This window comes from Sardina pilchardus, chromosome 15 (genome assembly GCF_963854185.1).
Source record: "Sardina pilchardus chromosome 15, fSarPil1.1, whole genome shotgun sequence".
NCBI lineage: Eukaryota > Metazoa > Chordata > Actinopteri > Clupeiformes > Clupeidae > Sardina > Sardina pilchardus.
The window spans coordinates 12,690,596-12,812,491 of NC_085008.1; the positions used below are offsets into that span (position 1 = coordinate 12,690,596).

Genomic DNA, 121,896 nt, shown 5'->3' on the forward strand with positions numbered 1-121,896 from the left:
CACACACACAAACACACTGGCCCACATATCCTCCCCTGAGTGGAGATAACGCATCCCAAATGAAGTGCTCTGAAGGCCGTTAATAAGAAGAGAGTCAGTGAATCACTGAAACCTTTTGTGAGGTGCATGCTGTCATGCTGTGGAATGCGGGAATGCATGTTTGCTTCTTATAGAAGTCAAAAGGAGGCGTGTGGACAAGAGGAGGGATGGAGAGGGGGGTGGGGTAAAAAGATTAGGAAAAGGTTTATCCTGAGATGATTGAATTTTGGCAGCTAAATTCATTTGGTAGCGTTGTATGAACTTGTCTCTGAAGCTTGGGAAAGCGAGTGTGGGGGGGGGGGGGGGGGGTGAGGGCAGCTTTTATTCGCTGTATCAGGGAAAAGACCAAACAGACCAGACTAGTAGTCATTAGTGTAATTAAACATCATTGTCTGTTTTTAAAAGAAACGTGTTTCCTTGTTTCTGTAATACAAATGTGAATTACTCTCAGGGGAATGTATAGTGTCACTAAATGCCTACAGCATTTGTAAGAGCCACAGTATGAATTAAAATGTAATCATTTCATACCCAAGTAAAAACAGTATTACACCCATCAAATGGGTTGAGATCTATTCTTGGATATCTCTAAATAAACGAAGCACGTATAAATAACAGACAAAGAAAAATAGCGATGTAATGCAACCCTTTAGCATCATATTTCAGAATACAGTTAACGTGTTAACACTCTTTGAGTGAGTGAGGCCTGTGGGTTGTGGAGAGGAGATTGAGTGACAGTTCAGGCTCTATAGAACAGTGTTCCTGCGTGTGTGTGTGTGTGTGTGTGTGTGTGTGTGTGTGTGTGTGTGTGTGTGTGTGCATGATGCCTGCTGAGGGTCTTGGGGCTTCTCTTCTCAGTGGCCTGTGCGTGTAAACCTCCACTCATGTCCACTGGGCCCGACAGGGCTGCCTGTTAGACTGTGAATGTGTGCCAATGCTGTGTGCTTCTGCAATGCCCCTACCTGTCTCATCATCACCTGCCTCTCACCCCCATCCTCTCTCTCTTGCTCTTTTGTCATACTAAACGTTTCACCCTCCTCATTTTCTGTCCTCTTCATGTTCATCATTCCACCCGCTCATCCCACCCACCAACGTTGGCCCGTCCTGTCTTTCATTCATAGTCACTTTTTAAGTGTTTAAAATGTATATTCAGTATATTAGTGTTTAAAATGTATATTTCCAGTCACATTAAATCATCGACTCACTTCTTTAAAATAAGCAATAATAGACCAAGTCAAAATAATAGATCAGAGTCATCCCGCCATCAGTGTGTGACATTAAAATCAATCAGTCTCATTGCAATTATGAATGTTCACGTACGTACACTCAATTTACGAGTCCCATCAGTTTAACTCCCAGAATATAAACAGAAACTTAGTTTGTCTTTTCAGAACAGACCTCTGTACATCTTTGCAAAATGATTGTCGTCTATAATCCAGATGGATTGGGCCGCAGAGAAAGTGCGGTTCACCACAGATAAAATTAGAGTGTTAATTTGTTAATTGGATGGATGTAAATTAGTCTCTAAGTTAATGTTTAACTCTGACCTACTGGTCACAAGTAGGCACTCATTATTGTTTGTTCATAGAGTACTTTAAATGATTATACTGATTTTGACAACAAATTTGAGGTCTCAAATTTGAACTGTACAAGAGAATCATACTTCATTTAATGTTTATCCACACGACTAATGGTAAATGCATATCTGAAAGCTCTAACATCACAGAGTAAAGGCACTGAGTGTACAGTTGGGAAGATGCGGTAGTACGGCCCTCTGAGTGTCCCACCGAAAACATTCCCCCCCAGTAATGCCGTAGGCTCCACTCAATTGGTTCCCGGGCGTCCTCAGACACACAGCCCTCTCCCCCCGCCCCTCACCCCCCCCCCCCCCCCCTCCCTCTGCCGCTCTCTCTCTCCCTCCCACCTGTGCTGCAGGCTTGTGTCTCCATGTCCTTGCATTATTAAATTGCACTTATCAATCATTCTTGCCAGGGATGCCATCGCCTACCACATTAAAGAAGTCAGAGAAGTCTGGTTTCAGCAGCCCCGTGCCTGCGCAGAGCATCTCCCCTCGAACGGCTTTTACACATCATCATCGGCCTGTCATTACAGGACCCAGAGGTGAGGTCCCACTCAACCCCCTCACCTCCCACCACCACGCCAGAAAAGCTCCTCTTTTTTTGCCCCTCTCTCCACCCCCCACCCCACCCACCTGTCCCCACTGTCTTCTGGACTCCCGGCCTCAGCACGGCAAGAGGGGGTTTCACCTCTCAGCACACCGCTCCTGTGGGAGCACACAGCTGGGCCGCAGTGGTCATGATGGTGTGTTGGGGTGTGTGTGTGTGTGCGTGTGTGTGTGTGCGTGTGTGTGTGTGTGTGTGTGTGTGTGTGTGTGTGTGTGTGTGTGTCAGTGTGTGTGTGTGTGTGTGTGTGTGTGTCAGTGTGAATGTGTGTGTGTGTGTGTGTGTGTGTGTGTGTGTGTGTGTGTGTGTGTGTGTGTGTGTGTGTGTGTGCATTTTCCTCATCACGGTGATTCCTGTATGAGTGTTAAGGCATTTTTGTTTTGTTTTTTTGCTTGAAGAGTAATCCACTGATTATCTCACCAGCTAAAACCTCTAGCCCTGCACCCTGCCCAGACTTATTTGTTAGCATTTGACATAAACACTCATCCAAACACTGTGGTCTGGTGCAGCCTCAACAGTGCTTGCTCGTGCTTGTGTGATCAATGAGGTGCTAGCGTGGTCCTGAGTCTGTAGCTCAGGGTCCTTTGAGCCTCCCCTGTGTGGGATCACCACAGTAGGTAAACCTGGCAGATTATAAACAGACAGGACCTTGAGTTCTCCATGCACTGTCGCTTGACAAAGTCTCTCAGCTGTGACAGATTAAAAAGAAAATAAACTCTGCTTGACCCCCCGGATTGTGGAAGACGTGGGAGGGGCGCCGTGCGTGCAGCTATTCGCGGCGCTCCATGTCTCACATTTCCAAGCCGCCAGCGATCGCTGGCCTGAGCCGGCCATCCAAGGTCGCTGAGCATAGCGGGAATATTGGAGAGCATCCATTATGGAATATTACAAAACATCCATCAAAATGGGAATAAGTGTTGCTATGGGTAAATTCAGGAGTTGTGTGTGAAAAAAACACGAGAGAGAGTGAGAGAGAGAGAGAGAGAGAGAGAGAGTTGTTAGACAAAGGGCTAGCTGGTCTTTCTCAGAAAAAAGGCATTCGACCTCTATACACTGCAACATTTGTTTTTATTAATGCATTCCATCTGTTAGGGAGTAAAGAAAAAAATCAGGGTGCAAGTGCCCATTTGGAAGATTAAAGGCTTGATACACAATAATATTTTGACCTAAAAAATAAAAGCCCATAATCTGAGAGGGTGAGAGCAGTGGGATTAGGTTGTGACAGTAAGTGGTGTCACTGTCAGATTTGGGATTTTATGTTTGACACTGATGAAAAAATGCCAGGCTTCAAACCACACAAGACCAGGTTGTCATCTTATTTGTCTGAGGGCAGGGATCCTGTAATTGATTTAAAGTAATCTAGGTTTTGGGCCGCACATACTGTAGCGAACCCCTTAGCGGATGATGTAAAAACACTTGAAAAACACTCTCTCTCTATTTCTCTGTCTCTCTCTTTCTCTCTCTGTCTGTCAGTGTGGCAAAGCCAGCACAGTTAGGACCTGTTGCTGCCTCTCCTCACAAAAACACGGCAGCCAAATAAAAGAGTCTTTTATCACCTCCTGCATTACTCCAGTAATCCACCGCCTGGATTGTATATCTTCTTCAAGGGAAGTTGGCAGCCAAGGACCAGGAGAAGAACAAGGGGGGGGGGGGAAGAAAAAAAAGCTCAAAAGATGCAGGGGGGAAATAAAATCAGTGAAGCAATGCGATTTGCAAAGTGGAACTAATCCTGTGCTTTATAATACGATGGCTGCAGCTCTAATGCGGGCAGAGCACAGTGACCACTCTCCACTCCCCTGCTTTTGCTCCCCTCTTTCCCCTGTCCGGTCCACTGTACAGCCCAGCCTCCCTGTCAGTGGCCGATCTATATTTGCCCCTCAGATATGTGTGTCTCTCTGAGCCCCTCAGGTTAATGGCCCCCTCTGTCCTTGTGTGTCTCATTGGGTGGTGGGGGGGGGTGTTGCATGGCTGATGGTTGTCTGCATTTTATTTCCTTACTTGAAGAAGAACTTCTAGTTCCACTGTCTCTTATTTCAGCCAAGAGACTCTTATGTCTCGCCGTAGTCAGTCTGTCAGCATAGCATAGGTTATGATGTCAAGTGACTTGTTAGTGTGCTGTTTGTCACAGCTTAGCGCAACAAAAACTCAGGCTGGTCAATTGTTTGTTCTTTTTTTATCGTTGTTTTGCAGTGAACTTTTGAACTGTGACACCTTGCTTTTTAGGGGTTCCTTGTAGGACACTGGCTTGTACAGGAAATAGCTACAAACTTAGCTTTGCACGCACAACACTTGGTGCAGTGAGTGTAATGGATGAGGGAAGGCTGCCCTTGCGTTGAAGAAACAGTCCACATGAAAGGGACCATAAAGAGCATCTGATGGTGAAATTGGGTGTGAACGTGTGCAAGAGGTCAGGAATAGACTCTGCGCTATAATATTCTGGAAAGATATGGTCAACCACTGGAAAGTGTGTGTGTGTGTGTGTGTGTATGTCAGTGTGTGTGTGTGTGTGTGTGTGTTTGTGTGTGTGTGTTTGTGTGTGTCAGTGTGTGTGTGTGTGCGTGTGCGTGTGCATGTGCGTGTGCGTGTGTCGGCCCACAGAGTTGGATAGAGGACCTCAAAGCAGTCAAAAGGCCCAGTAGAAGCGATGTCATTGTGAGCTACACCCTGAAACACAGTGAAACTTTGGTTACTCGCCCCGTCTCTAGCCAAACATCCATCATTAAGTGATGCACAACATGATGTAAGCAAGCCATTTAAGTAATTGACAATCATTCTGGAATGCATTTAGTTGCCAAAACAGAAAGAGAAAAAATAGAAGAGAGATTTTTTTTTTTTTTATGTTATGACCGACTAGTTCCATTTGCATAATTGACACTGGATGTCTGTGACAGCGTTAAGTTGCACTAAGGCATGCTGGGAAGGGGCCAGAGACATGATGGGTGGTCACTCAGCCTGCTGCAATTCCTTATCTTCCTCCGGGGCAAAGCCTACAGAGAGTAGCTGAATGCGAGAGCTACTTTAGCGATACATGAAGAGGAAGCCCTCCATCACTGACTCTTCAAGTGGGCCCTGTAGAGCCAGTGCCGTCCCAGACTCAGTTAGTTAGTTTATTTGTTGTTCCCCTTAGAGAAAGTCCTTCCAACACTGCATCGTATATGGTCACAGACACAGGGATGGCACATACATGGTCGGAGACACAGGGGACGGCACATGCAGCCTGGGTCTTTTTTTTTTAAACATTTCTTGATTGATTCGCAAGCAACCAGATGATGGTCGGTAGCCTGGTAGCGCGGCGGTGTGTTTAATTCATCGTTTTCTTTGGCTTTGATGTGTAACATCTTCTCGTCTCGACACGTTGCCTCCAGAGAAAGCACAGCTCAGCCAACTGGCTCCACTTCTTAGGAGTGCCCGGCACAAAGCACATGTGCGCCGAGTGTTTCATTAAGTTTACGGCCGAGGTTACGGATGGTGTTGCTGAATTTTCAGAGAGTTGTACACGGCTCCGTTCCACCTTCCAAACCTGTGACCTGGAGTGCTCTCTCTCTCTCCTCAGGAGAAAAGAAGGTGGAAATAAAAAAGTCTGTCCTTCTCTACCTGATTGTCTTTACTGCTTCAAGGTCACACCAACAAAATGCTGTACAAAAGAGAAATGTCGTAGAAAAAGAGAACATTGAGGAAGATCCCAAGAGAGACAGTCAGCGAGATGGACAGATGGTAGAAGAAGGCAGAGAAGGGGAGAGAGAGAGAGGTGTAGAAGGACACTTGATAGATATACAAATGTGCATGTGCGCGTACTGCGTACGTACATGTGTGTGTCTGTGTGTGTGTGTGTGTGTGTGTGTGTGTGTGTGTGTGTGTGTGTGTGTGTGTGTGTGTGTGTGTGTGTGTGTGTGTGTGTGTGTGTGTGTGTGTCTGTGTGTGTGTGTGTGTGTGTGTGTGTGTGTGTTTGTGTGTGTGTGTGTGTATGTGAGTGTGTCTGTGTAAAATCGAGAGAGAGAGAGAGAGAGAGAGAGAGAGAGAGAGAGAGAGAGAGAGAGAGAAGCACTAGTGTTCCCGGGCAGCGGGTGTATGGTGAGTCATGCTTGGGGTCAGTACGGCAGTCACTGCAGCACTGCCTCTAAACACATACCTAATTCAATAGAGCAGTCTGCTCTTAGTGGGTGTGTCAGTGTGCTTGAGCTTATATGGCCAAGTGCATGTGTGTGTGTCTGTGTGTGTGTGTGTGTGTGTGTGTGCATGTGTTTGTATGTGTCTGTGTATTGGTGAGTGTGTCAGTTTCTGTGTGTGTACGTGCCTGCGTGCGTGCGTGTGTGTGTGTGCGTGCATGCGTGCGTGCGTGCGTATCTCAGCGCAGTCTGTTGGAAGCATGGTTTAGGGGCTCTCCTCCCTGCATCTGCCCCCCCCCCCCCCCCCCCCCCTCCCGCCCAGAGCTCTCCAAAGTTCACATTCCTGACTCCAGACAAAAGACAGGACATGAAAAGACGGAGCAGGGGAGAGACAGAGGAGAAAGAAGAGGGAAGGGCAGAACAGAAGCCATCCATTCTATTATTACTGTAAATACAATGCCTACATTGCAGCCATGGCATCCGCCGTTTCCAGTCACCCCCTATTGACAGACCCATAAATCACAGCAAACTTAAGTGAATTACTGCAGCACTGAGCTGTGGCTTTAACAATGTTTATGTAGTATCAGCTTACCATCTTCTCCCACCCCAGCCCCTGGAAAGGGAGCTTGTTGCTGATATTGAAAGGTTAGGGTTGGCTGGTGGGGGGGGCGGGAGGGGTGCGGAGACTTATTAGTTGAGCCGTAATAGATCACAGCTTAAAGAGCGCACACCGTCAGGCTCAAGCATTATACTAATAACCAGTAACCGAATATTACCTCGATTAAGAGCAGGGTAATTAGATTGTGCCGGTTACAATTAAATAGCTGATAAGCCTCAATCCATTACAGTACTGTCAATCTCAAACAGTCAAACACACACACACACACACACACACACTCAGTGTTTTACAATGTGAACTCCACTATGATGACAGCTTGAAATGTGTCATTTTTGTTCTGTTCTGTGCAAATGTCATTGGCTGAGTGAATGAAAGTATGATATGCTGGTAGTAGCACAGATTAAACACTACGGATAGTGGCACCAAGTTGGACTTGTTGCTTTGGTTGTGATATCGAAATTGTGGTGGTGTTACTGAGCTCAGTTTTTCTCTTCATAACTGGGGCTTGGTGTTTGTGTTGATGTTATTTGTGTGATGACAATGTGTTTTGGAGGGTGTGTGACGTGTGTTTATGTGTGAAATGGTGACAGCTGCAGGTGACGTCGTCCATAGAGATCCCACTGTAGTGTTCTTACAGTAGGATTTACAGAAATGTCCTACTTGCTGCCGAAATGTTCATGTTTGCGTGTGCATTTGTCTGCATTTGGCATGTACACATGTATGTTCCTGCTTTTCTGTGTCCTGGGAGAAGACTGACACCTTTGTGTCTCACCATCTGCATGTAGCCCTGCTCTCCTGATGATGTTGTGTTTGTGTATATCGATGCACATTATATATATATATACTGTATACATACATATATATACATATATACATATATATTTGTGTGTTTGTGTGTGTCTGTGTGTGTGTATTTGGGTAACATTTTTGGTGAATTTGACTTTACTTTACAAATCAGACTTACCTCTTTATGTGCTTCTTCAAACCAACCCCTTCCACTCTTTGCAGCGTTTGTATCGTCTCTAACAACTTTCTTCCCTTCTCTGTCCCCTCTCTCTCTCTCTCTCTCTCTCTCTCTCTCTCTCTCTCCCTCTCTCCCACTCTCTCTCTATCTCCTGCAGCAAGTCCCCATGCCACGCCTTCTAGTCTGCATTTCCCGACGTCGCCCATCATCCAGCAGCCAGGCTCCTACTTCTCTCACCCGGCCATTCGCTACCATCCACAGGAGACCTTGAAGGAGTTTGTCCAACTTGTCTGCCCTGACAGTGGTCAGCAAGCGGGCCAGGTGGGCTTCCTTAATGTAAGAAGGAGCGCTTTACTTTCACCCTCCAACCAATATTTTCCTTTTTTAGCCTCTTTCTCACTCTCTTCATCTTTCTGCCATTATCTCTCTCTCCCTTTATTGCTTCTTTATAGTCTCTATCGTATCACCCCCTCCCCCCCCCCTTGTTAATGTTTTAAATTGATGTGTTTACATTGATGTCCCAGCTGAGCTCTCCTGTCCCTTACCTTGTCTACTTTTTGATGCTCTCTCTTTCTCTCTGTCATACACGCACACACACACACACACACACACACACACACACACACACACACACACACACACACACACACACACACACACACACACACACATACATCCCTTACCATCTAGTTTTTGATGCTCTCTCTTTCTCTCTGTCACACACATACACACACACACACACACACACATTTTTTCTCTGTCAAAGCACGGAGGATATCTCCTGCTCTCTGGTATAAGCGCAGGCACATAGTTTGTGTTTTTTGCACAGGCTTAATTACACTGTGGCTGCTCTACAGACGTATCAGATGTGCACCCTCTGTACAGAAAATGCCGAAAATGTCAGTGAACCTTACAGTGTCTGAACACTGATACGTCTGTACTGTATGTTTGGGTGGGTTAGCGGGGTGTAGTGTACAGTTGCACAAGGGCAGTGTGTGTGTGTGTATGCGTTGTGTTTGTGTCTGTGTGTGTTCACATTGTAGGCAAGGAAGTCACAGGTTGCGTCTACATGCTTCTCACAGTGTCTGCCCCCAGATAGCTGATATGCGTCTAGACACTGAATCAATACGATGCTGGGTTTTATGATCCCCGTTTTTCCCCTCACACTTTGCATGAATTTGACTTTCTGCGTGCGTTTCTGTCTTCACCCTCACTTCACACAAGCAGACACAGTTGTACTCCCTCTCTCTCTTTCTCTCTGTCAGACGTCTGAAGTATAATGCAGGTACCAGTCAGTAATACTAGTGTAATCTACAGTAGTGTACTGGTTCATTTTGACCAAGATGTAGGCTGCATCAGACTGAGGGTCACTTAATTTATCTGAAGTACTTACTGTACTGTACAGTACTGTAGGTGCACCTGTAAGAGGGCCTGAAACTGATTATTACAATTTAGAAATTGTTCTTTATTAAAAATATATTAATTAGGCTCCTCCAGCGTGTACTGGAGTGTGCGAGCCGTGTGGGTGCGTGTCTCTTTGTGTCTCCCCACCGTGCTGCTACTGCGGTATCTATTGTGCCATCCAATTCAGGAGATGAACAGTGTTTACGTGGGCTCCCTGAGAATGCTGTATTAGCTTCTCTCTCTCTCTTTCTCTCTTTCACACACACACACACACACACACACACACACACACACACACAAGCATGCACACAGAGAGGCTGGCATAAATCTGAGCGGCCAGCGAGGAATGACCCTGTAGCATTCCTCCCCCTCCTCTCTCTCTTTCTCTCTCTCTCTCTCTCTCTCTCTCTCTCTCTCTCTCTCTCTCTCTCTCTCTCTCTCTCCTCTATTTCTCTCCATCTTCCCCGCTCCCTCTCCTGCTGTTGGTGGCTGCTGCTGGGGTCATAGATTATAAGGCGAGGAGTGTGCAGAGCGGCAGAATAGTTTATGGGCTGGAGGAGACACAAAGTGCTGAGCCCTGTCTGAACCACGCCTCTTACAAGCAGCTCAAATCTCCTACTTTTCAAGGGGCCATCCGTGCTCCACGGGGGTGTGTCTGCAGGACAGTTTTTTGTGTGTTTTAATGAGAATAAATGTATGATTCATATACAGTATATTTAAATATATATATATACTGTATACATGTACATATATATAGGACTGTGGTTGTGTGTTGATGAGGTCTGTGTTTAGATTTTTTTTTTGGAACGCTCCAAGAGCTCCAACAGCGACAGTCAGTGGGAGGCGCATGTGTTTGTTAGCTTGAGAGTTCATTGGGCAGTGTGTCTGTTGAGGTCCAGAGAGTGTTATGCTTGGCACGTGTGTTGACGTTTCTCAACCCGCTCTCTCTCTCTCTCTACCTCGTCCCGCCTCCAGCCCAACGGCAGCAGTCAGGGGAAGGTGCACAACCCGTTCTTGCCCACCCCGATGCTGCCCCCACCACCACCCCCTCCCATGGCACGGCCCGTGCCCTTGCCCGTGTCAGACTCCAAACCGCCCTCCACCTCCACCGAGGGAGGGGGCAACTCCCCCACCTCGCCAAGTAAGTCGCTCTCATACACAGATATTAGATATTTAGGTTGATTTAAGTGCCTCTCATCCAGTTTTTAGAATAGAGTACAATAAACATAAACTCACTACAGTATAGTGTACCTTTACCTATAGTGTTTCTCAATATACATGACTTCTAAAGTTTACAGACTAAGGAGAATGTACACACACACACACACTCTCACACACACACACACACAAACACACATTGTCACACACTTAAGTACAATATTATACACTACACCTCATGTGATGTGGTTACTTTCATATGGCTGTGATGATTGTGTATCACTTCATCAAGAGGCACCTTGATAAAGTGAAGATTCAGATTCCCTTTTGGAAGTCTGAAACTCTCTCTCTTTCTCTCTCTCTCTGTCTCTCTATCTCTCTTTCTCTCTCTCTCATGAATGTATCTACTGGCATGTGATGACCTTGCTCTCTCTCTCTGTTCTATGTGTATGTGTGTTTTCTGTCTCTGTGTGCGTGTGTGTGTGTGTGTGTGTGTGTGTGTGTGTGCAGCTTACTCCACGCCGAGCACGTCCCCAGCTCAGCGCTTTGTCAGTGTGGGCCCCCGAGACCCCAGCTTTGTAAATATCCCTCAGCAGCCTCAGGTGAGACACACATGCACACACAGATACAAACACGTCCTCTCTCTCTCTTTCTCTTTCTCTCTCTCTGTCTCTCTCTATGTCTCTCTCTCTCTCTCTCTCTCTCTGTCTCTCTCTCTCGCCTCATACAGACATTCCTCTGTGTCATGGTCACACAGGTCACATATATCACATTCTCACAAACATTCATGCACACACACACACACACACACACACACACACACACACACACACACACACACACACACACACACACACACACACACACAACACAAACAAATCCACATTCATACACACATGTTTACAGGCTTGTGGGGTAGTGGCACTGTGTGTCCCCCTGGGGTGTGTGATTTCTCTTATAACATTCTCTGTGGGATCGGCATGTGTATAACTCTATCAAACCCTCATTTATAGGGAGAATAAGTATGGCCACCAAAGCAAATCTACACTCTCTCACTCTCGCTCTCTACCTCTCTCAATCTCTCCCTCTCTCTCACTGCCTCCCCATATACTTATACATGAGCATATACAGTCACACACAAAACTTTCCTCTGTGACCCCTGGAATGATTTATGAACTACTTTGTGTTCCTGGAAAACTCAACAGGGCACCTGTCAATGGCTGGAATTGGAAATCCACATGAGCTGCATATCAGTGTGTGTGTGTGTGTGTGTGTGTGTGTGTGTGTGTGTGTGTGTGTGTGTGTGTGTGTGTGTGTGTGTGTGTGTGTGTGTGTGTGTGTGTGTGTGTGTGTGTGTGTGTGTGTGTGTGTGTGTGTGTGTGTGTGTGTGTGTGTGTGTGTGTGCGCGCGTGTGTGTGTGTTTTGTCTGTGTGTGTTCATGTGTGTTTCTGCTCTCAAGCTTTCAGATGGCGTCAGGTGTGTGTGTGTGTGTGTGTGTGTGTATGAGCATGTGTGTGAATAAATGTGTGTGTGTGTGTCTGAGGACTTATTGTGGATTTATTGGTCTTGTCACACACACAGCCAGATGCACTCTGCCATAAGAATGGAGGCAGGTGTTCGTGTCAAAGACTGGGCTGTCTCCGAGCTGTTGTTATTTACGGTTATTTATTATTTGTGTTTCTTTGTGTGTGGCCCTGGCCTTTCCTCTCTGCTCCTGCTCGTGAGATATGGGACCTTTATTTGAGTTCAAATCTTCAGCACTAAACAATTGGTCTGAAGACTTCACTGCAGTGAGGAGACGGCAAGCTGAGAGACAATGTGTGTGATGCGAGAATGTGTGCGTGTGCATGTGCAAGTTTACATGTAAGTCATGTCTCCTATACAAAATTACCACACCACCCCAAAAAACATTTAGTGTACAGTACATTACATCTTGGACATAATCTTCTAGAGCTGAAGTTAGAAGGTAGAGAGTTCTCAGTTGCTTGGTGATGAGGACCACTGCCCTGCCTATGCATCCTAGTCAGTGTTATCCAGCACCTGAGTGTAGTTTTCAGCTGCTGTTACCTACCTATGGGCTGTGGGCTGCAAAGGGTCAAAAGCTGTGCACAGTGCTTAGAGCTAAGGCTGCAGGAGTCAAAGGAGAAAGTGATGGGGGTGGAGTGTGGTGGTGGTTGCAGGGGGGGGGGGATTTGACTCTACTAACAGTAAACATTCCAGCACCTTGCTGCCCAGCAACGATGGTGTAAGAGCAACTGGACAGTCAGCTAGGATGATTGAGGGCTTGATGTGTGTGTGTGTGTGTGGTGGGGTGAGGGAGTTGTGGGAGGGGGTGTCTGTTTAGAAAAGCTGGCGAAAGAATGATTTGGGCATTGTGGGTGGGCAGTGCGCCCATTTGTTTGTGTGTGTGTGTGTGTGTGTGTGTGTGTGTGTGTCTGTCTGTCTGTCTGTTTGTGTGTGTCTGTCTGTCTCGGGAGTCATTGGCTCTAACCCTTTGTAACAGGCTTAGATTGTCAGAGCATAGAGAGTCGTGGTAGATGCCCTCATAGAAAACAGTCCAGTCACCCTGTGCATGCCCCCCCCCCACACACACACACACACACACACACACACACACACAACCAGCTATGCCTGTGAAGTCAACCCCCACACACCCACAACAAACACACTTGCCGAGCAGAAGATAGCAAGTCATGTAATTTCAACAGTGTAGTGATACAACAATTAGAGTATCAAGCCTCTTTCTCTCTCATTCTCTCTCTCTGTCATACACACACACTTCATAGTAGCTGAGTAATTTAGGAAACGGTGGACCATCCTCCTCAGTCTTAAAAACAACAAATAGTAGTTTATAAAAATAAAAAAAAACATACTTATCACATGTATTGGTATATGCAGTTGAACCAGAAACTGTCAAATTATCCTGTAAGACGCAGGATGAGGGGCAGGTTAAATTAACAGTTCATGAAAAAGTCTTCTGAGTCTTCAGAAGATGACTGGGAGTCGAAATGTTGAATCTGTTTCCCACCTTTTATGTGGTTTTACCATGAGCCAGCAGGTGGCAGTACTTCTGCCGGCTTTCTGTGACAAATGAATCACAGGAGATTAATTTCAAACTACAACACTGTGTGAAACCCGTGGATAATCAGACTCTTGGGCATTTGAAAGGTGACAACTGTTACAGAACACAATGAGAACCTGAGAGCCACGCTCGATGTACATTTAGTTGCTCTTGGTGTTACTGTTAACCACTTGCAGAATTGCCAGCATCGCCACTGTATACTAATACTACTACATAGTAATTATACATGCATGATACAGGTTCTGGTCATTTCTGTTATTCTAATTACTTCTTCATTCTTTACCATTTATATAACAAGTTATCACCAGTGCTATCAATATTACCTTTTACAGTAGAAAGCATCATGTGCTTTGATCATGAGAATTAAACAGTGAGAGTTTGATACACTGATATTAGTATGCTTTGTGTCCCGGCTGCTGTGAAATCTGAATAAATACTGCCAAAAACGTTTGACCTGTCCAGCGCATGATGGAAACGGTGGCACGGAGCTGTTTGGCGTATAAGCTCTCAGGGACAACCTGGTTTGCATTACAGGAGGCAGAATTCCTCCGAGATGACACTCATCCGCAGGCACTTTAGCCGGAGCCTGAGTCAGCACTTCTGCGCATGATGAGATTACTTGTTCCATTGACAGCAAGTTTAAAAGAACAGGCGATCACCATTCTCTCTCTCTCTCTCTCTCTCTCACTCCTGCTCACTTTCACTGTAGTGCTCTCTCATTTTATCAGGCTCTATCTCTGATTCTCAAATGCATTGTAGGATTCTATCTGTCTCAGGCAATTTTGTGTGTCTATCTCTTACACTGCCCCCTCTCTCCAATACTGCACATGGACAGAGATTGCATTGTGTAGGTATCGTAGGACATGTGTGTGTGTGTCTTTTCACTTCTGTCTGAGTCTGTGTGTTCACATCCTTGGTCCCAACCTCTTTTTTTAAAACAGTTTCACCTTGAGGAGTCTCCACTCCAGGGTAATTTCTGTGTGTGTCAGTGTATGTGTGTGTGTGTGTGTGTGTGTGTGTGTGTGTGTGTGTGTGTGTGTGTGTGTGTGTGTGTGTGTGTGTGTGTGTGTGTGTGTGTGTGTGTGTGTGTGTGTGTGTGTCAGTGTGTGTGTGTGTCAGTGTGTGTGTGTGTGTGTGTGTGTCAGTGTGTGTGTGTGTGTGTGTGTGTGTGTGTGTGTGTGTGTGTGTGTGCGTACCCACACATGTTTGTTGAAGTTGTGGTTTTAGCTGTGAGGCGGCATGCCTCAAGAGGAAGGCATCTCTATGTTCCTACATGGGCATCTCGATGTGTTTATGGATGTGTTTGTATGGCTGAGAGAGGTGCTTTATGGTGTAAAATGAGTTTGCTATTTTTCATTACATCTGCTTGGGTTTCAGTGAGAGCTCCTGTCTCCTGTTGCAGGCAGGTTGGGGACCTATAGTTTCAGTACTGTCCTGGAGAGCTCTGATTCTCCAGAGATCTGCTGATCAGATGCAGTAGGCAAACATACTGAAACTAATACTCAAATACAATGTAAAGAATTCTTCCCGAATTTTAAATTTCCAGAAGGACCACTAGGTAACAAGGTGTGCATGTTGCTTTAGAAGATGTCCTTGGTTGTGTGTGTGTATGTAGGAGTTGTTAAGGGTCAGTTTAGGGATTTCGTTGTTGTCTTACCACTATTATATTTGCTATGCAACGAATCCTCTGTGGGTTGACAATGGTGTGGAGCTGTAGTGTTTTCATAAATCACTCATGTAATGATACACTGCTCGACTGTATACAGCACTGCATTAAAAAGTGATGGGAAGATCTATTGGCTGCTAGGTGGTCTAATGTTTCCATACATCCAGAAACCTTGAACAGTCTTAACCATGACAACAGCAAATTGTGGTAATAACGGTATAGCAGAAGCAATAAAAAAGAACGCAGCATTCTGAAATGGGTGTTGGTTCATCGTATTAATCTCTTTAGGGGATTGAATGGTTGTGGTTGAAATGTAGTATAAGTGGGATAGCAGTTTCCGAGGTCCTCCTGCATGGTTCCATAACTTACGTTTATCAGGATGCCCAGCCAGCCTTTATCCCTCTTGTTTGGGTTCTATTCAGAGGAATGTTTTAGCTCAGCTTGTGCTTTCATTTCTGTTGATCGTTTAGTCTTTTCATGTTATGTACATGTTTATCAAAACAGTTAGTTATCTTTTAGTTTCTCCTGCTTAGAAAAGATTGCAATTTTGTCAGAGGTAAAACAAAATCCAACGGAGCATTGGTTAACAGTGAAAGATTATTTAAGTCTTGCGATTTCAGTTCAGTCATTCAATTTCCACATCTGCTCTAAGTAATTACACCAGGGTAATGTGTCTACTTACTTCACTTTAACTATTTTTGTAGGAAGTACTGTAAATAGCAGATTAATTCCCTCAGTCTTCTTGGTGTGGTGATTACTGTAAGACAACCCTTGATTAGAATAGAGAGGACCCAGGAAACAGCATCGTCTACGATGTGTAGGAACACCACACTAACTTTGATGTAAACACAATAATGCATAAAATATATTATGGAGCCCTTAAAAAGGTCAAGTTAAAATAATTAAGAAATATATATATGTATATTTATTTTTTATTTATTTTTTTAAACTGATGTTGTGCATACATTATGTACATTGTGAACTCAATTTACTAAAATGTGGGAACATTTGAATAAATTGAGCTCACTAATCAAAAGATCAAATCGTGTGCACAATTTTCTTATTTTGCGGGCATGTGAAAGTAAATTGTGTCTACATTCTGAGCTCAATTCACTCATACAGTTTAAAATGAATGTGTTGGAAACAACACAAACTGTGTTGTCCCTATCTGGACACAGAGATGTGTTAAAAAAAACAACGCAAGTTGTGCTATTTTCAACACATATTGTGTTACAAATAACAAAAGCAACGTGTAGGAAGCAACACAAACTGTGTTGTCCCTATTTGGACACAAGTTGCATTGTTTTCAACACATTTGTTTTAAGAGTGTACACTGAGCTCGCAATGTGTGCGAAGACCCTGAATCTTGTGCACAATACTGTCATCTTCATATTAGATAACCATGGCGTGACGTTTTAGTAGGCCTATGGGCTGAAAATTAACACATTAAACATTGAGTTTGAGTTCCAACGCAGGGTAATAATATGTTCACTTTCACTATCGATATGGCATTCTGCAGACGTGAAGTTAGTTTTTAAGTTGAAAATGATAAAGATATTCATTCCGGATCCATCAGATTCCAGTTTTACACAGCCGCAGTATGTTGAATACTTCATCATGGTCTTTGATTGAGTGCCTACTCTGTCAGTAAGGTGTTGTTGGCTACATTGTTTTAAGCATAGGCTGTAGCATATGCTGTGCAGGACAAATTCCCTCAGGTGGCAAGGTTGTCATTAATTAATGTCGCTTCGCCTAACCTATCAATCTGCACAACACTATAATAGTAGCTGATTATTTAAGCAGTAATAATATAGTAGCCACCCTAAGACTCTTCATTGCAAGGGAAATGTAGCAAAATGACAAAAAATACTGCGTTTATCACTTCATCTCTTATTTCCTTACCATCTGTCCTTTTGATCATCTTCACTCTATTGTCACTCTCTTTTCTTTTTATGTCTCTACCCCGCTCTCACTTTAAAACGTCTAGTCTTGCAGAAATGTCTTCTCAGGACAAGGAGCAGGGGGTGGGAGGGAAGGACAGAGAGAGTAAAGGTTTGAGAGTGCCTGAGAACCAACAGACAAAGACACAAGGAAGCTGCACTGCGCCGAGGCTGAAAGTCCAGAGTCAGCAACTTCTATTGATTAAAAACTAACCTTCCACTTTCCCTGCGCCGCTTGTGGCAAGTGATAGAATTTAAACAAGCAGCAAGGCTAAGGCCTGTGTGAGGATGCCTACTCCCTCTATCTCTCTCTTTCTCTTTTATCACTCTGCCCTTTTATCTTGGCTTATGGCTTATTGATTAACAATTTGCAATGAATTTGTGTGTGATACTTTCAATCTGCCCCATCCTTTAATTAAAGCTTTTCATGTTAGGATGTATTTAGATGTGCCATTTAGTAAAGAACAGAGGGAAGATAGGGTTACTTTTGGCTTATTAATGGCCAGTTTCATTCAGTTCATTGGCCACAAAGTTTTGCAGATTGATAAGGAATCCAGTTGGATTGGTGGATGCCTTAGATGTTTGTGTGTATGTGTATGTGTGTGTGTGCGTGTGTGTGTGTGTGTGTGTGTGTGTGTGTGTGTGTGTGTGTGTGTGTGTGTGTGTGTGTGTGTTTAGAGGTATAGAAAGATTGAAGGGACCACCCACAGGATCATTTATCTCTATGAATCAGTAATACTGTGTGTGTGTGTGTGTGGGTGTGTGTGTGTGTGTGTGTGTGTGTGTGTGTGTGTGTGTGTGTGCGTGTGTGTGCTGCAGATCTGTGTAAAAGCAGAATAACATAGAGTGAGGAAGTTACAGGGAGAATTCAATGAAAGGAGGAGAAGGTATAGCATGGATGTGAGAGACAGCAAGGGAAAGAGAGAGCAAGTGTCAGAGAGAAAGAGAGAGAGAGAGAGAGAGAGAGAGAGAGAGAGAAAGAAAGAGAGAATACGAGGGATAGGAGGGCCCTTGCTAATGATAGTCACGTATACAGCTGTCTGGTTGTCCCTGGCAACGAGACATGATGTAACACCAGGATGAACTTGAACTTGGGTGGGAGGGGAAGTTGAGAATGGAGGGAGGAGGAAGTGGGGAGTACAGGGGGGGCAGGGGAGGCAGTTTGGGCTCACTGGCTGGAAATGTGAACAATGGAGCGGGGGGCAATCAATAAAGCCATTCCACTGAAGGATTACAGAGCAGCAGCAGTCTAACCTCCCCAAGCACACCCTATGCTCGATCACATAGCAATGAGGAGGGAAAGCGAAAGAGGGAGCGAATAGGAAAGGTAGAATGTGAGCGAACAACGGGGGGTAAGGAATAAAGCAGAAATCTAGGGAGAGATGGAAATAGAGCATGGGAGAGTCCTAAAAGCATTCAGCGAGAAAACGAGATAGCCTGTAAAGCAGTGGACAATCTAACCCTCCCAAATGTGCAGAAATATTATAAGATTGTGCACAGACAATATTCACCTACTTAAACCATACTAACCATACTTGAGTGACTTAATGGACACCTACAGTGGGAAGGAGACTAAAGAAACACACACACTCTCTCTTCTCTCTCTCTCTCTCTCTCTCTCTCTCTCTCTCTCTCTCTCTCTCTCTCTCTCTCTCTCTCTCTCTCTCTCACACACACACACACAAAAGACGGTATACCCAATCACCAGCAAAATTAAATAACACATGAAAATGTGAGAGAAAGTAAAGTGGATGTAAATGTGCTGTAAAACAAAATTATAAAAAATATTTATTTATTCATGTGAGAGATGAATCTACAGTACAGCACGCTGAACTGGATTGGTATTGTTGGGAACGGACTCTCTTTGTTATAGGACCTTGCATTACTGTATATATTCCAGCCAAAATATGTTCAAAAATTCTCACAATAATAGCCTGCATCTTTCTTTTTCTGTCATTCTCAGTGGTACCTGGGCTAAAGATTCTGGACTCTCACCACCCTTCAGAGGAACCCCTTTGCCCCAAAACGAGTGCAACCTGCAAACCGTGTTCACCTGTCTACCTGTACACCTGTCTGACAGAGAGAAGTCCCCCACCCCTTGCATCTGACAGACGCATGGCTACAGCAGAACACAAACCACCGTTCCTGCCCCTCAGAAAAAAAAAGGAAATCTACTTATGCTTACATACATGCGCTATATATATAGATATATATATATAGCCCATATATATTACTGCATATGTATGGTTTATATATTATATTTATATATAGTAGCAGGCCAACTCAACAGGAGGTGCTACATCTCCATGGGAGAGCAACAATATATATTCTTTTTTTTTCCTTTTCTTTTTTTTGAAAAGTGCACGTTTATTAGCATTTTCTTTTAGTCCTCTTCTATCGCTTGGAGAAGGACAACATGTTGTGACATAATCAATCATTTCCTCAGCTGGTGACTATAGCTGATTTGACACACAGGTCACCAGGCAGAACTCGTCCCGCTTTTGCTGTTTGTGTGTGTATGTGCGTGTGTGCGTGTGTGCGTGTGTGTGTGTGTGTGTGTGCGTGTGTGCGTGTGTGTGTGTGTGTGTGTGTGTGTGTGTGTGTGTTTGTGCTTACTTGAGACCTGTACAGTTTGGGGCTCCTGTTTCTCCCTCTGTTTTCCCATCATAGAACATCCTGAACTGTCTGATTCTCTTGCTCTGCTGGGCTTGTGCACTGGTTAGAGTGCAGAGGTTTGCTGAAATGTTTCTTAGACCTCTCTAGGCCAAACTGCCCCCTACTCACATAGCCCTAAGGACTGTCAGAGCACTCAATACACCCCTACTCCCACCATACTCCTGACCACTGGCCATCGCTAAGCTGTGCATGGAGGAGGGAAGCCATCCTTTCTTCAGAGCCTTTTCATGGACATATCACAGCGATTACAAACATCCCAGTAAACCAGAGACAAGGACTTCCTACTTTTCCCTGGGATGTGGGGCAGGGGATGAGAGGACAATTTAGGTTGATGTTTTTGATATCGGTCAAATCAGGTGAAATTACACAAGCTTTGAGAGGCTACACAGTGTATTTTGACAGGAGGGTTTTTGTTAGAAAGGAAAAAAAAAACATCCTGTCGTGGAGGTATGTTCATATTTCATATTTGTTTTTGTATAAAAGTTATTTCAGTTATTTCAACATATATCCTACTAAAGGTCTGTATGATCAGTAAAGCCAAGGGTGGAGAAAAGGGTGAAGCGTTACCAGAAGCTGGAAGCATGGTATTAAGGTAAACAGTAGATTACTGAAGTGAGGAAAGTGCAATTTTTCAGATAGCTGTTGGAATTTTAAATATCTGCATAAGATTGTTAAAAAGTATATACATATGTATATATACTTTTCTCATAAGTATATATATATATTCATATATACATACAGTATATATATAATTTTTTTCCTTCCTAGTCCATTTACACCTCCAGGACTCTAAAATATTGGGGTACAAAAAGAAAGTGTAGAACAAATTAACCTTGTGAGAAAAGGGGAGTTGTACTTTTACATTGTTGCTGTTTTAATTGTTTGTTTATTCATTGTGTAAATTTGTTGGTAGAACAGAGAAAATCCCTTTAAGAGATTTTGTCATTTAAACAATCAATTTTTAAAAGCATTCGGAGCCGCTACAAAGTACGTACATAGTACGAAGTATGTAAATGGCTGTGTTAGCTCATTAGAAAACAAAAATGCTTAGCAATTAACTTATTTTAACAAAGCACATAATTTTTACAAGAAAGGTTTTTCTTTTCAATTTTCACATCAGGCAAAATCAAGAATGTGGGCAAATTTTGAACATCATCATCAGAAATTTTCTCATTTTGATTAAATTTTCAGTTTTATCATCTAAACAAGCATCATGAACAAAATCAAGACATCCACTAATGTAAAAAAATACTCATTTTGAGGCTTGGGTTAAGGCCAGGGCTTAATAACAGATAGGTAGCATAAATACTTTCTTAATAACCTCTAAAAAAAGATAGAAAACATGAACACCACATCGGACTAGAATGCAACCAGATGAGCGAAGCTTTTCCATTGCTTCGTAAGCAGTGAACTTTTTTCTCCTTGTTTAATTTCTTGATTTTGTTTTATGTTTCCTATACTACACATATATACATGACCGACACATTCATTGTCAATCTCAATTTAGTAAAAACAAAAAAAAACGTCAAAAAATCTGCATGTTCTAGTGTTAGTGGCAAATTTTTACATAAGTATTGTAGAGTTAGTGTGAGCTAAGACACAATATTGTAATCCTGACATAAGGCACTTGCCAACAGACAATTCATTGGCCCCCTGCTGTCCTTTACCATCAGTCAGATTGAGATATCTCTGACAATTTTTGGTTCTCAACCTTTCTGGATTTTTACCTTCATTTGTTCAAATTTTGTTTCTTTAAAATATGTATTTCATTTTCTGTTCTCAAATTGCACGAATTCTATAGTTCCTCATAAATGTGCCTTGAGCAATGGTCTAGTCATGAGTTGTTGCACAAGTTCCTCTGTGGAGAATCTCATATTTTCCTTTAGGCTCATTCTCACCTTTACGATCATGGATGTGTCTAGTGATGGTGGTGAAGATGATGCTGCCAGTTTTAAAGCTCAGTACTATTCTTCCCGTCTCAGCCCTCTCGGTCCTAGAACATAGCCTCCATACAGGTCTTCCTCAACAACGGACAGGTGACTGACCTTAGTCAGATTACTGTCAGTGGAGCAGACCATGATCTTGAAACATACTGGCACAAAGCCTACTCCCCGTCTCACTAAAAAGCAGTGTTCCTGTGCTTTCTCTGTGCACATTGCACAACCTACAGTATGCCTGTCTGGCTCTGCACTTGGACAAGTCTATCACAGTAGAAACCCCCTTTCTGTAGGATTCATCATTCAAATATCTCCCTGCGCATCCCCTTTTTGTCTGTGTTAACACTAACGCACCAGTGTTTATGAATATTGGTGTGATTTCTACATAGAAATCTACGTTTGCGTCAGATTTTGTTTTTGGATTGTCTAATTTTTACAACTTGTTTTGTTTTTGTTCCCAGAAATTAACTATGAGAAAAGCTAAAAAAAAAAAACAATATGCAATACTTGCTTGCACTCTTCACTAGTCATTTTATTATGTTGCATTCTGGCTTTGTCATTATTATTATTATTATTATTATAATTATTATATTAGTATTATATTATTATTTGTATTATTATTATTATTATTATTATTATTATTATTACTTTTTTAACCAAAGTTAGTGTTGCACTTGATTGGCTGCAGAGCCAGTTGTCAGCTTGTCTGACACCCCATCCCACCCTCAGTCCCATCATGGAAGAGCCTGACGTGGTTGTGTCCATTCAGCCTTTACGGATATCCAGTTTCCTTTATACCTAATGGTAAAGCTGACCATAAATGATTTGTTTCAATTACCTTTTAGTCACATGTGAGCCTTAAACAAGGAAACTTCCTCTTCATCACAAAAATAACACACTTTCAAAGCAAACTAATGACGTCCAGGAGGAAGTAATCGCCCACATTTATGTACATTTTTAACAAACTTCCAAGCTATTTTAATTGTTTACCTGTTTCCTGTCTACAACATATATCATTTACAAAAAAAATCATTTTGAATATGGGGACGTTTTCCCCAGATGTCTGATGTGATGGTTTGACAGTTACACATGCGTGGGTTGTGCTTTTTTCTAGTGTGACAGTTTTGTTTTGTTGTTGTTCTTGCCTACCCTTTAGACATGAGTTGGGCATTACTTTCTTAATTATCTGCACTAAATAAAAACTAAATGACAATTGTGAAAAATTCTTAGGAATATAAATGGCCTTAATGGCCTAAAAGTGCGAAGGGAAAAATAATTGCACGGACATTTTGTGTCACTAAAGCAGCCTATCATCTAATCAGTAAGATTTGGCTGTGTGTGTAAGATATGACAAAATTGCACCCTTTTTAAAGAAAGACAAAAGAAAAGGAATATAAAAGCAATAGTTTGGGCAGTTCATTTTGTTCTTGTGTTTGTGTGTGTTATTTTAGTTTGGGAAATAGGAATAGCGGAGTGCATGGAAAGAGACGACAAACAAACAAAGAGGCGTGTAACTGAGCAGAAAAGAGCAGAGAGGCCAACAGGGCAGAAGCACCTGACTGTGGGAGATATGTTGTTTGTATGTTGTATAGTTTTATTAATTACACTGATTTTAAAGCTGCCCTATTTTATAATGCAAGATTTTTTGTAACATTGATTAAATGAGGAAAAAACTAGTGTTGTGAATTTTCTGATTGTTTGTATTAAGGCCACATTAATAGAGTTGTTTTTTGTTTCCTTTGTTTGTTCTCGGGGAACTGGATTTAAGTTGAAAACTTTCCTGTTCTTCTTTTTTTGTTTTGCTTTCCTTTTTGTATGTATTTAAAGACTTTTCTCTTTTTTTCAGTGGTATGGAATATCCCTGTACTTGAAAAGTATAGGGAAATGAGGTGAAAACCCTATTGTAAATGGATGTGACAAGTATGCTGTATGTTTTGAAGGTTATTTGTTGCATCAGTGTTGATAAAGATAAATCCACAGTAGGTAACTCTGAGGATGTTGGTAAGGAAAAAGAGTGTTTTTTGCATTTAAAAAATTAGTTTAGGCAGAAGACAATAACATAGACAGCCAAAGGATGCCCCTATTATAAGTGCATCTAGGCATCTTTTTTGTGTTCACCATTCCATGCAGGAAAAAAATAAACAGCTTGATATGCAACATGATTATTTTTTTCTTTTCACATTCTTTCTCCTTCTACCCACCTCCACTAACCACTCTCTCTGAGCTCAAGGGTCTATCCCAGCACCCTCACTCTCCATCTTCAGCACTCACATAGCTGAGCTTCTTGATGCTTTGTAAAACACACTTAGAATTGGTGAATTATCACCAATATTACAACCCAGGTGAGTTTTCCCATCTTTGGTTGGTTTTAGAAAGAACATCTTCTACTTCAACTTTACATTATAAACCTTTGGACAGGAGCAGTATGCCAGGATGTATATTAAATATTCTTAATATTCGTATGATACACCTGGAAGGTAAATCTATAAATGTCCTTGCAAGTTGTACAGTGAAACTCTCAGTTAGATCCTTAAACCTGATACAGTAACTCACTACAAATTTACACAGAACCACAGCAAATGCACATCAATGTACGTCTTTTTTCCTAATACTCGCACCACCGTTTTCTATCTATTTGTTCTATTTATTTTCTCCAAACTTATGTTGCCAAACAGTACTCATTATTCCATTGATTGATTTAGATGTGTTGAGCTCCATCCGCATCACTACCATGACCAGATTAGTCTAGCCAATTCCTTCATGCTGGTTATCTTACAAATGACACCTGTCTAAAATTCTTGTGAAATGCTGTCATGTAATCTGATTTATGTATGATTGCCTATTTTGTTTAGAAGGTGTCAGGTAACCAGAGAAGACAGAGAAAAGTCCAGCATTGCCTCTCTCAAGTGTTTCTCTCTGTTCTGGATCTTCAGTTTTTATGTGTTCCCCTGGAAATGTTTATTAAGAGCTGATTGGTTGACTCTTGTCCAAAGGTTTCTGCCAAATAGTATGGGGATTAATGATGGAGGTATGCGTCAGATGCCTATGTTGACAATGTGTCCCAGTTCTTGTAGGCTTTTGTGGTGTATCTGTTTTGCGTGACATACTCACTTTTGATCAATGAAGGAAAGCTGTGAAGGATGTGATGAAAGGATGGAGGCAGAATTATTTGTTTGAACTGTTAACAGGGTAGTTCTAAACAATAATCTCAACATACATAGAAATACCAATCGAAAAGAAATCCAATGAATACCAAGACAACATGTGAAAATAACACATTTGAGGTGAACGTAATGGAAGCCTACACCAGTGGTTATTGCATTGCCATGCTGAGTGAGCAATATTGATGAACATGTGAGGTTCCTTCTGCTTCTTGACAATCCATAATGAGCTGCAATCATTATTCTGATTTCCCTTCATGCCCCTGTCCTAGCTTTTTCGCCCAAACCTAGTCAGTTGGCTGTGCTGCTCAGACTAGCTGTCTAAGACAGGGGTTTTCAACCTTTAAGGTGTGGCCATTCTGAGTTGATGCCAACTCTTGTCAAGGGAGTTCAACTTCTCAAGATTTGTAGATGCAAACGGTCAGTGTTTTCTCAGTGGATTTTCAATAGAGAACTGGGGGACAAGTTCAATCAAAAAGAGGAAAACACGTCCTATAAGGTTGAAAACCCCTGGTCATGCTTATGAAATAGAGTTCAGTCTTTTATCTTAAGAAGGAGAAAACCGAAATAGGGATTGAACTTGCATCCAGGTACACAGCCTAAATTATGATGGCGCAACTGAAGCGTTGCAAAGTTGATTTCTGTCTCAAAAGCATTACATGGTGCTATCTCTGGCCTCTAAAATGGAGACAAATGGAAATGTGACAATTTGGACTTCCAGTGCCCTGCTTCTCTGACAGCATATTAACAGCAGATTGATCTGCATGGAAACTATGCACTGATGAATAAAACGCTGAGATCCGTTCTGAGATGCTAAGGTTTGGTATCTACTTTTGATTTCAGCCTTTCAGCCTTCTTTTACTGTTGTTTATTTTTTCAAGACAATTTATTCTAAAATCAAAGGAAATGAACAAACCAGCATATTACCTGATATATTAAAAATATGTAGTGCCTGTTAACACCGTATTATATTGCTCTCTGAATAATGAAAACAAAAACTGTTTATAATTGTTTCAAATTCTCAACACCAGTAGCCTTCGCTGTCTGTCAGATCCCTCTGATTATAGCTATTGTACAATAATCATGAAAATGTAATTGCATGCTCCATAATCGCCTAGTAAGTTGTTGTGAATGACTAAAGAAAATCTGTGAAAACAACAGGACATTATTTTAGTCTTTTACCTCTTTTCAACACTTTTCTTAACTTCACCTTCACCCAATTCCATGCCTCAAAGGCTATGTTCAGACGACAGAAAATTCCAGTTTAAGTTTCCAATCTGGTCTGTAGAACTGCCTTTCTGCACTATTATTCAGGAGAGATCAGAACAGTTATATGTGTCCAGTCTGATCATTTCTTGTTACATTTATACAGATTGTAATAATGTAGACTAGGTGGAAGGTATTTGAAAAAACAAAATTAGACTCTTGGACTTTTTTGAAAATTGCTTACTCATGAAAAACAACAGTGTTGATCGGCAGTGAAGATGAGCAGACAAAAAATATGTTCATTTATGACTTATGTTTAGGTCTTTTCTCTGGGGCATTAATACATCAGAATTAGCAGTGACAGATGGAGTTATGTTAGTAGTAAACCAACAGTTGACAGATTCTTCCACTAATACATTGTTAAATATTCTGCCAAATATTCAGCATGTTTCTACTGTTCAAATTTTAATTTCAATTGGAATAAGCAAACAAATTGAATTTAAGTTAGCAGTGTGAACATAGCCAGATCGTTTATTTTCAATCCATTGTTTCAGAGTCATATAGACAACATCTGGATATACACTGGAGATAGTCATCTGAGTGTCTGCTCGTCTCCATTTACTCCTCCATTACTCCACCTATGTTGTGTTCACCCATGTCTGCCCCTCCTGAGTATTGTTCCTCTGGTCCAGGTGTTCAGTCTTGGTGAAATCCCCACACTTCTTTGACAATCTTTAGCTGGTGTGCAAGGCCCAGTTTTTGTGTGATGCACAGGACGCTTCGTGGTCCGAGAACCTGTGAAGTTGCATGTGTAATATGTACTGATTACCTTATTTCACATGACCTGTCACTGTCTCACTCGTGTCATATGGCCAGAGACTCCTGCAAGAGGATCAATGTAGGCACACGTAGGCACAATCAGTACTATCAAGGGCAAAAAGATGTATTGCATGGCTGTGTGTAGGGTTATATCACATTGTTGCAATGTTGATTAGGAAGAATTACATGACCTACTGTCATTTAGGTCCCATTAATGCTGAGGTCATTGGGCCATTCTACTTTTGTACATATATGATCACTGTTCCTCTGACAGTACGTACAGATTCTGTTCTCAGAGCTAAATCACTTTGTACAGAGTGATTTACTGCCAGAACAACACACATCCTTTAATGGTGTTTCAGCTCATTTTTATAATCAAAATATATGCAGAAATGTCAATATGAATCCAAACAAAGTCAGTGCCATAACTGCAGCAGGAGTAGATTCTCCTGATTTAATGCCCATCATGACTGTGACAAGATTCTGTGACAACTCAGTGTTTCTGATGAGGACAATCCCAGCTGCCAGAGGGCATGAGTGTTGGATAGATGAAGACTGAACCACTGGATTAGTAACACCTCCATGACCACAACACTCATTGGTTCATCTGCCACGTGACACACTTCCCTCTAATAACACTGCAGTTTCCGATGAAAAAGCGAAAAAAATGAAACCTTGTGCCTCTATTACACTTGTACTGAAGCGAATGGTTACCATGAGCAGCTGTTTGTTTGTGTGTTTGTTTCTTTAGTCTGTTCATTCAGTTGATTAGTGTTGTCAGATTACACTATTAGTTGAATCTCTCTCTGTTCTTTGTTTGAATGTGACTGGTGTTTTTCCCCTCTGATGTCCTGACTTAACAGTCTCTCATTTTGTTTGTTTGTTTCTTTGAGTCTTTTCAAACTGTTGTTCATGGACTTTAGTGTGGTAATTTCATCCCTCTCTCTGCTCATTTGTGTGACCACGTCCACTCAGACTCAATTATTGCAAGTAATACGTGCATTTCCTATGCAACAACAATGACGACGACAACAACAACTACAAGAAAAAGAGAAATAAAGATGCTATGCTTTATTTCTGTGTCTGCCCATATTTACGTATTCTCTCTTTCCTTTTCAAACTCACATCCCCACCCTTTCTACTCTCAAACACTGAAAACCTTTTACAGTCCCCTAATTACTATTTACCTACAGTAGTAACAACATTGTAAATTGATGTTACTGAGTAATTGCCACAGGTACATGGAGCTAAATACAAAGAAACTACATGTGACATACTAAAAAGCTCAACAGTTACCAATAAGTTACACTAATAACATTAATACTACAGGTATATAAATAAGTACAGAAAAACGACAGCAAAAATAAGAAAAACCTTCACTATTACCTATATATCAACTCAACTTAGAACTATGGAGTTATGAGCGGTTTATGCTGGTAATGACTCGAGATTGAACTGCGTACTTTCCATGAAGGTAGGCAAGTAATTCTTAGAAAAGCAAAAATGTTATCCATAATCTAAGGTCTATGTATATAACAGCCCAGGTTTAATAATATTTTTTTTCCTAGAAATTAAGATATAACCTTTCTATTAAAGAATAACTGTTCTTAATAGTTAAATACAAAAGAGCTTTGTCAATCACTCGCACATTAAAAAGTCCCAAACTGACAGGGGAGCTACACCAGGTACGTAAAGGCCAGCGCCCACCGGACACCTACTGTACGCGGCGCAACGCGTCAAGAAAAAAATTAAAGCTCCATTGTTTTTAACAGAGCAAACCCCACTAGAAACGTCTGCCGTGCAGGGTTAGAAAACTGTTCTAAAATCCTGTGTGTCAAGCCCACACCACTGAACGCCGAGTCTGGTGGGCGTTGGCCTTAACACCGCGTTCACACTGTCCACGTCCGTAAACGGATCTCATTGACTTTGCATGGGGCGGACTCGAAATGCATTGTGGGTCCGTCCGTTCCTTCAGCTCCGCTGCCTCCGTCACAATTCCTTTCGAGTCCGCCCCATGTAAAGCTATTGGATACTCGCCTCAAGATGTGCTTCGGATGGACGTATTCATTTGCATAAAGTTGGGGATTGCTGAATTTTTCTAACGCACCGCAACAAAAGCGCTTGACTAAAAGCATTCCCAGAATGCTATGCGGGAGCAGAATTCGCTTCTCAATGAAATTAATGGGGATAGTGCGAGGCAGAGTTCGCATCGCGTGAACGATAGCGATAACGATAACTATAAATGAATATCGCTCTCGTTAATATGAATGACAACGTTCACACATGAACTAGCCTATAACAACAACGACATGAAGAACATATCATTGTTGATAACTTTCAGAGCGAATTTGAGAACGATAAAAAGCTAACAGCCAATCAGAACCCATAATATTCTAGCCATCATTAACATGAGGAGAGACTTTTCTTATCATTGGCCAGTGTGGACGCTTTTATCATTATGGTTATAGTTATAGTTATAGTTATAGTCATAGTTATCGCTATCGTTATCGTTATCGTTATCGTTATCGTTATCGTTATCGTTATCGTTATCGTTATCGCTATCGTTATCGTTATCGTTCTTGGTGTGAACGTTCCTTTAACATACTTGAGTATGAGCCCACTCTGTTTCTCTCTGTGTAATGTAATGTCCAATGCCAAAACACATTCGGAGTGATTATTTGCACCCGGGTACGGTGTACATTTTAGGACATCCTCAGACTCAGGTGTCAGACTCAGAAAAACAACCGTCATCTTCAGACAAAACTGTCTCAGCGTCAGAAAAAACTTGTCATCCTCAGACAAAACTATGTCAGCGTCAGAAAAACCTTATCATCCTCAGGAAAACCTCTGTCAGAGTCAGACAAAAAAGTCTCGGGTGAAAAGTTGTCAGAGTCAGGTCTCGGAAAAAAAGAGTCAGACAAAAAAGTCTCGGGTGAAAAATTGTCAGAGTCAGGTCTCAGAAAAAATGCTGTCGGAAAAAAAGAGTCAGACAAAAAAGTCTCGGGTGAAAAGTTCTCAGAGTCAGGTCTCGGAAAAAAAGAGTCAGACAAAAAAGTCTCGGGTGAAAAGTTCTCAGAGTCAGGTCTCAGAAAGAAACTCTGTTACCATGGATACTCCAAACAAACTCAACTGAAGAATCACGTCACGTGAACTAGCTTGCAGAAAACAACTTTGTATTAGGCTATATCTAGGTTCTACGCAGTCTATGATTATATCAGAAACAAGCCTGTAGTTTGCTTGCTGTAGCCTAATTTATTAAACGAAAGAGTTGTTTTCTGCCAGCTAGAAATAGTTCACCTGACGTGGTATTCTTCAGCGGAGTTTGTTTGTAGTAGCCAATATATATATCTAAGTAGCCTAACCCAGCTGTTTCTAACTGGTAAAGAAAGCATAGCCTATTTGTGATATAATTCGAAACAGTTGTTTTCTGCAAGTTAGGCTGATTCACTCGTGCAAATCGTATCCAGGATATTTGTTGTTGATGATCTTTGTTAAGTCATGAGGTTGCCATGGATACTAACTCCGCTGAAGAATACCACGTCAGGTGAACTATTTCTAGCTGGCAGAAAACAACTCTTTCGTTTAATAAATTAGGCTACAGCAAGCAAACTACAGGCTTGTTTCTGATATAATCATAGACTGCGTAGAACCTAGATATAGCCTAATACAAAGTTGTTTTCTGCAAGCTAGTTCACGTGACGTGATTCTTCAGTTGAGTTTGTTTGGAGTATCCATGGTAACAGAGTTTCTTTCTGAGACCTGACTCTGAGAACTTTTCACCCGAGACTTTTTTGTCTGACTCTTTTTTTCCGAGACCTGACTCTGAGAACTTTTCACCCGAGACTTTTTTGTCTGACTCTTTTTTTCCGACAGCATTTTTTCTGAGACCTGACTCTGACAATTTTTCACCCGAGACTTTTTTGTCTGACTCTTTTTTTCCGAGACCTGACTCTGACAACTTTTCACCCGAGACTTTTTTGTCTGACTCTGACAGAGGTTTTCCTGAGGATGATAAGGTTTTTCTGACGCTGACATAGTTTTGTCTGAGGATGACAAGTTTTTTCTGACGCTGAGACAGTTTTGTCTGAAGATGACGGTTGTTTTTCTGAGTCTGACACCTGAGTCTGAGGATGATACGTTTTTTCTGACGCTGACATATTTTTGTCTGAGGATGACAAGTTTTTTCTGACGCTGACATATTTTTGTCTGAGGATGACAAGTTTTTTCTGACGCTGACATAGTTTTGTCTGAGGATGACAAGTTTTTTCTGACGCTGAGACAGTTTTGTCTGAAGATGACGGTTGTTTTTCTGAGTCTGACACCTGAGTCTGAGGATGTCCTAAAATGTACACCGTACCCGGGTGTAAATAGTGGAATGGAGGCATTTTCTTATTTGCACCCAAACCGGAAATGCGTGCTATCCAACATAGCGGGACCATCTTGGCAGGAGATGGCCTACCTAAATCTAACAAGTTAGGATTATTAAAACTATATTTGAGATGGTAAAGTGGTGCTAAATTTCCACAAACTTTATTCAGTGAACGGGTAAAGCCGTCCGTTTGCAAGCACAATCAAGAAACACGATCTTTTTGTTTTGTTTACCGTTACCTAGCAACCCCAACAAGTGAGACAATAATTAGTATTCTCCCCTTCTCCTTCAACGGGTACCCAGGGGGCAAAGGGGGTTTTACAGACATGGGCTGCTGTAAAAGGTTGTCAGGCAAAAATAAAATCTAGGATGTCCCAGGATCACAACCTGGGTGGCCAACCCGGTCAATAAGCTGCTGTTTGTGTGTTATCGCCCTTTTTATGCCCCATTATAAGTCTATGGATGAATATATTATGGGGTGAATAGGGTAAAAATTTTAACAAATAGATATCCCTACAAAAATTCCTCAGATGATTATTTACATTAAGGCAATACTTTTTTGTATTGCAAGTTTTTTTTTAAATATCATGTACAAGTATGTAAATGAGGCATCATACACTTAAATGTATGCAATAGCCAAATTATCAATGTTTGGCCTGTACCTTATGGGTAAATACAGTAAGAAACAGCCTAGGCTGAGCCTAACCTATATATTTTCTAGGATCTTACACCCTGTAGATATGATTTAATATGTGCTATGACGAGTCTCACCTTCTTCCACAACATTGGACAATGCATCTCTCTATAGTATTTGCATTGTATTGTAATGCATTGATTCTCAATGAACACCCATGTAGCTTTTGGTTAGTGTAACCCAAAATTGTCCCATGTTGACATTATTTTTTATATTCAGCATAGCCAGATCTTTCACAAAAAGTTTGTTGGGTTGATAGAGGTGCACTTTAAGCCCCCCAAGTCCAAGGCTATATAAATGTATGCACATTTTGCATATTTCATTAGATAATGGTTCATCTACATGAATGTATAAAGTATTTCAGAAAACTTGCAATACAAAAAAGTATTATCTTACAGTGAGTAATCATCTGAGGAATTTTTGTGGGAATATCTATTTGTTAAAATTTTTACCCTATTCACCCCATAATATATTCGTCCATAGACTTATAATGGGGCATAAAGAGGGTGATAAAACACAAACAGCAGCTTATTGACCGGGTTGGCCACCCAGGTTGTGATCCTGGGACACCCTAGATTTTATTTTTGTATGACAACCTTTTACAGCAGCCCATGTCTGATTTCCCTAAAATAGGGGGTTTTGCCCCCTGGGTAGGGGCGCAGTACAGCGGTAAAGTATCTGATTTACCATGCTCGAGGTGCTGGGTTCGAACCTCAGATTATTATTTTTTTTGCCTGCCAAAGTACGCACCATGACGCACTTTTTTTTACGCACCATGACGCACTGATGACGTTACCTCGCGGCAAATAAGAGTTTGTGCTTTTTGAACCTGTCAAAGATTTACTGGTTTTATTTCAGTTATGAGTAGAGTTAAGTAGAAGTAGGCTTCAGTAGTTGTTAGAAAGGTTGTGTTTTGACTTTGAGCCCCCAACGCTGCCTGGAAGGCGCTTAGGCGTGGGTTAAGGTTAAGGTTAGGGTTAAGGTTAGGTTAAGGTTAGGGTTAAGGTTAGGAGTAGGATTAAGTGTTTTTAAGTCAACAGTGGCAGCGCTGCCTGGAAGACAACTCAGAAAACAACTCTTTAAAGTAGCTTGTCTTTGATGAAGCTACCACATGACCACTCATTACCCTAATATTTGTATAATCACTTCCAAGTAACCCAGACATGGCAAAACAGCTAAAAACTGTTCAAAACTATTAGGCCTAGCCTACTGTAGAGCTGGTAAATACACAGGCCTATTGACAGAGAACATGGATGTTAGACATCGGGTGTAAATAGTATTGTTGATTATTACACTATTTACACCCGGGTGTAAATAGTAATGTTGATTATTACACTATTTACACCCGGGTGTAAATAGTAATGTTGATTATTACACTATTTACACCCGGGTGTAAATAGTAATGTTGATTATTTGCACCCGGGTGTAAATAGTAATGTTCATTATTTACACCCGGGTGCAAATAGTCTCTGCCAAACACATTATGTTCACCGTAAATTTTTTCAACTCTGTCATCTGACAGTGCAACATACAGTATATATACGATTGAGCCCTGCCTACTGTGAGTTCCCAGACCCTACATCTTGATGTGGGTCTGGCTGGTCAGGCTAGGTCTGGCCACGAATAATATAATGGCCCAACTCGAGGGGCGGCACCAAGCATGCATTTGACAGCTCACTGCACACAATTGTATAACACTACAACCAATGTTTACTCTGACTGATTCTGGACTTCGACACAATTGGATAACACTATGACCAATCTTTACTGATTTCAAAAGTTGTAGCGCTGTCGTCATTAGTTTAGCTCGCCCCTGGCTCGCCTATATAATATACACCGATTTGATTGGTTACCCCAGATTGTTGGGATCATTACTCATTGCCAGAGTATCTTGCAGACACAATTCAAATTGTGCTCTCGCGAGAACTCTGGATTTCCAGGGTATCTTATCGTAGTCCTGTCTAACAACATTAATGGTTGTTTTTTAGCTAAGAGTTCTACCTTAAAAACACATGCACAAAACTGCAAAAAGAGCAAAGGCTAATTTGACCTTCCTGATGTGGATGATTAAAGATCTTACAGACTTCCATGGCAATTTGGTTTATCTAAGCAGTCTCTGAAGAAAGTTAAAAAATAATTTGGGTGATAATCTGGACAGATTTGGTGCTTTCAGACTAACTATAACATCATTATACACATACTATTACACATGTCTTATATGACGGACATTATAATGATAATAAACTGATGTTTTGATACCTTCTGCTCATTCTCGAGCTGTCTTTCTCACTTTTTCTCTTTCACTAATTCACTATATCGCTTTTCAGCCTCTACCCTCTTTCTTTCTTTCTTTCATTGAGTAGCAGTGTGACATTGAACATGGATTCTCCCAAGAGAATAGCACTGTCTGGGCATCAGGTATCAGCACAAGAGACAATCCAGAGTCTACACCACAAGAGGCCCTGTGAATAATTCACCAGCAAGACACGGTGTCGGGTTACCTGTCCCTTAGCTGGGCCCTGTCTGCTCATCCCAACCAGCTACTGCCACAGACAAACTAAACTAAATATGCCAACCAACCACGCTCACATGCACCTCAGATGAACTCACATACACGCTGGGTTGGTGGTATAATTATAGGGATTTCAAAGCCATAATTCAAAAGCCATTAAAATAATCATACGCTCGTGGTTCACGCCTTTGATTCATGCCATGTACACATAAGCAGGTTCACTCACACACACACACACACACACACTTGGACAAAAACACTCGCTTTGGACAAAGGCGTCTGCCAAGAAGCATAACCAAGCAAGCAGAAAACACACACACACACACACACACAATGGTACAGATATGCATCCCTGTGAAAATGAGAGAGGGGGTAAGCTACGCTTTGACTTCATTGTTCACTGGACCAGTTGAGCTGAGGTTGACTAGTATGCTTAAGGTAAAAGACTGTAAAGGACCCAGAAAAGTTTTTCAGACCCTTTCAAGTTTTCCACATTTTGTTATGTTTCAGACTGCTATATTTTTTTTATAGCATCGATCTACGCACAATGCTCAAATGCTACACAAAAAACAGGTGTAAATTTACAGAAAATGAAAGACCAAAAATTTCATTAGTATTTAGACCTTTAGCTTCTACAACTTGAATGAATTCATTGGATATTAGTAGGAGAGGCGCACATCTGTCTATTTAAAGTCTCACAGTTGATTGTGTATGTCAGAGTGAAAACCAAGCCACAAGGATTCAAGGATTCAACGATTCAAGAACATTCCTGCAGCATTGAAAGTGCAACAGCACAGTAGTAATAGTAATATTAAATTGTGATATTACTTCATATTAATTTAGACTGGCAAACTTCAAGAATACTCAGGATCAGGTTTTATTCTTACAAGCAGAGAGGATAAAAAAGACCTTTAGTCTGAAGAGGCCATGGCCTTGGATTGAACCCCAGACCATGGCCTCAGCATGTCCTCCTGCTACCAAAAAGCAATCTCTCTTCTCTGACAAACAATGCAGTCTTCTCACTTTAGTACGATTTCAACAAAGGGCTAAGGGCGGCAAATGTTATTGGTTCTCTCAGATGGCATCAGACACACTATACCTAATCACACCTACTGTACTGTATACATCACTCTGATCTGATTAGCATGAGGAGAGATATCATATGTATATCAGAAACATCACTTATAGAATATTCCAAACATTCTTACATTGGAATCATTACAAACCTTACACTGAGACTATCATAATGATACCAGACATGGATACATTTACATTTCATGACATATAGATCAAGGTAGAATTCTTTTTCTTAGTGTGAGTTGGTTTAAGCATCAGATTTCAGGACATTGGAATGTTGTCCATTTGCATTTCACAGGAGGATGGGAAGGTGTCTTAGTTTATTTTAACACAGATTGGGCTCCATGCTTCATGGCTGCTACAATAGTATGAAACTCCAAATAATAATCATCAAATTATTACCATCAGTAGCCTCCATCATTTTCAAATGGAAAAGTTTGGAAGATTAGTGAGATCATTAGTGAGATACAGAGTTCCTTTGTTGACATGGGAGAACCCGAATGACAACCATCATTGCAGCTCAGTGCATGGTTTCTTCCACACACACAGCTGGGAACGGTGGCCAAATAGTTCAATCTATGTTTTATCAGATCAGAGGATTTTACTTTTCTCTGAGAGCTGTTCAGGTGCTTTTTGAAAACTCCCGGCAATAAAATGTGGCTTCCGTCTGGCCACTCTACTGTAAAGGTCTGATTGGTGGAGTGCTGCATTGAGGGTTGTCCTTCTGTGAGCTTCTCTCATCTGGACTGGATATTATGAATGTGCAGGACATTAGTGTCTATCTATGCTTCACAGTTAGCTTGATATGACTAGGTGAATTGATGAGGGAGCATAATAGATTTATAGACTATGTTGTTACAAATTGTAAAAAAATTAAACATGTATTTTTGAAATCCAAGGCTTGCCTTGTGGCATGTGACACTAGTCTGTGTTGCACAGTTGGTTTGATGTCATGAGGTCAATTGGCCAGGGCTGGGTTTAACAATAATGATGGATACACACACTTATGAGGGTTTTTACTAAGAACATTCGTCTGGTTTCTCTGACTGTTTCCCGATCATCATGCTCGTAGCGTCTTAAGATGCTCTTAAGGGGAGCTGTCCACGTAAATAGTTCTGAAATATCCCCTAATTTGATGGAGATGTCAGGTGACTGCATGTCACAGCTATGCCTACAGTTTACACATTAATTAACATCAATACAAAAATAGAAAAACTTTGACATCTGCATGTAAGTATCCCAAGTATAGGCTGTATACCCCACACAGGCTTAAATAATTGTAATTATCTAAAAAAAAATTATGTTTGTTGGAAGATACATGAAGATATTAGGCTTAGGCTATAGTTTACTCCTACATCGGTCTGATTCGGTCATACACATTCTTAGCTACTTGTGAGAATCCTACTCTGTGCTGCCTGCGCAATCATGTTTCGGGGTGTCATCTAAGCAAACTGCTACAATGTTATAAGAGGAGTTTGTGTCTTTGTGTTTGACAGTGTTAGCTTAGTGTGGCTTATGCTGGCAGGGAAAGTCAATAAACATTTATTTGTTTTAAAGCTACACTCATTACCTGTACCCTTTGCGAGAGAAGTCACATTGATGAAAGGATCCCACCTCCAGTCCATGGTGTGTATCCAGGATTAGTCTGGTTCACTAATCAAAGCCATTTCCTGAGGAATGACCATGGCTCTCTGTGTTTAGAAAAAGTTCCCCCCAGGTGTTAGCTGGCCCATTATCATATTATCACCTCAGGCACAACTATTAGACTGAAAATTGCAGGCCAGGATTTATAAAAACGAGGAATAGTCATGTGGAGATCAGTGGAGCGGGGCTGAATAAACCCCTCCTGATCCCCTCCCTTCTCTCAAACGACCATTCTCTCCCATTATCCTTCTACCCACTTCTCTCCACTGGTCTGCATTTGTCCTCCTCTATACTTCTGGCCTCTATCCTCTGTTCTTTCTCTCTTCTCTTGCTGGTTTGGCTTTGACTTGTACCAATATAGTTTAGTACTGTGACATTTGCGCTTTAATTTATGCATAATTACAGTTTTTACAGCACACTGGCCAAATTGTTGGGTGTGTTACCGACTGCTGTTCTTTTCTCTTCTCTGATTGTCGCCCAAGTTTCCCAAAGGTGTTAGACACACATGGACAAAATCCAAGTCGACAATTACATGCGTCAATTTTCCATTAAGTATAACCACATTACAAATGCTTCCAAATGTATTATTGAACTTACCTGTGAGTCAACAACAGATGAATTATTTTTGTTTTCGTTCAAAGGGGGCGGCTGATGTTTCCTTCTGTAAAACAAAGTGCTCAATTTAGTGGATAGAACTCAAATGAATCCCACTCAGGCCTGCTACTAAAGCTGAAGTCATCCCAGGAAATTAAAAAAGGAGACCCTGCCTACACACCCATTGTGTGGATGAGTGTCCCTTGGGTATACTGATGGAGGGGTTAGTCTAGGAAGGGCGATCTGGCCACGCTGTTGATTCTGCTAACAAAGCCCAGGGTGATATGTTGCCATGCCGGGTCCCCTAATGACTCTGCTATTAGAGACAAGGATTACTGCAACACTAGACAACACTCATTGAGAAATTAGTATTCTCCCAATGCTGTTTGGGCCAAGTGAGGGAATAGGTCATACTAAGTGGGGGACCAATCAGTTGTCCAGCTCTTGGAATTGCAATGAGTTGCCCAGGGCAGAACCCCAGCTTGGTGCTTTTAATTGCTAGCAGTGTTTTAGCATGAGGGGCCAACAATCAATGCCTCCCTGATGCTTAATGATGCCACAATCAGGGAGGCCAGTGAATGGTAACAAAGGCAGGTATGGAGAGAGAGAGAGAGAGAGAGAGAGAGAGAGAGAGAGAGAGAGAGAGAGAGAGAGAGAGAGAGAGAGAGAGAGAAAGAAACTCGAGCGACGCTTTTCCAAAAGTGCATCACAGCAGGATAACACAATCTGCAGGGCTTCCCTTGTGACTCTGTTAACTGCATTCTTGTCAATTGTCATCATTGACAGACACAGTCAAGGATGTTTGTATATTACATCAGTAGCTAATAGCTGTAAGATTTGGTAGAGCACAATAACAGAGGTCCTTTGTGTTTCTATGGAAATAATATGAGGTATTTGTCTGATAGAATGAGCTTATGTCCAGATATTAGTAAGGTATAGTATTGTAACTGTAGGGGTACAAAGGCTCACTGTGGATTTACCCTTAGCAGGGTACACAATTGACCCCTTGACCGTAAGTTTGTTTAGCAAAAGTTGTACCTCAAAGAACATAAATGGATCTCAACCGTACCTTTCTTCTGACGTCTTTAGAGGGAGCTAGCCGTTTTTTCAATGCCAACCCAGAAATCAGGCTACTAAATAATTTTAGAAGGTACTGTACATATCAGAAAGAATATTTTCTCCAAAATCACACAAACACATTCTGTGTGAACTCACCCATATTCTTGGCAGTAACTAGGCCTACATGTAATGACAATGATTATTTGGGCTCAAACCTCCGATCTTCTCTGATGAAAACTGGATTTCTTTCGTAAGCATTCTTAAAGCAACAGTAAGGGGCAACTAAAATTCAATTTGATTGTGTATGGCCCAGCATTATTAGTGTTGATTATTAGCCTAAGAGTAAACATACTTGCAAGTATGAGTGAACTCACCACTCTAATCCCACATAAGTGAACAATCCTTTCAATACATTTGGATGTCTAGGCAAAATTTCCTCTCACCTTTCACAGCGTGACTAAGACGCCTGAGTGTTGTGTTTACATTGCTGTTGCAGTGTTGTTTTGGTTATGTCAGCTTACTGTACTTGGGTTCTGTTCTTCTATGCACTCCTGTGCTGCAGCTGCTGTTCAACTATCCTGAGCTGCTCCTGTTCTGCTGGTTCAACTCCATTAACTTTTGGTCTGATATACTGTAACTCTTAGCCCTTCCTTATGCATGGGAGCATGATGTAATGCAGTCATGTCAGTAAATACCAGAGCTAAGGGGTACAGACAAGTATGGGCATCAGGCCCCACCCCCTCCATGTGTTGTTCATGCTCCACTGGTGCATTACTGCCAGACAATTGACCTCTTCCCTCCAAACACACGTACACCCCCATAAGCATCATACCCATTCAAAGTGAGGGACCTATAGGTAATGAAGTGTTATGATTTATTCTTCCTGCAGTTGTCAATAAAGTATCCTAAATAAGTGTGGTGTTGGCAAATGATGACAATGCATTAGCTTTTACAACAGTTGCAGAACAGAATTTACACCCAGCCATATACAGTGCATTATATATTCTACTGAACTATTTGAGTATTCAGTAGATGTTCTATATTACCTGTTCCATAGTGACATGGGAGATACACCAAGCGTGTAACTGAAGCGCTATTTTTTTTCCGAATGTGCGCGCCACTGTAGCGTCTGGGGTAGCTTCATACATTGATTATAATAATTATTAACTGCTGCAACATACGCTTCGCGAACGGAACGCTTCAGTTACGCGCCTGGTGAAGCTTCCCTGCTGTGACAAACATTTTAGTTCCATGAAAATAGAATGTAATGACATAGAAACTGACAACATATTTCAAATGCTGTCTGTGCATATGCATGCAGCGCCTTGTAACTTTTAGAATAGTGGCGCATGGCTCTACAGGGTAGTTCTGCCAGCCCTGCTTTTAAAGGCCTTTTTGCCTTCTCTCAGATAGGACAGTTGGGAGTGACAGGAGAGAGAGAGAGAGAGAGAGAGAGAGAGAGAGAGAGAGAGAGAGAGAGAGAGAGAGAGAGAGAGAGAGAGAGAGAGAGAGAGAGGGAGAGGGAGGGAGAGTGAGAAATGTGGATCAGGAAATGTCCACAGGTCAGAACCCAAGTTTTGACCCAGTAGGCACTTGGACCCGAGTGCAGTAGTTCTGCCAGCCCTGCTTTTAAAGGCCTTTTTGCCTTCTCTCAGATAGGACAGTTGGGAGTGACAGGAGAGAGAGAGAGAGAGAAAGAGAGAGAGAGAGAGAGAGAGAGAGAGAGAGAGAGAGAGAGAGAGAGAGAGAGAGAGGGAGGGAGAGTGAGAAATGTGGATCAGGAAATGTCCACAGGTCAGAACCCAAGTTTTGACCCAGTAGGCACTTGGACCCGAGTGCAGTAGGGAAGTCGCAGCCATTTGTGCCAGCACCTGCCCCTAGCAGGTCTTTTCGAGGTAGTGTTTTACAGGTAACTAGATTCACATTCAAACTGTTTGAATGTTGTTGTCATGTAAAGGACAGATAACCATAATTTTATCATATAGGTGTATCTGTACCACTGGAGTTCGTGGAGACCTGGCAAACGTGTGGTGTGAGCCTGTGTGTGTTTATGAATTTAAGATGGAATGCTTGCAAGCTGAGTGACTAATAAATGCATGTTTTACACAATTATTTCACTCTTTATATACGCCGTAATGAAAATGAACATTTTGATGGGTGAAAAGGTGTCAGCTCACTGCAACAAAAAAGGCATAGAACAGCAAAAGTTAAAGTATAGAAATACCACCCCCTACAGGTGCTACAGAGAATCTCTCATCATTTCACCTCCTTTGCTGACCTGGGGAAAAACTGTTGAGGTGTTTTGCACAATTCATTTTTAAGTATTTCCATATCTCAGCACTGATATTGCTGTTATGTTTCCTATCCAACAGAATCCAGGGTAGGAGTGTCTCATTGGTGTGCCAGCACTGCATGTTCCTGCCAGTCATCCCTTCCAAACTCAGTGCCCTTCACCTGTGATTTACCTCTGATTATTATGAGGATATGGAGCCGTGTTATCTGACAGCTCAGAGCATCTCCTAAGAGGGGCAGCTACAGGTGGTTATATTTAGCCAGTTGGTCTTCTTCCATTTTAATTGTTGGATATAATATGCTAATTATACGAGTACATAATTCATATTATGCATCTCCCAGTAACTAATTATTAGAAATCAGTACTGTAACATGGTTCGGTCTGCTCAGTCATTTGACACATGTCCACCTCAGGTAATTGGCATTTAACTTTTGTATCCTGTAATGTAAGTAACCAATCACATCGTAGGAAATGACATCATTGACGTTTTGCCTTCTCTTTACTTCCCTGTCACCATGGTAATAGCTATGATGTGCTTTAAGCCCTAGCTTTTTTGTCAAGAAGAGTGGCGAACTAGTCTTTCCGCATTTTTACCAAACATATACTTCAGTTTGTTTCTTTGTTCAAATGGAGACATTTTTGAGACATTCAATTAATTTGGTCAAAACACAACACAGAGATTCAAGGGAGTCATTCAGTGACAGGGCTGAGTAAACGTGGATGTAATCAGCATAATCATGCTAGGAAATCAAATTGTTCTAGATGAATATAGTGGGCCCACGATCAACCCTTGGAGAACACCACAGCTCAAGTTGGTGCTGAAGTACAACAAAGAAGCTCCTATCCTTTTGGTATGGTTGGTATTCACTGGTTGGTATCCATTGGCTTGATTGCTAAAAAGGAATGAATTATTCCTTTGGGTCCCAAAGCAAGACCAGTTAAGAACCACTGCTTTATAACATCACATTGAATTTGATACCACAGATGAGTGAAGGTCCAGGAAGTCAATGGTAGACCAATCAGAAACAGAGTTGTATTTAGAGTGTTGCTCATCAAGGCAGAGAAGAGAGGTTTCATATGAAGATTCACCTGCATCGAGTTTAAGTTTCCTGTACAGAAAAAAAGGGTGTCAAATAGTCCAACCTGAACATACTGTATATGGCTATACCCTGACACAGAAGTGAAGCTATAATATTTGGTCATAGCAACTAAGGATAGCACTATATGACCTTGCAGGACAACTTTCACTCTTCAGCAGTGAAGTTACAGAAACTCTGCAGTTTGAACCTACTTAATTATGAGAAATATAATACAAAATAATAATTATAATACTTTGTTCATTAAGCTGACAATATACTATAGTGGCTGTAAAGAGCATTACATTATTCAGTATCAACCCTTTAGATTCAGAAAATAGCGTATACTAGCTAACGTTTCAAGTTTTATTGTCACGTAATGTATACTTTGCAATATAGTGAAATTCTTGTGCCACAGTTGCAGTGGTGCAAAGAGGAGTTAGAAGGAATGAGTTGGATGGCTGGCATCCTTGATTATGTACTCAGCCCTCCTCTGACAGCGTGTGGAGTAGATCATTTAAAGCTGAAGGAGGTCAGCCCCAATGATTTTGGATTCAGTCCTGACAGTCTTTCACAACACTTTGAGGTCATGAGCAGACAGGTTCCCCAGCCACACTGTGATGCATCCAGTCAGGACGCTCTCAATAGTGCAGCGATAAAAGTTCACCAGGGTTTTTGTTCCCACCCCAAAGCTCTTTAGACTTCAGACTTTAGCTCTGTGCCTTCTTGAGGATGCAGGTGATGAGTAGAGACCATGAGAGGGAGTTGGTGATCTGTATGCCCAGGAACCGAAAACTGCTGACTATTTCCACAGGTGAATAATTGATGCAGAGAGGTACGTGATTGGCACCTTTCTTCCTGAAGTCGATGACTATCTCTATCTAATTTTGCTGACTTTAGGGAGAGGTTGTTGTGGCACCATACAGTACAGCTGTTGTTTTCATGCACGAGTCTGCACTGTATTTCTACTGCACAAGAGGCATGATCAATGGGCATATCTGTACACATCTGGATAGTCCTTCAACCAATATGACCAACGAATTTCATTTTACGGGTCACGGGGGCATTTATTCAGTTCTAATTTAGAACTGGGTTTTGGTTCAGCACCTGTCTACTTTCATCCCTATGTGTTACTTTTGAATTGTTTTTTATGTTTATTGATATCATGTAAATTTTGCACTTCTAGTTTATTAGTCACCCATAATACAATTGTATAAATCATGAACTTTGAATTAATTATGCGTTAAAATGTTAAGTAAATAAGTTACCTATAACACAAATACTCCATTGTGAACCTTATAAGGTTCTGGGAACACAAATATCTGAATCTACCAAGAGTCTACCAAGAAATTATCATTCTATATTATGCTCTTGCTTTTTCTGCTAACAGAATAGCATTAAGTACAACAACACAGCCACGAAGACTAAAAGACAGGATCCAGAGACTGATGCTGGCTCAATCCTTTGTCACACCAAAAACAGCACTCCTCCTCTACCGTTAAAGATAGTGAAAATCAAACTCATCATTGTCTTGTAAATCTGAGCAGTTTAATTAAATTAACACACACAGAAAGCTATGGACCCAATAGCAGTAGGCTACCTTTGCCCCGTACTGGGTAATAATGCATACATCCAAAACAGTCATTCCACTTCGCTCTACCTCAACTAAACTGCTGGATGGGTGTTGGGCTTATGGTATGTGTATCCTGTGCCAGTTTGGTCTGGCAGGGAAACTGAGCATCAGCTGACAAAGCTGGTGCTGAGACCATGTGTGAATATTGGACGAGCTTATCAGGTTACACTCCAGGAAGACATGTGAAAATTAAAATAACGGATTATAAAAGAGAGGCAGAGTTGTGCGTTTATTTATTAAATTCACTACCACAATTTTGTGAAGCTTGTCACCTTATCATTAATTTATTCCAACACTCGGTTCCGACTGACATAACTGTAATTTCATGGCTTCTCTAACCAGCACTACACCAAGGGATGTGTGTGTGTGTGTGTGTGTGTGTGTGTGTGTGTGTGTGTGTGTGTGTGTGTGTGTGTGTGTGTGTGTGTGTGTGTGTGTGTGTGTGTGTGTGTGTGTGTGTGTGTGTGTGTGTGTGTTCATGTCTGTGTGTTGGTGAGTTAAGGGGGCTGGCAGAAAAATGTTGCCTGTTGTTTTATTCCATTGCACAAATCAATGTATGTGTTGAGTTGTAACATAGAGAAAACAAGCATGTGTATTCTTCTGATTAGGTTCAACTCAACTTGCCGTTATAACCAATCACTTCAATTCTTACTATTTCCATCTTGCCTTTTAGTGTCTTGCAGTGTTTCCCTCATAATGTGTTTGCTTTTCTCATATTCTTGCATTTCATCTGCAAAGAAAACAACTTTAGATCCTTCTTCTGCATTTATGCAAAAATTATTCCAGACAATGTTTCCTCATAAAGCCCAAAGCTGTGTGTTGAGTCTACTACCAACATATGACTGCACACTACCTTACTCTATATGGATTTCGCCCTGCAGCTCAGGCTGGAAACCTGCCCATTTATCGCTCTTGCTTCCTGTCCATGTTTGCTGGAACCAATCACAACCTGGCTTATCCTCCAGGTGCATCCGGATCATTGGTCTGATTGGTTGAAGGACTATCCACACTTAGAGAGTCATTTGAACTATGCCTCTTGCGCAGTAGAAATACAGCACAGACTGCCAAGACTAATGTTCAGTCTCAAAAGATTGAGTTTAGTCAGGTGATAGCCATAACTATCATATTAAAATATTATTAAGCATCTGCTCCATGCTTTCTCTCCTCTACTGCCTTAATACACTCTTTACTTTGCTATTTCTTCTGTCAAAGCATTGGACTACTCTCCAGTATTTCTACTTTCTAGCTCCATTTTGCATTTTCACATCTAGCATTTGTGTGTGTGTGTGTGTGTGTGTGTGTGTGTGTGTGTGTGTGTGTGTGTTATCTTACACTTCACCCTGTCCATAATAGGTGCAACCCTTTCCCCTTACACACACCTTGCAATTGTGCTCTGTTCTCTCCAGTTCTTAATTCCTTCACTCTGTCAGGTTGCACTTCTATAAAGCCCTTGGCCAGATGAGGAATGGCCACTGCAGGCTGGGGGGAGGAGGGGGAGGTTTGAGGGGTCCGCTGCTGCAGCACTCTCATTCAGTAAGCCCCATAAATCTCCAGTCTCTTATCCTCCCTTGTATTGATAAGCTGAGCTCAGTGACCCACAGCTGGATTCTGGACGTGTTGGAGATCAAGGACTACTGTATGTATTCATCAGGGAAAACACTCAAGTAACTAACACAACATAGTGTAATGAACATGAATAAAAATGTTCAGATAAATACAAAGTCTTACAAAGTATGGATGACCTTGATCAGGGTCAGAGTATTTAAGATTAACATTTCCTTAATTCATTGGCCAGCTTCACATAATTGGTAGTACTCACAAAATGTAAATTTACTATACATCTATTGAGATAAAAAATATCCCTTCTTTCTCAGCTTATTTGATATGTTAGGAGGATACATATACCTCTCTCTTTTCTATGTGTGCAACACCTAGGCGGTGTCTCAAACCACCTACTTGGAGACTTCAAATACTTTAGAAATACATAGTTTATGTACAGTATACGGTGCAGACATTGAGACAATGCTAACTATCAAGAAGTGGGCAGCAGCTTTCATCAGTGCTGTTGGTGGTTTGCTATGTTTTTGGTTGTTAGCTCAATGGTAGGACTAAAGCTCCATTAGCTTTCTTTAACATAAGAGTTATCAATGCTATCATATGGATTAGATGTAAAAGATTTGTTTGATAGAGTAAGTTATGCTTGAGAAATGGACTAAATAAAATAATTATTGTGAGTGTGACATAAAACAATGACAATCCAACAATTTATTGTAATAAATAACAAAAAGCTGCACAGTAGCCTCGCAGCCATACAATCCACACGAAACCAACAAACGCCCAGTTAATCATGTCATCTTAATGTCTCTTGAAGACATTCCTTGAGAACTGTAAACATAGTTTGCTTCCTCCCCACAAAGCAGAATCATATTAACACATAAAATGAAGACAGTGTGTACAAGAACATCAATATTTTCTATTTACCAACACACTATGATCCCTTCTATTTTAGGGCTGTCAAGTATCAGCACATCATGATCTCCTTCACTGGCAGACTTCATCATTTAATTGGTTGTTTTTGGCAAAGCTAAATCTACTGTGCATTTAAAAGATCAAATTTTATTTATTCCTTATAAGCACTTTTTTCATAGAACTATGTCTGACTGGCAGCGATATAATTTAGCCAATCGGGATTCATGTGTGAAAGCAATTATAGTGTCTGTACAAAGTAGTCCATGTCGGTGAACAACAACATAATGAACTGTGTATATTTTATGATTCTCAGATGAAATAATTGAACTAGGCTATAAATTGTTGATATTCATAACTTGGTACACTGGTAAAAAAAAGTATACAGAGTTCAGAGATACAAATGAATGGAGGTGAATGAAATTATGCAAGGTAGGAATTAAAGAGACATAAAAGTATGACATTTTGAGACGTTTTCTTTTGGGTCTTTCACACTGCTCTCAAGTCAGTCCACATAGTCATTCTATTATTCAGAATATATACAACACAGTATTTACATAGAAACCAGACCCTGTCTAGCTGTAAGAGCAGCACTGCATCTTAAGAAATCCACTGCCCAGTCCAGCATCACTGCCCTTCAATGCGAATTCCCATCAAAGACATTTGCAGAAAAAGAGCTCTGGCGGTATTCCTGGGAAAACCAGTCTACCAATCGGCCTATGGATTTGTGAACATTCTCCACCTGGAATGATAAGAAAATGTTTGTACAACATTATTTTCTATCATTATGAATACAAAAAAGTGCTAGAATACCAGTTTATAGAACTGAAGAAAAACAAAGCACAAATATACTATATAATTTCGGCTGGGAAGGTAAGACCAAGAGAACAAAATTTGAGGGCAGTGGTCATGTTAAGCACCCACAGACCCTACTAAGTGCAGCCTCACGACTCTTTCTCATGAAAGTCAAAGGTCTGTGTTTGCTCCACTGCCTGACATTTAACCACCTTCTAAATGAGGTAGATGCTCGGGGCAGCGAGGAGCTGAGGGACAGAAAAAGTGTGACAAAGATACAGGAGGAAGATACAGGAGGGAGCAAAATGCTTATCAAGATAAAAATGATTATACAGGTAAAATGGGAGCAGAAAAAAAGTGCAACTGAGGACTAGAAAGGATAAAGCAGAGTTAAAATATGTAAAGTACAGAAGTTAAAGGTGCCTTTGACACTACCTTTAACCTTTTTTTATGAAACCCATCTATTTATTACTAAATTAATACAACCATGGTTACATGCTATGAGAGGGAATGGTTGCCCAGTCTGAAGACTTTCACAGCAATTGTAGACAGCTCTACGTACGGCTTACAGTACAAGGACTTTTCTGATCACATCAACTGATGCATTACGGCAGAAGCTTCCACTGGAGACTTTTCCATTAGTTTTGCATGTATACATACAGTATATGTTGTCATCAGATGAAGATTGGAATTATGAGACATTACACATTACTCACATGTTTCTTTTCATAAGGAGAGCTGTGTTCTTCTATAGGTCTCATTTGTGATGGAGAGATGAACCAGCCGAGCTCCATAGTAATCCACAATGTAGTCTGATCCATCAGATGGCCCTACAATCTGAGAGTGCACAAATCTGTGTTAACTGAACCAACGAGAAAGGCATACAGTACATCACATGTTGCATGCAAATTCCATTTTATCGCAGTATTCTCTAAGATTGCGCTCTATGATATCAATCAGAGGTGGCAGTGGAGTACACACATGTCCTGTTCATCCATTTGACAGCCTCATCCATGATCAGAGGTACTGTAAGGTGGAAAAGTCCAGCTTCAGAAAGTAAAAGTCCAATCATGTATTGGTTCTATCTCTGCACTTAACACAGGTGATCTTATCAATTAGCTGCTCTCCCTGGCTGAAGAGTTGTGCTTATTAGAATTGACTGATTTAAATGCATGGTTGGCACAGATATGTGGTACTGTAGGACTTTTACTTTCTGAAGCTGGACATTTCCACCTCTATCCGCGATTCACCGTTTTTAAGATCTGAGCAACAGCATTTAATCTGAGAAACAGAGGGAGACGGTAGGGACTTGTAAGAGAAGTGAATAGGCCAGCCGAGTATCAGTATAGTGAGTGAACCGGTGAACCACTTTCTCTGCTTTATAGGCCACATGTTAGCTGTTGAAGTTATTGATTAAATGATATCCGCCACCAAAGTGCATCAGACCACTGGGAAATGCTCAGCTTTTGCCAATCCAACTAATACAATGATGCCTTATGCCTTCTCGCAGACTACTTGGATCTGAAACTAGACAATTTCCTCAATCTACCTCAATGCCTATTTGCCATGGGGAAAGGGTAGAACATTCCTCAATGACACATTGTTTAAATTAAAACGGTACTGTCTGCAATTCTGCAATAGTTGCACTCCTGCCTTCTTCTAAAGCAACGTGCAGGTTAAAACATCAAGTCTATGCATTTCCACCCTTTCCAGATCAACCTGCAGAGGAAATTAAAATGTGCCAACAGGTTAATCTGACTTCACCTATGCCAATGCCAGTCCATTCTCATCGCTGACCTATTTCTACTTTGTAGGATTATTGGTGGTGTGGTGATTTAAAGACAGCTATCTGCATCTTGGTAAGTTAAAGCCAGAGCAATGCATCCTTATATTTGAGAGAAGTGGGCTTGCGTTGAAGTGGTGTATGAGAGGTAGTTTTTGTGCTGCGTGATTTGCATCGGCGTTTCCCAAGTTGGAGTGTATCTTGTAAGCGAATATGGACGAGAAGTTTTTTTGCCCCAGTGCACCTAAATATTTTTCCATAGTCACACATTGTCATTTGTATAGTTTACATCTTACAAGTTCAAATAATAAAGCTTGTTTAGGTTAATTTGCTTAAATGATAAAACAACAACTACAAAAACACCGTAAGGGATAAAATGCAGTGGAAATGAATAGGCTAGTCTAGATATGGCTTGTATACAATCTAAAACTCCAAGTCATTAACTCATCTGACCCATTTGTTTACTTTATTTTATGTTGTCCCATTACATCTCAAATACATTGTGTCAAACGCACAAGAATATCCCGAAGGCATATTTTCAACTAGATGCTGACATTCAACCCATACATGAACAGCCCTGCTTTTCTCCAAGTGGGTGGTTCCGATGGTCAGAGATGGAAACACTGTGTATGTGTGTGAATGTGTGTGTGTGTGTGTGTGTGTGTGTGTGTGTGTGTATGTATGTGTGTGTGTATGTGTGTGTGTGTGTGTGTGGTGTGTGTGTGTGTGTGTGTGTGTGTGTGAGAGAGAGATAAAAGACATCTGAAACTCTGAACACACCACACCACCATGAAGAAGGCTGAGGTGAAGTGTATGAAAAAAAAAGAGCAGCCAGTGAAACAGACAGTGGAGTGATTCTGGATTAGTCAAGATTAGCACTCAACTGGCTAGAGACCAACACCAGCCAACTCTTCCTGCTCCGATAATACAGCAGGATGTGGGCAACTGTGGACATTTATCTTGCTCCTTAGCTCCTTATCTACTCGGAATTGTCCAGCTAAGGGAATGACTGCATGTGTTTTGTGGTGGTGTTGGGAGTGGGTAAGTTAGTTCCAAAAAGTGATTCCAACACAGCCCTTCTTCAGGAAAATCTGTTACACTGTCCAATATTCTCCCGATTTCCTCTCCTAAAATCTCAGTCTATACATTCTTCTCTTCTTTTTAGCGCAGTTAAAATGGAAGGAATTACATGGACTCCTGATGTCATACTGATGTCTGAAACAATAACATTCTGTTCCAGGCAGGGAAATTACCCTTAAGGTAAGCAAGTACCACAGCAAAAATAATGGTCTTCTTGAGGGAGCAATATGCAGTACTAATACACATCAAATATCTCATTAAATGAATCTGAGCAGCACACAACTAATACAGAGTGTAAGTGTTGACTCTTCGCGCTAGTGGCACCGTTCACAAGGACTAACTCTCTCAAAGCCCAGAGTAAGACATCAAGAGATGAATAAGCTGCAGTTCTTCACACAAATAGTAAGCTCAAAAGCTTCTATTGTCATCAGCAGACATTAACAAAAGGAACAGTGTCTTAATGTCTGGACATCAAAGGGGGGTACAATGAACAGTGACAAAATAAACATTAACCCATAACCCGAAGTAATTAATTCACAAATGTATACAGAGGCCTAAGGAAGCAAGACATAACTGATTCATAACCACTCAGGCGGAGGAATGCATGGGTAGTACACAAACAAACACAGGAACAATTTACTGGACTGACAGAATGAGTATTTGTGCAGAAACTATCCACTGCATAGTAACACAAATCAAAAACAAATGATCCCTTCAATCATGGTCATGTGTACAAACATTTGATTCTACAGCATGCTTTTCCTACACTTTCCTGTACTTTTAATCTCTGTTAACAGACATCATATACTACAGAAAAGAAGATGTTGCAACCTAGGTCGGGGGTCTCTAATCGATGCCGGGCCATTGGCTGATCCTACCAGTCCAACAAAACAACAACAACAACAACAACAACAACAACAACAACAACATATTCTATAAGAAGCAACTGCTTTCTGTTTCTAGAGCATATGATTTCTCTGCAGCATTTCATAAAGGAACCGTATGTAGGATTCTGGCCAAAACTGGTACCGCAATCACTTTCAAAATACTGTAGTAGTGTATTTTTTTGCCTAAGGCACTGACCCCAACAGTAAAGTAAATTAACGAAATGTCACAGCTTAGGTAGGTTAGCAGCAATCAATCAGAGGAACTGTTCGACAGATATGCGACCTGCCCACCCACCCACACTCACACACGCTCCTGCGATCTATAGATAAATAATTTGTTGCTGTGCAGCCACATCATCACTGCAACTAGCAGCCATGTCTGGCTACTTACCTACTTAAAGAATTTTTATTTTCTGTGTTGATCTTGACTTAATGGACCGGACAAAAATAATATTATCCCCGTAGGCCTTGTTCTTTTTTTTTTTTAGTTCTTTTTCAGATAAGAGAGAGGCAGCATTACTCACTTGCATGGCAATTAGCATGAAATCCACCAAGCTGCCAATTCCACAGAAACCCACAGTGCAGAACTTCAGCAGACCTGAGAAGACAAGGATGGAGGTTAAGCAAAGGTATGGGGAAAGCCACAGCCTTCTGGATCACAACTCACTTCCAACTAGGGTTGCAAAGGGGCGGAACATTTCCGGTAAATTCCCGGAAACTTTCTGGAAATTTTCCATGGGAAGTTAAGATGGAGAATTTTGGAAATATTCCAAATTGGAATTTTTTTTATGGAATTACAGGAAATTAGGGAATTGATCGGAATTTACAGGAATTACATTCATACAAACTGCTTCATATACAAACCTAAATATCAACATTTTGTTTTATAAAAAGGAATATAATTCATTCATTCATGTTTTTGCTTAATGTAGTAGCCTATATGAAGCTAGCTAGCACGCTAGCGGTCACATTCTCTACCTATGGTTTACTAGCATGCTAAGCTCACCGTCAGAGCTGTCTATTCTCTCAAGTTTGTTTTTTACTAGCAGCTTACATTAGCTAGCCAAGACTGCCATGAACACTGACTGAATTCAACTTGTTACAAAAATGTTTAATGAATTTATTTTAATCCTCGGTTGGCCAAAAAATACCGACATTACATATGACCCCAAACCTCACAGATTGTGCTTATTTTAAACGTGCTAAGCTAAATCAGACCAGTAATATGACCATATGATTATTAACCATCCCATTAGAGCTAATGCAAAATTACGTTCTCCTATTTGAATGCGGACAAAAGTGATGACACGCCTAGAACTGGGCAACTCTGTTCGCACACTTCCCCCAGTTTCCCACTAATTATTCCCACGTGAGATAACGTTTACAATCACGTTTTCACTGGGAAAAATAGGTTTCCTATATGTCCAGTAGCATAATGTTGATTGCTGTGTACATGTGATTGACGTGTGTGCAGGGTAGAAATTCAACTGAATTTGCATTAAATCAGGTTGTTCTAACTAATATTATGCTGACAGATGGGGTTTTTCAATTACATTTAGGTCTCTGTTATATACTTGCCAGATAAAAAAATCCATGAAAAAAAGCAAGTTGTGCCAGGTGTAAGATAGAAAAAAACGTTTATAAGTATGTTTACTTTTCTCTTATTTTGTCCATATATTTATACTATAACTGTTACTGATATTATACTATGCTTACATTTTCTCTTTATTGTCCATATTTACTGCTGGTTGCTAGACTTTGACTTAACCCCTGCACTGTTGGACTTATTGGCACTACCACCATGACACACACCTCATACTGAATCACTGGGTCAGTCAGTCCCTGCCTCGTCACTGCGAGTGCTTATACATCCTTAGTACATTCATGTAGATCCTTGTTTAAGTATCTTTAGTATATTTTACTGTTGTTTCTAGTCATGTGGATTTGTTATTTTATCATACTGTTTACATTGTAGTGTGTGTTAAGCTACTGGGACCTTGAATTTAACCTTGGGGATCAATAAAGTGTCTGTGTCTGTATGTCTCAGGTATGCCCATTGTTGACTTACCTAAGGCTGGATACCCAAGGTAGAATCTATCTGCCCCAATCCATCCAAGGAAGAGAGACAAAGCTACAGCAACTTTGTAAGAGTATCCTCTCCTGAGAAAGATGGCATATAAAAACCTATAAATGTTTATCTAATCATTTTTTATTTTAAACTTAAACTCAATTCTGAAGCCCTGTATACTCTGCAAAATATGTATAAAATAGGCAATGGCAGCCCACAATGAAATAATAATGAAATGGATTGAGGACAATTAATTCCCTGACGTTACAAGGAAAATTAACTTACACATTCCTGCAGGGAATACTTCTGTTGAAACCAACTTCTTCTCCACTGAATTTAAATCTTGTCCCATTGGATAGTAGGCAGGTTACATTTGGGGCTGGTTTACACTCCACTGTGAACAAGCGCGATCAGTTATTTATATGGCAGGTTGTAAAAAAACATAAAAAAAGCCATGCAAAAAACAAACCAGACAAAATCCAGGATTAAATCATGGACCATCCTACTAGTTAGTGGCACACAATTCAAAGGTGAGCGTCTACAATGGAATAGGGGGCATTAGTGTCTATGGCAGGGGTTCCCAAAATATTTGGGTCCAAGGGGGGGCAGAACATTTTCTGAGGACCCACTCATAATCATATCAATTAAGTATGCAATATTTCTGAAATGGTGGCCTGGTTCACAACCCTGTTTTTTCTCTGGGAGGTATGTGACTTGGTCTTTGGTTCGTTTTGGATTTTGCATCACAAATAAGATAATCAGCAGTAAGCATGCATCTTGGTGACCTGAGTGAAGTGATTCAAGTTAAATGTTAATGTGGGTGGGAACTTCATTTAAAGCTGATTATTTTGAAAACCACTGGCCTATGGCATTAGCAGCGTGCACATTCTATACCAATTTCTACTCAATAGTACTCGGTGACCTCGAGAAACGGAGATCGATGTGGAAAAAATGTTAATTTCTCCTTTAAACATTGGGGGAGAGTGATTAGCTAATTGCATTAGTTGAAACTGCAATTTCAATTAAAAATCGACTGGTTTTGAAGCCCTACACACAAACATATCAACATACATAACAAAACATTCAATGAAATCTCCAGCGATTTTTAACACAGCTGATCATATTCCCGGAATACTGCCGGTCGGAAAACAATAGGTGTGCTGTCTGATGCAAATGGCAAGACAAGCAGCTAAAGCAGACAGAGTGCTTACAAGCTACAAGCTTACACACACTGGCTTACAAGCTTACAAGCCATTTCCACAGAGACCAAAACATTACATGTATGTTTATTTCAAACAATCGTGTCAGATAGCACCGATGGGGCTTTAGTATGGACTTTAGGCTGTATGAAGCAACGGAGGAAAGTAGGTAGGTTGACAGCCTTGGCTACACATGATTTGTACTGAACTTTCACAATTACTGGGTTAAACACGCACAGTGGTGACATGACAAGGTAATGACCCTGTTCATGTTGCACAGCACTTGTCATGGCATTTTGAGTCTGTTAGGAGGCACAAAAGCATGGCTTATTAAATGAACCCATAGCATAGCTTGTAAGCACTTTTGCCATTATTTGGCATCAGACAACACCGCTTTTTTCCCAAGTTCTTTTTCCGACCGACGGTGTTCCTTGAATATGATCAGCTCTGTGTTAAAAATGGCTGGGGTTCTGCTTTAAGAATTTGACTCACCCCATGCAACTAAGTCTTTGCATGATTCTGGTTCCTGTGTTGCATCATTTATTTTTGGATCCACACAAAGATACCTGATCCAAGTTAAGGTCATGTTCTTTAACACGGTCACAGAATCAATTAATGCAATAAATAAAATGATCAATTTACATGTACTTGTAGCAGAGAGAGAGCAGTGAGTGACCAAACCAGGTCTTGAACCTAGGTCTCCAGGGTACTAAATGTGTAGCTTGACCGCAATACCAAAGTGCCAGGCTCGTTGGTATAGCAGTCAGAGCATATACTCAACCGTAGTGACAGCACTCCGTCACATTGCCCTCCACTTGGGGAAGCCTGCCCATGTGCTGCACGCACATTGGCATCCTTCACGCATCCACCAGCCTTACTTCTCCCATTCCAGGGTGTCCCAGACACATGCTTCACCCATCTCTGGGGTCCCTCACACCAATGTTGACAAATCCTAGGGGTCCTTAATACGGCTTAGACACGCCTCCAATGACCTCATGGCAAGCCATTCTACTTATGACACAATACATCATGAAGGGAGAGAGTGACTCCACCCAGTCTTGAACCCAGGTCTCCAGGGTACTAAAAATGCCAAAGAACCAGGCTCCTTGGTATGGCAGTCAGAGTGCACACTCCATCACATAAAAAAAATCCAACCTAAAATCATAAAATCAAAACAACTGATAGCAAGCCAATGCTGTACTGTGTGAATAAGAGTGTCATGATTTTAAATTTCACGGTGTCACTAACCAACTGTTCCAGGGGTTAGAGTTAGGATTGGTATAGTTGACAAGTGATACAAGACAGTGTGGTGGGACAGTAGGCAGGTGGCACAAGACAGTGGTGGAGGACAGTTGGCAAGTGTCACAAGACTGCCGTGGGACAGTGGTGCAGGCCAATAGGCGAGTGACACGGGACAGTGGTGTGGGAGAGTAGGCGAGAGCAGTGGGCAAGTGGCTTGAAACAGTGGGCAACTGTTGCAGCCAGGATATATGACGCAGTCAGAGTTGTCCTTTTAACCAGTGTCTGAAATCAACTAGGCTGATCTGCTGATCGGCTTCCCAGTGGTCTCTGCCCAAATAGATTGCTGACTTCAGATCTGTGCATCCAGAGCTCTACAGAGGCACCAAAAATGACTGTACAAGAACAGATTCACTGCTTTACCTCAAGAGAGTACTAACTGCCCCATGAATTTACTGTTGACTACTTATCTTTTCCTTGTCTATGTTAAAGGCTTTGTGTAGACATTTAGTGATCGAAAATCACTACATAGCCTATATAAATAGGTTTTATCCTAACGGTACTATCAAAAACATGTAACAGTCGCCCTGTTCCGATTATGTATACAGTCGAAATGCTGCATGTGAATGCTGTTTAATGTTAGCCACGTTAATGGAGTCACATCAAGTTAAAATAGTGGAAACATGTTTAACTAAGGTTTCAATACCACATCTACCATGAGTGCTGCCAGAGAATGTCTAATAAGGGAGACGTTACCGCAAACCACACTATGAATGAAAGCATGATAAGCATCACAAAATCAGCTGCGTCTTCTAAACAGTTTCCTATAACGTTAGCTATATTGACTTTCCGATCACCCCATGTCTGCAAATATAGACCTGCCATACGTAAAAGTATGTTAGTAAGTTATTAATGTGTTACTTGGTAACATTATAGTACAAGTAACATCTATAAGGTCTTTTTAGTTTTTACATAATGATCTACGAAGCTAGCTAGCTAGCTAGCTACTTCGTTAGCAACTCTGCGCCAGTCAAGCTGTTAGCCATAAACAACAAAATTGATTAATGAAGGATATTGTCCCAGATGTAGATTTTCGCAGATGTCGATGTCACTGGCGCGGCTTCCTTGTAATGTCCCGCATAGAGAAAGAGTAATGATAGTAAACAAAAACCAGGACTGTTCAGGCACCCTTGTACACGGAGGAGCCATGATGGAAATGTTGTATCACGTGACGAAAGACGCTCTTAAAGACGCACTGCACGAGGACAAATATGTCTCTAATATCTTAACATAAATGGGAACCAAAGGTGTCCAACTCCACACCTCAAATACATTATATATGTGTGCAACGTTAGACTGTGTGTCTGACCAGAAAACGTTTCTTTCAGCCGTAGTTATTGCCCAGCTGTGATTAAGTCAAACGGGTTAACGTTTAACTAATGCATGCATAGTCATATCTTAGTTGCATGGCGAGCCGACCAGCTAGCCAAATATGAGGGCAAACGACCAATATTTAGAATTAAATAGCATTATATCATCAGAATAACGTTATTCGACCAGAGCCAGCAGATTCGACCTCATGATTAGCCTCCATTTGAATGATTCTACTTCGTCAGTTAACCTAGTAATTAGTTTACCAAGCAGGTAATGCGACTTTCACTGTTGATTCAGTTGGGGGGCTACTTTAGCGTTAAAATGAATCTTTAACGTTTCACCTGTTGTGCTTATGATCATAGCTAGCTCCTAACAGTATCGTTTCTGTCTGTCTTTTAAGTTTGCATTACTGCTTTTGCATTACTTTGCAATAAGACAACTTTACCTTAGTGTCTGCTATAATATATCGTGAGGGGTCCTGTAACAATATAAATCAGTTGGCAAATTAATTACCAAGTTAGCCAACATCAGTGTTGTTATTGCACCTGCTAGACATGACTCGTCAAACAATATTTTCTAAGCGGGTTATCAAATTACAACTCTAATGCTAGTTTCGTTCCCCGCCCTAACTTTACCCCTGGGATCTCCTGCACTTCCTGTTTAAGGTGAGGTGCCTACGTTTTCAACTTCTGTCGGCCAGGTAAGGTACTCAAAATAATAACGTATGTTTTCGATTGTGAGGGTTCAAATAATGTCATTTAATTCCCTTCTCCTTCATATCTTGGTTTCGTTGTAATGTCTTCCAGGTTTTCTCTAAAAGTTATACTATCAGATGTCACCAAGTTAACGTTTACTCTTATGATCAAGTGGTTACGCTAATGCATTAAAACATACTGAAATTGAGGCCTTTTTAAAAAAATTAAGTGTCGTTTAGGCTACTACATTGTTGTCATGTCATTGTCATGTGAGGACTTGACCAAAGTAATCAGAGTTCTTTGAATCTGATGTGCTATGTAGAACTCAGGTTGAGCTAATACGTCCTAGCTTGCTAGATATAATCTAAACCTCGATTTCCTTTCTTTAGCACCATTCACCGATTGGAAGCAGAATGTTAGAAAATGTTCCTACAGGTAGGCCTTGTAAAGGTGACAAAATATTGTCATTGATGTAATCGCATTTTTTGTAGAAACATCACATTGTAGCCTATTCATGAAGACTCCACACTAACGCTACAAGTGCATCAAACACTCATTTTGTTTTTATAACCTATCACAGTTTGTGTGTGTTTTTGTTCTTGTATTTCTACTTTTTTTGTGAACTGTACTGTACATTTTTGTGTTCAAAGTCTCATCAGCAGAGCGTCAGCAGGTGCTTCAAGCTCTTGAACGTCTGCAGTTGAAACTGGTGCAGCAGGAGGAGTGGACCCATAGTGACAGACTTGGTGCCTTAAGAGATGCTTTGCAGAGTCCACTGCTGGGACACATCCTCACCCTGCAGCACTCCGTCAAGCAGCTCAGAGACCAGGTGTGTTTGCACATGCTGAAGTATGAGTAATATCCCCACATGTTGTTTTTATGTGTGATGTGAAAGTTGCGCTTTGACATTTGGCTGAACTGTATATAACACTCGCCTGTTCCTATCATCAATACTTTGTATTCCTTTCACTTTCCTTCGACTTGTCTTTGCTTCTATGAACACTTTCCCTCTATTTTTTATTATTATGCTGTCCTCTCTCTACGAAAGCTGATGGCAAATCCATATTCTATGTTCATATGTCTATTGTTCCATTGTAATCAACATGCATGGACGTGCCAGTTTGAATGTACATTTTAACAATTGACACGCCTGATGGATCAATTGGCTTACCAGGAAATCAGTTCTATAGGCTTATTTAGATATAGTCCACCATGTAAGTTATCAGGGCTCAGCCTCGGAGCCAGAGAGCAACGAGTGGGGGGGCTATGAGCATCGACGGGGGGGGGGCACCTGTCGGGGGGGGCAAAATACTGCAAAATATCTACTACAGAGCACTCTGTTTGGGGGGGCACAGAGACCTGTTTGGGGGGGCCTGGACCCCTATGGCCCCCCCCTGACGCCGAGCCTGTCAGGGCTGTCTGTCACAAACCCCAGGAAAGGGGTACACTTCAGATTAGTACCCCCTTTGACCTTCAGTGTGCACATTTGATGGTTGGTGTGTCCCAACCTCAGCTGAGACCAAACCTACCGGTATGCCCTTGGGAAAGTTATTTTCTATTTATGTTGTACAGGCAATCAGATTGCACCTCTCTTCTGCGCTGTTGAAGCAAATTGCAGGGGCAGTGGGTTTAAGATAGAATGGTTGTTCATTGAGACTCAACGCCTCTCTTGTCAGTCAGTCATCAGTCAGTCTCTGCAGTAGATCTAAAAAGTAGCCTTATCAACTAAAGCAGCATTTTTGTCTGTATTACCAGTGGTGTTTATGTAAGGGATAATGTATTGTCTGCCGGTATTTGCGAGACAACGTCTTACATGGAAGCTACTGTACACCAGGCGCGTAACTGAAGCATTCCGTTCACGTTGCATCTGCTACAACAATTAGCTTCCACTATAAATAATGGAAGTATCTGCACCAGATGTGATAGTGGCACGTACATTAAACAAAATAGATCAGTCTTATAAAAATGGATTTTATGTGTCGCAAACAGAACACTTCAGTAGCTTCCTTGTAACTGTAGCTGACTTTCACCTCCAATGGAATTTCCGTGTAATTATTGAATGTGTCTCTAAATGCAGGCATAGCCCTTTTAGTCATCTAAACACATTTGGCCACTAGCCAATAGTGTAAAGTTTTAAAAGTGAAAATCTCAGAAGACAATGGCCACAAATACATTTTATAACATTTCAAACTGTTTGATGGTTTACTGGCACATAACTTACCATTCAGACACATCCATGGCAAAATGAGCTGGTTGCGGTTCTTGTGGTGCTTCTGTCTCCTCCTCAGATTCAGGGTCATATAACATTACGAAGTAAGTTAACATTTTCTACAATAAACTACATCAACGCAATAATATGCGGAGTGAAACTGGACTGGGGCTAATAACCTCTGACTAGTTCAGAATCAGAATCAGCTTTATTGGTCAGGTTTGCGTAAACAAACAAGGAATTTGTCTCCATTTAATCTTCTGCTTATTATTAAATTGCAGTGTGAGCCAGGGGGAGAACACGTCGGCAGGATCATTTAAAAGGCAACCACAACTACATTTGTGCTTCTGCCCTGATTCTGGTGCAGTGGCGGCAATTATTTTGCTGCTGGTGTGGTGGGCTGCTGCTACAAAATAAACATAACAGATTCACTGGTAGTATAATTTGGCTAAGTGAGGCAGTTTGTGTCTCTAATGCTATGACCTTATCACCTCAGGGATTAAACAGGGAGTCTTTCAGGCACAGCAAGGGAAATGTACACTTGAAGATTAGAATTTAATTGAAAGTGAATTTTCTTATGTGTCAGTGGGCTTAACGGTTTGGAAAATACCACCTGAAGAAGCATAAGGCTGGCGCAAGACATTGACCCACCCATGGATATTCATATTCAGCAGGAGTTTTTATTGATGCAAGCAAGAAAAAAAAGTCATCACAAGAAGCAATCCACATACCAAATTAAGATAATAGCAGTAACAGAACCTTGCCTTCATATTCTAAGTGCTTGGAAGGTCAGACAAGTGCCAATGAAAGCGTCGGTTGAAAATCCATTGTGTATAAAGCCTGTGGTGAAAGCTTTTTTGTGCCCGTGTTTGGATCTATCAAGCCCTAATATCTACTGTCTTGTTTGAGTAACTGCCTTGTTTGAGATATATTGATGGAATGGCATGGAACTTGCTCTGTCAGCCTAGGCTGAATAAGCCAGAGACAGATACGTTTCCACGATCTGAGTCTAAAGGTCATTAATACATTACCTGTTTAGGACCTGCAAGAGCCGTGTTGGAATGTATTGATCCCGTGCTCCCTTTGCCTTCTCTTGTATAGGTGGCTGTGGCTTTTAAAAGTGATGTTATAATAAGCCCTACACATATTACTCCACCGTGAGAATGTTGTACAATACATCCTTGACAATGCAAGCATGTTAGAGGTGCTGCATTCCTCACTTAGATTGCACGATTCTGCTTTGTCATTAAAAGTATGAGAATAAAAGTTTAATAAAAGGATGTGATTTAATCAGGAAGTTAATCAGCTTTTATTTGGTCGTTGATGTCATTGATGCAGTATATTTGTAAGTGCCGGAAATGGTAAGGTCATGGGTTGGTAGACTGTACATTCGCTACGATCTAACTGCAAAACAATGCAGTAAATGCAAAAAAGTAAAAATTACAATACTTACAATTATAATATTTATACTGCTTCTCATATTATCTATGAGAAGCAGTTGTTACCCGTGCTTGCTCCCCTGTGTATGATTTTGTTTGCTCTAATTAGTGTGTTTGCTGAAAGTTTTTACCTCCGCCAAGGAGGTTATGTTTTCACCAGGGTTTGTTCTTCTGTTTGTTAGCAAGATAACTCAAACTTATGGATGGATTTCAATGACATTTTCTGGAAAGGTTATAATAACCCAAGGAAGAAACTATTAAGAAATGATTTTGGGAGTGATCCGTATCACCGTCTGGATGCAGTAGGCGATTATGAGTTCGCTTGGCGGAGGTTTGCACTCTCTGAGTGCTTTTAGTTCGTTCAAGTGATGTGTTATCCTGTAAGGGTTGTATGAGAAGTAGATGTTATCCATGCTTGTTCCCCTGTTTTTGTTTTTGTTTGCTCTAATTAGTGTGCTTGCTGAAAGTTTTCTTATTATTATTCCCGGGGTCCCTTATATTCCATCCGCTCCTGCCACTAGACCAGGATTTAAAATCGCCATCAGACCAACTTTGGAAGGTTCGGTCAGTACTGGTGTAGGTTGTAGATTAGATTAGATTCAACTTTATTGTCATTGTGCAGAGTACAAGTACAGAGACAGCGAAATGCAGAGCGTCTACCTAGAAGTGCAAAAATAGGCACCATTGCTCATCTGTCCATCATAGACCTCTGAAGTTCACCTACAAAAAAGCTGCCATCTTTGATGTCTGGTGTCTTGCGTTTTTTCCTGTGGGAAAATAACATGGGGTATTTGAATTATCGCTCCTGTTAGTGGGGTCAAAGAAGTCTGTTATGCACACGTTTTGCTTAACGCACTTTTCTCCTCTTCCTTCAAATGGCTCTTGTGATCTTCTGTACCTTAATATGGCAAACTTAGATTTTTGCTACCCCAGAGCTAACTTGCAATGCAACTAGCCATAGGTAGTTAGCTTCAATTAACATCCGGATCTCCTTACTGTATATATGGGCATTGGGCAAAGATGGCATTTTTGGCTCTTTTTCTGTAGCCGAATTTCAGAGGTCGTATAAAACCTGTCCAGATGATTTGATTGGTTTGCTGATCTTCACATGGGTATTGAAGCTGGTTAATGGAGCGATGTCAGACCGATTAAATTCGTCTGGCTTCCAGGCTACTGTAGGTATACGTGCGCTTTTCCCCTCTGTACTAGCAGTATACACACAAGCTCTTGTGATGCGGTAGTGCGGTATACAATGAAATTATGTTGATGACCGCAAGGTGACTTATCATATATTTTTGCTGATTATGTGCTTAATTTGAACAGTAAGTGGGTACTATATACAGTACAAATCAGTACATTACAGTACATTTCTCTGTTCCCCTTTCTTTGCCAGTTGAATCGTTTGCCTCCGGACACCAGCAGTGAGTTCAGCTTTTCTCGTAAAGGTCAGCTCATTTTCAGCGCCAGTTGTCCTCCGAGCAGTGGGGGTTCTATCAGTTCCAATGGCACAAGCTTATCATCTGTGGCTAGTTTGCACTCTGCACAGCAACTTCAGATGTGGATCCAAGCAGCTGCTAAGGTATCGAGGAAGTGTGTTTTTTACCAGCTGTGTTTTTCTGTATTCTTTTCCAGCCATATATTCTATCACTCTTTTTTCATTTTAGTTAATTTTTTTAAATACATTTATTTTTAATGTAATGCTTTATAACTGTTGCCTAAGTTGTTAATACATAAACATGAACTATTGTGTGAAGAGTTGGGCTATTTCTTCACAGGGGAGGAAGACTGAGCATGTCCGCCTACCAAAGCCCGTGTCAGGAGGTCTGGGCTTCAGTGTAGTGGGCCTAAGACCTGAGGGAGTAGGCAGCCATGGTGTCTTCATTAGACAGATACAAACAGGAAGCATTGCTGACAGGTAACTCAGACCACTATTATGCTTGTTTTGATACTGAACTGAACTTCAGTTTGTAAGATTGTTTTGGGAACCTTTTAGTGGTTCCTCTTTGTGGCTCAGATCACCCCAGTGTGTAAATGTGTTCATTGTGGACCACCTACCCAGCTGTACATGATTGATGATCGAGCAGTCAAAAAGAGTGCACCGTGACACCTTTCATCTTAAGCAATGTTCAGGCTACCGGGCTAAAGGGCCATTCACATCAAGTGTATGGATATGGTTAACGATAGCGATAACTATAACCATAATGATAAAAGCATCCACGCTGACCAACGATAAGCAAAGTCTCTCCTTGTGCTAATGAGTAGTGCGTTTCCACAACGAGGAACAACAGATGAAAAAAGTTTGGATTGGCCTGCGTGTGCCGGTGGCAGAGCTAGACATCGTTCGGCTGAGGAGAGCAACGGACAGGCATATGCTACCACCCGACCGTTGCGCTGCTCAGGCGAACGACGTCTAGCTCTGCTCAACTCAGCTCTGGAATCTTTGCTTATGAGGGTGTGCTTTCTTACAGTGGAAAACGAACACCCAGTGCCAAAATCAAGTAGAATCGAGTTGAATCGAGTTGAGCTGATGCCGTGCATGGAGAGCCCCATTACACACTTAAAGCCTTTTTCCACCGACAGAAAACTGGCTCCGTTCCCCTTCGCGAACCAACATTTGGACTGTTCAAAGCATTTTGAGCAATCAAAAGGTTCGAAATGTGGCACCTTGGTTCAGAACTTGAACCAGAAAAGAGTTGTCTTTTCCTGCGAACAGGAGTGGGCGTTAAGAGGGGAGAAGGCTAAAAGCTTGAGTTTTCCATCCATATCAACTGTTACTATGAGTAAACAAAACTAGCTAATATTACACTGTACACATTACACATTAACACCCATTGTTAATGGTGGAAATGTGTGCTGGTTCGCTAGATACAGTAGCACCAATGTTCAAAGAATTGAAACCGGTTCAAGAATTGGTTCTCTCTCGGTAAAAAACACCTTTATCGAAAAGTTAAGAAACTACTGATATTGCAGAGCACAGAATAAGACCATATAGCAAGCCAATGCTGAAAAAAACATAATAACATTCAACTTGTGTGTGCTTCACCCTCTAGGAGCGAGAGACTTCGGGAGAATGACCAGATCCTGGCCATTAATGGAATGCCTCTAGATGAAAATGTGACGCAACACAAGGCCCTTAGTCTACTGCAACAGCAAAGGGAGTATGTTGAGCTCATTGTGGCAAGGGACAAGGTTTCCGCAGCAGGAGGATCCATTGATACGGTAATCCCCCAAATAGCCCAAATCTGCACTAGAGAAGGATACTGTGCTCCTGGAAATGTTTCAGACCATTTGAAGTTTGCCACAATATGTTTCAGACTCATTTTAAAATGGATTCAGTTTTTTCTCCTCAACCTACACACAATAATACTTCAATACTCCACAAAAAGCAGGTGATTGGAGTGTTTTCTAAATGTATTAAAAAAATATAAAAGGCTAGAGCTCTGGTGCATCCTACTGCTATCAGTGGTCATTGAGACGTGTCTACAACTTCACTGGAGTCCACCTTTGCCTAAATTAATTCATCGGAAATTACAAGGAGAGGCACACATCTCTCTCTATATAAGGTCTCATAGTTGATGGTGTACGTCAGAGTGAAAACTAAGCCATGAGGTTGAGAGAATTGTTGGTAGACCCTGCGAGACAGGATTGTGTCACAACATCCTGGAACAGCCAGTAAGATTCTGCAGCAGTCTATTGCCAAATCCAGTAGTGAGAGAATGTTGATAATCCTGTTTTCTTTGGGGAACTGTAGTCCACATTTATCCTTACCCAGATGTTTCCATAAATCAATTAGCTAACAAGGAGAATTAATCACCTCAGTACTGCTAATACAATGTGTATAATACAATGTTTATTTGTATTATAATAATACAATTATACAATGCAATCACCGTAGTTGGTTTGTGACAGCCACAGCTACTTCTGCTGTTTCTTGCTCACCTGCCTCCAATCCCAGCCCCACCTTTGTTTTTGTTTTGTTTTATGTCTTTCTCCCTCCGTCTCTTTTCTATTGCCTTATATATATATATATATATATATATATATATATATATAATAACAATAAAGTATAAATAAAGTTTGCAATAAAGTAGTAAAAAAAATGAAAACTTAGATTCATAGACTGACTCTACTCATAGACTCATAGTTGCGCGGTCAAGTCAGTAATATCTAAAAAGACTGTAGTGTCACCCATCTCCACCTTCTCTCTGCAGGAACAGTGGGACCACGTTGAGGAGATCGAGTTGGTGAATGATGGCTCAGGGTTGGGCTTCGGCATCGTGGGAGGCAAAGCCACAGGTGTAGTCGTGAGAACACTGGTCCCCAACAGTGTGGCCCACAAGGTTTGTGCTTTTTTAATTTACCCACCTTTTATACCAAAACAATATAGACTACATCATAGACGGACATGTTATTTGCTTCACTCTAGAGGGTTAAATCCCATAAATCTCCATAGCATATTTGGAGAGACCTGAAGATGCCAGTTCACAGAAACTGTCCATTCAAACCTTTCAGAGCTTATGGGCACCTTCACAGTAATAATCACAGTCTGGTTTGGTCCAGTTAAATGGACCCATGGTGAAGGCAGCCTAAGAGTATCTACCAGAAAGAATAGGGCAAACCTATCCATATCCACATGTGCAAAGCATATAGAGTCTCAAGGACTTATAAATACAGTACTGAATGAGGGTTTGTGTACATCATTTGCATTCTAAAAACTTTCACTTGATCATTGATGGTGAAAAGTTCTCAAAATATATTGTAGTTTTATGTTGATTTTAAGATAGTCTTTAGAATTGTAGGTGGTTTCTTGGTAATCTACCAAAGACTAGTTAATAGTTGTTCATCAAATTATGCCCCCACTGTAGGGACACACGGGGAACAAATAGCATGTCAGCTGTTGTGGAAGTTTAAACTCTGCTTAAAAGCTTAATATCTGAATTCAAAAGAGCACTCAGTATTTAATCCACTCCTGGTCTTCTTTACAGCCCCCACATCATAGTTTCTGTCCACCCTGTTCACAGACACAAAACCCTCCTTGTTCATAGGGCGCAGCTCAACATTTCATACATCACTGAATCTCATGCTCCAAAAAGCTCTTAAAATCAACCCTTTGTTGTTGATGGCACTTGATGATTTTGACTATTGGTCACATTAGGTTTCTCAAATTAGACACTATAATGCATTTGTTCTTTTGCTCAGTTTTGCACTGGGCCCTTCCGCCCATCCATCTGTTCTGGTTAAATCCTGCTAAGTCAGTATAAATATGAGTTTCGTGTTTTTTCGTGTACCAAGCTTCTCTTTTTCTTTTAATGTTTCTGTGTTGTTCCATTGTGTTCCATCTTTCTCTCTGATAGGATGGACGCTTGCGCACTGGGGACCATATCTTACGCATTGGTGACACCTCCACGCAGGGTCTGGCTAGTGATCAGGTGGTGCGAGTTTTGCAAGAGTGTGGTAGTCACGTGCGTATGCTGATTGCTCGTGATCCTCTCAAGTTGCCTCGGCAAGCTCCAACTCCACCTCCAGCCCCAGTCACAGCACCTGTTGCGGCCTTACCTCCACCTGTGCCTCTTCGAAAGACCAGCAAAGCCAGCAGAATTGTACGTGGTGGGAGAAGCTACACACCTACAGCACATAGAAGTTATTTGGATTCAGAAATGTTCCATTTGGTCCACGGTGCCAGAGACATTGAGAAGTTTCAGTTTACAATTTATGTTAAAAAATTGTTTTAGGTACTTAGTCCTCATGAGCAGAATTTTACTTCCGTGCTAGGCTGGATGAACCCTGCCTGACCTGCCGGCGAACTTTTTTAAGATCAATTTCCAAATGATGGTTTTATATTCGTCTTTTTAGTCAACTTAAGCATGGGTTCAAATGCTAACAGTATGAGCTTCACTGTACTGTATATTGTATGTTTTCGTATGATCTAGACTTTTATTTTTTGAAACTGAATTGAACTTTTTTAGATTTAGGCTAGTGAGTTTAGTTTTGGCTAATATTGTTTTTTTTCTACAGCCTAACTTGCAGGGTTATGAGATTCATGAAGTACCTGTGAAGAAGAAAGAGGGCCAGAGTCTTGGAATTTCCATCATAGGGCACAATACATTAAGCAGCGAAGGTAACATACATACTCTATAATAAATTGATTATGATGAGTTCCTCAAAGCTTATGTTGAACATGAACTGACCTTCACAGATCATGGATCTTTAAAATGTATTTAAACATTTTTACGTTCCTACAGTATGTTCCTGTGCGGCTACTACTACTGCATAGTCCTATTACAGCCAATACCCCCTGATTCTTTCAGTCATTCAGTCTCTTTATTTCTGTCTCCCTATTAGATGCTGTTGGAGTATATATAAAGAATGTGGTTCCCGGGAGTGCTGCAGATCAGAGCGGGAACATTCATGTCCATGACAGGATTATAGCGGTAGGTGACCAGACACTTTTAAGTAGATCTTCTTTATAGTGTAACTGGCGAAAATGGACAAAAAAGTGTTTTTTTTCTGAATGAAAAGCCCAAAATCGCAAAACAGTGGATTAGCATGGGGTGGTGAGCCAAACGATTTCAAAATAGCATTTTTTAACCACTAATATTGCTCAAAACAGCGCCAAACCTTGTCAGCAGCTTGCTCTGGGTGTCTAGACATAAAATGAAGCACCAACAATGTAGTTCACGAAGTGTATAACAGAAGACTGTTAAGAACACTTACCAATTGTACCCCTTCCAGCTCTTCGCAAAGGAAAGTCTTTTAGTGACGCTTGTCGAATGCAATGCAAAACGAGGGAGACCATTGAAGATTTCATCCAGAAAAAAAAAAAAGTATACTTTGTTGTTCGTGGACGGGAGCTATTGCAGGAAGGGACTACGGGATAGGACACACACATTGTCAGAGGACACATTCAGTCAGATAGGATGCACACATAGTCAAGATACAGTAGTTAACTCATGATCATGAGGAAGATGAAGATGGGACATCAACTCATGATCATGAGGAAGATTGCAGTTGCTAGCTCGGCTTTGGCTCGACGGTGTGAAAGGGGCTCAAATAGGGCTCAAATTTGTGTCCATGACTGCTCATAAGGGCCTGTGTCCACCAATTGTGTTTTTTTGCGCCGAGTGCTCAAAGTTGAAATCTGTTCAACTTTTAGAACAGCGCTGGGCTCATCAATGTCATTTCTCTTTATAAACCATCTCTGGTTTTGGTAACATAGCAATAATAAACACTTGACCGAAGCACTGAGAAAAAGGAGGTTGAGGGCGCTCTCAGCGTAAAAAACGTGATTGGTGGACACAGCACCTAAATCTACCAAATTTTAAGGGATGTGTGCATGTACTGTATGTAATTCCATTACTGAATATGTGCTCTGGGTGTTGGGTAACCAAAGCTACTGTATGTTCTTCTGGGCCTTCACGTAGCATTCAAAAGCTTAGAAATTAGGAGTTGTCCACCAATGGATTTTGATACCCAGAGGAAATACCACATGAATATCTCCTTCACTTCCTCACTGACTTCACCTCTCTATTGTCACTGTGTTGTTTGCACTCCATCCTCATCTCCCCCGCAGCTTGACGGAGTGAACCTGCAGGGTTTCACCAATCAGGAAGTTTTGGGGGTGATGAAGCAGACTGGCCAGACAGTCACCCTCACGCTAGTACGCAAGATTGCTTCACCCAAGCATGATTCCACTGAAAAATCCCTGGACAGGGGTAAGTGGCCACCTATGAATAGAATCACACATGTTTCCCCACTGCCAACCTTAATGCTTGAAATGTTAAATGCTCATATTCTCTCAATAGTAGCTTTAGGTTCCAGTGAAGTCCATTTAATATTTTTCTGGTTAAATATGTACGTTTGTTTAATACATTTAGGGAAGATCATGCACATGTTCAGGTTGTGATTTGTGGGGGGGGGGGGGGGGTGGATTGGTCGCACTCTGGAGCCCTGCTTTCCCCTCCCAGATTAAATATTCATACTGGTTAAAAAAGGCATATGAATCATCTCTAAAATAAGGGTAAATTCCTTAGTATAGGGTTGTTGAAAGTTCGCACCTTTTTTTAAAACGCGCCTCTTTTTTTTCTCTCTCTCTTGGATGTAGCCATCAGCATCTTCGTTCAGGGACATTCCTTGTAGAATTCTCAATCGTTTTGGCCTCTATATGTCCAGTTATATAGTTTCTGCCTGTTCTTGATCGTGGATATTGTGAAATAAATTTCTGAATAAATGCAACTTATATTCCTTCTTCATGATGCATTTTTTTTGACAGATTTTTTTTACTTTTAGTCTGGAAAGTATGGTAGTTAATCCTGTATGTCATCCTACACTTAACAGCCTGACTATTGCTCCCGTTTTGAGTGTCTTGTTGTGTTTTGTTTTTAATTATAAGGTTGTGTGTGTGTGTGTGTGTGTGTGTGTGTCTGGGCAGTTCATAGAGAGTCCTCTCGGATGTCACTGAAGAGATCATCAGAGCTCAAAGTTAGATCTGACATACCTGTTGTCACAGAGTTACTGGAGTCAACCAACATTGCTTCAGAGCCACAAGCCTCAATTAGTGGTGAGTTCCTATAGTCTCACTAAATCCTGTGGTATGAACATACATGTTTCATGTAACCTGGTAATGGGGCAGATGGATCAGGGCACAAAAAGTTGTGTATTTCACTGGTAGATCACCTTAAATTGATCTGTGTGAATAAGAATCAGGGCAGTACCACAAGGACGAGTGCTTAACACTTTGAGTGCCAAAAATGCAATATTAAGTTTTTAGCTTATAGCATAAGGTGTGTTAGACACCCTAACACACCTTATGTGCGATTTTGGGAACTCTATGATGAATAGAACTGAAATAGATGACGATCGAAAACTCTAACTTTGTTTAGAAAACGCTCTAGAAATAAAGATTATTATTATTATTATTATTATTATTATTATTGTTATTGTTATTACTAATAATAATAGTATTATTGTTGTTATTGTTGTTATTATTACTATGTATTAATATTATTATTGATAATAATAGTAGTAATGATAATAATAATACATTATGTCTGTGGCTCTATCATCATAGAATCAAATATGTGATTTACAGTAACAAAATATAAGCATAAACATTTAAAACAAACTTAATTACTTACCCTTACCTGACATGCAAATGCAATGATTTTGAAGCCCATTTTCTGTCTCGTGGTCAGCTGCCGACCCAATTGGCCTGGTTGAGCGTGAGCTGAGGGAAAAGTGGGAGCAGGCACTTGGACCACACTATGATGTTATGGTGAGATGCCTTCATTAAACAATGGCTGTTTTGTGGGATTTTGCCAGGCTAATATGCTGTTTTTGATTGATGCTTTTGACCTTAGGTTTTGCAGATGGACCCTCTCATTGAGGATGACTTAGAGCTTCAGAAATTCTCCAAGGTAGGGAGGCTTTATGAACGATTTTACATGGGTTTACATAGGTCATCTTTCAGTTTCCAGAAATTAAACTTTGATTAAGCACTTCATACCTTCTAGCATTCTAGCAATGTTTCAAAGCTAAGGTTCATCAGAATCCTGGGATACGCCTCCTTGACAACAGGAGAGATGGATCTAACAACTGGCCTTTGACCATAGCAACCATCCATGTCCTGCAACTTGCAAGTTGATAGTTATAATTAGTTGATATGTGGCGGAAAGAAGTAGTTTAACAAGACAGTTTTAGCGAATGAGCTAATAAGCGGGATAACGGACTCCACGGCATTCAGTTTGCAGAAATAAATGTACTTACGAGGTGTAAAGGCCCCCCTGCTGCATTTTGGGGCCGTATATCTCGGCCGTGCACCGTGTGAACTGAACGCTGTGTCATCCATTATCCCTTACATAATATTCAAGGAAGACAAAGCGTGTGAACATTGTCACGTATTGATATGTCTGTGTTTGTTTCCTCACCGGTATGGTGGTTGCTCAGTTGCATCCAATACATACCATGCGTTTAGGAGTAGAACTGGACTCATTTGATGGACATCACTACATCTCCACTGTAAATCCTGATGGCCCTGTGGCCAAGCATGGCTTACTAAGGCCAGAGGATGAACTACTTGAGGTGAAAAATCATGAATTGTCATCTATTTTTAGCACATATGCTTCTTGTGATTGTGATATCCCTTCTTCCCATCCTGTTGTTGTTTTATATTATACACATGTTCATTTTCATGGTTTTGCCATGAAAATGAAGAAAAAATATATCTAAAGGGTTTTTGGGAAACTTTCAAAAATATGCTAGTGGGTAACTCCATGAAATGCAGCAATTTAATTTTAAGATGTTCATGCAAATATAGGAAATATTCTCAGGTTAAAATGTGTAGTTACAGCTAAGTCACAGAATTATTTCTTTATCTTTGACTGAGATGCTTTGAACAGCACCTAATTTGATGTGTATGGTCATGCTGAAAGCCTCTGGGTGCATGGCAAGTTTGTGAACTTTTGTCCATGGGGGGCCATGAAATAAATTAATTTGTATGTGTAGATGTGTGACTGTACACCCATCCGCTTGTAGATGGTGGTGTCAAGTGAAGGGCTGCCGGTAAGGGATGGTGACACAGAATTACACCATACCCCCCGACCTGCTGAATGTGAAGAAAAGAAATGCATTGCTATTTGTCTTTGGCCTATTTGATTTCTGCCTTCCAGAAACGTTCAATAATGTAGTGGTATGTGTGTATCATGTGTAGGTGAATGGAGTACAATTGTATGGGAAGACTCGTCGAGAAGCAGTGGCTTTCCTAAGGGAAGTACCTCCGCCCTTCACTTTGGTCTGCTGCAGACTGCTGAGTGAGGAAGAATCAGAGGTGCAAGACTGGAGACCTGACAGCCCAGTGACCAGAAGACCAGAGCAGGTCTTGCACAAATACAGACTCACAGACTGTCTTTGTAATGTGAAAAAAAGAGCTTTGAGAACAAAAACCAACGTAGATTTTTGAGTCAAAACTTGCTGACCAAAACGATTCCACATCAAAATCTTTTCAAAATTAAAACGTTTTGCCTCCAAGTTAAACTGGACTTGATTTCAACTCAAAAACTTTTGCATCCGAGTCTGAATTTTGCACAAGTCAAAAAGTTTTGCACATCAAAATCTTGTAATGGAAACGGTTGGAAGTTAGTCATGTTGTTGACTTACAGTACATTCAGAAGTAAACATATTAAATGTTGGAATGTAGGGAGAACATATAATTTGCGATAGCTGATTGGATGAGTAATTCCTTCAGAAGTTAAGAAATGTGCACAGTGCTGTACCTGTGCCTTTTTTTCTTTTTTTTTGTTACGAGTGATAGCTGGGCAGCCTAAGTCATGGTGTAAAACTCTAAATGGATTTTTCCAGACGTCAATTGGAGAAATGAATAGGAAACTTACTTCCAGAAGTTGTCTCGGAGGAGGGGCAGAACTGTTGAGCTCCATGTGTTTAACTGTAGCCAGCCCTAGATGAGGTTGGATCTGGCTGCCTTTAGAGATTGAGAACTTGAGGAATACTAATTTGTACAATTTTTTTTAAATAATATTTTAATGGTAAGCATCATAAACATTGGTTTTACAGCATGCGTTATCTTCCTTAAATTTATTTTATTTTGTTTCTGAAAACATTTCCACCAGGAGCTGCTCGACACATCTGTGTCTATGGTAGAAAGTGTGCATACAGCTCCAAGTCCTGAGAATGGAAATGGTGAGATTAATGATGGTGCTGTGTGTGATGAAGAGGAAGATGATGAAGACGGAGAGCTGGCTCTCTGGGCCCCTGATGTGCAAGTACTGGAACTGGAGAAGGCAGAACACGGGTTAGGCTTTAGCATCCTTGACTACCAGGTAAGGACACTTTTTCACTTTTTATCTTTTCATGTTTTTCTATGCACCACATTGAGTCGTATAAGGCACGAAATACATAGTTAGCATAGCAACTTTGAGGCATGGGGGGTTTACTCCCCGCTTTGTTTGATTGATAGCCCTTGACACCTACAGTAGATGGCCTAGCTGTCTGTCCTTTTAAGAAAAGGAGAAATACATCCCTGAAACTAAAGCTTCCAGCTGCTTGAACACTAGAATGTGTTGATGATGCACAGTCATAACACATTTTTTAAGCAATTTCACCATTCAGGAATATACTATAGGGGTCATTCCACCTCAATTCAACAAATGCCTTCTGCTCGGCCATCTCAAATTTGCTTTAAGATTTTACCACCTAAAGAGTAACCATTTAAGCTAACAAGCCAAAATATTAGCTTGATATACCTAATACATCCAGACAAAAAAAAGAGAAAAATTGAACATGGTAACCCCCTTCTGATTTTTGGCATATTTGCACGCTCATCTAAATCGGCAGCAAAGTTCAGTTGTCATTATCTCAAAAAGTTTTCAAGCTAGAGACTTATAATACCTATAGATTCCATATGTACATTTGTAAGCCATACAGTATGTGTTGATACTGACTGTGTTATAATCTTGTGAAATCAGAAGAAATATTGGGGAATTTATTTCAACCGCCCACATTGGGTGCCCCATTACACAATTTATAAATAAAATGTTTGGCAAATGGCTATGTCTCCCTTCAGAGGTGTTTCAGCTGTCTTTGAAAAAGTAATTATGAGGTGTCTATTGATTTTTTGTTATCTGCTAATTATCATTTCCAATGGGAGGAGTTAGGTATTTAAACATATTTGTGAAACACAGGTAGGCTTTCATTTGTTTTCACATTATAAAGTATTTAAGTCACAAGAGGCCCCTTAGTCTTTGTTTGACTTCTATAGTGGGTACATATATTGTTTTGGTGGAAGTTATTTCAAGGAAATCATCTCAATTTTGCCCAAATTCCTGCTGCCCTTGGTATTTGCATTGTGATAGAATGACAACCTCAGTGTTTCTGCTTTGCTTGATTTATGGTCTGTGCTGCCCCCCACAGGATCCTCTGGATGCCGCACGCTCTGTCATCGTGATTCGTTCATTGGTTCCTGGGGGTGTGGCAGAGCGCAACGGTGGCCTTCTACCTGGGGATCAACTGGTGTTTGTTAATGATACATACCTTGACACAAGCTCCCTTGCCCAGGCTGTGGAGGTACTCAAGGCTTTGTCACCTGGGAAAGTCTATCTAGGCATACGGAAACCTCTGGTATGTCCAAGGATGTTGCAACTCAAAACACTTTTAGTAATCTGATGACCTCTATATGTGTTTTTTAGAGTAAAACCATAGTGCCATATTGTCTTTGCTGTTAATGACAAAGATACAGGCACACAGTTATGTTTGTGTGTGTGTGTGTGTGTGTGTGTGTGTGTGTGTGTGCAGGCAGATGAGAATAAGACTGGGGTAAAAGACTGGCAGTCTGGAAGGGAAAGCAGTATTGAGGAGCCTGAGGTGGAGAATCCACTCGTTCACAGCATCCTGTCTACTCATAAGGTTTTTCTACATCTCCCATCATCTCAGCTTGCCATTAACAAGAAATTCTGATACTGATAGACGTCTATACACTGCGAAAAATAAAATCTAGCCAAGTGTTAGTAATATTCATTTACATACACATGCTAAAGTTGACCAAAAGAGGTGTAAAAAATTATCAAAAAATCATCAATCAAATTTTCTTTGTCAAGGAATAATGTATCATAAATAAATAAATATTGTTAAAGCCCCACATCATCACATACCCTTCACCATACCTAGAGATTGCCATGGTTATATCTCAGTTAGCCTACAATATTAGCTGGTTTGATTTACATTGAGCTCAATGAGCACAAAATAGACTGAAAACAATTTCAATTTGTATATCCCCCACTGTGTAATGAAAAATGGGAATGTAAGTTTGATAAATATAATTAGAGGGGATGCATTGGAATCCCATTGTCTCAGTTTTTAAGTATATAATCTGGCTCTCCCTAAGGTGTTTCCTGTGTGTCAAAATGAAAGTCCCAGACATGTCTCATGCTTTGAGCATTATATATCCAGATTGGCTTGACGCACATGCTTCAAAGTTGGTGTTTGTATGGCTCAAAGATGCAGACTACTGATGGTGTCTGTTGTTATAGGGTTTTGAGGATCCCCCTGCAACCTTGAGGAAGCAAGAGGATTTTAGCGATGACCCAGAACTGATCTTGGACAGCATGCCACGCTATGCCTCTCCACTTATCTCCAATGATGACTGCGCTCCCTCGTTCTCCTCCCACCTGGTCGCAGAAGACAACCAATCCGACCAATATGACTCTTCCTCGGACACCACAGAGGACATGCCCTGCCTAGAGATGGAGATGGCGGTGGACGAGGAGGAAAAGAAGGAGGAGGAGGATCAGCAGCAGGAGTCTGCAGAGAGAAATGAAAGCGCATACGACAGACAAGTCTTGTTGGAGAGAGATGATCAAACAGTGTCTGACCTTATTAGCCTTTCACCTATTCCCCCTGTGTTAGAGGAGCAGGTGAGTGCAGTACCCATTCAGTCTTTCTGGCAGTTGTAACATGTTGTAGTTCCATATTTGATCACCAATAACTTGTACAATCGTTGCAATAGAATCTAAACCACCTGTCCAACTTACTTATTGACTACATTGGATGTCATAGAGGCCTTTATTTGAAGAAGTTACAGGTTACAGATATTTGCCAATTGCCTATACTGTATCTTCACATTAAGGTTTTACACAGTCCTTAGGCTGCTTTTTGTTTCTTTAAAAAGCTGCTGTTCATTGAATAGTAAAATAATTGTGATCATTTGGTTGTCATTCTTTTGTCAACCTACTGTAGATGTAGTAGGCTACTTTATATTTGCGTTTATAGCATACAGTGTCACTGAAAAAAGCAGAATGTTTAAATTCTTTGGTGTTGCTTGTTACCTTTATTGAGTTCCACATTTCTGCACTGCCAAATTTGTACAAAACAATTACAATGAAACCATTTGTAAATATGCTAATTCTTATTTATTTTTTTTCCTTACAGAAAGATGTTGTGAAAGAGGATAGTACAGAAGTAGAAGAGACAGTTAGTTCTACAGCTCTGCCTACAGAGTCACTTTCCAGTAAGATTTTAAACTTAAAATGTACATTATTTTTCAATGCAAGTGTGGATCATTTTATTTAACCAGCATGTCCTTCTCAAAGTTTTGAACTGATTTATGGAAAGAAAACAAAAACAAGAGCTAGAAACATAGATGGATTGCAAGGAAAAAGAAAAAAAAACTCTCTTTTTTTGATGTTCAGGGAAAAAAATATATTAGTGTATTAGTACCTCCATAAACAATCAGAATTCATGCAATTATTCTTCTTTAATTGAAGTTATTTTGAAATGGAAATCTCTTTGAGCAATATCTCAAATGTTTACTGTTTTTCTGTCTGTTGTTTGTTGTTATCAAAGCTCTGCCAATATCATCAGGGATAGAATTTGGTGACCTCTGGACAGAAGCTGACCCCCAGGATGATGGAGGACTGGGAAATACAGACAACGAGTGAGATATAGCCATGAACATGCACTAGTATTTCAATACTACTAATACTTAGCCTGACGAGCCAGACCCACATCAAGATGTAGGGTCTGGACACTCACCGTAGACAGGGCTCAATTGGAGGGGTGGGATAAACATTTGTCTTTCAAATTCCCTCCCCGCAATAGGATAACGCTAAACGAATCATCTTCTTGTTTTCAAATAACAGGATGCGTTACCGTCGCAACTTCTGGTCGCATGTCAGACACCATTATGTTAAGCCCACCCACCGACTCTATACACGCTGTGATTGGCCCGCTGGTGCTTCGGGTTCTCAGCTCCATGGCTCTATGGATCGTGCCTAGACTGCCCCGCCAGCCAAATTACATTTGCTGCCGCTAGGGGCGTCTAGATTTCTAGGCTAACTAATACTACAATATCTACTGAAACAATTCTAAAATGTTAATATTAAAAGAAAAGCTATGATTCTTTCCATGTATAGTCAATCAGGGAATGAATGAAGGCCACTGGTGATTTTAAGTTATATTTCAAGACCACAGGTGATTTTTAAGTGGCAGAAATCAGGCTGTAAAGGTGGCTCTAATTCCAGCCTATTTTTTTCATCTGAGACACAGGAAGGGGAAAACATAATATCGCCACAATTATCCCAGCTGAAACTGTACAATGTGGGTTTCATAAGGATTCAGTGATTCAAAAATGTTTCAATTGATAACCAACGTAACTTATCTAAGCATATAGCCTCAGTCACAAAGTAATGTCAATTAATTTCTATGATATACTTCTACTGTTCAGAAGATCGTATCCTATCTCATCATGCCACAAAACCTCTTGTGCAAGCTATGGTTCTTTCCACACTGAACTACTGCAATGCAGTGTTAGCTGGCCCACCTGCAGACATTATGCAATATTATTCAAAATGTAGATCAGTGCATTTTATTTATTTGTTAATTGAAACGTTTTTATTGTGACACAACTTTAAAGACCATAACATTCATAGTGACTTATTTTTCAGGTTGCGACATTCAACAAGCAGTGAGAAAAAGAGAAAGGGTCAGGCAGTGGCAGTGGCTCCTAGAGGAGAGCAAAGGTAAGGCTGACCAAACTGTACAGTGTCTGACCAATTTTTGTCAAATTATTTATTTAAGGAAAATAGTTCTCTGTGTGTGTGTGTGTGTGTGTGTTTTGATGTTTCCTTGTGTTTCAAGTTTCTTGCCCCAGAGAGAAGAGGGGGAGGGAGAGGAAACTCCAGCATTTAGCCACTGGGGACCTCCTCACAGGCAAGTTTATCTTTTATTGTGGAGATGCACCATGCATGATTCAGTATTACCTATGGGCAATTCCATATCAGTTGGAACAGGTCCGACACCATGGTCCTCAGTTTTTCCTGATTTTTGGTCCAAATGTTCCTCCATGTCTCATTAGAAGAAAACCAAAATTTTAGCTGGGTATCTTGTTTAGTTTCTGAGATATGGCTCTTCAAATGTGGTTAGACGCGTCCTAAAAAAAGGCTGAAAATTCTGGATTTAATGAGCACCACTTTTTTTTAAACCCCTCTCCTCTCTTAAGGCTACCATATTATTTTCTAAAAATTTGAACACTGGGGCAGTACCCTGTGTTGTTGTCCAAAATCATAAAGGAATTACAGTCCTTCCCACCATTGGAGACTTATTCATCGAAACAAACCCATATTTGTTTTGAAAGCAATGAAAAAAAAACCCTGTTTTTGTTCTCTTATGGTCATGAATGGCTAGCACTCACAGTTTTGAAACTCTACATATATATAGTCCATGAGTAAGAGAACATGTTGACAAAAAATTGAGAATGTTAGTTTTAGTATTTCGAGGCTATGAGCCTTCAAAGTTGGCCAAAATGGCGTTTTTTCCTAAAAATGCCACTTTTATTGCCTTTTTCCAAGGACAAGATGAAATGCAAATCCAACATTTCTTTTTTTCTGCAATAGTGTGGCACTTTGTAGATCATGTGAATGTGGTAGATCCAACCTGTCCATTTTAATATCCCCACAGCACATGTCTGAAGTTAGAAAAAATGAAAAATAGTCTTGGCTGAAGGAGGTGTTGGTTTGATTTGTATGAACCTCTTAGAAGGACAATATGGGGTGTAAACCCATTTGGTCTTTTTGAGGGATCAGCATGCCATCCTGTTAACAGGATAAAAATCTTATATCCCATTTTTACTCTTTATTGATCCCTTAGAATATGTCCAAAAGTTGTCATAAATGAAAAAAGGCGACTAAATTGAGGGGCTTAAATGGCCAAGTGGATCAAGTCACACAAGGCTAAAAATGAAATATAAGACAGAAGAGATACTGAGGGAGAACACTGTGAAATGTATAACCCCTGCTATGATGGCCTTTGAACCCACTTTGTCCTTAACTGAGGTTCATTCTTATTAAACAAATTTCTTCTGCATGAAGCATATTGTCTCCTGGTTGCTGTTGGAGTTACCGTTGGATGCAGCTTGCATTGTGATTTGTTCTAATGGTATCCCTGGACAATTAACCCGAGATCCACTTAGATAAACATAACCCTAGGACCAGTGAAAATCCTACACTTTTTGGTCATCCATATCCATCCATAAGTTAAACCCTAAGGGAGGATTTTTTTATGTCACACAAAGTGGGTACCAATCAACTCCAAATGGTCTGAAACATACTCCTACATAATATCTCAAACCATGATTTTGGCCTCAACACATAAGCAAATTTCATTTTTTTGTTTTTTCCCATTCGTTTCAATGGGAAATAGTTTTTTGCGAACAACTCTTGAACGGAAGGTCGTAGACTCAATCTGATTTGCTCCATCAGACATAATTCGACCATGAGGATCAAGCAAGAAGTAAATGTTTATATCTATGACCTTCCGTTCTCTAGATATAGCCTTTTTAAAGTTTATTTCCTGTTTTAAACCAACTTCCGGTTATCACAGGATATTAGGGACACAGTGGGTTCAAAGGCCATAATAACAGGGTTAAACATTTCACAGTGTTCTCCCTCAGTATCTCATCTGTCTTATATTACATTTGTAGCCTTGTGTGACTTGATCCACTTGGCCATTTAAGCCCCTCAATTTAGTTGCCTTTTTCATTTTTGACAACTTTTGGACATATTTTAAGGGATCACTAAAGAGTAAAAATGGGATACAACATTTTTATCCTATTTACAGGATGGCATTCTGATCCCTCAAACAGAAAAAAATGGGTTTACACCCCATATTGTCCTCCTAAGAGGTTCATACAAATCAAACCAACACCTCCTTCATGCAAGACTATTTTTCATTTTTTCTAACTTCAGACATGTGCTGTGGGGATATTAAAATGGACAGGTTGGATCTACCATATTCACATGATCTACAAAGTGCCACACTATTGCAGAAAAAAAGAAATGTTGGATTTGCATTTCATCTTGTCCTTGGAAAAAGGCAATAAAAGTGGCATTTTTAGGAAAAAACGCCATTTTGGCCAACTTTGAAGGCTCATAGCCTCGAAATACGAAAACTAACATTCTCAATTTTTTGTCAACATGTTCTCTTACTCATGGACTATATATATGTAGAGTTTTAAAACTGTGAGTGCTAGCCATTCATGACCATAAGAGAACAAAAACAGGGTTTTTTTTTCATTGCTTTCAAAACAAATATGGGTTTGTTTCGATGAATAAGTCTCCAATGGTGGGAAGGACTGTAATTCCTTTATGATTTTGGACAACAACACAGGGTACTGCCCCAGTGTTCAAATTTTTAGAAAATAATATGGTAGCCTTAAGAGAGGAGAGGGGTTTAAAAAAAAGTGGTGCTCATTAAATCCAGAATTTTCAGCCTTTTTTTAGGACGCGTCTAACCACATTTGAAGAGCCATATCTCAGAAACTAAACAAGATACCCAGCTAAAATTTTGGTTTTCTTCTAATGAGACATGGAGGAACATTTGGACCAAAAATCAGGAAAAACTGAGGACCATGGTGTCGGACCTGTTCCAACTGATATGGAATTGCCCCTATGGCTGATATTTTGTTGCCCGTTTTTAAGCAAACAGACAAGGAAAAAGGAAAGAGAATTAATTGTTTTTATGAATGTATTTATTTATTCATGTTTATTTTCTCTTTAAAGGGGTAGTTTGGAATGTTGGACCTAGGACACCTAATTTCCAAGTTAGCCAGTGTGATATTAATCAGTGGAGACATCCAGTCCATCTAGTTGCAGTTTGCTTCGGGCTAGGTTACCGGCGCAAATCAACTGTATCTGCTAGCCTGCCTTAAAACAGTCTTACCCACTCCACTGCATACACGAGGCAAATAAATTCAGACTAAAATAAAGTCAGACTATCGATGTAGATGTCTGTATTGATCGAATAATGTTAGAAATAAAACTTGCCTTGCATTGCATTACAATAGTTATACTTTGTTCCCTGTAGTTGGTAGTAGGCATCTGCTACAGCTGCAGTGGACTATATTACCTAGGTGTCCTGACTGGAATGTACCTCTCTGTTTACTTTTTCGGGCAGTACCACTAACCAGAGCACTGTTGAGAAACTAGTACCTCAAAATGTAATGCGGTCATTGATTTCATCTATAGTCTAACGTTATGATTTGTTTGCCTCGGGTGTGCTGTGGAGTGGGTTTTTAATGGCAGGCTTGGACATACTGTTGTCTTGCGTATGCCAAGCACCAGAGAACTCTGCAACTAGAAGGACTGGATGAAATGTGCTGGAAACTGTCAACTGTCTCCACTGATAAATATCACATTGGCTAACCTGGAAATTCCCAAACTACCCCTTTAACTGTAACTTATTTAAAATAACCTCATTAGGAAGCAGAAATATAAAATAACCTCATATTAGAAAGCAGAACAAATATCCTACCTACGATTATTTTTCATGACTTACTGAATCAAATATGATTTAGTTCAGCACATCGGGTGTTAACTTACTTATTCTTAATTTATATATCAAGTTGATGATCTTGCTTGAATTCTAGACCTCAACCAGGCTTTTTTTCCATATGTTTGGTGCTGTAGGGTGGATGTGTGGCAAGAGCCTGACGAGCCTCTGGGAATTAGTATAGTGGGTGGACGCACATTGATCAAGCGGCTGCGTAACGGAGAAGAGCTGAAGGGAATATTCATCAAGCAAGTGCTTCCACACAGTCCTGCTGGACGTACCGGTACACTGAAGACTGGAGACAAGATACTGCAGGTGACTCATCTACTGTATGGAGGGTGGCATGGCACATTTATTGTTATTCCTCACTTTCTCTCTCAAAATATTTATTAGAAGCCTAGAGCCGAAGTTGCTGGATCCCCATTGTTACCTCCGCCAAGGAGGTTATGTTTTCATCGGGGTTTGTTTGTCTGTCTGTCTGTCTGTTTGTTTTGTTTGTTTGTTTGTTTGTTTGCAAGATAACTCAAAAAGTTATTGGTGGATTTTGATTACATTTTTAGGGAAGGTCTGAAATGACCCAAGGAAGAAACGATTACATTTTGTGAGTGATCCGTATCACCTTCTGGACCCAGGAGTTATGTTTTCGCTTGGCGGAGGTCTGCGCTCTCTGAGTGCTTTTCTAGTTTTGCTATGTATTATTAGGGCCAGAGCACCGAACGGTATTGAGTCCACACTTGGTACAGGAAGAAATAAGTATCACTTGGCCTCAAGGGGGCACTGCAGTACTGGAAGTGAGGTTATATCTTGGGCAATCTTTGACCAGTTGCTATGCAAGTAGTTCTGAGTGCTTGCTACCTTTGCATGGCAATGCCATTCCTGCAAGTGTACTGCTAGGCCCTCCCATTGCCACTCGTGGCTATATTCCTTCATTCATCTTCTTTGCTGTAAATCCTGCACAACATGTTGGTTCTTGTTCCATTAGGTTAGTGGAGTGGATCTTCAAAATGCCAGTCATGAAGAGGCAGTGGAAGCCATCAAGGCAGCTCCAAATCCAGTGGTATTCGTTGTTCAGAGTCTATCAACTACACCTCGGGTAAGCAATTAAATATAAATGTACTGGAACTCCCAAAGATAAAGTATTGATTTTTACAAAAGTATCATGACCCACACAATGTAAGTAAGTAAGTAAGTAAGTAAGTAAGTAATATTTATTTATAAAGCACGTTTACAACAGTTCACACTGACCAAAGTGCTGTACATAGTGTAATAAGAGGTAAAGAAATAAAATGAAATAATATACAATGAAATACAATAAAATAAGATAATAATAATAACTCAAATAAATAAATAAATAACAATACTAATACTTGTTGTATATATGTATCACTAGTATATATGTGTATGTAATGACTAGTTCTATCACTTCCTCCCTTGACTGCAGCCCATCTCTGTATTGGCACCCAGCTACAGCAAACACAAGGCCAAGAGAAAGGTATCTGCACCACCTACGGTAAGAAAATGCAAAATTTACTTTTGGACTTGGGATATTTATTGGTTCACAATGTTCAACATGTTAACTAGGCTAATATGCAAACTATTGCCTTCTTGCAAGTTCCAAATATATGTATGGATTATCGCTTGATGGAAAACGGAATGACCTCGAAGTCACCACCAAAACATAAGCAATAGGGATAGTGTGTAATTTATCTTCGACTTATTCAACTTATTTGATCTTAGTACACTGTCTTCCATTGATACAGTAGGCATACGAAAAGAAGTGGCAAAGGTGCATGGCATCATGCAGGCAGACAGGAACCTGTTCATTCATCTCTTTTTAAACATCTTTCCAATTAATACCAATGGCAGACGAGGATATAATTTGACAATAGTAGGCCTATCAGATATTATCTCCTAAGGTAATTTTTGGCATCATCACAAACTAGGCTAGGCTACAGTATAGCCTATCCCATCCATTGGTGATTAAATGTGATTCAGCACGATTTATAAGTGAATAGCATAATGTTTTGCTCAAATTCGTATTGCTACGGATTAGCAAATTAACAGACTTGTCGGATGTGATATGGTATTTAAAATGGGTCTGTCAAGCTACAGTAAAGCATATTTTTGAGAATTGAATTGCTTGGAAGAGCAGAAGAAATGCTACATATTATTCTTTGAAAAAGTGTTTAAGATCAGATGTGCATCAATATTGAGATTGTAAATGTCACTGTAATATTGCCTGACCCATTCCATTTAAGGTACTGCTCAACACTGCTATTGGTTAGCTTCAACCAAATCTTTCATTAATTAACCTAGACTTGACTTGGCCCACTTTGTGTGCCTGACTCACTCTGGCCACAGTGCATATGCACGGGCAGCAAAATAAGCTGCCAAGCTCGGGGCCATAGCGTGTAGTGAGCACACACAAACACACATTGCCTGAACCCCGTCACCCACCGGACACAGAGTTCAGCGGTGTGGGCTTGACCCACAGGATTTTAGAACAGTTTTCTAACCCTGTGCGGCTGCTGCACGGTAGACGTTTTGTAGTGGGGTTTGCTCCGTTAAAAACAATGGAGTTTTTTTTCTTGTCATGTCGGGCCCGCGTACAGTACGTGTCCGGTGGGCACCGGCCTTCAGAGTAGTTTGGGGTAATGTGCCTTACTCATCATGGGAGAGCACTCCTCTCAGTGCAACATTGCATGGACACTGTTTCCAAAATGCTGTGTAAAGTGGAAATAAAAACGTGATTTGCAAATAATCTAGACCCTGTATTTAATTCATAATAGAGGCTATATACCATTTGTTAAAACTCCATATTTTTCATAAAATAGTAGAATCTTGTTGGTTGTTGACTATTTTATTTTTGGAAATATATATAGGTTTACAGGTTTACCACACACAGCGTCCCAACTTTTTTGGATACAGAGTTGTAATACGGCATTTATTACATTCATATATTCATGCTCGAGTTTTGGCATCAGCATCACACACATTGCATCTAAGATAGAGACCTTCACCATCTCTCTGTTTTGCTCTCTGCAGATGACAGTCAGCGCACCAGGGATCCCTCCGCCTCCCATGCGTCTGCCTCCTCCTTACCGTCCCCCTAGCAGGCTGCAGGAGGAGCATCTTGCCCAGCACCAGGAGTTGGAACAGGATAGAGGTGTGCTTGCTTTTCTCTTTTCCTTTTTCCCTTTTCAATTATTCTGTGTTTGGACGCCTACTAATTTAAGCAGAGAGGGTCTTTGATAGTTCATACATACATACATACATACAGTACATACATACATACATACATACATACATACATACATGCGTACATACATACATTATGTCCACGAAAGGAAAAGTCCACCAGTCATTTTGGTCCACGAAACGATGTGCTTTCTTCAGGGTTTCATGGACACAGTGAAACTACGGTGTAACATGATTTCGTAATGAATATACTGTACGTGTTTCGTCACACAAAAAGCATTCTATCCACAAAATCCCCATAGAACCCCCTTCACTTTGAATGCCAAAAATGCAATATTGTGTTTTTTATTCTCATGCGTTAACAATGTATTACGAAAATAGACACTCTAAGACACCTTATGTGCAATTTTGGGAACTCTATGATGAATAGGCTGAAACAGATGACAATCAAAAACACAGAATCTGGACATTTTATCTTAACTCAAAATTAAACTAAGCTTTTGATGGTTGCTGCTTTGGGTCGAAGTCCAAGCAGCAGTCCAGCCGGCTAGCATGTTAGTCCTACTGCACACATCCTCATCCAGAACGCTGGTGGTCATCAAGGCAGGTAGTCTGGTAGGTCCTCGGCCAAGATGTTTCACTAGTTTAGAGCTGCCTCGATTGAAGTCTCAGGGCCAGAAGCTGAGAAGGCCATTAGCGACACAGGTAGGCAGTCTACCGTTCAGTTGGCATCGATGTTGCAGGCCGGACTGTTTTTGGCTCAAAAAAGCGATAGGCCAGCCACAAACCAAGCTTAAAAAAGGACCCACATGTCGATGGTGTTGTACTCAAATATTTGACACGAAGACGGAACAAAACATGACATAAAAATACATGTGTCCATAGCTATAACATAGAATACGCTGTGGCTCTACAAAATGATCAAGATTGATTCAACAATGATCTAGATTGTGGCATCCTGGTTGAAAGCTTCCGAATTCAAAGTGTTAAGTAGGCCTACAAGAAAATGTCTGACCTGTCGGAAGTTCACCAAGCTCCCAATCTCATTCCACAAGCCTAGAGTGCCCTCCTAAACGGTTGAAATGTTACTCCTTGGTTCATCTTTTTTTTATACATATATATATCGCGCAAGTCGCAAGACCAGCCAAACTATGAAAAAAACTGTGACCTTCACAATTCACAATAACAGTCAATTAGGTATTTGCTCCATTACATTTGAACATATTACTCTTCATTCCTCCATTTATAGTTCCTGTTTTTCTGTCTTCGCATGCACCGTACCAGTTTTATCCCCCCCAAACCGATGTGTCTTTTGTTTATCCTTCTCTAAACCTTTTCTGTCCCACTGCAGCTCCTTTCACTTCTTCAAATATTTCAGAATGTTTCTGTCAGTCTTTCTGTAATTCAAACACAAAGTTGTAATCTACACTTTTCTGTCTGTCTTGAATCTACTCTTTTTTAATTTTTCTCTCAGTCTGTTCTTCTATACTTCTGTCGCCACCTCTTCCCTTTACCCTGCATTCTCTAGTCCCACACCACCTGCTACCCTGTAGTGTAATTGTTGGAATAGTGTGCAAGAGCTGTGATGTTGCAGGGGATGTACCAAGGTAGGTGAGTCTCCTTAGCTTGTCTGTTATCAGCGTGTGGACATTGTTTCCTGCAGTGTGTGTTTGTGTGTGTGTGTGTGTGTGTGTGTGTTTGGTTAGTCGGTGTCTAACGCTACTAAACTAAGCTGAATATTTAGCTGTGCTTGTTCAGCACAGTGGTTAGCATGCTGTCTTTGCAAAGCACCTGCTATGCTGCTGCAGTGCCACTGTGCCTGCCATCCTCTCAGCAATCTGACACTCCTCTCCCCCTCACATTGCACTGCTCACTGCTACTGCATTGCCACAGCATGCACATTCCTGCTGCATACTTCTGATTCGGTGGTCTTTTTTTTTCTCTTCTTTTTCTATGTTACTCAGCCACAAAAACATGGCTACTGTTTGTCCATGGTCATGGGTTCAACATCCAAGGAGCAGAGCGTTTATTGAACTTATATGCACATATACATATGTGTGTGTGTGTGTGTGTGTGTGTGTGTGTGTGTGTGTGTGTGTGTGTGTGTGTGTGTGTGTGTGTGTGTGTGTGTGTTTGTGAACTTGTATATGTTAATTCATTGTGTTATCACTCCCTTTGGATGAAAGTATCTGTGTAGTAGCTGTGGGCTAAATGCTCTATTTCACTGCCTGTGAAACCAATGTGTACATATTATTTTTATTATTAAGCAAGAAATGTCTGGGCAGGGCAGTGATGAGCAGTAATTGCACAATATTTGTCTGCAGTGGGATTATTTATTGGTGTTTCAACATTAATTAGAGGGAGGACTGATAGATGGATACTCTTGTTCAATGTTCTTTACACACTGTCTTTGCAGACAGCATATTGATATAGCATGAATGAACGGTATTCATCCAGCTTTCTTGCCACTGAAATGTTTTTGTTACAGCACTCTGACTTTACTTGACTGTAGATTGATGGACTACACAAAATACAGAGAGAGAGTCAGGGGTGTGTGTTATTGTGATTCTCTCTCCTTGGGAATGAAGTGGTGAACTCTGTTTTAATGTGATTGAATTTTAAGGGCAAAAATGTGTTGCACTTCCTTTCATTTCCTTTGGAGAAAGAAACATTTATAGCCATATCTCATTTGGATGAAGTATCTGCTAAATGAATAAATGTAAATGTAGGTTGCAGTAAGCTGTACGTTAAAGCAGCACTATACAAGATGTTTACCTTAATATAACTAGAGGTCGACTGACTGATCGGCCGGCCTATTAATCGGGCCGATTTTGGCATTTCTGTTTGTTTAAGTAATCGGCATCGGCCGATGTCCATTTATATTAGGCCAATTAGCAGTTAAGTGCAGCAGCACAGTGTTGTTGCTATAACATATGAGATGCACACTGCCCGTTGTGTCAATTGTATTATAAGCAGACCAGAACAGTTTTGGACCAGTACAACAATGCTATTCCTGCGAGACAACGGCTTAAATTCTGCTAAATAACTGCTTTTGGCAAAGTTGCATTGTAAGTTAGCTCAGTGGTAGCAAAGATCAAAGTGTGCCATCTTCACCTACCGAAGATCATTGTATCCACAAGACGGTGGACAAAACTGTGTAGCGAAAAATGTCTGCATTTCCAATGTCATCATCCCTGTGAGAGTTTAACAGGTGCAATAATTGAAAATCCCCATGTTATTTTCCCATAGAAAAAATCTCAAGATACCGGATCTCTTTATTTGGGCAAAGATGGTAGCTTTTTTGTAGGCGAACTTCAAAGGTCTATTGGAAGTGTCAGACGTGCGTATTTATCTATTTAATGCAGTAACTCTAAAGACACTAGAAAAGTGTGTCTACAGTCATTGTACAGAATTGGAGGGGGTTCATACAGGGGTCATGTAGGAACCGTATTACCGTATTTTCCGGACTATAAATTGGAATTTTATCAGTTTGGCTGGTCCTTCGACTTATAGTCAGGTGCGACTTGTGTATCAAAATATATATATGTTTTTTTAACATGTTTTAAATAGGTCATTGTATGGGAAACACTGTGTTAATTGATACTGATTGACATGAACCAAGGAGTAAACATTACCATCTACAGCCACGAGAAGGTGCTCCAGGCTTGTGGAATGCAGAGCTGTAGATAGAGATATTTTAAAACAAACATATTTTTCTCTCTCTCTCTTGCTCTCCCGAGCATTTGCTCTGCTGTCGGCTTGTACCTCCGCATTGCCTAAATACTTGATTGCATTGGATTCTCTGCACATTTAGCTACATTTTCATGTATCACAACAGCATTTTCGTTCTGTGAATCTTAGGTAAATTGCTTTACAATTACTGTTGGGCCCTCCTCGTTGGCCGCCGAATTTGTTATTACCAGGCTGACCTCAGCTTCGCTGCCATTCACTTCTTCAACTTTATTGATATTCCCGGTAGAATTCACAATCTTTTTGGCCTCTATGTGCCCAGTTACTGTACATAGTCTCTGTCTGTTCATGGTCTTGGATTTTGCAACTAAAAGTCCAGAGCAACTTATATGTTTTTTCCTCCTCTTGACGCAGTTTTGACTTTTGATGTATAGCACACAAAGGAAACATAGTGTTCAATTTAAAAAGAAGACAACCTGTTCAATTGGTTGTGCTACTTTCTTTGATAAAATTGATGGTCGGTAGTTTGATGGGTAACTTAATGGGTTACAGTTGATTCCACTGCTTGTTGCATTATAGTGACCATTCAAAAGAGCATTGATATATATTTTGTCCCAGATCTACTTGATAGGGGTCCTGATATAAATAATGAATAGTCCCTGTTAGCCGGTCAGAAGTTGGTATTTCTTGTCTCTGGGGATAACAGTATTTTAATATGAACCAGATGATGCCTCATCTGATGTCAGATGATGTTTATAATAGCAAGCAGTGCTTTACACATTTCTGATTGAAGTGCTAAACGGCAGGAGCAGAATTTTACAGTTGGCATTTCTTGATGGTGTTTATTAGAGGCAGGGTCTAACACCTTTTATTTTCTCTTTGCAGGCTAGACTGGCTGATGCTTGTGTGCATGTCATCGGCTGAATATGTGGTGCCAAGATCCAGTAGTTAGCTGCAGGAGAAATCTGAAGAATTTATAATGGATCATTACCCTCTTCATATCTTTGCACTCTGATTTAACTTGCCTACTGTGGGTTTGTATGAGGGTTGTGGTCAACTTTCTTGTCTGTGCTCCCATTTCCACAATTTGATCTTGCTATAATTGGTTCAAGGGCTTTTCTGGTTTAGTCAGGGTCTTTGATTGTATCATTCTTTAGTTTGGCTACTTTGTAAGAAAATATGATATCATGTGCTGTTGTGACCAGAGGCCTCACTATTCTGTCAACAGTCCCTTGCTTTATTGAGATGGCAACTTCTGAGTCCATCTCACCCTTGGTTTCCTGTCCTTCCCTTCCTAGCTTTTAAGTGAAGAAAACGTCTACAATAAATCATGCAGATAACTTGTATTGGTGTAGTGTTGTCTTCCAACTGTTCTAGATTATTCGATTTGAATAGGGAAAGAAAAATCTTAATTGTATAATAGTGTTTATGAATATGGACTTGCCCCTCCTCTGTATGCACATAAATCTAAGCAATTGCGCAAGGACTGTTGTGGGCACAAATCAAGTTATCATCATTAACACACTATTCACATTTGTTCTAAGCTGTTGCATTCAAGTTAGCTCTGCTAAGTTCTTATCACAAGAGAGTCAATTCCCTGAAGGGGCAATGCTAGTGTAGTGGTTAAAGAGCTGGGCTAGCATGGGCAACGGTAGTAAATGTAGTGGCCGTATGTGGGTGGATGTATGGCCACAAGATTGAATGCAACATAAAACAATGATCGCTTTAATTTCTGAATCCTTATTAATGTATAATTAATATTAGAGTCCCTCTGTATACTTGTAGCTACTGGGGCTTGGTAGGGCAGCGAAAGGCAGGGAATGTTGGGAGTTGTTGGCTTTCATGTACATGAGCCAAAACTATATTTTCGCTTTTTTCTCCCATCTTAGGGGAAAATGAAGGAATGATGCATGACCATTCAAAAATATGACTGTGTTTCTAAAAATATAAAGCTTGATGCAAATGGGTGAAATGCTCGATTAAGGTCATTGATGATTAACAATCATTAGACTCCAAGCCAAGACTGCTATTTTTCAAACCAGCTTTATATAGCAGTTTGCAAAGTAACCCAGGTGGTTTAAGTCACATTGTTTGATCATCAAAGCATTTATGATATTTATCCATGTCATCACAAAATATCCACATAGACACAAACTAATTCAACCATTTCTATTGGACTCTGTGTTGATGTAGGGCACCTCTAGAATAGTCAGGTCAAGGCCACTTGTCCCAGCGCTGAAGAGATATCCCTGAGCCATGGGCTGTGTTTATTATAGCCCTGCTGCACCTGTCCCACTTCCTCTTCCCAAATACACAGACATTATTCTGCCTGCCTGCCTGAACCACACCACAACTAGCCTTGTATTACACTATTCTTCACTGCACTGTCTATATGCTGTCATTTTTTCCGGGGTCAGGGATTGCATGCATTCTGAAATCTGAAATAACAACGCACACATATTTTAATTTCAGAAAGGGCTGGATAAGACTTTTTAAGTTTGTGCATCAGTAAGAGTGTATTTCCTGTCAACACTCCTCTTTATATCCTTTCTGGGGATTTAAGGGGTCCAAGCATAAAAAAGCTTTCCCATTTAAAGTGTTTGAAGCAAAACCCATCGGGTCCAGGAGCACCAGAATAGGCTGGTGGATTGAAAGCTTCACTCTTTAGGCACATAAAAGGACACTGTTTAACCTCAAGGTGTAATAAATAACGTCTAAATATTATGTTGAAAAGCCCATCTATCTTTAATGCACTCAGGCCTCAGGGCAATGTGTGAAATATGCCCCACTGATTAAGGTACGTTTTTCAGGACAAATTGCCGCAATGTTTGAGGGGATGAGGTCTCTTTTGAAAGATGTAGACTAATGAAAATCCAGTGGTGTTAACATGTCCGTATGATGTTTTACAAGACAAATGATGAGCAAAATAAACTGTCACTGTCATTGCAAAGGATTTCTGCTTTTGATCTACTGTTCAAAACCAATCACAGCAGCAAACTGCAGTCCCTCATGACCTCCTTCATGAGCCAAGTGTGTTCTCTTGATTACTTTGGTGGGACACAGTTTCTTCATAAAGACACAGACAAGCTAGCTAATGTGTTAGCAGCTGCAGCCAGTAGTAGGTGAACAGTGTGTGGAGAGGAGATGGGGCTAGATGGATCCCAATTCCCAAAATGATGAAGAAAGTGTAATTACATTTAAGGCCATGAGGGCTTTTTGCATAATTATCTATGTACGGTATGCTTTAGAGGTACAAAAATGAGATTCAGAGCTTGTTTACATGTACCAAGATATTTATTTTAAAAAATATTTTTTTCTTTTTTAATCATGTTAACACAGCATTCATTTTAAAAAAAATCTCCGTACACACATGAACGCAAAATGATTCCAAACACGAATCCATGCTGTAATAGCAAAACGGATAATGGATTCAATGAACCCTGAATCTTCGAAAACAGTGCAGGATATGTATTGAATATAGCTGTAGCTGCCAGCATTACATTTGAAATCCCTCACACTTGGCTCTAGGATAGCCCCTAGATCAGCAGTATCCTATTGAAGCACTAGTCGCCCTCTCAACCAGTTACAGTAGGTCCTCTGATGAGTGTTCTGATGAGCATTCCGAACAGATTACTTTATTAGTGGTTCTGCAGCGATGGAATGACCTACCTTGTGCTGTCCATTCGAGTGATGGGTTGGTATATTCAAGTAATATTTAAGAAGTCACCTTTTTAACCAACAATCTTCAATCATTTAATTTATTTGTATTATTATTATTATTATTATTATTGTATTATTGGTTGGTTTTACCTTGTTCCAGTAGTGTAAGAGCGGGTGCGCACATCTGAGTGTTTCAAAGCAGGTGCTGGACTCAAAAAAAGGCAACAGTAAAAGAACAAAAAAGTCCGCACACTAGGGCTCCAAAATGATTTCTTTTTTTCTTTTTCCTTGTCTGAGGAAGGGCTGTTGGCCCGAAACGTCACGTCACAATGTGGTGAATAAAAGAAAAAAAGAAATCATTTTGGAGCCCTAGTGTGCGGACTTTTTTGTTCTTTTACTGTTTACCTTGTTCCAGCTCACTAATTACTTGTGAACTAAAGATATTGATAATAATGTTTAATGCAACAATAGGTTTTTTTTTTCAACACATTATGACATGAGAAATTGCTCTGAGCTTGTAAATATGTAAGGCCAACCTTATGCTCATTAAACAGGTTATGCAGTAAAATCCTAAAACAACGTACACATCAAATAAGTATATGTGCGCACACACACACACACACACACACACACACACACTTGCACAGCATGTTCCTATTTTGAATGTAATGCACATGTGCCTGTGCTTGAGAGGGAGACCACAAGAGGGAGGAAGGTACAGCACGGACGCATACGGGGGAAGGGTGGGTGAGCAGGAGGGAGAGAGAGAGCGACGGAGAGGGAGGCGGTGATGGAGCACGAGAGATGGGGAAGCATGTAAGTGCAAACCCTCAGTTCTCCAGTGCATGCATCCCCATTCAAGAGCCTCTCTTCTCTGGTCAGCGTGCTTGCTCGAGCACACACAATACATCAAACACTGTCAGACAAATGAACAACGTAAACACAGGAAAGCCTATGGACTGAAGCATGGACGATGTTGCCAGGTTGGTGGATAATTTGATTTATTTAGCCTGCTCGGCTCCTTTCTTTTTTGCATGCATTTTGCTGTGAATATGGTTGAAATGCAAGTGGTGTTAGCCTGTTTTGTGTACATGAAATTGTCTTGGGTTAAATGATGTGCCCTTTGTGAATGTGTCTGAGAGTGCACACATGCGTGTGTTGTGTGCCTGTGGGCATATGCTAGCACATGTTCATGTTGTATGGTCAATGCTTAATGCATAGTGTATGGTGGTACAGTAACTCAGGCTACTATGAGATTCTATTGCACTGACCCTAGAGAGGACACTGAGGGAAGATGGAGGCTGTGCTGCAGCCTCTAAAATCTTGTTACAGCTGTGCATGGCTGTGTACTCAGACATCTAGGGGTCAAACGCACACACGCTGCATTTGCTTCCAATCTCTTAATCTTTACCTCTTGGCAGATAGATAACAGTTTCACCCACCTCAGTGAAGGCTGTGGCTTACTATGTCTTCAGCTGTGTGAATCTGTTATGACCTACACACACTGACCCCTATTTAGGACACTTAGGACACATTAGGGTGATACACCTACAATTGGTAGGTTTACAATTGGTATAATTGATAAGGTACAGTATGCCTGCAAATACAAGTTTGAACTAAATCGTTGTTTTTCTGAGAGGCGAATGGTTGTGTATAAGAGAGTATATTGAGACCTATATAGACTGAAACATGTGCATAATGAATGAAGTTTCTCATTCTCCTTGAAAATGTGTAATCTAATATCCCTTAGTTCTCAACAACAGGTTGGGATCATACTGTATTCTACCCTCAATAGTTTGCTTATATATGCTCAAACAAATCTGGCCACAGGTTTCATTTACTCTTATGCTCTCACATTGGGGTTGTCCTCCTTGTCCTCCAGGATGGCGGAGTGCTTGTCTTTTTGGTGTAATTTCTTCCCAGCTTCACCAGCTGGTTCATGATTAACTGTATGTATTTGGATGCACAAAAACAAAAAACATTTATTGTGACAGGGCAGTCAATTTTGTATTTCCATCCATGCTCTAGTCTAGACTGTCCACCACGTGGTGATTAAAAAAAATGGTATATTAAAATGACATGCCTTCAGTGCAACACAATACACGTGTAGACACAAATATTGTATTCAATATATAAATATTTTTTGTTAGTATAATGTATTGCATCTTATTACATTTTAAACCAATTGTAATACAGTGTGGCCTTTCTGACTCACAACTTAGAGCAACCTCTATCCTAGCAAGGCATATCCTATCCCATTCCTACATGGCAAATTGTTCCACCAAGCATAGAATTTAACCTTGATCTCTAGTCTTGCCGTAAACTCTCAATAGGACTGAGATCTGGGTTTTGAGAGTGTTATTCTTGGACCTTGATTTGGTGTCCTTCACAAAGTTTTGGACCAACTTTGATGTGTGATTCAGGACCTTGTCTTGCTGGAAGATCCAATAGCAATTTGACAGCAGATTTTGACTTTACATCATCCCTCAAAATGTCTGCATAATCGTGTCTTTTCATGAGTCCACACACTCAAACAAGGTTCCCTGTGCCTGAAGCAATAGTGGGAAATTATGTTTAAATTTTAGGATTAATTTACCAAAAAGCCACACCCATATGCATAAACAGCTCTGGTTTTAACTCATTTCTGTTTCAAAAGGTCAACAGACAAACTTCAATCTTTGATGTGCACTGCTGTGTTGTGTGATCAGAGCATGTTGTTCAGTGATCTAAAGGGTTAGGACTGACAATCAGCTTGCCAATGAGAATCCCACTTGTGTATATGATGTTGCACCATTGTGCTTTTGAATAAGAGAATATTTGCAAATGGGTTTGCATAAAAAAAATTAAAAAAAATCTATAGTGTGGCTCTGGCCAATGGTAATGTTTGCATGGCTGAGGTACAGCTTATTCTGCATTTATATTGTATTATGTGGTAACTGATGGTTTGTTTATAGAGGGAATCAGGCAGAGGTATGGGGAGCTGCCAGGAGAATTAGTGCTTGTGGACCTGGAGAAGGACCGACAGGGTTTGGGACTGAGCCTAGCCGGGCATCGCGACAGAACCCAGATAAGTATCTTTGTGATCGGGATCACTGCAGGTGGCCCAGCATACAGAGATGGCCGCATTCATGTGGGAGATGAGCTGCTGGAGGTGAGCTCAAACACACACACACACACACACACACATATGCGCGCACACACACACACCATTTAGATGTTGATCAAAGGCTGGTTCTCAGGGACACGAGCTTGGAAGTCTTTTTTTAATGTTTTGTCTATGCTCTGTGATTATATACTGTATACTTAAAGGAGCACTAAGAGTTCAGGCAGAGTTCAGTACAGCATGTGCACTAAGAAGACAGAGTCCAGAGGGTAGTTTCAGGGTGCAACATCCTTTTTTTTGGTCTGCCCCTTTGTCCCATCATTTAGATTTAAAGTAGCACTATAAAATAATTACTACTTTTTGAGCTTTGTTGTCTATAAGCAAGGACATTTGGTATCATCTTCACATTCATATTCATTCATGGTATATGGTTATGATTACAGATACACTGTAATATTGTCAGAGGATGCCCGTTTTGGTTGCTTTTAAGTAAGGTGCAAAACCAATTCCTTTGTTATTTGATCAGGTCATCTTTGCATATTTGAGAATTTGTTTGCTCTGAAGCTCTGAAAGGTGTGTTTCTTGATTGTTAGGCCATTGTTATAGACTTGTTGAAGGTTTGGGATGGGACATAGAACTTCATCAGATTTAAAAACATAAAGACTTTCCTTAAAGCTGGTCTGTTTTGATATTAACATGAAATTGTCCCTGGGATATAACGTGGCCTTACACGTTTATTAAACAGGTAGCATACCAAGGTCTTAACCTTTAGCTCTGGCGTGCACCAGTGTGACGTCAAAATGACCTCGATCCCTCCGGCGTACAACAAATGTAAGCGACGCGTAGGCAGCTCCTGCACAGGAATTGTTTTTCCATTGGTGCATTGGTCGCATCTGGTTGTGTCCAGATCGAAAGTAGAAGAGATGAGCTCAAAGTCAAGATCAGAGAGCAGGTGTGCCTCTTCAGGCATCAACCACATGTTTGCTAACTTCATTCATAAATCAATGGAGGACTACATTAGAGTCGACAATAGTAGCCTGACATGTCAGCACACATCTTAAACAAACTCTGAGTTATTTAAATAAAATTACTGTAGTCGTGAGGTTTTAATAGTCTGTTTGAAAGATAGGGAGCTTAGGACCCAGGGACATGGAAATCCAACAAATGTTATTGAAGTGATTTATTTTCAACCAAAGTATAGCTCTACTTCTGAGACCTGAAAAACCTCCCCTTTAGGAAAAGACACAAACCCCTAGGCTGGGTGAACCTTGCCTGAACTTCCGGGGAATTTGAATTTCGCCCGGCAGCTCAGGCTGGAAACCAGCAGATCTGTCTCTGTTACTGCCAGAACTCTGTCATCCATGTCTTTATGGACCTTGCTTTGTGCACTGGTGCACAGTCATGTTTGAACAGAAAGGGGCCATCCCAAACTGTTCCCACAAAGTTGGGAGCATGGAATTGTCCAAAATCTTCTTGGTTAAGTCCGAAGCATTCAGAGTTCCTTTCACTGGAACTAAGGGACCAGGCCCAGGTCACGGAAACTATGTGAGAGAGAGTAATGTCCCCTAGTTGGTAAATACCAGCAACCTGTCTGAAGTCAGTGAAAATGCTATTGATAGCTCTGGTATTGTTCACTTTTCTTTTTCTAAAGTAGGTAGCCATAGCCTTTCCACAGCAGTGACACGCTTCTGTTCAAGAGAAGGCTGCAACTAGTGTCGCGACCACTACGCCCGGGTACATGGTTTTGTCACTCCTGTGACATCACAACTGGTGCACGCAGTGACCAATGTATCGAGTATGTAACAGCTTTAATAGCTTTTACTTTCACGTCATCCACTTAAACTTTCCTACCTGCTAGATTTGGCTATTAAAGCCTGTGTAGTTCGAGTATTTTCTTAAGTGGAGTAGAATACTGCTCTGCATTTATCTCTCTGCTTGTTGACATCTTATCATGTATCAACTTTTGATTCCTTTTAATGTTGCCATCTGAGCTGAACCCTGCCTGAACATCGCCCGGCAGCTCAGGCTGGAAACCTGCACATCTATCTCCTCTGTTTCCTGCCAGAACCTTTGGCTCCAATCAGAAACTAGCTTATCCAAAAGATGCACCGGATCGTTGGTCTGATTGGTTGAAGGACTATCCAAGCGTACAGAGTCATTTGAGCAATGCCCATTGATCACGCCTCTTGTGCAGTAGAAACAAAGCGCAGCCTCCCCATACTAATGTTCAATCTTAAAAGATTGAGCTTATAATGGTGATATCCAGGCTAGTTGCCATCAGTTGACTCCATTCAACTGCGCTTATGAGATTGAATCATGCGGTTCAGTTGTGAGCAGTGCAAATTGTGGTAGGGGGCGGAGAAAGGCGCTGAGCTACAGGTGTGATAAATAGTGCATAAAATGAAGAGGCACAGTGTGTGCTTTCTGCGGTTTGGCCATGTCACTGATAACGCTGCATTCGCAAATGTGCATAAATCTGCCCCTGAGTCTCTCAGAAATAAATGTGTGAAGGTATCATGAGTGGGAGAATGATGAAACAATATAGGTATAAAGTTTCTTATCATGAAATTGTAAAGCATTTGAGTATTTCATCATCTACAGTACATAATATCATTAAAATATTCAGAGGGGCCTATAAAACATGGGACAGGCGGAAAAAAATATTGGATGGCTGTGATCTTTTGGACCTCAGATGGTACTGCATTAAAACCAGGCCTTTTTTCTGTGAAGAAGAATACAAAGCACCACAGACACCCTTATGGTGACACCTCTCCATTTTTCCAACGACTTCTTCATCCGGCTCCATGTCAGCCTAAGAGAGCAACCTCTGGCTCCTCAGCCAATCGTCACATTGCGCCGTAACATCCGCAACTGGTTCCACTTCTCTTCTGTGGTTGCCTCTGGTCTTCCTCCACTCAGCACATTCTCCTCTCAGGAGGTTAATGATGCCACAGACTTGCTCTGCTCCACACTGAGCTTATGTCTGGACGAACTGTGCCCCTACTACAAGGGCAGCTCGATCTAAACAATCTCTCCCATGGCTAAATGATGTCCTCTGATCGCAGTGCGGTAAATCCAGAGTCGCGGAGAGAAAATGGCACAAATCTAAACAAACTGATGACCTCAAAAACTACCAGACATTCCTATCCTCCTTTTCAGCCAGCATTGCTGCTGTTAAGATGACTTTCTACAATGACAAAATCAACAGTGTCACAGACACACGGAAACTTTTCCCAACCTTCAAATCACTACTCAACCTTCAGCTGCCTCCTCTTCCATCCAGATATCCGACATCCATCAGACTGCCGATATCCTTGTATGTTTTACAAACAAAGTCGCAGCAAGCAGTCTCTATATCTCTCCTTGGCTCTGCAGCGAGTGACCGAATCAGATATTGTACTCCTACAACCTCTGTCTTTTTCTGGATTCACGCCTCTCGCCGAGAACAAGGACTCTAGACTTCTGCTATGCACTGTAACCATCCTATCACATGGTCGCTGAACCCTATGCCGACAAGCCTACTTCAGCCCATCAGCCTGACCATTACACCAGCTATCACGCCGGTGATCAATGCTTCGCTTACCTCTGGCACATTTCCAACAGCATTTAAAGCTGTCCCAGTAAAACACCATTATTTAAGAAAACTTCTCTCAACTCTGCTTAAGTTGAGAACTGCTGTCCTATCTCACTCCTCTTACTGTCCTGATGGAACCGGAAGGGGCCATCCTCGAACTGGGCTTAGCTCCAGTGAAAGGAACTCCACTCCATGCTCCAAACTGTTTGGTGACTGTCTGGCTACCAACTTGAAGGCCCTCATACAGGCATATGCTACTTTCCCACCATTGCGCTCCTCAGATGAACGATGTTTAGTTTTGTTGCCGTTACGCTCAGGCCAATACAAACTTTTCTCATCGTCTGTTCCTCGTCGGTGGAACATGCTACCAGTTCCTACTAGAACAGGGACATATCCCTCTCCATCTTCACCATCCAAGATCCAGCTCTTCAGAGAATATCTATTCTCGTAGCACCTACAACTAGCCTTGCTAATTCTAGCACTTATCACCTGACAAGAACTGACCTGGGTGCCAGCCAAACTTAGACCCTAGCCCCATAACATTTGAGGTCCGGAAGTTCATCCTGGCATAGACCTCTGAAGTTCGCCTACAAAAAGGATCCAAAGCTCCCATCTTTGCCCACATAAGGAGATCCGGGTGTTAATTGAAGCTAACTGCCTATGGCAAGCTGCATTGTATTAGCTTAACAGGTGCGATAATTGAATATCCCCATGTTATTTTCCCATAGAAAAAATGTCAAGATACCGGATCTCCTTATATGGGCAAAGAAGGTAGCTTTTTTTGTAGGCGAACTTCAGAGGTCTTGCTCCGTTGGTAATGAAAGTGGCCTCTTTCAGCGAGATGTGCCCTGCTACACTCCACAAATGGCCTCCAAACTCCCCAGATCTCAATCCAATTAAGCATCTGTGGGATGTGCTATACAAACAAGTCCGATCCATAATACAGTACAGTAGCCTATGTAGGCCCCAACCAAACTTAAAGGATCTGCTGTAAACTTCTTGGCATCAGACACCTTCTGTGGTCTAGTGGAGTCCATGCCTTGACAGGTCAGGGTTGTTTGGGAGGCAAAAGGTAGACCTACACAGTATTAGCCAAGTGGTCATAATGTCATTAGCCTACAACTGATCATTACTTCAGGGATCTCTGCACATGATATTAAAGCATTTGTGTTTTTCACAGATAAAATTCATTATGTTATGTAATGTTGTAATAAATGAATGGATTTGTTTGTGCATGGCACATTCTGTCTGCAAAATAATGTTCATTACACTTAAAGCTCCATACAGTATTTTCCTGACTTTGTTTAAAGAGGAATAATGCAGGATTGGCGATTTCATCTCTGGTTTCGGTTTAATTTTTCGTTTTCGCTCGTTTTATGCTTGCATATTTCTCTGCAGAGCTTCCCCGACAGCTTTAGCGTGTATATTTATACATATATAGGCTATATATAAATATATAAATTGCAAGCATGGTTCTTCTTGTTCCTTTCGCGTCTCTGACTTCCAGATGTAAACAGCAAACGATCGTTCATCAGAGAGCTGCAAGGTTGTAATAGCGGAGAGGGACACTAGGGGCGGGAGGAAATGTGACTGTTTTCGATAAAACTGGTCAGTCAAGCACAACAACGATTTGTAAGCGATTTTATGACTATGAAAAAGTTGCATAGGGTCTCTTTAAAGCCACTTTTCTGTCTCGAGTGTGTGACATGTAGCCTAAATTACATTTGTTTTCAGATGCAGCATTTATCATCAACCATTCATTTTTAGGCTGGGATTGGTGTTATAAAAACATTTCATGAAACACATAAGCCCTGTAGTAAGATGACTTCTGAGCACAGATGCACTGAGCACAGTCCATGTTTTCAAAAACAGTCTAAAATTGTTCTTCTTTTTCTTACTTCTCTTTTTTTAGATCAACAACCAGGTGTTGTATGGTAGAAGTCACCAGAGTGCTTCAGCAATTATAAAAACTGCTTCACCGAAGGTCAGGATTCTCCTCATCAGGTCAGTAACTTCAAGCATTTTGTTTATGGTTATGGTTATGGTTATGGTTATAGTTATTAAGCAGACGCCTTTGTCCAAAGCGACATACAAATAAATAACAATACAAATTAAATTAACAATGTACAATTACAAAAATAGGGAGAATAGCAATATTATCAATAAAACTGTATAAAACAATCATTTTAAGCACTAACCTAATGAGAAATAAAACAATGAATAAGAGAATAGCAATTAAATAAGTCATTCAATCAATCATATAATAACAATAACTACGGCATGGTAAGGCTAAATATAAGGAGAATAGCAAAAATAAAATGTCAAATTCTATCAATGGACAAATTAAACAAAACAATATTATACAAACCATAACACATAAGAAACGCTCAAAAGACTAATTGCATATTAAACAAATAAGCATTAAGACCCCTCTTGCTTAATCTCAGTGTTTTTGAAAAAAACAGTACTCCCCTTTAGTGATACTGAATCGTCCTATTCCTAAAGAGATTGATGAGACAATGAATATCTCACTGTGAAATGATGATAATTAGGAAAGAAGCATGGTGATATCTTTGACCAGGCCCCTTATTATGTTGCCTTGTCAGAGGTCATACATGCTTCAGAAGCATGCAGCAGTGTGTTGGATCTGTTGTGATCTATAATGCAGTGTTCTCATTAGCTTGAAACCCTTATGTCTACTTTGGGAAGCAGGAGGCCCTCCCTGGAGTCTGCCATGTTGATGTCATGCTGCATCTTACGAACAAACAGACAGATAAACAAGCAAAAAACAAACAGACAGACAGTCAAACAAACAAACCCAGATGAAATCATAACCTCCTTGGCGGAGGTAACAAACTGATGACCTCAAAAACTAGACATTCCTATCCTCCTAGACATTCCTATCCTCCTCCTGCTATCTTAGAGTAGCCTAGAAAGGGCTAACCTTGACACAAAATAAGGCTTTTCCTTATTTTATACTACTTCACATCCACCATAGTTCTACAGTACATTTGAAAATGGGTTGATGTTCAGATGGTTTCAATTAAAGCAACACTAAAGCAGTTTTACCATGTCCACAGACAAGGTAGAGTATGTTGCATGATTTTATGAAAGTGAGCATGTATATTTTACAACACTCCTCAATCAGTCAGTCTGCCTTTTTCGATCCCGGGAGCACAAACTTGCATGAGTGTTTTTTCTGCTCAGAGGCGCTAGGGGGAAGCGAGACAGCCGTCATTCAACCCGAAATAAATCAAATAACCATTTCAATGACTCCGAAGCTGATTAGTTATGGCAAATTCAGCTAAAAAAAACTTGCATAGTTCACCTTTAAGTTTTGTTCTTTCTCCTCCAGGAACAAAGATGGCATCAATCAAATGGCTGTCCCTGCATTGCCTATGCCACCTAATTTTATTTTGAGCAATGAAGTAAGTAAACCCTTTAACTTTGGGATGTCTTTTATTATCCTACTGCTATTGAGATAATACCAGTGACTTTAATTCTGTACATATGCTATTTCCGTATGTGGACCATCTTCATAAAAATGTGCAAATAACAATGAAGACATGCCGAATGAAGGTGAAAACCATCAGAAAACTGTGTTAAGCTACCAAATTATTCTACTGGGGTAGCTATGGCACGAGCAGCAACATCTGTACCACCACATACAGGTCCAGTGTCCATAGGAACCGTGTTCAACTCCGACTCTTCTTTGTCCATAATGCAGTATGTCTACAGTATCTTCACTGCCCAAAAATATACTAGAGGGCCCCCTATGCAACATTTTCAACTTAATAAAACGTTTTGGAAATCATTGTAATGGTTAAATGACCTGTTATGGTGAGAATGGCAGCTTTCCCTGTTCTCCCTACCCGTCTCTGAAAATTAGCCTTGCAATATCTGCATTAGTGTCCCGGCCGTGTCTGTATCGTGAAGTCCTGTGAAAAGCGAGAACAAGTGAGAATCAAATGCTTAAAATTCTCTGGACATACACACGCCCCCCTTAAGCCCTGAGCATGCCGTCTAGCTATGAGATGGCTCTATATTTTGAGATGTTCATCATGGCAGAGCCAGCCAACAGACCAAATAAAAGAGATGGCGAAATATGCACCCCAAAGCTGTAGGGGGAGCTCCGTAGAAACAAATGTGACAACAAAAGTGAGAAATGATGTCAAATGGTACTTCATAGGATTCTGTGCTGCATCATACAGTCTGTTGCTTGACCATGTACTGTATGCTGCCTTTATAGGAGCTGGTGTCCAGTAGTAGTGTTGCTCCTCTGGAAGAAGTTGGAAAGAAACTGGAAACGGAGGAGTCTTCAGTAAGCCCTGAAACATACACTTTCTCTTGCTTTCCTCAAACAAAGAATCATTGTTGAAAGGCATTTTTATGGAGATAAATCAGAGAAAGTTGGGCAATGACACATGATAAATGATTTTTAAAATTTTTTGAAAAAGAGAACGCTGACATTTCTCATGAGACCTTAAAGCATACTGTAACTCTTGCCAGTATGCATCCTAAAAGCATAATTATGTTGGAAGCACCACTTTTCAAATGCATTTTGCCGAGAGTTATGCTTTCAGAAAAGTAGGCTAATCCAAGCGTAGTGAGAGACCTCGATAAAACTGTAAACTTTGCAAATGGAAAAAACATTTAATTCTAGTTTTAAATGCTGTTTCAAATACATAAACTTTCCTTAAACTCTTCCTTCTCCAGAATCGTATGTCTATAGAAAGAAAAGAGGAGGTTCCCAATGAGGTGCAAACCAAGAACTCCGTGAAGTCTGTAAGTGTGGACATATGCGGCAAATGCACAGGACTCTTTAGAGATTTTTTTTTTGTCTGCTTTGTCTGTTCAGCTGAGATATAATGAACTGGAGAAAAAATAATGAACACATATTTACATTTGTGCACATTTACACATAGCCTATGCTTGTCTTCGTGGTTAGTGGGTTTTGTCACAGTCACAGAATTATGAGTTTGATAAGATATCATGTCTTTTACAATACCAACGCTGACATGATACCACAGGAAAGCATAACACATCAGGAAATGTAATGAAATATGACAGACAATAGAATTTAAAAGTGTTTTTTTCCCCCATTGATAAGAAGATTAGTGAAGATCATAATAGAGACATAATAACAATAGGTTTAATATATGGCACAGTGTTGCCTCAGACAACATAGCTTAATTTGGCTTCAGAAAATGAGTGATCTTAGCATTATTAAAAGAAAGTTACGGTCATTTTAAAAAAAAAAAATGAAAAAGGGAATTAGTGTGTTACTTGCAAGGTATTACGATGTGGTTAGTAAGATTTACTACTAAATGGTTAGTTAGCTATATTAGTCATTAGATACAATTAATAGATTACTTACAAATAGTTCATGATAAACTTGATATTAATATGGACATTGTTAATGTTTATTTTATGCATAATGCATGCACAAGTTTATTAATGGTAAGCCCATAGCCAATAAAGATGTCCTAAATCCCATATAAATTATTGATATTGCCATTTTCTTACAATTTAATGTCACCTAATGCATTCAGTAAATGGTGTTGCTCAGCAATGTTATTGGTTGTATTTTATTATTTTTCATGTTTACTTTATTGTCATTTTACGAAACCTTTCACTAATCAACCTTAAACTGGCTCTGCCCATGTAGTGCATTTGATCACACCTTTATGTTCACCGCTTGTGCAAAAGTGCACATTTCCTCCCTTTCTGGCTGGAGATATCGATATCGACATAACCACTGCTTTCTTATTTTTTGCAATTTGTATCCTTTCATGGAGGACCCTCAGCTTTTCTCTTCCCTCAGCATCTCTTTGTATGAACTCACTCTTCTCTAGAACCATAAGTCATTGGAGAGGGATAAAACGGTTCCTGATGAGGAGCAGACCAAGACCCTCTCAAAGCCGGTGAGTCTGGGCATGCCAAATATGCCAAACAAATGTTTCTTAAAGTTTGTTTGTCTTTACATAACTGAGGAAATTACATTTCCAAATTATAATTTAGTTACTTACTAGATGTTTTTATTCAAAGATACTTCAAGCACTAATGAATGAGATCAAAAAGGGAAAATGTAGCTTCGACTTCCTTAGAGAAGGGGTTAAAAACAGGCAGGGACCAAGCATCGCACTCAAGGCACTCCAGTTGGGAGATGGTGGAACTTGGCACATTACTAAAGCCCCTTTCCCACATGAGCTAGACATCTGGATGTCAAACGGAAGTCAGACGAGTGGCTGTATGTGGGAATGCAAAACTATTTTCTCACCCGGTACTCACCCTATTAACATATTAAGATTCATTTTATGAAATGACTGCTGTGAGACTCAAACCTGTATGCTTTGTCAGGATGAAACAGTATGGAAAGCAGAATGTGACGATAAGAACTGTGGGAAAATGTGCTCAAGAAGTTTGCTTTTAAGCATGAATATTGTGTGCTGCCTTGTATATGTTGCTTCCAGGTAGATACTATTCCCAATAGCCCTCAGACCATCAGTGAACTTCCTGTGAAATCTTTGGAGACTTCCTCCTCAATATCTGCAGCACCCCCTACCTGCACCAATACAGACTTGGATCAATGTACTAAAGGTTTGTTCTACTCATATGCCTTTCATTAGACAAAAATAGAGGATTACAATGCACTTTTGTGTACACCCCATTTTTACAGATCATTGACTACTGTACCTGCCAAATTCCACTAACCCTGCTTAAATTTTCTTTTAAATTATCAATCATATAATGCCATCATCTAAAGCAACATAGTACCCAACAAGCAATTATTGTGTCATATTTTGAATATTAAGATATTGAAAGTTGGTCATTGAATTGAATAACAACAGTAACATAAACCGGTAACGCTTTACTTGAAGGTATAATACAAGATAAACATATGACACTGTCATGACACATGAGCCCTAACACTAACCTTAACCCGGCGTCACCTGAGACTGTTGCCTCAGTCCTCTGCTATACTGTACAGTCTGTTCACTCATGACTGTGAAGTGAGGCATGAAAACAACAGCATCATCAAGTTTGCAGATGATACTAAAGTGATTGGCCTCATTAGCAACAACAATGAGGGCTCCTACAGAAAGGAGGTGAGAGACCTGACTGTATGGTGCCACAATAACCTCTCCCTGAATGTCAACAAAACTAAAGAGATAGTCACGGACTACAGGAAGAAAGGCGGCTATCACATACCCCTCTGCATCAATTATTCACCGGTAGAAATGGTCAGCAGTTTTCGGTTCCTGGGCATACAGATCACCAACTCCCTCTCATGGTCCCTACTCATCACCTGCATCCTCAAGAAGGCACAGAGCTAAAGTCTGAAAAGAGCTTTGGGGTGGGAACAAAAACTCTAATGAACTTTTATTGCTGCACTATTGAGAGCGTCCTGACTGGATGCATCACAGTGTGGCTGGGGAACCTGTCTGCTCATGACCTCAAAGTGTTGTGAAAGACTGTCAGGACTGCATCCAAAATCATTGGGGCTGGCCTCCCTCAGCTTCAAATGATCTACTCCACACGCTGTCAGAGGAGGGCTGAGTACATAATCAAGGATAGCAGCCATCCAACTCATTAAAACTCCTCTCTCTGCTTCCCTCTGGAAAGCGCTACTGGAGCATTTTCACCCACACCACAAGATTCAGAGATAGATTCTTTCCACAAGCTGTCAGAATACTAAATGTTCATGTCCCATACCTCTACTCCTTACATTTTTGCGCAATTATCTGTACTTTTTACCCCTTACATTTCAAAAATAGCCTTGTTACTCCTATTTCATTTCGGCTTGTCATCGTTAAAAAAATACTATCCAGATTTATCATGCCATCCGGATAGAGTAAATTTGACTGTGGTTGGGCGAGAAGTATAAACATATACCATTCCAATCCCCTATTGGTTTGTACGCGATCCATCACACCACCTGCAAGACCATTCAACCCTTGTACATCCCTCATCCCCGGAAGAACTTTTCGAAATGGTTGGATGCAAAAACAACTCCTTTCGGATGTGCTGCTGCAAGCTCTCAAGTACTCAAGTACCACGAAAACTCGACGTCTAATTTGAAAAAAATAAAAAAAATGATTACCCTTCCATTTTCAGAAATCTGCCTAGACAACAGCTTCAACAGTATATTATGTTTTAAAGAGTGCTTAACAGCTATGATGAATTCAAATTGCTGTGTTACACAAATGTTATTTAACAATTTAAATAATATACTCTCTCTCTTTTCTCCTACAGTTGATCCTTCCATAAGTCCCATCTTGCCAGGGCAGGAGACTGTCATTGAGATTTCTAAAGGTCGCTCTGGACTTGGTCTCAGCATTGTTGGTGGCACAGACACCCAGCTGGTAAAGGCACCACACAGCCTCACAATGAGCCATAGAATTCAATAAAGCCACCCAAGAATCTATCAACAGCTGCATCATAGAACCCTCTATCAACATATACTGTATATGAAATACATATCAGCTAACGTACTAAAACCCTTCAATGTTCTATTTTAGGCTTACATGTATCCGATTGACAATGCACCTGGAATTCACTTGGGAAAAAAACATTAGCCATCAGTCTTGGCTGCTTAGCTTAGCTCTACAAAGCAAACCCCAAGAAGCCTGCAGGTTGACACGTGTAAAGTTGACTAGTGCTGACTAGTGTTGACTAGTGTTGACTAGTGCTGACTAGTGTTGACTAGTGCTGACTAGTGCTGACTAGTGCTGACTAGTGTTGACTAGTGCTGACTAGTGCTGACTAGTATTGACTAGTGCTGACTAGTGCTGAGTCTGACTGGTGCTGACTAGTGCTGACTAGTGCTGACTAGTGCTGACTAGTGTTGACTAGTGCTGACTAGTGCTGAGTCTGACTGGTGCTGACTAGTGCTGACTAGTGCTGACTAGTGTTGACTAGTGTTGACTAGTGCTGACTAGTGCTGACTAGTGCTGAGTCTGACTAGTGTTGACTAGTGCTGAGTCTGACTAGTGCTGAGTCTGACTAGTGTGGACTAGTGCTGACCAGGGTGGGAATTATACCAAGGCCATGCGGCCATGGCCGCCGTTGCCCTACACTTTGGCCTTGATGCCCCGTGAAAAAAACCCCATTGTACGGCCACAGTGGCCTTTATGCCCCTGACTTAGGGTTGCCAACCATTCAGTATAATACGGAATCGTCCCGTATTTGACACATAAAAGTCTTGTTCCGTATTTAACTAGTGCTGACTAGTGTTGACTAGTGCTGACTAGTGCTGACTAGTGCTGACTAGTGCTGAGTCTGACTAGTGTTGACTAGTGTTGACTAGTGTTGACTAGTGTTGACTAGTGCTGATTCTGACTAGTGTTGACTAGTGCTGACTAGTGCTGACCAGGGTGGGAATTATACCAGGGCCATGCGGCCATGGCCGCCGTTGCCCTACACTTTGGCCTTGATGCCCCGTGAAAAAAACCAGATCGTACGGCCACAGTGGCCTTTATGCCCCTGACTTAGGGTTGCTAACCATTCAGTATAATACGGAATCGTCCCGTATTTGACACTTAAAAGTCTTGTTCCGTATTGAACTAGTGCTGACTAGTGCTGACTAGTGCTGACTAGTGCTGACTAGTGTTGACTAGTGTTGACTAGTGTTGACTAGTGCTGACTAGTGTTGACTAGTGCTGAGTCTGACTAGTGTTGACTAGTGCTGACTAGTGCTGACTAGTGCTGACTAGTGCTGAGTCTGACTAGTGCTGACTAGTGCTGACTAGTGTTGACTAGTGTTGACTAGTGCTGACTAGTGTTGACTAGTGCTGAATAGTGCTGACTAGTGTTGACTAGTGCTGACTAGTGTTGACTAGTGCTGACTAGTGCTGACTAGTGTTGAGTCTGACTAGTGCTGACTAGTTTTGACTAGTGCTGACTAGTGTTGACTAGTGTTGACTAGTGTTGACTAGTGCTGACTAGTGTTGACTAGTGTTGACTAGTGTTGACTAGTGCTGACTAGTGTTGACTAGTGTTAACTAGTGTTAACTAGTGCTGACTAGTGCTGACTAGTGTTGACTAGTGCTGACTAGTGCTGACTAGTGTTGTAAACACATATCTCTGTGTGATCCTCTCTGTCTTCTTATCTTCCACATCTGACTTCCCACCATCTTCAGGATGCCATTGTGATTCATGAGGTTTATGAAGAAGGGGCGGCAGCAAGGGACGGTCGTCTGTCGGCTGGAGACCAGATACTGCAGGTGAGACTGTACTCATACTTGTAAAATAGGGTCCGAGCCCAAACTAGATGACTTGCTGTTGCAGCATGGATTGAGCTGCATCTGAGATGCACATCCCGTGCAGGCAATGTGAAAGCTCTGATCTGTTGAAATGGGGATACAGTAAATGAAGTGGTATCTGTTCTTCATCTTCGACTCTATAGAGCATTTTGTGTCTGTTCCACTCAATTTTGCTACCTCAGCTACAGTGTCAGTGCAGCGCTCACTTTTTCAAAAATGTTTACCACATCAGCAGACTATATGAAAGAGTATGAGGCCCTGACTTGCTGCCTGAGAGTAATGATGGATGGCACTGAAACAGTAGTAGCCTACAGACTGAAGTTGGCTCCTTGCATCCAGATGATAACAAGCGTTCTGACGTTGATTGTGAAAACATTACATTTGAAAGTTTGACGACTATTGGTGGTGATCTGATGGAGATCACAATAATGTCCGACGGAGACGGAGTCTGTATGCGACTAGTTTTCTGCTCTTTTTCCCTGTGTGAGAGCAAGAACTAGTCAAACTCATTTTTAAACGCATCACTTCACGCTTGGCTAGAAACCAGGAAGAACTTCCTTACCCTATTTACTTCTGTCAGATCAACTCAGTCAATGATAAAGGAGTCTGTGCTTTGTTGAACCACTGTGCAATCTCTCAGTTCCTTCATAGGGGTGTCTTTATATGTTGGGAGTCCCCAGTGCATTATACCTGACACTGTGTCCTAGTCTTTATTATCCCTAAGTGGATGTTTTGTCAGTTAAGCAGCAGGAGCGAAGTAAGTGATTCATGACTGATTGACAATCATTTGGGAGTTTCTATTGGCCCAAAGTTCATGGAATGAGAGCAATGGACACAATATGTTTGTTTTATTGGCTCAAATAGTCATAGTCTATATGAATTTTGATGATACAGCACAATTGATTAATTCATTATTATTAATAACATTGTATTATTATTATTATTATTATATAGTTAGTATTATTGTTGTTGTCATGGATAGGATAGGTTGCAGAGCATATGGACACATCACAGCATATCATTTTAGTCCTCTATAAGACCAGTAAGTTTCCATTCAAATCTGGCCATCTTGGAAACATCAGCTCTCACTTAATTTTCAGGTGAATGGAGTGGATTTGCGTAGCGCAACGCACGATGACGCCATTTCTGCTCTGCGGCAGACTCCATCCAAGGTGCAACTGACAGTTCTGCGAGATGAGGCACAGTACCGGGATGAAGAGAGCCTGGATGTGTTTGCTGTAGAGCTGCAGAAGAAAGCTGGACGTGGTCTCGGCCTCAGCATTGTGGGCAAGAGGTGCAGGGTTTATAACAGCACCAATGGAAATGTTTAGATTCGGATATAGACTTTAGTCTTTATTAAGCCCCACTGAGAGGAGAGCCCATCCATGTTTCCAGAATACTTGTGTTGCCATTTCCATCTGGTGTACCCCCTAGAAGCAGCTCTCGTACCTCAGTTTGGGAATCCGTAACCTAGATAAATGCATCACACATGGTGTGCTAAATAATCACACTGTTAACATATTGATTACAGAAGGGTTTGATAGCCACAATTTGTTGGATAGCCACAATCTGTTGGATTCTCACATTGGCTAACTACGTTACAATCATAGTGCCTAAAATCAGATGTTTTTGGCACTATGGTTGTAATGTGGTTATCCTTTGTGAGAAGCCAAGGGGAATGAATAAAGAGTTGCTGCTCCATGTAAGCATCATGATGTAGTCAACCTAAGCTTTGCTTCAGCGTTTTGCGATATCTTTATTTTTACATCCCTTCATCTATCATGTTTATAACCTTCTGCTTATTTTCTCTGTCTTCATAGAAACGGTACAGGTGTGTTCATCTCTGACATAGTTCGGGGTGGAGCAGCTGATGTTAATGGCCGTTTAATGCAGGGGGATCAGATCCTTGCTGTGGATGGAGAAGACATGAGGCAGGCTTCCCAAGAAACAGTTGCAGCTATCCTCAAAGTAAATCTTACACACCATATTATAACTGAACAGAAATGACTCATCTCTAGACCAGCTATACTCACACACACTCACACACACTGACACACACACACACACACACACACACACACAAATTGAGGTATGCATAGAACCGTAGGTCAAATTGTGACACAAACTGAATCGTGAGTTTGGTGTATCGTTACAGCCCAACATTTGCTATGCTAATGTTGACATCAGTAGCCTATTGTGGTTGGTGACCTATACTGTATATGCCCTACAGTGTACCAGGGGAAAGGTGGCGTTGGAGCTTGGACGACTGAAGGCCGTTTCTTGGGTGTCACACCATCACAGCTCTAAGGCAGGCCAGGTGTGTATTGGGATCACCATCCTCCTCAGTCTCATTAGCAACCTACTACCATAAATACCACAAAAAGAAGCTACTGTAGAGCCTATGTATGCACTAGCTCTACAAGCACAACACCACTCTCAGAAGATATGCATACAGTTGCTTCAAGAACACGATCACTAGATAAAAGACCCAATTCACACCAAAGATTCCCGACGCAATGAGACCAAGTTGCAGCGGTGTGAATTAAATATTGCACGTAGTTGCAAGCCATTTAACATGTTTAGTCACAGTTGCAAGGTTTTCGAACGTCGCGGCTCATCTCGTCGCAAATCTTTGGTCTGAACCCTACTTACACACTTTCTCCAGCTACTCAAGGGGACCATGAACTGGCACTAATGTTACTGTGGTGCAACTGGTCTGTGAATAGAAGTTTTATTTTGAAATTCCCAGGTGTTACCCCTACTGACAGGCACTCTTTGTTTCAGCATTACTGAGTGATGAATTCCGCTATGACGTTAACTTTGTACTCATTTAACTTTGATCGAATTTTATAAGTTAACAGTGCATGAATATGTATAAATGTGTCAATGTGTCTGTGTAACTCAGTTTTCTCTCCCTTTGTTTCTGACAGATGATACCAAATACCAACAGCAGCAGTTCCACCTATGCCTCTCTGGCAGCAAATCCCATCCAAAACACCCTCAAGCCTGCCAATGACATGTCCACCAAGAGCTCAGGTGCAGCACAGTAGAACATATGTCCTTCAGGGGGCATACACAATCTTTATTCTGCATCAACTAACCATAACCTATCCTTAAAAGGGACAAGAGCTCTTTACCCATTATTTCAAATTGAAAGATAATATGTGCAAGTGTCAAAATAAGATTGGGGTAATTAAAGCAACACTAAAGAGTTTTTTTGTACCTTAAAATAATGTTTCCAAAATCATTTCAGTGGTTCATCAACTCTTAACAGGATGAACGGAACTGCATTCGCTTTGCAGCCCTCTATCGCCTATAACCGCACTATGTAAGTTTACCAGATCGTGTAGTGGATCTGTAGTTCGATGGAATGAGACATAAAGAAAATTACAAATTTGACTTTCTGCAATACATCATAATTTCATAAAATCATGCAACATACTCTACCTTATCTGTGGTTATCCTTATTTGCTGGATAAACAAATAGTGTGCCTGCGACAGAGGAAAAGTGCTTTAGTGTTGCTTTAAAGCTTAAAAATGTTAAAATAGACATACCCAGGATAACATTCAAATAGGTATTAGAAGCTGTACACTCATTGCTTGACCTTTAGCATGCAGTTAGACATAACTATCATGCAGCGAGGATTGCTTGAAAACAATGCACACAATTGTATAATTGTTTAAATTGCATTAGAACAGTAAGACAAAAAAACGAGTCACAAAAAATATGTGGCATTTATTTTGGAAACTGTAAAAGCAGTATTTCATTTATCATATATTGTGTTTAGTCATAGCCTTTGTCAAGACTGACATTATGAAACCAAGGAGAATATCAGCATGTTTTCAAAATAAAACATTGGTAATTTAACTAACTCTTTTATTTTGTCTTTTATTTTCTCCATTGATAGGTATGATTCTCTGTGATCGTATGTTCAGTCAGGACCACTTTGTCCAGATAGTTAATTACAATTTGCAATGCGTAATGTTTCATTTGGTGGTATGGCTCTGCTCTGGCCTGGTGCAAAAATGGAAAGCCATAGGGCATAGGGAGCAGTGAGGTAAACTCCCCATAGGGTACAGAACAGACCAGACATCAGTGACAGCAACTAAACATTGATAAGCCAGATGTATGAGGAGGAATATGGCTTGCAAAAAGGCTTGCAGAGAAAGCGGCAAGAGTAGGCAGGCTACAGCAGCTTTAAAAAGGTGTTCCTAAATGATGTCCACCAATAAGTGTAAGTGATCAGCTGGATAGTCAGCTGAGCAGTTAGCCAAGTTGTTGGGCGTAACTCTGTGGCCTGTCTGAACTAACGCTATGCACCATTTCTGTTCAAAAGTAATAATTGACAAGCCTTGTTTCTGTGCACATGATTTTCCCATTTTACCAGGCTGCATTTTGCCCTTGACACAGCAAACTGAGGGCTGGCCATTCAGGCCTGTGCTTAGTGCTAACATAAACAGGGTTCCCACACATTTTTTTTTTTAAAGATTTCTTTATTAGAGTTTTGTTCTTTTATACACACAACAACCCCAATCCCAAGGCACAAAATGAAATGATATAGAAAGTCTTAAAAGCATCTTCTGTAGTAAAAAAACAAACAAACAAACCCAAATATATATTTCCAACATACTATGTAGATAGATAGATAGATAGATAGATAGATACTTTATTGATCCCCAAGGGGAAATTCAAGGACCAATTCAATGTCATACTGGTCGGTGTCTAAACCTCCATACAATAAGGGTTCCCACACATTTTGGTCCTGGAAACATCAGGAAATGTGTTAAAATGACCAGAAATCCATGAAATAATTTGTCTAGCTATCACCATACTAAGCAATCCAATCTTTTAAGATTGAACATTAGTATGGAGAGTCTGCGCTTTACAGTTTTGAATAATGGGCATCGTTCAAATGACTCCGTACACTTGGATAGTCCTTCAACCAATCAGACCCACGATCCGGTACGTCTTTTGGATAAGCTAGTTTGTAATTGGAGCCAAAGGTTGTGGACAGGAAGCAGGGGAGATAGATGTGCAGGTTTCCAGCCTGAGCTGCCGGGCGAAATCCAAATTCGCCGGCAGGTCAGGCGGGGTTCACCAAGCCTATGAAAACTCTCTATAATGAAATGATATATGAAATATGAAATACAAATTGAATTCCATTTGAGCCTCTGAGAATTGTGTGGTGGGAGCAGGCTTCACTCAGTTTCTTATTTCTTTTTTAGAGTAAAGGTGTAAGTGACATCAAGGAAGAAAAAAGCTGCACTTTAGACTTGTTTCGGCTTAGTGCCTTCCTCAGTGTGCTCAAGTAAATCGACGTTACAACCTCACTTATACCCACACCCTCACATACACCCACACAGTCAATCAATGATGACACAGTGTCCCCCACAATGATTCAATTATTAACAAATACTCTTAGTAATTGACTATACAGTAGACTATGTTTCAGTGATGGCGGATGAAAATTCTGGTAATCCAGAAACGAATTATGATCTGTGTCTTTTCGATAAATCTCAGTGAGCATTGAATTGCATTTTTTAACCAATACATCCAGAAAGGTCAAGGTCAGAGTTTGAGGACAATGGTGGTTCTATTTAGCCTGACGGGCCAGACCTACATCAAGATGTAGGGTCTGTGAACTCACCATATAGGCAGGGCTCAATCGGAGGGGTGAGATCAACGGTTGTCTTTCAAACTCCCTCTTCATCCAATAAGATAGCACTACAACCAACCATCTTCTTGTGTTCAAGTAGCAGCAGTAGCAGGACGGGGAAAGCATGCTTAACATTCGCAACTTATGGTTGCACGACAGTCATCATTATGTTAAGCCCACCCACCGACTCTACACACAATGTGATTGGCCCGATTGTCGTATCAAATTTCCAAGTCAATGGAGAGTTGCTAGATTATTGCAAAACTTGAAAAAAAGGCTTCAGGCCGAAAACTGGCATCGGAAAAAGTATGTGTCTCCTCCAGTTTATCTACGTTTATGTAATTTTTTACCACCACCAAGGAGGTATATGTTTTCATCAGGGACCGGCGTTTGTCTGTCTGTTTGTTTGTCTGTCTGTTTGTCTGTCTGTCTGTTTGTCTGTTTGTCTGTGTGTCTGTCTGTTTGTTAGCAAGATAACTCAAAAAGTAATGGATGGATTTTGATGAAATTTTCAGGGAAGGTCGGACATGGCCCAAGGAAGAAACGATTGAATTGGGAATGATCTGTAATTCCATCGGGATTCCGGAGGCGTTTATGTATTTAGCTTAGTGGTGTAATGGCATGGTATGGCCACGTGGTGGCGATCTGAATAGTTTAGGTTCAAATGTATGACAACCTAGGAAGAACACGGCAGGCAGAGGTCTGCGCTCTCTGAGTGCTTTTCTAGTTCTCTATATAACAAGTGATGAATTGTTATAATTGAATTATTGGATCGGATGATAACACTGTGTCATCACTGATTGATTGTGTGGGTGTATGTGAGCCTGCGGGTATATAAGTGAGGTTGTAACGTTGATTTACTTGAGCACCCTGAGAAAGGTGCTAAGCTGAAACGCGTCTAAACATCTTTTTCTTCCGTGATTTGAGCCTCTGACTCAACCTGATTGAACTTCAACTCACTGTTGGTAGGATAAGCTGTGCAGTATAACAGGTAGGCTCCCTCCTTGCTTGCAATGTCTCCAGCTTGTGGTGGCTGTATTTTGCATGAAGCAGTTGGCGTGTTAAAGATCTGCGGGACATCTCTGTGGCCTGATGTAGATTCTGCAGCAAATCAACAGAACTAGGCATCATCTATAGCTACTGTATATAACCAGATTGGCAGATTGGCTTTTCTTCCATTTTCTTCCATTTGCCATTGATTCTGTTTTGTGTAGCAAAGGGAACATGGTGGTTGTCAGTGGATAGGATGAAAATAATGGGTCCCTCCCTCTGCTGTAGTGAATCAGTGATGCAGGAGCAGTGCTCACCATGCTGGTAGGCTTCCATGAGGCAGTTTAGTCAATGTTGGCCTTAATCAAGTAAATAATATCTAGAATGGAAAATTGGACCTACGTCATCTGCTTGGAAGTCAGCAAAGCTGACCATTGTATCATCAGTGATCAATGGAGCACATTTTATTAACACACCATTGAAATGACTCTGTAGCTAATCAGCACAGCCACAAAATTCTGTACTGATACTTCTGGATCCTTGCCTTAGACTATGCCTAAGGTACTGTACTTTAATTAGAGTATTGGGTCTTCAAGTCCTTGAATTTGATGTTAATAAGTTGTGGGAACCCTGATCCATGTTATTATTAATGCTAAACAGGAAAAATATAGATGAGCTCCTGAGCTAATTTAATATACCAAATAGCTGTTGATTCAGATAAGGGTGAACAAGGGTGCACCTTCAAGTTAATCAAAACACACAATGCTATATTGTAATCTTAAAAAACGCATTTTAAGGCCATTAACTGGGACAAACTGGAATTCACATGTCAAGATCATGTGGAAAGCTTTCCCAGAAGAATGGAAGCTGAATGGATGCTAGATATCCTATGCCTATAGATTTAAACGGGAAGGTTCCAATATGTCTGTCCATATACAGTAGTGTGTCTTTCCTCTTTGAACCTTGTTGGATTTTGGGCATTGTTGATGGTCAACAAGCAAGAGAATGTTAAGTTGCTATTGAAAGGTGAAAACAATGGTGTGGTGGTGGTAGATTTCCTTAGCATGTATGGATAAGTGTGCAAAGGGACCCACATTTGAGTCCCCATTATTTTTATTCCACATAAGTAGAAATGTAAATACACAGCAGGTACCAAACCACAAGTCATGTTCAGTTTGTTCAGTAACTGTTTGTTACTGTTACATATCTATTATTTTTGAGTGATGTTTAATGATAGACAACCTGAGTTTGTATCTGTCAGGTGTGTGTGTGTGTGTGTGTGTGTGTGTGTGTGTGTGTGTGTGTGTGTGTGTGTGTGTGTGTGTGTGTGTTCGTGAGCGTGTGTGTGTGTCTGTGTGAGAGAGAGAGAGAGAGAGAGAGAGAGAGACTCACATGATTGTTTTGTACGTTTCCTGTGTGACCCTACAGGACCTGATACAGGCCTTCGTACTGTGGAGATAAAACGAGTAAGGGAACAGAAATAATACACTAAGTATTCAGTGTAGTTTCACCTTCAAGTTCACCTTTCATTATCTTAGGATGGGGATATGGAGTGTTCAGTAATCTTGCTCTGCCATGCTGACTTTGTCTTTTTTTTATTAACTCTCTCTCTCTCTCTCTCAGGGTCCGAATGATGCACTAGGCTTCAGTATAGCAGGAGGGAAGGGCAGCCCTTTGGGGGATATTCCCATTTTTGTGGCAATGATCCAAGCTAATGGTGTGGCAGCTAAGACACACCGGCTCAAGGTAGGCCTACAGCATAGAAAATGCGACATTTACAGTATACCCTATGTAAGGCTTGTGAGTAAATGTCTGTTTATATCTAAGATTTCAGTAGGCCTACAATGCTATACATCTCAACGATACCACAAACTGCAGCTTTGAAAATTAGAAATTAAAAATTTGAAAACATTATGCTGAATATTACAACATGATCAAAGGATGTATTGCTGGATGGTGTATTACATAGCATTAGTTTTGGCTAAGTGTTCCTAACTGGGAATTGAGTGTATGTACAGTATAATAGATAGAGATGTATTAGCCTTGACTTCTACCACTCTTTCTAGGTGGGTGACCGTATTGTATCCATAAACTCACAGCTTCTGGATGGACTTTCTCATGCAGAGGTGGTCGACATGCTGAAGAATGCCTATGGAGATATCATCTTACAGGTGCATACACATACTTACAGTGCACACCTAAATGTCAATGCAAGGTACAGGTAATGAGTGTGTGAGTGAGACTTTGTTCATCTGGCTGAACTTCCAAACTACAGTGCAGTAACAGTCTCAATAACTTCCGTGTTCTTTTCTGTCTTGAAGTTTGAGAAGGATGGGTGTTTATAGAGTTAAGCCACCTTCCTTGAGATTATGCTGGGAAATATTTAACTCTGTATAGACAGTATGGAGACCAGGTAAATAGATTGCCACGAAAGGACATGATCAATGTGGGCTGAGCTCCAACATTGAGCAAACATTGAACTCAGATCAGCCTGGAGCTTCTCTCAGTCAGTTCCCCTCCTACACCTGGGAATCCTCATTTCACACCACAACTATGCTGCAACCATAGCAATACTCACAACATGCCCTGTCTGCAAACAGTACACAAACTGCCCCTATAGGCACTGAGTTCCATGAATTAACGCCACCTTCAGCTGCCAGCAAGTGGTCAACACTCTTCAAGCATCAAGGTTTAGCCACAGCCAGACACAATCACTTGTCAGTAATCTGCTTTAGCAACATGTTGTCGGCCTGCATTCATGACCACCACCGAGCGCACTGCAAACATGAGGGGGTCTCATGTTCAAATCTGTAGCGTGGTTTGAGATTGGTTCAGATTGGTGATGTGTGTCTCTGTGCATAAATGACGTGTTTTGCAGGTGATAGCAGACACCAACATCAGCGCCATTGCCAGTCAGGTGGAGAGCATGTCCACCAGCGTCGGTATCACTGCCGACCTTGAGGCCCCAAGCAGTGAGCCTGAGTGAGTTTACACATACTTCTCAGAGCAAATACTGCATGTATCAGCAAACATGCTCAGCAGGATATGTGTGTGAAAATATTTGTTTTCCAGTTGTGGCTTTTAGCCCTTTGAAGACGGCACTCGCTTTCGTTATCCTAGTACTAATGATGTGTGGTCTGCAAAGGGTTAAAATAATTCTCTTGAATAATCATTCAATTGTAATAGCTTCTGTCTTTATTGGGGAAAATTATGTAAAGTAGGGTGATAGGGGTATACAACAGAGATTATACAGAAAAAGTCTTGTCTGTTTTTTTCCAGTATTACAAAATTCACTGGATTTTTTAGGATGTTGCTTTCCCATCACCTCCTTTCATCTCCTCAAACAATCTTGATCTTTATCTGTGTTTGTTGGCAGAACTCCAAAGCCAAATAATATCACACTGGAAAGAGGTGCTGAAGGCCTGGGCTTCAGTATTGTTGGCGGCTTTGGTAGCCCTCATGGTGACCTACCTATCTACGTCAAAACTGTATTCAGCAAGGTAACAACTCTGGGACAAGGTCTTGCAGAAACGGCTTAACCTCCTTACTTTTCAAAACATTGTGATGATTTATTGATGGCTTCATGAAAACATAACTAACACCGTTGAAATGGAGAGAGATCAGATGTAATTCTGCTTTACCAGTAAATAATAGTAGAAGTATAAAGTAATTTCTCAGACTTTCCCTGAGGCGATATGGGCTTAACTCACTTATTTTACTCAAAAGTCTCTCATCAAAGATAACAACAAATATAGTGATAAACAGAAAAGTTGTCTCGTTGTGGAACTTTGGTAGCCTGAAATCACCGTGCAAGGCAGGATTGGAACACCCAGGCTAGAACTTTGGTGTGAATTGGGTGTTTTTTGTTTCATTTGGGGTGGCTACTAGTTCTAATAGGTTGTCATATAATTCCTAACCACTAGATGGGAGAAATGCTCACACAAGGCACATTTAATAATGCTGAGTGAAAGGCTTGTAAGACAGTATCATAATACTTCATAAGTGAAGTCATGGATAAAATAGTTATTACTATCAATAATCGCAAGGCTTTATGAATGCTTTATTACCCTTTATGGATGTATTTACCACATTTTTGTAATGTAATATGTTAACAATGCACAAATTAATTTTAATCTGACTTTATATGTGAATGGCCATATTTTACACAGATAATTCCAAATTTGCATATTCAAATAAATGATTTCAGAAAACTTCAATCCAAAACACATTTGTGTTCATGTGAGTAAACAATTGATATGCGACATTTTTATAATGGTGTTGTATAACATGACCACTGCACTAAGCCAGGACCCCACTAATATTCATTAAACACTGAGCAAAGTATGACATAGTGGTATATTGTATTTTCTTCATTGCAGTTTGTGATGGTGACATTTTCTCTCTCACCTGTAGGGGGCTGCAGCAGTGGATGGTCGTCTGAAGCGTGGTGATCAGATCCTCTCTGTTAGTGGTGAATCCCTGGAAGGGGTGACTCATGAGCAAGCAGTGGCAATCCTGAAGAAGCAGAGAGGGGCAGTTACCCTTTCTGTCTTGTCCTGACCTCTTCAACAACTCAACTCATCCCCAGTCAAACCAGGACATACAGTGCCTATAAAAAGTAATCACATGCCTTGGATTTTCCCCTTTTAGTGCTTTTATAAATATTTGTCAATTTAATTGGGCCTTTCTTACAATCATTTACAAAAAAAAAAATTTCAATGTCAAAGTCAAAGCAGATTCCTACAAAGTACTGTTAATTAATTAAAATGTATAATGTAGATAAAGTGGTTGCATGGGCTTATATGAAGCATGGTGGTGACCACATTATGTGGATGCTTCTTGACAACAGGCCCTGGAAAGCTTGAAAAGGTAAATAAAAGGGTCAAATAAATTCAGCATAATATATGGAAATCCTGGAGGACAACCTGGTTCAGTCTGCAGGAGAACTATGACTTGGGAGATGATTTACTTTCCAGCAAAGCAATGATTTAAAGCAGACAGTGAAAACTTCAGAAAAATTGTTTGAAGAGAACAATGTAAATGTTCGTGTGTGCCCAAGACCTCAATCCAATGGAGAATTTATGACTGGACTTGAAAAGGGTTGTCTAATCCCTGTGCAAATGGCAGTAAAATGGCAGTATCCGAATGTGCAAGCCTAATTGAGACCTATCCACACAGATTGCATGCTTTAATTGCAGTCAAAGGTATATCTGCTGACTTGCAGGGGTTCATATTTATGCAATCGCTTATTTACATCATATATTGTTTTTTATTATTACTGTAGAAATCCACTTTCTCTTTGGCATTAAAGATATTTTTGTAAATTATTGAAAAAAAGGCCAAATTAAATTGACCAAGACTCAATTTCTAAAAACAATAAAAGGGGAAATATTCAAGGGGAGTGAATACTTTGTAAAGGTACTGTATGGCCCATAGAACTTTATGTTAACTTCAGAATGGATTTGGGATGCTTTTGGTTTAAACCTATCCAGCACCTGCCCAAACTTGAGCCCTTTAACGTGATCTTAACTACATGAACATCTTGTTAAGAGCAGCTTCACCCCATGGTGTACCGTGAAGAAGAGAACAATTTGTATATTCAGATACAAAAAAATCAGTAGTGTGCCCTGGTGTTGCCATGAATGAAGCTATTACAATATCTGGTCACAGCATTATGATCTATGCATTTGATTAGCACGCTCCAACCACACAAACAAGAGCAAAAGTGCCATCAAGGCAGCTATCCCTGGATGATGTGACATTTCATAGCCATGCACCTACACTCACTCAAGTGTGTTTTGTACTGCTGCCCTGATGTCATGACTTAAATCAGCTGTGCATAAATCACACAGATGTCTCCTGCATACAAACGCCCTGCTTTGAATATAGTAATGCATAGCTTATCAGTAAGTCATTACTGATAGAAGAAAATATATGGAATGATTGTTTTGTTTTTTAAATAAGCACCATCATACAAAGCAAAAGATTGACTCAAGTATTATCTTTGATATTTAGTTAGAAATACACTATGATTGAGTCACACCATGCCTCTCTCATGCAACATTTTTTTATGATGAGCATGTGTCCTTAAAATTCTCTGAATGATGATAGACATACTGTACATATCCTCAATGCTGATGTCCTGAATCATATGTCTTGAGAGATTTAGAATGTTAGTGTTTATTTATTTGTGATCGTCACATTCGACCAGTACTCTTCCAGCTACACGTTTGTGCTTTCCATCATTTTTAGGTCCCATGATCATGCACCATTAATTACCTCTGCCATG

At 40.7% G+C, this 121,896-nt stretch overlaps 3 protein-coding genes across 6 annotated transcripts in view; 2 read left to right on the forward strand and 1 right to left on the reverse strand.

The window, feature by feature from the left end:
- Positions 1–23,928, forward strand: part of nfia (nuclear factor I/A) — a 118,468-nt gene extending 94,540 nt beyond the window's left edge. For 2 of the 4 annotated variants that reach the window (XM_062555469.1, XM_062555470.1), the window contains 5 exons: positions 2,029–2,157; positions 8,066–8,244; positions 10,288–10,453; positions 10,981–11,072; positions 19,122–23,928. In XM_062555469.1, the coding sequence (XP_062411453.1) occupies positions 2,029–2,157; positions 8,066–8,244; positions 10,288–10,453; positions 10,981–11,072; positions 19,122–19,136 (581 nt within the window). In that variant the 3' untranslated portion in view covers positions 19,137–23,928. The remainder of the gene's footprint in view (positions 1–2,028; positions 2,158–8,065; positions 8,245–10,287; positions 10,454–10,980; positions 11,073–19,121) is intronic. The other 2 variants (XM_062555471.1, XM_062555472.1) reach the window with 1 other exon arrangement.
- Positions 23,929–46,158: 22,230 nt separating this feature from the next.
- Positions 46,159–56,709, reverse strand: tm2d1 (TM2 domain containing 1). The gene is made up of 7 exons (XM_062515613.1): positions 56,501–56,709; positions 54,679–54,752; positions 53,273–53,381; positions 52,988–53,079; positions 51,444–51,517; positions 47,886–48,006; positions 46,159–47,116 (listed from the first exon to the last, which is right to left on the reverse strand). The coding sequence occupies exons 1-6, from the start codon at positions 56,632–56,634 to the stop codon at positions 47,896–47,898; spliced, it is 594 nt and encodes a 197-aa protein (XP_062371597.1). The 5' UTR covers positions 56,635–56,709; the 3' UTR covers positions 46,159–47,116; positions 47,886–47,895.
- Positions 56,710–56,863: 154 nt separating this feature from the next.
- patj (PATJ crumbs cell polarity complex component) lies at positions 56,864–121,456 on the forward strand. Its single transcript, XM_062515614.1, has 48 exons — positions 56,864–57,069; positions 57,465–57,499; positions 57,884–57,929; positions 58,145–58,323; positions 62,536–62,721; positions 62,918–63,057; positions 64,193–64,361; positions 65,354–65,482; positions 66,497–66,742; positions 67,158–67,260; positions 67,485–67,573; positions 68,713–68,854; positions 69,571–69,699; positions 70,334–70,413; positions 70,499–70,555; positions 71,085–71,219; positions 71,848–72,012; positions 72,764–72,973; positions 74,064–74,270; positions 74,445–74,555; positions 75,179–75,562; positions 76,077–76,155; positions 76,491–76,581; positions 77,591–77,665; positions 77,784–77,855; positions 81,608–81,785; positions 82,453–82,563; positions 82,912–82,980; positions 84,516–84,636; positions 94,973–95,169; positions 100,608–100,699; positions 102,051–102,123; positions 102,945–103,016; positions 103,412–103,480; positions 104,551–104,619; positions 105,169–105,295; positions 106,952–107,061; positions 108,838–108,921; positions 110,061–110,254; positions 110,781–110,928; positions 111,191–111,277; positions 111,891–111,996; positions 117,036–117,073; positions 117,231–117,353; positions 117,674–117,778; positions 118,486–118,589; positions 118,984–119,107; positions 120,021–121,456. Exons 3-48 carry the CDS (start codon positions 57,908–57,910, stop codon positions 120,165–120,167), a joined length of 5,748 nt encoding a protein of 1,915 aa, XP_062371598.1. The 5' UTR covers positions 56,864–57,069; positions 57,465–57,499; positions 57,884–57,907; the 3' UTR covers positions 120,168–121,456.
- The last annotated feature ends 440 nt before the right edge of the window (positions 121,457–121,896 follow it).

Bases quoted from the DNA above. Each gene is read 5' to 3' on its own strand.
- tm2d1 (XM_062515613.1), bottom strand. From the start codon at position 56,634: ATGGCTCCTCCGTGTACAAGGGTGCCTGAACAGTCCTGGTTTTTGTTT. The intron at 54,753-56,500 runs ATATCCTTCATT...AACTTGGATCAG, and splicing joins GAAAATCTACATCTGGGACA to GTATCTTTGTGTGGATCCAA. The intron at 48,007-51,443 runs GTGAGTAATGCT...GTGCACTCTCAG, and splicing joins TCATGCTAATTGCCATGCAA to ATTGTAGGGCCATCTGATGG.
- patj (XM_062515614.1), top strand. From the start codon at position 57,908: ATGTTAGAAAATGTTCCTACAG. The intron at 84,637-94,972 runs GTGTGCTTGCTT...GTTTGTTTATAG, and splicing joins GGAGTTGGAACAGGATAGAG to AGGGAATCAGGCAGAGGTAT. The intron at 111,278-111,890 runs GTGTGTATTGGG...TGTTTCTGACAG, and splicing joins ACAGCTCTAAGGCAGGCCAG to ATGATACCAAATACCAACAG.